General features: G+C 40.0%; 6 protein-coding genes and 1 pseudogene across 10 annotated transcripts; 3 read left to right on the top strand and 4 right to left on the bottom strand.

The window, feature by feature from the left end:
• Window positions 1-15,197: 15,197 nt before the first annotated feature.
• On the bottom strand, window positions 15,198-24,146 carry LOC137003542 (alpha-2-macroglobulin-like protein 1). Its single transcript, XM_067363741.1, has 34 exons — window positions 24,064-24,146; window positions 23,672-23,855; window positions 23,451-23,607; window positions 23,273-23,325; window positions 23,145-23,165; window positions 22,847-23,012; window positions 22,691-22,775; window positions 22,508-22,622; window positions 22,295-22,415; window positions 22,097-22,206; window positions 21,856-22,023; window positions 21,567-21,785; window positions 21,270-21,482; window positions 21,044-21,193; window positions 20,694-20,819; window positions 20,512-20,605; window positions 20,117-20,276; window positions 19,796-20,021; window positions 19,591-19,714; window positions 19,074-19,195; window positions 18,923-18,974; window positions 18,749-18,832; window positions 18,472-18,648; window positions 17,306-17,381; window positions 17,062-17,218; window positions 16,902-16,976; window positions 16,659-16,821; window positions 16,397-16,581; window positions 16,107-16,328; window positions 15,916-16,037; window positions 15,726-15,807; window positions 15,554-15,637; window positions 15,363-15,468; window positions 15,198-15,277 (listed from the first exon to the last, which is right to left on the bottom strand). The coding sequence occupies exons 1-34, from the start codon at window positions 24,144-24,146 to the stop codon at window positions 15,198-15,200; spliced, it is 4,362 nt and encodes a 1,453-aa protein (XP_067219842.1).
• Window positions 24,147-26,946: 2,800 nt separating this feature from the next.
• On the bottom strand, window positions 26,947-36,633 carry LOC137008709 (alpha-2-macroglobulin-like). The gene is made up of 35 exons (XM_067370410.1): window positions 36,481-36,633; window positions 35,707-35,890; window positions 35,487-35,643; window positions 35,337-35,389; window positions 35,222-35,242; window positions 34,958-35,123; window positions 34,802-34,886; window positions 34,627-34,735; window positions 34,426-34,546; window positions 34,232-34,341; window positions 33,992-34,156; window positions 33,683-33,910; window positions 33,388-33,600; window positions 33,166-33,315; window positions 32,108-32,205; window positions 32,002-32,032; window positions 31,826-31,910; window positions 31,507-31,645; window positions 31,186-31,411; window positions 30,023-30,146; window positions 29,828-29,949; window positions 29,681-29,732; window positions 29,502-29,585; window positions 29,238-29,414; window positions 29,030-29,105; window positions 28,794-28,950; window positions 28,637-28,711; window positions 28,390-28,552; window positions 28,127-28,311; window positions 27,833-28,054; window positions 27,637-27,758; window positions 27,437-27,518; window positions 27,271-27,354; window positions 27,090-27,195; window positions 26,947-27,010 (listed from the first exon to the last, which is right to left on the bottom strand). Exons 1-35 carry the CDS (start codon window positions 36,558-36,560, stop codon window positions 26,970-26,972), a joined length of 4,293 nt encoding a protein of 1,430 aa, XP_067226511.1. The 5' UTR covers window positions 36,561-36,633; the 3' UTR covers window positions 26,947-26,969.
• Window positions 36,634-47,801: 11,168 nt separating this feature from the next.
• LOC137003535 (alpha-2-macroglobulin-like) lies at window positions 47,802-58,340 on the bottom strand. The gene is made up of 34 exons (XM_067363731.1): window positions 58,206-58,340; window positions 57,532-57,715; window positions 57,312-57,468; window positions 57,151-57,203; window positions 56,998-57,018; window positions 56,752-56,917; window positions 56,596-56,680; window positions 56,421-56,529; window positions 56,228-56,348; window positions 56,017-56,126; window positions 55,783-55,947; window positions 55,478-55,705; window positions 55,198-55,407; window positions 54,974-55,123; window positions 53,724-53,900; window positions 53,550-53,634; window positions 53,169-53,319; window positions 52,014-52,239; window positions 50,944-51,067; window positions 50,748-50,869; window positions 50,622-50,673; window positions 50,443-50,526; window positions 50,181-50,357; window positions 49,864-49,939; window positions 49,631-49,787; window positions 49,471-49,545; window positions 49,223-49,385; window positions 48,973-49,157; window positions 48,688-48,906; window positions 48,491-48,612; window positions 48,293-48,374; window positions 48,122-48,205; window positions 47,937-48,042; window positions 47,802-47,854 (listed from the first exon to the last, which is right to left on the bottom strand). The coding sequence occupies exons 1-34, from the start codon at window positions 58,283-58,285 to the stop codon at window positions 47,802-47,804; spliced, it is 4,359 nt and encodes a 1,452-aa protein (XP_067219832.1). The 5' UTR covers window positions 58,286-58,340.
• Window positions 58,341-64,671: 6,331 nt separating this feature from the next.
• On the bottom strand, window positions 64,672-74,323 carry LOC137008696 (alpha-2-macroglobulin-like protein 1). Of its 2 annotated transcripts, none has more exons than XM_067370391.1 (34): window positions 74,144-74,323; window positions 73,633-73,819; window positions 73,410-73,566; window positions 73,274-73,326; window positions 73,092-73,112; window positions 72,396-72,561; window positions 72,231-72,315; window positions 72,008-72,122; window positions 71,804-71,924; window positions 71,580-71,683; window positions 71,341-71,511; window positions 71,047-71,271; window positions 70,759-70,965; window positions 69,986-70,135; window positions 69,690-69,815; window positions 68,838-68,931; window positions 68,268-68,409; window positions 67,962-68,187; window positions 67,760-67,883; window positions 67,569-67,690; window positions 67,445-67,496; window positions 67,266-67,349; window positions 67,007-67,183; window positions 66,825-66,900; window positions 66,580-66,736; window positions 66,434-66,508; window positions 66,190-66,352; window positions 65,909-66,105; window positions 65,600-65,821; window positions 65,397-65,518; window positions 65,212-65,293; window positions 65,044-65,127; window positions 64,848-64,953; window positions 64,672-64,741 (listed from the first exon to the last, which is right to left on the bottom strand). In XM_067370391.1, the coding sequence occupies exons 1-34, from the start codon at window positions 74,212-74,214 to the stop codon at window positions 64,701-64,703; spliced, it is 4,305 nt and encodes a 1,434-aa protein (XP_067226492.1). In that variant the 5' UTR covers window positions 74,215-74,323; the 3' UTR covers window positions 64,672-64,700. The 2 variants fall into 2 exon arrangements, with proteins under 2 accessions (XP_067226492.1, XP_067226498.1); XM_067370397.1 differs by having other exon boundaries at window positions 65,909-66,093.
• Window positions 74,324-83,967: 9,644 nt separating this feature from the next.
• LOC137008688 (alpha-2-macroglobulin-like protein 1) lies at window positions 83,968-94,365 on the top strand. Its single transcript, XM_067370381.1, has 34 exons — window positions 83,968-84,116; window positions 84,414-84,597; window positions 84,665-84,821; window positions 85,609-85,661; window positions 85,792-85,812; window positions 85,913-86,078; window positions 86,155-86,239; window positions 86,312-86,426; window positions 86,503-86,623; window positions 86,708-86,817; window positions 86,908-87,072; window positions 87,146-87,373; window positions 87,451-87,663; window positions 87,736-87,885; window positions 89,704-89,829; window positions 89,898-89,991; window positions 90,136-90,271; window positions 90,375-90,600; window positions 90,702-90,825; window positions 90,891-91,012; window positions 91,086-91,137; window positions 91,223-91,306; window positions 91,396-91,572; window positions 92,000-92,075; window positions 92,161-92,317; window positions 92,394-92,468; window positions 92,548-92,710; window positions 92,979-93,163; window positions 93,250-93,471; window positions 93,546-93,667; window positions 93,769-93,850; window positions 93,935-94,018; window positions 94,105-94,210; window positions 94,294-94,365. The coding sequence occupies exons 1-34, from the start codon at window positions 84,034-84,036 to the stop codon at window positions 94,332-94,334; spliced, it is 4,305 nt and encodes a 1,434-aa protein (XP_067226482.1). The 5' UTR covers window positions 83,968-84,033; the 3' UTR covers window positions 94,335-94,365.
• A 4,079-nt stretch (window positions 94,366-98,444) lies between these two features.
• LOC137003527 (alpha-2-macroglobulin-like) lies at window positions 98,445-107,273 on the top strand (annotated as a pseudogene).
• A 5,578-nt stretch (window positions 107,274-112,851) lies between these two features.
• Window positions 112,852-132,508, top strand: tnrc6bb.1 (trinucleotide repeat containing adaptor 6Bb.1). Of its 4 annotated transcripts, none has more exons than XM_067381088.1 (21): window positions 112,852-113,067; window positions 116,598-116,665; window positions 116,759-116,780; window positions 117,824-118,171; window positions 118,337-120,238; window positions 120,325-120,489; window positions 120,657-120,838; window positions 120,963-121,037; window positions 121,117-121,266; window positions 121,728-121,859; window positions 121,936-122,058; window positions 122,145-122,240; window positions 122,697-122,904; window positions 123,047-123,190; window positions 124,089-124,208; window positions 125,627-125,761; window positions 126,240-126,326; window positions 126,402-126,602; window positions 126,685-126,749; window positions 127,767-127,906; window positions 127,994-132,507. In XM_067381088.1, exons 2-21 carry the CDS (start codon window positions 116,621-116,623, stop codon window positions 128,385-128,387), a joined length of 4,734 nt encoding a protein of 1,577 aa, XP_067237189.1. In that variant the 5' UTR covers window positions 112,852-113,067; window positions 116,598-116,620; the 3' UTR covers window positions 128,388-132,507. The 4 variants fall into 4 exon arrangements, with proteins under 4 accessions (XP_067237189.1, XP_067237192.1, XP_067237190.1 ...); XM_067381089.1 differs by lacking the exon at window positions 112,852-113,067 and adding an exon at window positions 113,701-114,474 and having other exon boundaries at window positions 127,994-132,508; XM_067381090.1 differs by lacking the exon at window positions 112,852-113,067 and adding an exon at window positions 116,058-116,477 and having other exon boundaries at window positions 127,994-132,508.
• Window positions 132,509-142,455: the final 9,947 nt, after the last annotated feature.

Genomic DNA, 142,455 nt, shown 5'->3' with positions numbered 1-142,455 from the left:
AGTCAAGTTCAATCACTGCGCATACTGTACAATGGTCTCGTTTCTTTTCCTCCCATTTTCAAGATGACTTCACCAGCACCTTCAACAAGGTGTCTTTGTCTCTGTCCCTTGAGACATCCTTACCAGACTTAGATGCTGAACAACATCTTAGTCTGCTTAGTACTGCTTGCTTAGAGGTCTTAAATAACACTGCTCCTCTTAAACCTATAAAGTCTGAAATCAAAACAGAACCATGGATTGATAATAACATCCGCACTCTGAGGCGAGCCTGTAGAAGTGCAGAACGTAAGTGGAAAAAGGACAAGTTACAAATTTCTTATGAAATGCTTAAAAATTGTCTTGAATTGTCTTGACTTAAAAAAGTACTTTTCTAATCTAATTGCTAAAAAACATAATTGCTCTAAAGCACTATTTTCTGTGTTAAACTCTGTTCTTAATCCTCCTGTGAATGTGATTTCCAATCCCTCAGTGTCATTATGTGAAGGTTTCTCAATGTTTTTCTCTGAGAAGATCACTGCTCTAAGATCTCAGTTGCAACCAGTTGCTAATGTTTTACCTGACTTTTGTTGTTCTCCAGCCATATGGAGTGTTTTTGACCCTATTTCTCTTCAGTCCTTCAGAGAAATTATCGACTATTTGAAACCTACCTTTTGTCCTAATGATATTCTCCCTCCTCGTTTATTTAAACAAATTTTCGATATAGTTGGGCCATGTCTTGTGTCTTTTCTGAACAAATGCTTATGTTCAGGGACTATCCCTGATAGCCTTAAAGAAGCTACTGTCACACCTCTTCTCAAGAAACCTTCACTTGATGATAGTGATTTCAATCATTTTCGACCTATCTCGACTCTTCCTTTTCTTACTAAAGCTTTAGAAAAAACTGTTTTTATTCAGCTGCAGTCTTTTCTTAGCTCTAATCACATTTTTGAAACTTTCCAATCTGGTTTTAAGCCTTTACACAGCACAGAGTCGGCTTCATTACGGGTTTTTAATGATATACTGTTAGCGACTGACTCTGGTGAATCTGTGATCTTGATAATCTTAGACCTAACCTCGGCTTTTGATACAGTTGATCATACTATTCTCCTGTCCCGTCTGGAAAGCTCTGTGGGCATTCAGGGAACTGTCCTCAGTTGGTTTAAATCTTATTTGACACATAGAAGCTTCTCTGTTAGATTAGGTAACTTCTCTTCATCACCTACTCAACTCTCTTGTGGAGTACCGCAGGGTTCAATTCTTGCACCTATTCTCTTTTTTCTGTATTTACTTCCTCTGGGCTCCATCTTCAGAAAACATGGTGTATCATTTCACTGCTATGCAGATGATACCCAAATCTATTTACCCCTTAAACGTAACTCAAATGCTGCCCTGAGATCTCTTTTTGTATGCCTAGATGAAGTGAAATTGTGGTTCTCTCAAAATTTTTTTGTTTGTGAATGAATCTAAAACCGAGGTTATAGTCTTTGGCCCCCACCATAGCTCTGGGATCAAAAACATCGACCTGGACTACCTTACTCCTTTTGCCTCATCCTGCATTAAAATCTTAGGTGTTTTTTGGGACCAGAACCTCACATTTGAAAAATGTAATTAGTTCTTGTTTTTTTCAGCTACGTCTCCTCTCTAAGATTAGATCCTCACTCTCCGAAAAAACCTTAGAGATTGCGATCCATGCGCTTATTACATCTCGCTTGGATTACTGCAATTCTCTTTATTATGGTATGTCCAAATCTTCTATTGCCCGTCTTCAACTTGTGCAAAATTCTGCTGCAAAATTTCTCAAAAGAAAACGCAAATTTGATCATGTTACCCCAATTTTAAAATCATTGCACTGGTTACCTGTACACTTTAGAATTGAATTTAAAATTCTTCTTTTTGTTTTTAAATCGTTAAATAAACAGTCACCAAGCTATCTGTCTGAGCTACTCCACCCTTACAATCCCACTCGAAATCTGAGATCTGGTGATAAGAGAGTTCTCTGTGTCCCCAGATCACGATTAAAGCAGAGAGGTGATAGAGCCTTTGCTATCGCTGGCCCCAGGCTGTGGAACAGTCTACCAGCCTATATCAGATCGGCACAGTCTAGAACTATTTTTAAATCTTCTCTTAAAACTTACTTTTTTTCTATAGCTTTTAATTCAGTATGAGTATTTTGTGTGAATGTATGTATCACTTTCTATTTTCTTTTGTTTTTTTTCCTTCACCTTATTGTTCAGCACTTTGGTCAGCCATGCTTGCTGTTTTTAAATGTGCTATATAAATAAACTAACCTTGAACCTTGAACCTAAATAGCCATTGTATTTAGCTACCATTTAAATACAATGGCATTTTTCATAATATTAGGAAGACTATGACAGGAGTAATCTTTAGGGTAGCCTACAGTCATTCTGTGTACAACACCAGCAGCACAACTGCGCTCAGCAGATGTTGTACGGTACTGTGTACAGTAGCTACTCGTCGGAAGATCACAGAGCGATTCCTTCAGTGTCTGTCAGTATGTCATTATGTTGCTAAGCTATACTTAGATGAAGTAATGTTTTCATGTAATTTCGTTGCTTTACTACGGTGCCTTTTTTGTGTGTATGCAAAGATTACATCAGGCCCCTGGCCTGAAGACATCTACATGCCAATATTCAGTTTCGGTCATAGCGCCACCTGCAGGCAACAGTCATGTTTTACATTAAAATTTATCCTGAACCTCATCATTTTTGGTCAGTCTAATTTTAATCCCTTAGTGAGTTTTCGTTGAATGGCATGTCCGTGGCAACATGACAAAGTCTGCTTCCTGTTTCGCCATGAAACAGGAAGCTGTTGTAAGTCAGGCATACAATGTCCAATCTGCCCCAAACTTCACTTGTTTTTAATGAGTTCTGTCATTACATAACAATATTCAGTTATAGTAATAGTGCCACCCACTGGCAACAGGAAGTGACTTGTTTAACACTGTGATGCAACATACTAAAATATGCCCTGCATTCATTCGGAAGGGCTCATCCCTATGCTCTAATATAGATGGCCGATTTCGAAACACATGCTTCATGAAGCTCCGAAGCTTCATGAATCATTTGTTTCGAATCAGTGATTCGGAGCGTGTATCAAACTGCCAAAGTCACGTGATTTTAGTAAACCAGGCTTCATTACGTCATCACTGTTTCGAAACATTTCAAAACAGTTCGAAATATCAGTGGTTCACTGGTAGAGGGCGATGATAAAGTTAACCCATGAATCATGCAGATTCACTGAGAAGCATTGAACAAGTGTCTATGGGTTTTACCTGATCTCTGATCAGTTTTATACATTTGTAGATGTTTTAATTAGACATTAGAATAATTAAAATGAATAATGGTAGTTATTAATCTATTATTGGCCTGTTTAGCTTGAGCCATGGAACAGAGAAACAAGCTTTGAAAATTGATAAAAGAACAGATATACAGTCACTCTATATGTAGCCTAATCTTATTAGAGAATTAGTTAATTGCATTTAATGGATTTTACTTTCAATAAAACATTTGCAATAGATTTGTAAAAGGTGTTTTTACTGCATGTTTAGTTTGAGTTGTTGCATTTACACTCTTTTGACCACTAGGGGTCACCGTGGAGTCAAGTGTCAGATTGTTTCGAAGCCTCGAATCATCACGGCACATTTGATTCAACTGCTTCAGTGTTTCACGAAGCCTCGCTCTGCCCATCACTATGCTCTAATCCCTTCAAAGGGTTTACCCTAGCTCCTGTCACGGGCACACAAGAACAAGATGTTCAGATCCAGTTGCAGCATTAGCATTTAATGGAGAGTCCAGAAATGTAAATCCAAAGGCAGGCAAGGGGTCAAAATCCAGATAATCAGCCCACAAAAACAAAAGCCAGAAATACAAAAGTGCACGTCACAATACAACAAACCTCAACCAAGGACAGAAACAACTGAATATAAATAGACAGACACTAATGATAAAACACAAAACAGCTGGGTGCAATGACAATGAGATAATGAGTCCAGGGGAGGTGTCTTATGGGTAATGTAGTAGACAGGTGACAAAAGTCCTTGTTGGAGTGCCCTCTGGTGGCTAAACTTGGCACTCCAAATCCTGATCATGACACCTCCGGAGTGAGGGCTTCGAAGGGATGAAGGGTGTAAGGGTCAAAACAACAATTTTTTTGGAACGCACTTCTGCGTCATCTTTACGAGACAATCAAAGAGGAGCAGATTGTGCAAGCTGCGCCCTTTGTTTAACGTTAGTTTATTTATTTAATATTGGTTTATCGCACCATATTGCATATTGTGTCTATGTATTTGAAACATTTGAATGGACTGATAAAGGGAGATGTAAAGTATTTTTTGTTGAAGTACAATGTCGTTATGACCATAATAATGTACCAAATCTAACTTATATAAACATTAAAGTAGTATAGAAAAATACTATACACACATGTATAGGTAAAATCGAACTCCTAACCTCCTGTACCCATTCTGTGATGTCAAAGAACTTCCCTGTGCAAAGGATCATGGGGGCCCGAAGTGTCCATCAGTTGTACCCTTCGAAATCCTTAATTCCAAAGTAGCCCTTTTTGAAGTAGCCAGTTTTGAGCACTTTGGTTTGGAACAACCCTTCAATATGGCAGCCATGATTATTTTCATTCCAAAGTGCCCTTCGGCGATATATCCCGTTTGGAACGTACCAATACAGTGCTAAACATGTTACAAACATTCTAAACCATGCTAGCAACACTTATCTGAATGCTAAAGCATGCTATTATCGTCACGAAACAGAAAGTTGTTGTAACTCAAGCATACAATGTCCAATCTGCCTAAACCTTCACATTTGTTAAGTGGCCTGCCTGAAGACATCTACTCGACAAAATTTAGTTACAGTCATAGCCCCACCAGCTGCTAGCAGGAATTGTGGCAAATACAAATGACTAAAGTCCTCCTCCTGTATTTATATAATTAAATGCATATTGCCTACCGTGCTTTTTTCCTAAAGTGGTGGTTTGGGTGGGAGGGCCCTTTCATTGCTGCTTGCAGCTTTAATAAACTGGATGTAATTTAAGTTCTGTTGGTTTTATATGAAAATAAATATGATGCACAAAACACCCGGACTACTTGTTTTATTCCATTCAAAAGATGTTTATTAATAATTTTTACTTTAATACAAACATGTTTTTATAAATATGACAACAATCACATAACCCATAGAGAGACACTGCCAGACACACATAATTTATTCACATAAAAACATAATATCTGTAACGATGACTCAACAGAGTTAGGATCCATCTGCAGCTTTATTAAAAGATACTTTGTTGTGTACACAGGCAGGGGTCAATCACCAGCGTCAGATACAGACAGGGCTAAGCAGAGATGTAATCGTAAACCAGGCAATAGGTCAGGGCAGGTGGCAAACAGAAAATACACAATCCAGGCAGACAGAAGGTCAGGGCAGGCAGCAATGTATCGAAAACAGGGAAAACAGTCCAGGGTCATACACAGGGGAATAATACGCTCAGAGTTGTCAGCAATGGCAAAACAAAACTTTGCAGTGAGTGTGTGTGTGTGTGTGTGTGCTGGTTAAATATTCCACGGGATTGGCTACAGCAGTGCGCGTGATCAGTGCCAGGTACGGGATCATGGGAAATGGAGTCCGGGGGGGGGGATCAGTACTCGGGTGATGGTAACCTCTAGCGGTGATCAGAGGGAGCCACAGAGACTTGATTTGTGACAATATCGGAGTTTTAAAATAAAACATTTTAAAACAGATCAATACATCATGGCTGTTTAAAGTTGGCATGAAATCAGAATTGACAACTTTTTTAATATTTTAGTATTTATCAATTTATTCATTCACTTCATTATTTTTTAAAATTCATGTGCACTCACAATCTTTAATCAAAAGCATTGGGTGCTTCTCAATTCTTATTTGTGCATGCTCTTTTCCTTTCCTCGCTTCCTTTCTCACGTCTTAGCTCCACCCCTTCAGGATGGGAGGGAAAAGATAAAATTTGAATTGAAATGATATCCTCGCTCCTTTCAGCGTTTCACTTAATAGTGTCATCACTGAAGGGATCTGCCCATATGTTGTTAAAGTTTGGTTAATTAAAATATATACGTTTATTAATAAAACAAGATACCCCGTTGAAATATGTGAGATGTAAAGTTTATTTAAACTGCAAAACTAAAGCATACATTTAAATGTGAGATGAAGGGGGAGGAGAATTTATATGTGCATCAGGTTTTGTTGAGAAAGACTTCTGCAAAGGATACATCTCTGAACTAAAAAAAAAAGCTTGCTCTGCCTGTTCGCTTCGTGCCAACGGACACGCACCGTCAGTCAGTCTCTCGCTGTTTGCTGCTGCTGATGCCCTCATCCTCAAAGTCCTTACAGTAACATGATGGTGCTCGCAGAGAGTCCGGTGGAAATCCCCCACTGACTGCAAACACACATTCAGGCCTATACATTTCATTTGTAATGTTGCAGTTGTAATGTCCAAGCACAAAACAGACTAAAGAATGCATGACCGCTTCTTTATTACTCAAAAAGTTGGTTCAAGTTTGACAAGCACAAATTTCTGATGGAGACAGCTAGTTCAAACAGCAATGCAACAATGTAGGCAGTTAGTCACATCAGCACGATTTAGAACAATGTCAAACCTATTGGTTAGTGTATTTTAAGAAATGTAATGCACCTTTGTGTCAATGCATGAAACAGCCATCTGATCCTTGAATATATCTTAATCCTCAAAGTTTCAAGAGCAGGTGACTTTTAGTCTTTTCTTAGATTTAGGTTTATTAGGCTGTTGTCACTTTAAGAGCTGCAATTATCCATACTGTTAAATTTATGTTCTCATACTTAATTTCTCATTGAGTGACCTACTATTCCCATATTGGTTTATTGCCTCTTTTGATTTGGTATAGTTAAAAAAAAAAAAAAAAAAAAACACTATTAGATATTGGTCTATAACTGAATAGCAACAGTGCTCATTACCATAGAAAAATAGATTTTTAAACTTGTTACTAAATGTCACCTGCAAAGTACATATCAGTTTTAACCCATTTCACCTGTCCAAACTATGAATTTTAACCTCATTTACACAGATTAGAACATTACTCTGCAAAATGTTTGGGGAAAAAATAAAAAACAAAAAAAAAAAAACACACACACCTTTTGGAGAAATCCACTACAGCTGCAGGAGCATTTAGTTAAATCCAAATTAACGTCAAAAAGTGAAAGCTCAACCAGTTAATAGCAGCCACTGCCTGAGTGAAATACATTTAGTCATTGTATAATGACCTGAAGGCACTTGAGCAATAGGGAAGATAAAAAAGACCAATTGTATAAAAATTTATTTTATTCAACTCATGCATACGGATGAGAACCCCGGGATGTGAACCGCTAGGTGTGTCTGACCAGGTGCGTGAGTCCGCTACATCGTGTGCTGTCGAGGGAGTGTTAGTGGAGTTCGAGGGCTGGGAAGAGAGCCCCGACAACAACATCAACACGGCGGATGGCATCGTCATGTCTACAGGAACGTTTCTGGATTTATTGGATGTGTTTGAGGAGGTAAAATCCCCTTGTCTTGTTTCCCCGCTGGTCCCGTCCAGCTCAGAACTGTCTGTCTCCCCGCTGGTCCCGTCCAGCTCAGAACTGTCTGTCTCCCCGCTGGTCCCGTCCAGCTCAGAACTGTTTGTGTCCCCGCTGGTCCCGTCCAGCTCAGAACTGTCCGTGCCCCTGCTGGTTCTGTCCAGCCCTGTGTTCCCTCCCAACCTCCCTCTCCCGCCTCCTCAAACCATCTCATCTCTGCTTCCCCTGGTACCCTTCAGCCTCTCATCAACTCCATCACGTAAACGCATGGATCCCACTCGACGCTTCAGGCCACCAGTGTCGCCGTGGACTGAGGTTCTCCTGGCTCCGCCTCCAGCCTTCGAGTCCAACACTCCACCGCGGCCTGTCGACGCTTCGCCTTCGCCGTGGCTCCTCCCTCCCTCGGCTCCACCGGATACCCTCAGCCTCAAGACTCCACCGGGCTCCCTCGTCCCACAGGCTCCGACTTGGTCAGACGTCGTCCAGCCTGCACCTACGGTTTCGCCTGGCTCCTCCTTCCCCCCGTCTCCTCCTTCGTCCTCGGTCGCACCGCCTCCATCTCAGTCTTCAGGTTCCCGGATTCCACCTCGGATGCTCGTCGTCCCGGCTCCAGCTCGGTCTCCAGATCCAGCAGTGTCGGTTGGACTCTCCGGCATTCCAACTCCACCTGGATCACCATCATCGGTGGCTTCTCCATCGGCCGTCCCCAGGGTGGCGCCTCTCATCTCCCCACGATGGTTCTTCCTGTCCTCGACTCCACCCTGGGGCCTCATCATGGTTGGTCTCTGGACCAACATCTGGCTCCTCCTGCTCCAGGCTTCCCATTGGCTCCTCCCACCCTCCACTCCCCCTTGGACTATTTTTATTTTCTGTGGACTTGGTTTTTTTTCATCTGCCCTTCGCCCTCCTCCAGAGCCCCCACCCTTCCCTCCTCTGAACTCCATACGGCGCGAGGCCGCGCCTACCCGGAGGGGGGGCGATATGTTACATGTACGGTGTCCTGTGACCTAGTTTTTCCCCAGTCTGTCTTATTAGTTCATTTGATCCACCTGTGTTTTGTTAATTATCCCATCACCTTGTTTAGTTCCTTTGTTAGTTTCTTGTATTTATATCCTGTGTTTGCCCTCACTCATCGTCCGTTCTCGTTTGTATCAACACGTGTGTATGCTGTCTCTCTCTGTTTGGAATTAAAGTATTGTTATATTCGTCATCTTCATCGTCGTTGTGCTTGTCCCTACAGCCACACGTAACAGATGTCGGACATCAGTGTGTATTTTATAAAACTCTTAATGTATTGTTTTAATGGTGCTTATGCATATTTAAATGTCTGAAACCTTAAAAGAAACATTATGTGGCTGAAAACGCTGCATAGCTGTGATATATGACAAGAGCTGCACGCGTCCGTCTCGCAGCCAGAGCGCGAAAGCACAGTTTGAATCCGGCAGTTATGTGACGTCACTGAACGTTCGAAATCCCATATGTGGTACCGTACGCCCAGGGGCACAGAAATAAAAATCCCATATGTGGGACTGTACCGCTCAAAGGGTTAAAGAGCTTGTGACAAAACCTCTTAACTCCATTGGATCCTCAAACTGTCAATCAAACCTCATTACATTAATCCGCCTCCCCTCGTGAATGAAGTGCGCACGCAGTTTGGACATCTCCTCTATGCAATGCCAAGGTAAATAAAGATCTGATGTTTGAAAAAAAAATTGTAAAGCGTTTTCTTTACTCAAAAAACCCTATGTTTATAAAGTTTAATGTTTTACGTATTTGAAGAGCGGAGAAGAGTCTTCGTCTGATATGTCCCGTCTAGTTGAAGCCAATATGCTAGCCTATATATAATGATGTAACATAACGTTGTTTATTATTATCAAATTTAACATAGCACAATTCGACTTGCTCTGGAACAAATAATAGATTAATAAAGACCAAAGATTGCCTGTTCTATGTACTCAAATTGAATAATGTCTCATGTTTAACCACTATAAGAGCCAGCGGCAAATCCACGCGGTTACAGAAGCACTGAACAGCCGCTGACGCCCTGGAGCTCACATCTCCGAAAACGTCAAAAGAAGTTGTAAAATAGGCGCTGTTATTAAATATGAGTCACATATTTCAGGTCAAAACAACTACATTCTCGCCTAAAAACTATTAAAACTACAGTTTGTGGTACAACAAGTAGTATTTGTAAAAACTGCGGTTGATTTGGTCGGCCGCCATGACGGTCACTTCAAACGGAGTGATACAAACGGTGAAAAGATAGGAGGAGTGCTGTTATCGCTGAAATATTGCATGGCTATCAGCCAATCAGATTCGAGAACCAGACAGAACTGTTGTATAAATATATATAAGACCCATATATGTGTTCCCAGTTCAAACCCATGCCAACTTGGCCCATAAATATATCATACAAGACCCATATGTTTTCCCAGTTCAAACCCATGCCCACTTGACCCATAAATATGCCATTCAAGACCCATATATGTGTTCCCAGATCAAACCCATGCCCACTTGGCCCATAAATATGTCATACAAGACCCATATATGTGTTCCCAGTTCAAACCCATGCCCACTTGGCCCATAAAAAGTCTATGCAGGACCCATATGTGCATTCCCAGTTCAAACCCATGCCCACTTGGCCCATAAATATGCCATTCAAGACCCATATATGTGTTCCCAGTTCAAACCCATGCCCACTTGGCCCATAAAAAGTCTATGCAGGACCCATATGTGCATTCCCAGTTCAAACCCATGCCCACTTGACCCATAAATATGCCATTCAAGACCCATATATGTGTTCCCAGATCAAACCCATGCCCACTTGGCCCATAAATATGTCATACAAGACCCATATATGTGTTCTCAGTTCAAACCCATGCCCACTTGGCCCATAAAAAGTCTATGCAGGACCCATATGTGCATTCCCAGTTCAAACCCATGCCCACTTGGCCCATAAAAAGTCTATGCAGGACCCATATGTGCATTCCCAGTTCAAACCCATGCCCACTTGGCCCATAAATATGCCATTCAAGACCCATATATGTGTTCCAAGATCAAACCCATGCCCACTTGGCCCATAAATATGTCATGCAAGACCCATATATGTGTTCCCAGTTCAAACCCATGCCCACTTGGCCCATAAATATGCCATTCAAGACCCATATATATGTTCCCAGATCAAACCCATGCCCACTTGGCCCATAAATATGTCATGCAAGACCCATATATGTGTTCCCAGATCAAACCCATGCCCACTTGGCCCATAAATACGTCATGCAAGACCCATATATGTTTCCCAGTTCAAACCCATGCCCACTTGGCCCATGCCTGTCCCTTATGGGGCCCATGTAATCAGCTCATATGGGCTTCCTATGTGGGACTCGTACTACAAAACCTACATGGGACCCGCTGATTTCACCCAGCCAAAGCCTATGCCCACACAGTACCCATGCAACCTGTAGTTAACCCATCTGGGCCCCACGTGTCATTGCTGGCTGGGTGCCTATTATGACCAAATAATATATTTACACACATTGGGTCTCATTCATGAAACACGAGCAGAACGAATTTTAGTGTAAATCGTGTGTAAAGTGGTTCTGGCGTAAATTTTCGGATTCATTAAAATGTTCGTATTTTCCAAATGTTAGTTGGTACATAAGAAATATACACCTGCTCCCAGCCACGCGTAAATAGTGCGTTTAACATCCGAATGTTTTGCTCATTAATAAGGCTGCATTTTAATTCACCTTAATAAGGTACATTACACAGCATTTTGAAAAAATATTATATATAGTAATTACATACGTTTTTTCTTTTTACTTTTATTGTGAGAGCCAGTAATAGCATCTGCAAATAGAGCACTTTAATCAAATAATTTATTGATTTTAATACGGTTGGGCAAACTAATGGCCCCAAGTGGCCAAAATCCTTCGTTTGGTGTCATAATATGATGCCCATATATAGTTGTCAGTTGGATTTAATGGGCGGGATTTATGGTAATTGAGAATGAGCGTGCACGCGCGTCCCATTTATGACTGATTGGAATTCATTAACACACACACACACACACACACATTTCACTATCACTTCTGACGTTTACGAAGTATTTGTGAACTGGGAGAAGAGTTTTCGGGAAGGTCTCTTTACGCGCAAATCCCTCACATATTTACTCGTATATTTACGAATGTTTCATGAATGAAACTCATTATTCATATAAATAGATTAGTCTATGTGGAAATTGATTTTTCTTCACCATTATTTCTAAGCCTTAACTGGCGCAAAATACATTGTATCAGATCACATCAGGTCATCTGTAATGTATCTGCTTGTTTTACACTCTTTGACCACCAGGTGGTATTGTGAGCAAATTAAGCCTCGAGAAATGAACCCTTTTGTGAACCACTTGGCTGAAAAGCTTCAATGATTCACGAGGCTTCTTCTCGCTATCACTAGACCTTAGTTTGAAAAAAAAATATTACTGGTGTAATCTTAAAGGGTTAGTTCACCCAAAAATGAAACTTCTCTCATTAAATGGGCTATAAGATTTTCACTTTAAGAATAAAAAAGAATAAAAATACCCCTGTATGTTTGCAGATATTTAGGAAACATGCTAAGGTCACCTACTTGTTTCTCAGAAAAACAATGCTACAGCCAGATATTCTACTTTGAAATGTGCGTTCCGTGTCGGAATGTCTGTCTTTGTTTTGGTCTGTGCGAAACCGTGTGCTGCCAGTTTATCCAATAGTATTTCGACATCACAGGTTGCCAGTTGGCGGAAAACACCGTGTATTACAGCCATGGAAACCAGCAAACAAACTGGGTCAGAGAATCGCAGATTCTACCTGACCTAAAAAGCCTCTGCATCCATCTAAAAATGTCTATGACCGACAACATATTAAAATTAAAATTGATAAATCAACTCATCAGCGTACAGTGTGTAAGTCTCTTCAGCTTTCATTGTCAATTGTGCTCCCTCTTGTTGCTTGTCCTCAACCTGGCCACCTGCGTCTTTGAAGGAGGGGGCGGGGCAAACAATACTTTGAAATTGGACTGCAGTACCTGTTTTGACCACTGGGTGTCATTCCTACATAGAGCCCCTTTAATTACTCACCCTAATGTCATGCCAAGGATTTTATTGGGGAGAGACAAATTTGTTGAATAAAGTCATTATTTTTGTTTTGTTTTTGTGTACAAAAAGTATCTCTTACAGCAACATAGTGTCAGCCTAGATCTGTCCCAAATCTGGTCCGCATGTAATCCACATGTACCAGATGTGGGCCGGATCTGGGCCACACTATGTTGGGATTATGTATGGGATTCTCGTCGCTTCATTACATTAAGGTTAACCCACTTTAGTCATGTCGAGTGTTTAAACTGTCTTTTCTGGACATTGAATGCTGTAATTTCATTGCTTTCAATGGAGGATAAAAAAAACTTTTGAATTTGATCAAAAATTAATTTGTGTTCTGAAGATGAACGAAGGTCTTACGGGTGTAGAACGACATGAGGGTGAGTAATTAATGAAAGTAATTTCATTTTTTGGTGAACTAACCCTTTAAGTTGAAACAATGTCTCTGATATAAGATATGTCAGTTCAAGTTGCTTTTAGTTAAAACAGCTCAAACATGCATTTTAGTCTGTGAAACAGGGTCAAAATTCATGAAGTCGTGCCATTAAATGTTAAAAAAGTAATGGAGATCTGTTGTATTTTCAAACTTCGAAGCATTGCTAATACAAGACATGTAGACATTTATATACCATATTGATGTATTTTGTTCCCTTCAATTAGTTCCTTAAATTAAAAAGATCTTTAAAAAAAAGTCTTAAATTTACATTCATAAAACCTGCAGAAACCCTGCAAATACTTCATAATGTGAATCCTTAACATTTATTATAACAAACTGATGCTGAATTTTAAGTATTTTATGTTCATGTTTTATATCATTTTTATTATGAACTTTGTTGATGTAGTTGTAACAGCAGTAAACTTTAATCTTCAGACAACATGCCTAAAAATATTGACAGATATTTAGAGTTCGAGGCACAGCATGTGAACTGGATATACATGAGCTGCACTGTGTTATATCTGTGAAATTATTTATGACCTCTGACCTGGAGAACAACATGATGACCTTCACACGGTCAGTGTTTGGGATTGACAGCTGTATTCAGGTGCTAAAAAATATATATATGATATTAATGATTGATCTGGGATCCATGTTTGATGTCTTTATCTTTTTAGTTTAAACACACATTCCAGGACACGTGCAACCACATCGAGGCCCATAAGAGTATTTCCGTGTACGTTTTAAATGAATGCTGACTTTGCTTTTCTGATTTCCTTTCAGTAAATTCACTTTTAGAAAATTATTCATGAAACTAAAAGTGTAATCCTCAGACTTTATTAAAACATATTAAAACCTGTGGCTTTGACTCATTTTATACTCAAAACAATAGTATAAAAATAATGTATTCACCTTTATGTCAGTCATTCCAAACCCCCAAGCCAAAGTTTTTACACTTTCTTCTCTATTCCATAGAATGACACGACAGCTTTGTGTCATGTGGACTGGACTTTAGGTTCATGACCGTTAAGAACGTATGTTTGATATAGTGTGAATATGGGTAGTATGAATGAAAATCAGACATACTACAACTGCCATGTTGTTACGGTCACATGACCTACCAGCATCAGTTGCGTGCTTTACTGCCATTCATAAATCCTTTCCCATGGCCTCGTGATAGTAAAGGGGCCATCGAATGCACACTTCAGAATCTTGCAGGGAGTACATCCAGGTACTTTTCGCCTAGTTTTTCGAATTCAAACATCCCGTTTTGCCGTTTTTAATTTTCCTGTATAGTAGGGAAGTATTCAATTTCAAATGCACCTTTGGAAAATGGCAGTTCAGCTATAACCCTAATCAAACACACCTGAACCAGATAATTCGTGTTCAGGGTCACTTAAAGTGTTGAAGCCAGAAATTGAAGTCTTCAAAACTATTTGCCATGTACACCAGAAAAGACTGGACAAATTAAAACTTGAGGACCAAAAAGAAAAATTTGACCCCCTTCCCAACTCCAAAGGTTTAAGATACTTAAACTGCTGTGATTTTTAGAATGTAGATGTAATGCAGCAGACATATTTTAGCTGAAATTGCATTTTACAGCAATTATTGCTCAATGTTCAATATAACATTGTATTAGACTGAAGAGATTTCAGATATTGTTTGAGTCACATTCAAAAATGCTTCGTGTACATTTAAAAAATTAAATAAGGAAACAAGGTTAGGAAAGCCTTTTTGAATTCATTCCTCAAATACCTACAATACCATTTGTAACCTTCCATTATTTACAGATTACTTTAAGGCTTTTTTTTAATTAAAAAGGAACAAACACAATTGACATCTATGAAAATTGTAGCAATATGGGAGCATTTCAAATAACCCAAATACTGAAAGTGAAGTCAAAGTTAATAGCCAATGACCAACTGATCTGCATTTCAGCCATGTTGTAAGGAACGGAAGTCAAACTCATGAACACTGTAAAAGTTTATTCTAAGCTGGAAGTCTCAAACTTTAGTCCACAAACAGGCAACACAATCACTGATTGTTTAAAGCACAAGTTTTATTTGATTCGCGTTTTGTAGCCAGTACTACAGCACAACCATGGACAGGGGGAGGTGTATGTCGTCTCAAACTGATCACCTGAAAGAGGACAAGAAAATTAACTTCAGCATACAGGCAATTCTACAGGAAATTCAGCCAGACACATGAGTCTGTGATGGTATACTTGTCTGATAGTAGTCATAAACGTTGATGACCGCTGGCTTGAGATTTTTCACTGCAAGAACCTGATTCAGTCGTAGAGTGTAAGTTACGGGAAATCGTTTGAGAACCTGCAGAACAGGAGAAATGAACAGCAGCACATACACAGCACTCAAGATGGCAGCTAGTGAATATACCCAGTGTACAAAGTCTCACCTCTTTCAGATAAACTAGAACACGATCATCTTCAGCATCGACCCGCTCCACTAGCGGGGCAAACGATTGGGGTGGAGATCCAAGCTGATGAACATGCACAATGACATGCATGATTACATCTGAACGAGCTTCAAGAATCTTGGGATTTTACAAGACATCCTAACATACAAACCAGTGACGTATCTGCCGTGAAGCCAGACAGAAGTTTAATGGCCACGATAACCATGTTAGTACTTTCTTTTGGACCAATGTAACTGAATGAAGGGGAATAAAGAGGTTTAGTCAATAGGGACAAGAAAGCAACTTCCAGAGCAGTAGAGCCATAAATGTGAGCTGATTTTAAGAGTCAAATCTGTTCTTACTTCACTGTGAAGTTCAACATGAGATTGGCTCCAAGCGGTCGGCAGTCTCCCTTCACCTTTGCTTCGACACTCAGTGCTCTGACAACTTTAATAGGTGTCGGGATGTTGTAGAAACATGCAATCTATGATTGCAAAGTAAAACAGAATTAGGATGTGCAACAAACAGAAATGGAAGGGGTGAAGATACAGACCTGCACAGATACACAATAGGACCCTGATGCTTTAACACTATATTTGCCAGTAATGTTCTTTAGTGGCTTCTCCTGATACAGCAGCCTGTTGTCCCGATTCACAGTGAAGCTATAAGACTCTCCTCCTGCCACCGAGGACTGTACAGTAACAGTGCTGGAGCCGTCCACGCTGAACGCTTTAGCAGCATACACAGACAGAGCATGAAGAGCCACCACAGTGTCCTAAAAACAAGTACCAGATCAAAAACCCCACTCAAATGATTGAGCTCATGTTTGGCCATTAGAGGTACCTGGGTGGAGGAGAAGCCTCCATAGGGATTCTGCTGGGTCACGAGCCAGTTGACAATGCGGTTAGCATAGCCCAGAGTAGCCGTCGTGAGAGGCTGTTCAGTGAGAACCGCTAACAGCACATAAGAGCTGATCTCCACTGCCAGAGTATCACCAGATGTCGTCTGAGACCAGTGGAGCTTTGTGCCTAAAGATGAGAAGGTGGGGAGAAAGTTGATGACAAAGAACCTGATGAAGCAACATCAAGAGGCTGGTAAAGTTCACCTTCAGAAATGGTATTATTGTTTAAGGAGGTTAGAAGCTGTGATCGAGTGCTGGTCTCTCCAGCAAGACTGAAGGTGTAGGCCAGCAGAGCTATAACGTAAGTGTTTCTCAAGTTCCCAACGACAGGCCTCACGCATGACAGAGCATTGGTGATGACAGGATCCTAAAAATCAAAGCAAGCATCAAGTTACAGTCAGAACAAGGTCATCTGCAAGGAGTCCATACAACTACTGGAGTTTTTACCGTGGAGGGGACATCTAGTTCAAGCAGTGATGCAATGATGTAGGCAGTCATGGTCACATTATCATCAACTCCACCCTAAAAACACCAGTATATAAGCATTTAGAACAGTCTCAGCCTTCTAATACATTGTTATGGACCATTTGAACAAACATTCGACCACCTTCATTTCATAATGGTACAAAGTTCCCTGCTGCATGAAACAGCCATCTGAACCCTGCTTGCTGATCAACCAATCCTTTGCACTCTGCAGGACGTTCGGATCAATGAAGATAAATTGCCTCGCTAGACCAAAAGTCCTCAGGACAAAGGCAGTCAACCTGGCCATGGAGAAGTGGTCACAAACTGAACTTACAAACCGCTGGTGCCACCACAGACTACACACCCAACAGAACTGTCACACTCACCATGTATTTGATTCATCATAACCAAATGTGCTATATGAACCATCATTGTGCTTGTAGTTCAGCTGTCCTTGGTATCCTGTTGAGGTCAAAAAAACCCACAAGCAATTAGACATGCTCCAATAGTAAGAACTGAACGTCCTTAGAACTTAGTATCCAGAGTTTAAAAATAAATTTGATTAATTTCTAAAGCACATTTCAAAACAAAGTGCTGTACATTCTCCTTATAGTGGACTTAAGTGGTCTCTCCAAATGGCTGAAGGTCAAAATTACAGTTTCATTGCAGCTTCAAACGATACCAGACGAGGAATAAGGGTCTTATCTAGTGAAACGTATTTGCAGTGTATATGCTTTATAAAACAAGTGATCGCCTTGCACGTGCTTCTGCTTTCCGTATTAGGGAAGCCTTAGGACATACAGCCTAAGATGCGTTTATGAAGCATATACATTTATAGAAATTGACAGATGGTTTCTCTAGATAAGACCCTTATTCCTCATCTGGTATCGTTTAAAACACTTTGAAGCTGCAGTGAAACTAATTTTGGCCTTCAATCGCTTGGGCTCCATTGAAGTCCACTATAAAGGAGAATAATGCTGGAATGTTTATCCAAAACCGTCATTTCTTTTCGACCAGGAAAGAAAGACATGAACATCTTGGATGACATGGGGGTGAGTAAATAAGGAACAATTTTAAAAGGGAACTAATCCTTTAAGACAAAGAATACATACAAGTTTTTAAACTGCATTTAAAAATGTAGAAACCGAAGTGGAAGATCTAATATTGAAAGTCAGACTGTTCCAGAGTCGAGAAGCAGCCACAGAGAAAGCCTGGTCACCATTAGTTTTATAACGTGAGTGAGGAAAAAGAAATTGATTGGCTGAGCGCAAGGATCTTGAGGGACAAGATCACATATATACTGAGCAGTAAGTCCATGCAAAGCTTTTAAAAAAAAAAAAAAAAAAAAAAAATAGCAAAATCTTAAAATCAATCCAGGACATAACTGGTAGCCAGTGGAGAGAGGCAAGCACAGGAGTAATGTGTTGATGGATTTTAGTGCCAGTCAGTAGCCTGGTCATTTGTCAGGCGAATTAGGCAAACCCAGGTATAGAGTATTACAGTAGTCCAACTCTGAAGTAAAAAGCATGAATAAATTGATCGTCATCCACACCTCTCTGAAGGTAGCCCATGGCTCTCTCTCGGATGGCTGCAGTGAGCTGTGCAGTTACTTCCAGGTACTGCAGAATGTAAATATTGGGAGCAAGAACACCTATATTCTGTTCTCCACAACCATACGGCATCCGTAATAACCCATCCAGATTCTTCAGTGCACGACCTATTAGGTCTCCTATGAGGGGAAGAGAAACAAGCGGTCAAGCCAAAAACCTTCACCAGAATAACTTGGGCTTCTGATGCATGTCAGTGTTTGCTTCAATGAATCCCTTTACCAAGGACAGAAACAGAGCATTTGGCTGATCCCTGGATCATGTTTGTTGGAAATGTCAGAGTCACGTCTTCAGAAAGAACGTTTCCTGCAGACCAAACAGAACAGCATTGAGCATTAGGCTAATGTTTGGCTGTACAGAGAGAATGTGTTTGGGAATTATTGATTGCAGACAAACCCTTTGGACACAATAACCAGCTCTGGGTGTTTGTCCTCTCAACTCCTTCAGGCTATATTTAAAAAAAAAAAAAAAAAAAAAACAACCACACGTCACATCAGTAAAAAGCACAATGCACTACATTATCCAGAAATATGGTGAACACACAGACCAGGACAAGTAGACTTTGAGTGACTACATCAATGCGTCCCCTTGTCGGCACAGTCACAGCCTCATTGCCACACAGAGTCTGGGATTGTTCAGCTGAAGCATTGACCGTCACATTGACAGCTCCTGCAATGACAGAGGTAGCGAGTTAGAATACACGATAAGACACATTTTAGTTGTGATCGTGATCATTGCTTCTCTAAGCATAAACAATATTTAACCACTGGTTATTCATCATGAAAGCCAGTTGCCAGGCATCAAGAGTATTTAAAAAAAAAAAAAAAAAAAAAAAGGTCACCCAACATGAGTTCTTTATTAAATAAATGTAATAACTAAATATAAAGTCAGGAAACAACATTGTCAAATAAATCATGCATATGAACGGACATTCTCTCTGTAGTAATTCAGATGAAAATTCCCTCAACATGACAACCGTGATTCAGTTTAACCATTATTATGCAGCCCTATAGGGAGTAACACCTCAAACATTTCAAATTAGAGACAGATGGCCAAAAACTGACCGAGAACAGAAGCTGTGAAACCCCATTTAAAGGTTTTTCTCCCATTGGCACAGAGACAGGATGAATATGGATCATTCAACGGTTTTAGAGTAAAGGCCGATGACCGAGCTGGAGTTACTCGAATCTGCCGAACAACAACAGTGCACATTAAGCAAAGACAGGGATCTTCTGTATATACTGTAGATCCATTATAAATAAAACGTACCATGATGCATTTGGACAGATAGCTGAAGACCGTGGCCTTCAGCTCAAAAGACTCCCCACGGACGATGGAGTACGGCAGGGAGAGCTCTAGGAAGAAGGGCTGGAAGACCGTCAGCTGAGCAGGAGGAGCGAGACCAAAACCTTTGGAGGACAGACAGAACGCCTCCATCTCCCATGTGGTGATGGTGTCAGGAACCTTGAGGGGAACTTTTGTGGACCCAGAGTCTCTGAGGAACATACCAGAAAAGTACAAGTTAGGTAAAAGGGGATAGGAGAGAATTGTGGCTTTTCAACTGCTGAAATGAAGACATGCTTCACTAACCCCACTTCAGCAAGTTGCCAGATCCACATTTCTGGAAAGTAAGTCCTGACGGTCACATCATAGGTGCCACTGCGATCACTACTTTCTGCTACTGGAGCAGGTTCCAGAGCAGGTTCCAGAGCAGGGGGCATTGCAAATGGCTGTACTCCCCCATAGTACACTGAAGCAAAAAAGACATCAAGACTAGAATTTCTTGCTTTTTGCATGCACTTTAGTTCTGAAGCTACAAAGGATCAACAATCCCTCATTGCATTTATATTTGCATACTTAAACCCTCCACCACAACACTAAACAACTTGGAGAATCAGGAAAATCCTTAAGTTCACCAAGTCATGCAGAAGTCATTTTTATAGGAAAGAGAAAAAACAAACCAAAGTCCAACTGTGTAGACCTACCACTGGGGAAGCGTCGAAAATATATCAGGTCTTTGTATTTCAGGCAGAGAGGTTCGCGTACATTCAGATTTGTTGCAAGCTTCATCCCCACACTCTGCCAGAGCAACAAGACAAAACAGATGAAATTGAAATCAAGGAGCCTGTAGTATTCAGTGACTACATGGTCATGAAATGTTTTCTACCATGAAACTTGTATAGGCATGATCTGTAGGAACAGCTCGACGGAGTCGAAACCTCAGGCACTCCTGTTCATCCTCAACGCCGTATGGATAACCTGATTGCAATTGCAGGGGTTGCATGTCGAACACCTGGGTCCATGAAATACTGTATGTGTCACACATTTCTGAAAAAAAAAAAATTAAATGCACTACCATTTTGTCTGTTACTGTCACACATTCATACAATTATGGTTTTAAAATGTAACAGCCACATAAGAGATTTGCCCATTATATCCACCAGCAGGAGACTCAAATCCTTAAGTTATACCTGGATGTCAAATCAAGTGCAACAATAAAACTGAACAAACTGGTACCATTTCAGCTCTCAGACGTGCTCCTGGCTCCATGATCTGGATGCTCTTATCTACAGCACTGAGGCCACACAGAGATCCTGCTTGAGCAGAGACCGTCAGAACATTTCCCTCACCAGGAACAGCTGTAGCGGGAGAGAACTTCAGAGACACCTGGAACAAGGAAGAAACATGCTGTAGGACATGTCACCATTCCCCACTTGAAACCAAAAGATAGTGCACATCATACCTGGTTTTGGAAACACTTTTCAGTGTCAAAAGATGCAGTACCAACAACTACACTCTCACTGGGCAGAACGCAGTAGACCAGAATCTGCACCGCTGGAGCCATATCAACACCAACAGACAGCTGGAACGACACCGAGCCGCTCATGACTTTATTAGAAGCCCTTGCTGTGACCGTCTGAAATCCATGGAGGACGATCACTCCTCTGGACAAGACCTGACAGAAGACAGAAAAACCAGTGCATGAAATGTGCCACACAGATCAGAAGTGTCAAAACAGAATGTTTTGATGTCTACTCACCACATAGATGATGTCAGCATTGTAGTTGCCAGTTTCTCCAACAAAAGAATACTTGACCATCACTGGAAGCGCAGCACCACATTTCAACGGCTGCTCAAGCTTCACTATAGTCAGTTCACTGAATGATGGGCTGTCAGAAGCAGATCGGAGATGAACCACCCTCATATCGACACTGAAGTATGGCGATTTGTAATCGTAATCCACTAGAGTTGCACTTGCCTGTTGAAACAAAGAATGGAATAGAATTTTTGCAAGAAAAGTCACCATTTAAAATAAGAACAAAACATACCTTCAGATTCAGATCAGCTTTAAATTTAGCAGTGTTGAGGGAGAATGTGACTAGTCCATTCTGGTTTGTGGTCAGATTCAGCAGCTCTTCATTAGGCCACCTGTTAACATCCAGGAGATATAACGCTTTGTTCGCAATTGGAGTCCCATTGAAAGAAGATGCCAAGATCTGTTGGGAAAGAAAAAGGTGAGGAAAGGGTACCATTGTGAAGGCTTCTGCAGCGAGATAAAGTTTTACTTGCCTTTCCATTAATCACTGAGCCAGGATCAAAAAACTCCGGGAGCTCCACAAATGTGACCTTGCCAACTTCAAATGTAATGTACACAGTTGTGAATTTTGACATCATTACATCTGGCAAGAAAAAGAAACGCCACAAACATGAAGACACCAAATAAACTCACAGACATGAGTCACTGGTTCAAATCAGCCAATAGCTCACCTGTTCCCTCCTCAGTGAGGTTAAGGTTAACAAGAAACAGATCTTGCATGGAATTCTCAAATTTGGTGTTGAAAAACACTGATGTACTGAAAGTAAGGGAGGCACAGCCCGTGGCATTCATCTGGTAGCAGAACAAAGACTCAAATTTAATTCAAGCATGCGTTTAAAAAAAAAAAAAAAAAAAAAAAAAACCTTCTGTATGACAAGTCACACCTTTACAGTTTTATTCAGGCACTGGCGGGTCACGCCTGGAATGTCAGCATATTCAAAAGGCTCACGGCACACTTCCACAAATGCTTGACCAGGTACAGGTTGGCCATAAGTGTATCTGGGAAACATCACAAGGAACAAGATCAGGAACAGACCAACCCCAAGACAAGAAAATAAGCCACTCACTTGGCACAAGCCTCAACTTTCAGTCCCACATCTGCAACACTGTATGTCTCTGGTGTGTTTACGGTCACATCAAACTTGGGTAAAACTAAACCAGAAACAAAATGCTTAATTACCTCAGAGCTGCAGTTGTACTTTTGCACTTTAACAATGACTTACCATATTTTTTCACCTCAAAAACCTGGTAGATCTCTTGGTCACCAATAAAAGCCTTTAGTGTGTACGTCCCTATCTGAGCCTCTGGGTTTAACTCATGAGAAAGCTGCAAAATCCACCTCGTTGAAGAAACGTTGGTCCACTGACCAATCCGGTTATTATTATTGTCCTATTAAAAAAAAAAAAAAAAAAAAAAAAAAAAAAAAACACCACACACACACAGACTCAAACAGCAAACCTAAAAACATACAGAAATGAAGCATCAGCACCAATCAAAGACTTGCACCAGAGAAATTCTCACCTCCACCACCACCAGACTGTACTGCAAGACAAAAACAGTAAAATTAGACATTTAAAGTTACATTCATGCTGATGAAGAGACAGCAAGAAAAAAAAAAAAGCTGAATATAATGACAGATGAGATCTTACCATTTTATCAAGGGGCACAAGTGTGGCATTCATGGTCACAACTCTAAAATTTACTGCAAAAGGGAAAACACAGATAAACTCACATCCATTACATAATGTACTTGAACGTGTAGAAAGTCCATTACACTACAAGTTCTTATCATTTTTAATTTTCATCCAAGGCTCAATCACAGCTCACCAGTTTGTCCTGGATTGTAGATGGGTTTGTCTGTTTGGATGAAGGTCAAAGGTAGGTAACGTCTAAACATGACTTTCCTCTCTTCTGTCATTTTGAAGTTACTTCCTTGAACTACCACCTTCAACTTCTGCACTGATTCTCCATCTACTCGAGGTGCCTGTAGATAAACATGTTGTTACAAAAACAGATGAAAATGCTGCATGTGCCAGACAATGACAGACCTGGAAAGTAAAGCAGCGGTGAAATTCTGTTGAAGATCTCTGCTGCACAAGTTGAGTAGTCCTGTTTTGATCATCAAGCAGAGAAACAGTCATTGCAAGACTCTCATTGGGTTTTAAAAGACTTGCACACAATTTGGCATTAGAGCCGGACTCAATCACTGCAGGGAACGTCACCAAGAAGGATCTGTGGAAACATCAGACAGATGTTTAGTGTCAGAAATCATAAGTCCGAACTACTGTATTCATGCAAGTTTATGATCACAAAAGTAGTTGCTATAATACTAGAGACTAAGAACACAATAGTCATTTTGCTAAGAAATGCATAAACTTTGAGGAATCAGATTAAAACTACAGGAGGACATGTTCATTCACATCAAAGCCCATTTTCTTACGGTCCTGATCTCTGTCCCCCAACAGCAAAGATGAAAAGGACTAAAATGAGCACTTTCCCAACACAAATCTCCTTCACAGCCATAAAGAAGGATCATCCAAAACCAGGACCAAATCAGGTAACTCTCAAAAACCCTGCAGAACTTTACTAAGCTCTGTTTACTGCTTGACTGCTTCTTTCAATCAGTTGCACTGATTGCAGCACTATTGCTCTTAATTGTCTGGTGGAATTCATCAAGCTTGTTAATTCCAATGATCAACCTCCAACCTGGAATTAATTTAGTCAGTTAATTACTCCATCTCGTAGAGCTTTTAAAACATAACACATTATTTTAAATACTGCTAATGATTCGTAATACATTGTAAAAGAATCATCGCAAGTCTTTTATTTCAATCTTAACCAGCCCTCAAGATGTTTCCATTGCTTGGATTTGAAGATAAAGCATGTTTCTGATCATTAAGAGCATTTAATGTTTCCTCATGACAGCGGAAACAACTTAAAATGCTCCATTTTTGGCCACACAGATAAGTGCAAGACATCATTATAAACTATAAATGTTTTTTTTTTTTTTTTTTTTTGTGTACTCACATCTCTCTGCTTTGGTAAAATAAAGATAACAGGAGTCTGTCTCAGGAGAAACTTTCTGAAACTCAGCGAATAATCACACAAACATGAAACACACATCTAAAGAAAGCTTGAAATGTGTACTTTTAAATACAATAATTCACATTTAAAACATTCTCCTGCAGTGTATGTGTATGAAACTAAAATGCGGTGGAGCATGAATGACACTTGATTTCGTTTATTTTATTTTTTACGCCATGTTAGCATCAAGGCTATTTACATGGCAAACAGAAAGGTCAATATAATCCATAAAATTTACATTATATAAAACATTTCAGCTTAAAGCAGAACTCAGTAAGATTTGTGAAGCTCCCCCTACAGGTTCCTTCAGTGAATCACACTGTCGTAAATATTCCAAGCGCAGCTCTGGACTGCAACGACTACAACACTCACCAGTGCAGTAGTTTTGCAAATACAGAACAAGAAATCTCAATGAAGGTGGGTAATTTTAGAAATTGTCTTGTAAAGTCATAATATATACACTGTTTTTGAATTACCATAAAGCATTTTGTCACTCTCGCGTGAACATGAAGCGAGATTGTGTCAGGTCGATGCAGCTCAACTTGCAAGTGCTGTTTTCTGGCGTAGACGTGCCAGAGGGGGTTAATGCTCGCCTCAAACACACCACTACAAGTCAATTAACCATCGGAAGGACTTAGAAAATAATTTATGAAGGTAAAAAAAAGTTACTTAGTTCTGCTTTTACATCAGATTCATAAGAAAATCTAAAATACATCTGGGTGATACATTTTAAATTATTCCATGCAAGCAGCACCATAAAAAAGCATATTCTTTTGAATTGTAATTAACAAAGGAACTTGACATGAGACATAAAGTAGGAACTTCGCCTATTAATAAAAACCCACGGGTAAGTCTTGAGTGCCCCAGTCTGTACCTGGTGAAGACAACTTGATCGTGTCTTGATTTGAAGTTATAGAAGGTATTTCTTTTTATACCGGGGTTTATTTTATACAGTTTATTTTTATTTTAATCCCATTTCAATGTACTTAACTCTTGTCATTTAACTATGCCAAGATATTCAATTTTTAATTCTAGGGCACCTTTACGTGAAATGTGAAAATGAAAAAATGTCATCTGTGGCATTACATTATGTCTGATAGTAGTTACAGACGTTGATGACCGCCGGCTTGAGATTTTTCACTGCAAGAACCTGTTTCAGCTGCAGAGTGTAAGTCATGGGGACCTGAGAGACAAAGGATGAACAGCAGCACATACACACATCGTCACCCACTCCACCCTTTAATAAAGGAAAAAACACTGGTTTAGAACAATGGTCTCACACCAAGCCTATAGGTTGGTGTATTTTAAGAAATGTAATGAACACTGATTGCTGATCAACCAATCCTTTGCACTCTGCAGGATGTGGATCAATCAAGATATTTTACCTTTCATGTAATAGCACAGTGACCATTTAGAGCTGCAGCAGGGCTCAACACAAGGACTTTTCTACTGACATGGTTGAGCTAGTGGTTCAAATTTTACATACCAGTGAAACATCTTAAGTACAGAATTAACAAAATAATCAAATGTAAAATATGCATAGCCTCCACTGTATAAATTAAATATAGCTTAATCCTTAAAGTTACTCAAGAGCAGGTGACTTTTAGTCTTGTTAGATGAATAGGAGAAGGTTTATTAGGCTGCTGTCACTTTGAGTGCCAGGTATCCAACATCCTGTTAAATGTTGGTTTTCATATACATAACACTTGAGTAGTGGAGTCATTCAATTAGGAAATTGCCCCTTTCAGTTTGTTATAGAGCAATATCTAATGTAGCCAGTTCTATAACTCAATGCCTACATAAAGTGCATGTTACCATGGAGAGAAAAGTAGAGATTTGTAAATCGAGAAGCAGTTATTAAATGTCACCTGCAGAGTGCATATGAGTAACAATATTTCCCATTAAAACAATTTTAACCTTCCATTTACACAGATTACTCCATTACTGTAAAATGTTTAGACTTAGAATTTTAGTTACTGGTCCAAAACAAATGAAAAGCAGCTTTTTGAAGAAATCCACTACAGTTGCAAGAGCATTTAGTCAGTCGAGTTTTAGCTTCAAAAAGTGAAAGCTCAACCAGTTAACAACAGCCACTGCCTGAGTGAACTACATCTCAGTCATGTTATAAGGACCTGAAAGCACATGGGCAATAGAAACATGAAACCTACAACTTCCTGACTCAATTACAAGGGAGGCAACAAAAAGACTGATTATATAAAATCCATTTTATTCGAGTCATGCATCCTGTAGCCAGTACTCAAATCAGGGACAGGACGATATGTATGTTGTCTCAAATGCGTCACCTGAAAGAGGAACAGGAAGTGAGCTGGATCATGTTCAGTGAACTTAACAGAGCAAAACATGATTAAGATGCAAGCATACTTGTCTGATAGTAGTCATAAACATTGATGACCGCTGGCTTGAGATTTTTCACTGCAAGAACCTGATTCAGCTGCAAAGTGTAAGTCATGGGGACACCTTTGGGAACCTGAGAGACAGAAAAGATGACCAACGGCACAAGATTACGGCCGCTAGTGAATATACCCAGTGCACAAAGTCTCACCCCTTTCAGATACACTAGGACACGATCATCTCCGGCATCAACCCGCTCCACTAGTGGGGCGAATGTTTGGGGTGAAGATCCAAGCTGAGAGAAAGAAGAATTTACATAATTAAGTCCCAAGATGCTCGAAGCTCCTTCAGACTTTCCTAATCTTAAACATACGAACCAGTGACGTATCTGCCGTGAAGCCAGATAGGAGCTTAATGTCCACAATAACCATGTTAGTGCTTGCTTTTGCACCATTGTAACTGAATGAGGGTGATGAGGGAATAAAGAGGTATAGTCAACAGGAGCAAGAACAGCTTCCTTTTGTAGGAGTCAGAAACATGGTCTGGTTTCAGGACACAAAGCCAAAGCTATTCTTACTTCACCGTGAAGCTCAACACAAGATTGGCTCCCAGCGGTTGGCAGTCTGCCTTCACCTTTGCTTCGACACTCAGCGTCCTGGTGACTTTAACGGGTGTCGGGATGTTGTAGAAACATGCAACCTACAGTAGTTCAGAGCATACACAATGAGAATTAGGAAGTGCACAGAGACAAACAGAATGGTGAATACACAAACCTGCACAGACACACAAGTGGAGCCGGTGACTTTAACATTATATTTGCCAGGAACATTCTTCAGCGGCCTCTCCTGATACAGCAGCCTGTTGTCCCGATTCACGGTGAAGCTATAAGACTCTCCTCCTGCCACAGAGGACTGTACAGTAACAGTGCTGGAGCCGTCCACGCTGAACACTTTAGCAGCATACACAGACAGAGCATGAAGAGCCACCACAGTGTCCTAAAAACAAGCACCAGATCAAAAACTCCAATCATATAAATGATTGACCTCATGTTTGGCCATTAGAGGTACCTGGGTGGAGGAGAAGCCTCCATAGGGATTCTGCTGGGTCACGAGCCAGTTGACAATGCGGTTAGCATAGCCCAGAGTAGCCGTCGTGAGAGGCTGTTCAGTGAGAACCGCTAACAGCACATAAGAGCTGATCTCCACCGCCAGAGTATCACCAGATGAAGTCTGAGACCAATGGAGCTTTGTGCCTAAAGATGAGAAGGTGGGGAGAAAGTTGATGACAAAGAACCTGATGAACCAACATCAAGAGGCTAGTAAGATTTCACCTTCAGAAATGGCATTGTTGTTTAAGGCAGTTAGAAGCTGTGATCGAGTGCTGGTCTCTCCAGCAAGACCGAAGGCATAGGCCAGCAGAGCAGTGGCGTAAGTGTTTCCCAGGTTCCCAACGACAGGCCTCAAGCATGACAGAGCATTGGTGATGACAGGATCCTAAAGAGAACAAACCAAATTATGACAGCCTGAACAGAAAGGTCATCCACAGGCTGCTCAAACATCAACTGGAGACGCTTTTACCGTGACAGGGATGCCTAGTTCAAGCAGTGATACAACAACATAGGCGGTCATGGTCACGCTGTCCCCAACACCACCCTAAAAACACCAGCAAACTTGATTTACAGGAACTCCGCACCAAGCCTATTGGTTAGAGGGTATTTTAAGACGTGTAATGCACCTTCATGTCATTGTGGTGCAGAGTTCCCTGCTGAATGAAGCAACCATCTGAACCCTGCTTGCTGATCAACCAATCCTTTGCACTCTGCAGGACATGTGGATCGATGAAGATAAATTGCCTGGCTAGAGCAAAAGTCCTCAGGACAAAGGCGGTCAACCTGGCCATGGAGTTGACAAACTGAAACTTACAAACTGTTGTCGTCATGACAGATTACACAAGAGAACTGTCAAACTCACCATGTATTTGATTCATCATAACCAAATGTGCTGAATGAACCATCTTCGTGCCTGTAGTTTAGTTGTCTTTGGTATCCTGTTCAGGTCAAAAGCCACATGTAAATTGGTCAGGAAGGGAGTGTCTGAGGCACTCCAATAGGAAGAGCAGAACTAAGCCTCCTTGGAAGTTAGTCTTTTACATATTTAAAGGGGATTTGGTTATTCATACCACTCTGAAGGTAGCCTATGGCGGTCTCTCGGATGGCTGCAGTGAGTTGCCCCGTGGCTTCCAGGTACAGCAAGATGTAAATATTGGGAGCAAGAACAATCATATTCTGTTCTCCACAGCCATACGGCATCTGTAATAACTTATCCAGATTCTTCAGCGCACGACCCATTATGTCCCCTATGAGAGGTCAATCATAAAACCCACATCAGAAACACGTTATTCTGCCAAACATCACATGTCAGTATTCTCAGTGAAGTGTTTTACCAAGGACTGAAACTGAGCATCTGGCTGATCCCTGAACCACATTTGTTGGAAGAGTCAAATTCACATCTTCAGAAAGAACGTTTCCTGCAGATTGAACAGAATGGATCAGCATTGAGCACTAGACTAATGTTTGGCTGTACAGGGAGAATGTGTTTGGGAATCATTGATTGCAAACAAACCCTTTGGACACAATAACCAACTCTGGGTGTTTGTCCTCTCAACTCCTTCAGCCTAATAAAAAAAAAAAAAAAAACACCTCAAAACACCACATCAGTAAAGCAGCATGATCTCCATGATCAAACTCCAGAAGGCTGGTTAACACTCACCAGTACAAGTAGACTTCGAGTGACTACATCAACGCGTCCTCTTGTCGGCACAGTCACGGCTTCAGTGCCACATCGAGTCTGGGACGGTTCAGCTGAAGCATTGACAGTCACATTGACAGCTCCTGCAGAGACAGACAGGAATTAACACCTAATACACCAAATACACTTCAAATTTAGAGACAGTCCAAAACTGACCAAGAACAGAAGCTGTGAGAACCCATTTAAAGGTCTTTCTCCCATTAGCACAGAGACAAGATGAATACGGCTCATTAGATGCTACAAGAGTGAAGGCCGTGGATGAAGCTGGAGTTACTTTAACCTGCCAATGAAACAGTACATGGAGCAAAGACACTTCTCTATACAGATCCATTATGTAAAGTAGGGATGCACAAAATAGACATATTGACTGAAATTGGTCACTTAAGTTTTCGTTATTGATCAGATTTAAAAAAAAAAAAACTGGACGATACATTAAAGCTGATATAGGATACATGAAACAAGAAAAGGATTGTGAATTTGGTGTTCAAGTTTGTGCATTGTTGCAGAAAACGCACCCACGGAGTTACACCTTCATGACTGCACAATCAAGTTTGCTTGTGCATTGAGCCATTTGTGCCATTCTAAGATGTAATATTGTTTAGTTAGTGTGTATCAGATTAATCTGTACAGGATACGTTTGGTTGAGTTAATTAACGATGCAGCAAAATGCTTCATTGTACAGGTGATCTTTAGTGTGGAGCTTAAACAGCAATTCACATTAATAACCATGAGTGGCATACAATAAAAATTCATTCTCCAGGTTTGCCGAGGTGTTGTAGCGGGTCATTGTGGGGAGCGCTTCCAGAACATGAGCACATTGATCAGAAGTCAAATTTGCTTGTACACTTGCACCACTTTATAGTGATATAGTTGTAATATTAAGTTTGTAGTATAAATGGCCAATTAATCTCATAGGACACGTTTTGAGTTAAATCCGCTAGAAAAGCTCTTTAGTTTCCCAGTGCCCATTCAGCTTGCTCGCTCAAACAGCAACACAAACACATTAAGAGCTATGATTGGGACTGTTGTATGCATGGCATTATAATTGAATAATTCGTTACTTATATAGCACTTTTCTGGGTACTCAAAATGCATTACATATGGAAGGGGGAAATCTCAACCACCAATGTGCAGCATCCACCTGGATGCAACGGCAGCCATATTGCACCAGATCACCCACCACACAGCAGCTTATTGGTGAAGAGACAGTGATGAACCCAATCAGTATATGGGGATGTTTAGGAGGTCATTATTTTGGGATTGGCCAAAATTCATATTGCTGAATCCCTAATATAAATTGAAAATAAACCATGACAGACCATGATGCACTTGGACAGATAGCTGAAGACCGTGGCCTTCAGCTCAAAGGACTCTCCACGGATGATGGAGTACGGCAGGGAGAGCTCTAGGAAGAAAGGCTGGAAGACCGTCAGCTGAGCAGAAGGAGCCAGACCAAGACCTTTAGAGGACAGACAGAATGCCTCCGTCTCCCATGTGGTGATTGTGTCAGGAACTATGAGGGAAACTTGTGTGGATCCAGTAGCTCTGAAGGACAGGAGAGAGGAATAAGTGGAACAGAAGAACTAAAAACCAGAGGGTGAGGGTTGGGCTTTTGATGCAACAAGAGATTCTTCACTAACCCCACTTGAACAAGCTGCCAGATCCAGGTTTCTGGGAAGTAAGATCTGACAGTTACTTTAACAGAGCGCTTGTCTCCATCACTTCTGGCTTCTGGAGGAGCAGGAGCCACCAAGTCAACCGCATCAATCATTTCCAAGGCTAAAAAAGGAAGAACTACAGTTAGTTCACTAAAATAGAAGTCATTGCTTTCTGCATGCACTTCAGTTCTGAAGCTACAAAAGGATCTTAACGGTCCCTCTTTGCACTACATAATTTGCTGACCCACAAATAAAAAAAAAAAAAAAAAAAAAAAAGGGAAATGAATATGCATAAACCAACCTTCGGGGAATCTGGGGAAGCTGGGATACAGCCAGCACGGAGGGGGTCGTACAGCAAGATTTGTTGCAACCTTCAGTCCCAGACTCTGTCATGGTAACAAGTCAAAACACAAGTCCAAGTTAAAGTCAGCGACTGCATGTTCCTCAGTGACTACATGGTCAAGAATGGCTTTCTACCTTGAAGGTTGTGTAAGCTTTATTTGTAGGATCAATGTAGTCAGGATTTGGAAGGACAGTGTAGTCAGGATTTGGAAGGACAGTGTAGTCAGGATTTGGACGACGAAGGGCTCGACGGGGTCGAAAAGTACCTAGACACTCCAGTTCATCATCAACACTGTATGGGTAACCTGATAGAGAGCGCACTGGGAGCAAGTCAAACACCTGGGACCATAGAAGGGAAAAAAAAAAAAAGGGGAAAAAACCCTGGAAACTGGAAACTTGAACTAAATGCATTAATTGTTGGCATGTTAGTCACAGAGTTTAAAATGTTAAGTGTCAATGTACACAAACTGCTATGGTCATAACAGCCACACATCATAATAGCATAAGTTTGTCTGAATGATCCATCAGTATTACTCAAATTCTAAAGCTGAACCTGAAGGTCAGTCAAGTCCAGTAAGAATTTAAAGACCTCCTGTGGTGAAAATAAAGTTTTATAAAGTTGTTCATGTCTATCTGGGGTTTTAACATGCTTTAGACAAACCATGTGCAAATTCAGTCAACACCATTGCAGAGTATAAAACTGCAGTAAGCCATGGACGGTCTCAAACCTGTGGTTTGAAAATCGCTGGCGTTTCTGATGTCACAGACTACCTTGTAACCAATCACTGCCGGCAGGCTTTAGCATCTCATTAACTGACTGTGCAAGGGAGTCTTAAAGGTTATCCACCATATTTTTCTACAGATATGAAAAATGTGTATGATGCACATTACAAATGTTATGAACTAAATGCCTTTCTCCACAACATTGAGTTCTATGATGCCTTTCTAAGGGTACCAGTTGTTAGAAGGCAGCCGTCTGACTCATGAATGTGAACGTGGTTTAACATTAGCCGTTTAATAGTCAAAAGGTTAAATCACAAGTTACAGTTATTTGTCCGACACTGTTAAGTGATGCCATTGTGCAGCGTTTACCTCAGTAATTTGCCCGAGTGGATCTCGTCTGAGCTTGTGTGAGTGAGTGGAGGCAGGGCTAATTAGCATATTCATATATATTAAATGAGGCAAGGGTGTCGCGTTACATTCAAGCCATTTTAAAGGATTAAGAACTTTAATCAAATGACAATTTTTTTTTTTGTGAAAAGAGTACAGGGGGACTTTAAATCAACTGCAAATTTATACCATTTTAGGACTCAGACGTCTTCCTGGCTCCAATATCCAGACACTCTGATCTACAGCACTGAGGCCACACAGAGATCCTGCTTGAGCAGAGACCGTCAAAACGTTTCTCTCAGCTGGAACAGCTGTAGCGGGAGAGAACTGCAGAGACACCTGGAACAAGGACAAACACATGCTGTAGGAGACGTCATTACCCATTTGAAGCCAAAAGAGTGCAGGTCATACCTTGTTTTGGAAACATGCTTCAGTGTCAAAAGATGCACTAACAACAACTACATTCTCACTGGGCAGAACACAGTAGACCAGAATCTGCACTGCTGGAGCCATGTCAACACCAACAGACAGCTGGAACGACACGGAGCCGCTTGTGACTTTATTAGAAGCCCTTGCTGTGACTGTCTGAAATGCATGGAGGACGATCACTCCTCTGGACAAGACCTGACAGAAGACAAGACAAACAGGTGCATAAAACGGTGTTGGACAAACAGACTAGCAGTCAACAAAACTGTTGTTCACTCACCATATAGACAATGTCAGCACTGTAGTCACCAGACTCTCCAACAAAAGAATATTTCACAGTCACTGGAAAAGTAGCACCACATTTGAGTGGCTGCTCAAGCGTCACTATAGTCAGTTCACTAAGTGATGGGTTGTTGGAAGAATCAGGTTGGAGAAGCTGAACAACCCTCGTATCTGTAGTGAAGTATGGCGATTTGTAACTATAAACAATCCCTGGAGTCACACTAGCCTGGGAAACAGTGAATGCAGTGGGTTTATGCAAGAGTGACTGAAAGAAGTCTACATTTCACAAATATAAAGAGAATCGTACCACCAGATTCAGATCAGCTTTAGGAAGTTTAGCAGTGTTGAGAGAGAATGTGGCCAGTCCCTTCTGGTTTGTGGTCAGATTTAACAGCAGTTTGTTGCTGTTACCGTCGAGGAGATACACAGCTTTGTTTGCAATTGGAGTCCCATCGAAACGAGACACGGTTATCTGTTGGGAAAGATCACGGTTAGGAAAGGGAACCAATGAGAAGGCTTCTGAGACAAGGGATGAACTTTTACTTGCCTTTGCATCAATCATTAACCCAGGTTCAAAATAATTTGGGAGGTCCAAAAATGTGACCTTGCCAACTTCAAATGAAATGGACACGGTTGCAGATTTTGACATAACTACATCTGGGGTAAAACAAAAATGCACCAAAACAACAAGTCAACATCCTCCATACACGGGCTATTGGTTCAGATTAGCCAAAAGCTCACCTGTTCCCTCCTCAGTGACATTCACAGTAACAACAAACAAATCTTGAAGACTATTCTCAAATTTGGTGTTGAAAAACACTGACGTATCGACGGTAAAGGAGGCACATCCAGTGGCATTCATCTGGTAGCAGAACACAGAGGGTCACATTTAAGTCAAGCACAAGCAGAAAAACCCTCCACTGTAAGGCAGGAGTTACACACCTGTCCGGTTTTACTCAGGCACAGACGGGTCACGCCTGGAACATATGGAAAAGGATCACGGCACACTTCCACCAATGCTTGACCAGGTACAGGTTGGCCATACGTGTATCTGGGAAATAATCACAAGATCAAGAATAGACTACACACAAGACAAGAAAATAAAAACCTCACTTACTTGGCACAAGCCTCAACTTTCAGTCCCACATCTGCAACACTGTAGGTCTCTGACGCGTTTACAGTCACGTCAAACTTGGGTAAAACTAAACCAGAAACAATCATTCAGATTAAGACCTCTGATATGTTGTACTGTTGCACAGCGTTCTCAACTTACCATATTTTTTCACCTCAAAAACCTGGGAGATCTCTCGGTCACCAATAAAAGCCTTTAGTGTGTACATCCCTATCTGAGCCTCTGAGTTCAACTGGTGCGAAAGCTGCAATATCCACCCAGTTGAAGAAACATTGGTCCACTGACCAATCCGGTTATTTTTATTGTCCTGTTAAAACAATTAACAGCTCAGAGAAATACTGCAAACAAAAAGCAAAAAAGTACAAAAAGCTGTCAGCTCCATTAAAAGACTTCCACAATTCTCACCTCCACCACGACCAGATTGTACTGCAAGACACAAAGACAGGACTTAGGCATTTAAAAGTCATTGATGGAAAAAAGCCGGCATTAAATTTACAGTTTGCTCATGGCCAGATCTTACCATCTGATCAAGAGGCACAAATTTGGCATCCATGGTGACAACTCTGAAATTCACTGCAAAGACACCAACAAACATTTATTGCATAGTGCACTCGTCTAAGAACTCGTCATGTAACTGACTTTCTACACCAAAGATTCATTCACAGCTCACCCGTTTGCCCTGGATTGTAGATGGGTTTGTCTGTTTGGATGAAGGTCAAAGGTAGGTAAGACTTGAACATGACTTTCCTCTCTTCGGTTGCACTGAAGACCTTCCCTTGAACTTCTACCTTCAGATTTTGCACAGATTCTCCATCTACTCGAGGAGCCTGCAGAGAAGTTCAGTTAACAAACAAACCAGAAGAAAAAGCCACATGCATCTAATGACAGACCTTGAAACTAAAGCAACGATGAAGCGGCGTCGAGGAGCTCTGCTGCACAAGTTTAGTTATCCCGTTTTTGTCATCAAGCAGAGAAACAGTCATTGTGAGACTCTCTTGGGGTTTCAGAAGAGTTGCACACAATTTGGCATCAGATCCAGACTCAATCACTGCAGGGAATGTCACCATGAATAACCTGTGTGAACAGTTTAGGTTCAGAGACCAAAAGGAATCAGGTCAGAACATGTAGATGTTGGTTGAACATTCACAAAGTGGCTTCCACAGGGTTGCCAGGTCTGCATATCAAAACTAGCCTAAAGTTCAATCAAAAATAGCCCAAAGTGATCATCTCCATCAGGGGGTGGGTTGGGGTTGGTAGGGTGGTATTTTGGAGCACCAAATTTGTAAGTAGTTGGGTTTGGTTATCTGGATGGGACAAACATGTAGGAAAAAAAAATAATAATAATGCACAGAGAAGCTACAGACTTGGCAACACTGGGCTGCCATGGTCAAAAAGAAAGAACACAAGAACGTTTTGTTCAGAATACATACACAACGAGGAACAAGAAACTCCAACTCCCTTCAACAATGACTTGCATTAAAGATTATATATATATATATATAAAAAAAAAATCCTTTATCCTTTGAACACTATATGGCGACAAAGTACAATGTGACTAATGCACTTTAACATTCAACTAAATTTGAGTCATTTTGCCATCTTTAAGACTAAGTCAGCATAAACATTAGGCCCCTTCTGTTCACTTCAAAACTCATGGTACTTACGGCCTTTTCTGTCCTTCAACAGCAAAGAGGAAAAGGGCTAAAATGAGCCCTTTCCAAAAACAAATCTCTCTCACAGCCATGAAGAGTAATCATCCAAGACTAGACAGAAATCAAGGGTCTCTTTCAAAAACCCAACAGTACTTTAAAATTCACACTGTTCAAATGCTCTACAGCTTAACTTTGAATCATCTGCCAGTGTTATTTAAATGCTCTTAATAAATCAGAACAGGTTGATTTCACACTCACAGGCAATCAAGCACTCGTTAGGGCGGAGCCCTGGTGATTAATCAGAGAGTTGGTTGCCAACTCTCATGCATTTGGGATGAAACACATTCATCCATCAGCATCTCACACCAAATACGAGACAGCCCAACGGATGGGGAACGTCCGTCCTTGTATTACGCTGTCCTGCAGAGTTTAGCCAAAGAATATACACAAACAAGAAGCAACAGTCATTAGAACGTTTCACTGCAACACCGACACCCAGCAGCAGCCCTGCGTTTCTGCCATTTTGGGGTGAAAGCGAGTCGTCAGTCCACTAGTTTCTATGGCAACATCAGCTGCTTTGATAAAACAAAACATACATTAAAGCTGAAATCCAACCTGAATGATGACAACACAGAATAAAATACTATCACTAGTGATCATCAAATCCTTTAAACAGTTTATTTTACACACTTTGTGTTTAAGTCTTCCACTTTTTTTCACAAAACCTTTGCTCTCAAGATACCCAGTCCGTTTGGGTTAAAATTCTTTAAAAAGCTTATAAACACTGGATTATTACCAACATATGAAATTAAATTAAGGACATGCATCAGAAAAATTGGGAATGTTGGACAATAAATATATGAATAATAATAATAATAATAATAATAAGCAAAAGTGTCCAAAAGTGTGAATTATGTGATAACAGACACAGCCATGCATCATGTATTATAAGATCATTATGTTTGTAGTGTGTTCCATTAAAACGTAGCTACAATATATATATTTCAATTCAGACCTAGATATTATTATTATTACTCCACTAGGTCTGAAATATATTATTCGCTGCAAACATGATGATCTTAAATGTAATTATTAATTTACTATTAATAAAGGTGTAAAGTTGCATAAAATGGAAATACTCAATAAAAAGTAGGCTAACTACGTTACTCAGATGGATGAATGGTTGGATTCCACAACTGGTAAAATAAAACATATATAAGACAATACAACATTTACTGTAGGAGCCATACAATTTACTGGTGACATAATTTAAAAAAACTGTTCTATTGTGCTTCTTATTTGGCAGTGAAATTCGCCGATTTTGGGTAAGATGTACTGGAACGCCATCTAGTGGCTGTTAGCCAAAAAGTATCAAAGTGTCGCCTTGGGTACTAACCTCTTTGGTTTAGCCAAAGCCACTGGAAGGCAGACCTGCAACCTTTAGCCAACATGCTAACATGATTTGTAGGCATGAAAGAAAGGAGACCAGAGGCCATTTTTAATGTATGTCAAAGGAGAAGAGGCTTCACTACACTGAATAAACCGCTTTTGTGAGGAAACAGCTCATTTAATGAATAAACTGCATGTCAAACAAACTATACGTTTGTTGGGAACAATGTGTAGTTTTTACTATAATAAAAAGGTTATTTTATAAGAGGAGGCAGAGAAGGGAATGTCAAAACAGTAAGGACTCATTTACGGCTTTACATTATATTTTACCGTGTTGAGTGATATTGTATATTGTTTAAAGTAAAAAATTTCAGTGTTTTCTTTCTTTGGCAGGTTTTACCAGTTATGATAAGACTTGAACTGTAATGTCTTTTAAAACTACATGAATACATATGATGCTGATATTTTGCAATTTAATATTATTGTGTTGTTTAAAGAAAATAAAATCGCTACCAGGTTATTAGACTTGTAATGATTTATGACTGTTGTTTGCCTAATGATGATGATATAATGCTTTGTACTGAATGAAAATTTAAGTTTTGGGGTGATCTTAAATTTAGTTTTATGTGCCCTGCAGTGACTAATTTGCAGTTAATAAAGCTATTTGCATTTTTTTTTTTTCACACAGTAAGACACAATCCACAAAGAGTGCAGTCCTACTGTACGTTTATGATATAACACACGTGTCAATCACGTTTACACACTGCTTCCAAAACGTTCATCTGTCATAAAAAAAATCTGGATCAGGTTCGATTTTCTGCATTTTTCACAAAAAGACCAAAGAGACCCTCTCATCTCCCCAAGACAACAGGCTTGTTTGAGATGCATTGGCGCTGCGCAGACCGATTGGCATATTACATTGAGTACCACGAGAGCGTTTGGAGAGCATACGAGTCGCTTATGCTTTTGAATCGCTCTGTACTTTGATGTCATGCGCAAATCGGTCTGTGCAGCGTCAATGCATCTTGTACAAGCGGTGGCTGCATCCAAAACAGCCTACTTCTCTACTATATAGGCGAGCAAATAAGTATGTCCCAATCCTTAGTATTCATAAAAGAGTAGATGAGAATTACTGGGGTGATATTTCAAATTTTCTCTACAAAATTTTTGCAGTTGTTGCCATTTCCAGATGTTGTGTTTTAACGAACTTGAGTTTTTTTTGGTTAACATCGTATTCGGTTAGTCTAATCTAAAGGCCTTTAAATTGTGAAGATCTTGAGTTTTCGCTGAATGGCGTATCTGTGGCGGCCTGACAAAATTCAATGTTTCGCCATGAAAAAGGAAGTTGTTTTAACTCAGGCATACAGTACAATGTCCGATCTGCCCCAAACTTCACATGTTTTATTAGAGTCCTTTGGCCTCAAGTAATTTTAACTTTTATTCTAAAAGTGTGCATATGCATAAAACCCAGATTGTCCGTACGCACAGAAGTTTTATGGCAGAACCAGTGCAAAAATTCCCTCTAAAAAACCCAGTCAGCTGAAGATTGTGCGTACATGAATCTCAACCCCGTCTCCTCCCCAAAATCACCATATATGCAGGTTACAAAGCCTAGTTTTACTATACATTATGTCATCTGCATGTAATTTCCATGCATATTCCCATCCACGTGACACCATGTTTAGGTAAAAGACATTAGGAAAATATGACTATGAATGCCATCACTTTACTTGATACTTGAATCTTGTGAATCTTGGCTGTTCAAGATGGCGCCGATGTTCGTGGCATGTCTGGCGTCCCTGCTCTTTTTTGTGATCTCTGTGTTTCTATCTGTGTCGAACTGCTGCTCACCTCTGGTTTATGATCGCCAGTTACTTCTGGATATTCGTGACACTTTTATGGCCACTTACAACTCAGAGTTAGGAAGCTCTGTGGCTGGATCGCAATCGTGCTTTCCAAACCTTGTCTTGGATATTCCAGACTATCTGTGCAGATGGCCTTATGATGTCTCCCGCAAAAAGCGTCGCAGGAGACGCAGGAAGCGCGGAGGGGCTGCTGTTAAACTGAAAATGGAGTTTAGCGCGAGCCGCCATTCCATCTCTGTGATGAGAAATCCTGGCAGTGGCCGTTATGCCGACTGGCGCTGGCTGGATCCACCTGCTCGCTGGCTTCGGCCCATCGTCCCGGATTCACCTTCTACTCTCACGGATTCTTCTTCAACGATTTCCCTCCTATTCGTGTTTGCCGCGGTGGAGCTACTCTTCAAAATCTTCGCTCTTTGAATAAAGCATCTACTCCCGTTATCTCTGCATCGCCCTCTAGGATGGCTCTGATTAACGCTCGGTCTCTGGTGAATAAGACGTTTATTCTAAACGACTTTTTTACTACCAACGCCTTGGACTTCATGAGTATTACAGAAACTTGGACGAAGGTTGGTGATCTGAGTCCTTTCTCTGAATTAGTGCCGCCTGGCTGCACATTTTTTAACTCTCCCCGCTCTTCGGGTCGCGGGGGTGGTGGTTTGAGGTGTTGCTACTGCATCTGGAATGAGATGTTCCTGTTCTATTAGCGCTGGTATATCGGCCTCCTCACTTAGTAAAAGATTTTATTAATGAATTTACTGCATTTGTGGGTGACTGTGTAACCAAGTATAACTATATTCTTCTGCTGGGTGATTTTAATATCCATGTGTGTTGTCTGTCTAAACCTCTTACTATGGAGTTTTTTAATCTCATTGATTCATTTAACATGGTTCAGTGGGTGAAAGATCCTACGCATATTCATGGACATACTTTGGACTTGGTTCTTTCCCATGGCTTTTCCACCACAAATGTTCAGGTTTTTGACACTTTGATCTCTGATCATATGCCTGTTTTATTTACTATGCCTCTTCCACAGTCAAGTTCAATCACTGCGCATACTGTACAATGGTCTCGTTTCTTTTCCTCCCATTTTCAAGATGACTTCACCAGCACCTTCAACAAGGTGTCTTTGTCTCTGTCCCTTGAGACATCCTTACCAGACTTAGATGCTGAACAACATCTTAGTCTGCTTAGTACTGCTTGCTTAGAGGTCTTAAATAACACTGCTCCTCTTAAACCTAAGTCTGAAATCAAAACAGAACCATGGATTGATAATAACATCCGCACTCTGAGGCGAGCCTGTAGAAGTGCAGAACGTAAGTGGAAAAAGGACAAGTTACAAATTTCTTATGAAATGCTTAAAAATTGTCTTGAATTGTCTTGACTTAAAAAAGTACTTTTCTAATCTAATTGCTAAAAAACATAATTGCTCTAAAGCACTATTTTCTGTGTTAAACTCTGTTCTTAATCCTCCTGTGAATGTGATTTCCAATCCCTCAGTGTCATTATGTGAAGGTTTCTCAAGGTTTTTCTCTGAGAAGATCACTGCTCTAAGATCTCAGTTGCAACCAGTTGCTAATGTTTCACCTGACTTTTGTTGTTCTCCAGCCATATGGAGTGTTTTTGACCCTATTTCTCTTCAGTCCTTCAGAGAAATTATCGATCATTTGAAACCTACCTTTTGTCCTAATGATATTCTCCCTCCTCGTTTATTTAAACAAATTTTCGATATAGTTGGGCCATGTCTTGTGTCTTTTCTGAACAAATGCTTATGTTCAGGGACTATCCCTGATAGCCTTAAAGAAGCTACTGTCACACCTCTTCTCAAGAAACCTTCACTTGATGATAGTGATTTCAATCATTTTCGACCTATCTCGACTCTTCCTTTTCTTACTAAAGCTTTAGAAAAAACTGTTTTTATTCAGCTGCAGTCTTTTCTTAGCTCTAATCACATTTTTGAAACTTTCCAATCTGGTTTTAAGCCTTTACACAGCACAGAGTCGGCTTCATTACGGGTTTTTAATGATATACTGTTAGCGACTGACTCTGGTGAATCTGTGATCTTGATACTCTTAGACCTAACCTCGGCTTTTGATACAGTTGATCATACTATTCTCCTGTCCCGTCTGGAAAGCTCTGTGGGCATTCAGGGAACTGTCCTCAGTTGGTTTAAATCTTATTTGACACATAGAAGCTTCTCTGTTAGATTAGGTAACTTCTCTTCATCACCTACTCAACTCTCTTGTGGAGTACCGCAGGGTTCAATTCTTGCACCTATTCTCTTTTTTCTGTATTTACTTCCTCTGGGCTCCATCTTCAGAAAACATGGTGTATCATTTCACTGCTATGCAGATGATACCCAAATCTATTTACCCCTTAAACGTAACTCAAATGCTGCCCTGAGATCTCTTTTTGTATGCCTAGATGAAGTGAAATTGTGGTTCTCTCAAAATTTTTTTGTTTGTGAATGAATCTAAAACCGAGGTTATAGTCTTTGGCCCCCACCATAGCTCTGGGATCAAAAACATCGACCTGGACTACCTTACTCCTTTTGCCTCATCCTGCATTAAAATCTTAGGTGTTTTTTGGGACCAGAACCTCACATTTGAAAAATGTAATTAGTTCTTGTTTTTTTCAGCTACGTCTCCTCTCTAAGATTAGATCCTCACTCTCCGAAAAAACCTTAGAGATTGCGATCCATGCGCTTATTACATCTCGCTTGGATTACTGCAATTCTCTTTATTATGGTATGTCCAAATCTTCTATTGCCCGTCTTCAACTTGTGCAAAATTCTGCTGCAAAATTTCTCAAAAGAAAACGCAAATTTGATCATGTTACCCCAATTTTAAAATCTTGCACTGGTTACCTGTACACTTTAGAATTGAATTTAAAATTCTTCTTTTTGTTTTTAAATCGTTAAATAAACAGTCACCAAGCTATCTGTCTGAGCTACTCCACCCTTACAATCCCACTCGAAATCTGAGATCTGGTGATAAGAGAGTTCTCTGTGTCCCCAGATCACGATTAAAGCAGAGAGGTGATAGAGCCTTTGCTATCGCTGGCCCCAGGCTGTGGAACAGTCTACCAGCCTATATCAGATCGGCACAGTCTAGAACTATTTTTAAATCTTCTCTTAAAACTTACTTTTTTTCTATAGCTTTTATTTCAGTATAAGTATTTTTTGTGAATGTATGTATCACTTTCTATTTTCTTTTGTTTTTTTTCCCTTCACCTTATTGTTCAGCACTTTGGTCAGCCATGCTTGCTGTTTTTAAATGTGCTATATAAATAAACTAACCTTGAACCTTGAACCTAAATAGCCATTGTATTTAGCTACCATTTAAATACAATGGCATTCTTCATAATATTAGGAAGACTATGACAGGAGTAATCTTTAGGGTAGCCTACAGTCATTCTGTGTACAACACCAGCAGCACAACTGCGCTCAGCAGATGTTGTACGGTACTGTGTACAGTAGCTACTCGTCGGAAGATCACAGAGCGATTCCTTCAGTGTCTGTCAGTATGCCATTATGTTGCTAAGCTATACTTAGATGAAGTAATGTTTTCATGTAATTTCGTTGCTTTACTACGGTGCCTTTTTTGTGTGTATGCAAAGATTACATCAGGCCCCTGGCCTGAAGACATCTACATGCCAATATTCAGTTTCGGTCATAGCGCCACCTGCAGGCAACAGTCATGTTTTACATTAAAATTTATCCTGAACCTCATCATTTTTGGTCAGTCTAATTTTAATCCCTTAGTGAGTTTTCGTTGAATGGCATGTCCGTGGCAACATGACAAAGTCTGCTTCCTGTTTCGCCATGAAACAGGAAGCTGTTGTAAGTCAGGCATACAATGTCCAATCTGCCCCAAACTTCACTTGTTTTTAATGAGTTCTGTCATTACATAACAATATTCAGTTATAGTAATAGTGCCACCCACTGGCAACAGGAAGTGACTTGTTTAACACTGTGATGCAACATACTAAAATATGCCCTGCATTCATTCGGAAGGGCTCATCCCTATGCTCTAATAGTGATGGCCGATTTCGAAACACATGCTTCATGAAGCTCCGAAGCTTCATGAATCATTTGTTTCGAATCAGTGATTCGGAGCGTGTATCAAACTGCCAAAGTCACGTGATTTTAGTAAACCAGGCTTCATTACGTCATCACTGTTTCGAAACAGTGGTTCACTGGTAGAGGGCGATGATAAAGTTAACCCATGAATCATGCAGATTCACTGAGAAGCATTGAACAAGTGTCTATGGGTTTTACCTGATCTCTGATCAGTTTTATACATTTGTAGATGTTTTAATTAGACATTAGAATAATTAAAATGAATAATGGTAGTTATTAATCTATTATTGGCCTGTTTAGCTTGAGCCATGGAACAGAGAAACAAGCTTTGAAAATTGATAAAAGAACAGATATACAGTCACTCTATATGTAGCCTAATCTTATTAGAGAATTAGTTAATTGCATTTAATGGATTTTACTTTCAATAAAACATTTGCAATAGATTTGTAAAAGGTGTTTTTACTGCATGTTTAGTTTGAGTTTTGTTGCATTTACACTCTTTTGACCACTAGGGGTCACCGTGGAGTCAAGTGTCAGATTGTTTCGAAGCCTCGAATCATCACGGCACATTTGATTCAACTGCTTCAGTGTTTCACGAAGCCTTGCTCTGCCCATCACTATGCTCTAATCCCTTCAAAGGGTTTACCCTAGCTCCTGTCACGGGCACACAAGAACAAGATGTTCAGATCCAGTTGCAGCATTAGCATTTAATGGAGAGTCCAGAAATGTAAATCCAAAGGCAGGCAAGGGGTCAAAATCCAGATAATCAGCCCACAAAAACAAAAGCCAGAAATACAAAAGTGCACGTCACAATACAACAAACCTCAACCAAGGACAGAAACAACTGAGTATAAATAGACAGACACTAATGATAAAACACAAAACAGCTGGGTGCAATGACAATGAGATAATGAGTCCAGGGGAGGTGTCTTATGGGTAATGTAGTAGACAGGTGACAAAAGTCCTTGTTGGAGTGCCCTCTGGTGGCTAAACTTGGCACTCCAAATCCTGATCATGACACCTCCGGAGTGAGGGCTTCGAAGGGATGAAGGGTGTAAGGGTCAAAACAACAATTTTTTTGGAACGCACTTCTGCGTCATCTTTACGAGACAATCAAAGAGGAGCAGATTGTGCAAGCTGCGCCCTTTGTTTAACGTTAGTTTATTTATTTAATATTGGTTTATCGCACCATATTGCATATTGTGTCTATGTATTTGAAACATTTGAATGGACTGATAAAGGGAGATGTAAAGTATTTTTGTTGAAGTACAATGTCGTTATGACCATAATAATGTACCAAATATAACTTATATAAACATTAAAGTAGTATAGAAAAATACTATACACACATGTATAGGTAAAATCGAACTCCTAACCTCCTGTACCCATTCTGTGATGTCAAAGAACTTCCCTGTGCAAAGGATCATGGGGGCCCGAAGTGTCCATCAGTTGTACACTTCGAAATCCTTAATTCCAAAGTAGCCCTTTTTGAAGTAGCCAGTTTTGAGCACTTTGGTTTGGAACAACCCTTCAATATGGCAGCCATGATTATTTTCATTCCAAAGTGCCCTTCGGCGATATATCCCGTTTGGAACGTACCAATACAGTGCTAAACATGTTACAAACATTCTAAACCATGCTAGCAACACTTATCTGAATGCTAAAGCATGCTATTATCGTCACGAAACAGAAAGTTGTTGTAACTCAAGCATACAATGTCCAATCTGCCTAAACCTTCACATTTGTTAAGTGGCCTGCCTGAAGACATCTACTCGACAAAATTTAGTTACAGTCATAGCCCCACCAGCTGCTAGCAGGAATTGTGGCAAATACAAATGACTAAAGTCCTCCTCCTGTATTTATATAATTAAATGCATATTGCCTACCGTGCTTTTTTCCTAAAGTGGTGGTTTGGGTGGGAGGGCCCTTTCATTGCTGCTTGCAGCTTTAATAAACTGGATGTAATTTAAGTTCTGTTGGTTTTATATGAAAATAAATATGATGCACAAAACACCCGGACTACTTGTTTTATTCCATTCAAAAGATGTTTATTAATAATTTTTACTTTAATACAAACATGTTTTTATAAATATGACAACAATCACATAACCCATAGAGAGACACTGCCAGACACACATAATTTATTCACATAAAAACATAATATCTGTAACGATGACTCAACAGAGTTAGGATCCATCTGCAGCTTTATTAAAAGATACTTTGTTGTGTACACAGGCAGGGGTCAATCACCAGCGTCAGATACAGACAGGGCTAATCAGAGATGTAATCGTAAACCAGGCAATAGGTCAGGGCAGGTGGCAAACAGAAAATACACAATCCAGGCAGACAGAAGGTCAGGGCAGGCAGCAATGTATCGAAAACAGTCCAGGGTCATACACATACGCTCAGAGTTGTCAGCAATGGCAAAACAAAACTTTGCAGTGTGTGTGTGTGTGTGTGTGTGTGTGTGCTGGTTAAATATTCCACGGGATTGGCTACAGCAGTGCGCGTGATCAGTGCCAGGTACGGGATCATGGGAAATGGATTTCGGGGGGGGGGGGGGAATCAGTAGTCGGGTGATGGTAACCTCTAGCGGGGATCAGAGGGAGCCACAGAGACTTGATTTGTGACTATCAGAGTTTTAAAATAAAACATTTTAAAACAGATCAATACATCATGGCTGTTTAAAGTTGGCATGAAATCAGAATAGACAACTTTAATATTTTAGTATTTATCAATTTATTCATGCACTTCATTATTTTTTAAAATTCATGTGCACTCACAATCTTTAATCAAAAGCATTGGGTGCTTCTCAATTCTTATTTGTGCATGCTCTTTTCCTTTCCTCGCTTCCTTTCTCATGTCTTAGCTCCACCCCTTCAGGATGGGAGGGAAAAGAATTTGAATTGAAATTATATCCTCGCTCCTTTCAGCGTTTCACTTAATAGTGTCATCACTGAAGGGATCTGCCCATATGTTGTTAAAGTTTGGTTAATTAAAATATATACATTTATTAATAAAACAAGATACCCCGTTGAAATATGTGAGATGTAAAGTTTATTTAAACTGCAAAACTAAAGCATACATTTAAATGTGAGATGAAGGGGGAGGAGAATTTATATGTGCATCAGGTTTTGTTGAGAAAGACTTCTGCAAAGGATACATCTCTGAACTAAAAAAAAAGCTTGCTCTGCCTGTTCGCTTCGTGCCAACGGACACGCACCGTCAGTCAGTCTCTCGCCGTTTGCTGCTGCTGCTGCCCTCATCCTCAAAGTCCTTACAGTAACATGATGGTGCTCGCAGAGAGTCCGGTGGAAATCCCCCACTGACTGCAAACACACATTCAGGCCTATACATTTCATTTGTAATGTTGCAGTTGTAATGTCCAAGCACAAAACAGACTAAAGAATGCATGACTGCTTCTTTATTACTCAAAGTTGGTTCAAGTTTTACAAGCACAAATTTCTGATGGAGACAGCTAGTTCAAACAGCAATGCAACAATGTAGGCAGTTAGTCACATCAGCACGATTTAGAACAATGTCAATCCTATTGGTTAGTGTATTTTAAGAAATGTAATGCACCTTTGTGTCAATGCATGAAACAGCCATCTGATCCTTGAATATATCTTAATCCTTAAAGTTTCAAGAGCAGCTGACTTAGGCTGTTGTCACTTTAGGAGCTGCAATTATCCACACTGTTAAATTTGTGTTCTCATACTTAATTTCTCATTGAGTGACCTACTATTCCCATATTGGTTTATTGCCTCTTTTGGTTTGGTATAGTTAAAAAAAAAGAAAAAAAAGACACCTTTTGGAGAAATCCACTACAGCTGCAGGAGCATTTAGTTAAATCCAAATTAACGTCAAAAAGTGAAAGCTCAACCAGTTAATAGCAGCCACTGCCTGAGTGAAATACATTTAGTCATTGTATAATGACCTGAAGGCACTTGAGCAATAGGAAAAAAAAAAAAAAAAAACAATTGTATAAAAATGTATTTTATTCAACTCATGCATACGGAACAGGAGAACATGTATGTCGTCTCAAATGCGTCACCTAAAAGAGGAACAGGAAATGAGCTGGATCATGTTCAGTGAACTTGGCCAGAGCAAAACATGATTAAGATGCACAAGCATACTTGTCTGATAGTAGTCATAAACCTTGATGACCGCTGGCTTGAGATTATTCACTGCAAGAACCTGATTCAGCTTCAAAGAGTAAGTCATGGGGACACCTTTGGGAACCTGAGAGACAGAAGAGATGAACAGCAGTACAGAGCACTCAAGATGGCAGCTCCTGAATACATCCAATATACAGTCTCACCTCTTTCAGATACACTAGGACACTGTCATCTCCAGCATCAACTCGTTCCACTAGTGGAGCAAATGTTTGGGGTGAAGACCCCAGCTGAGGGAGAAAGGCCAAACTTTACATAAATTGCATCCCAAAATTCTTGAACCGCATTCAGTCTTTCCGAATCTTAAACATACGAACCAGTGACGTATCTGCCGTAAAGCCAGACAGGAGCTTAATGTCCACAATAACCATGTTAGTGCTTGCTTTTGCACCATTGTATCTGAATGAGGGTGATGAGGGAATAAAGAGGTTTAGTCAACAGGATCAAGAACAGCTTCCTTTTCTAGGAGTCAAACACAAGCTGGTTTCAGGACACAAAGCCAAAGCCATTCTTACTTCACAGTGAAGCTCAAGATGAGATTGACTCCCAGCGGTTGGCAGTCTGCCTTCACATTTGCTTCGACACTCAGCGTTTTGGCGACTTTAACGGGTGTTGGGATGTTGTAGAAACATGCAACCTACAGTACGAGTTCAGAGCAAACGATAATTAGGAAGTGCACAGAGACAGAAATAGAGGGGGTGAAGGTACAGACCTGCACAGACACACAGGAAGATCCTGACGCTTTAACACCATATTTGCCAGGAACGTTCAGCGGCTTCTCCTGAAACAGCAGCCGGTTGTCCCGATTCACAGTGAAGCTATACAACTCTCCTCCTGCCACTGAGGACTGTACAGTAACAGTGCTGGAGCCGTCCAAGCTGAACACTTTAGCAGCATACACAGACAAGGCATGAAGAGCCACCACAGTGTCCTAAAAACAAGCACCAGATTAAAAACTCCAATCATAAGTGAGCTCATGTTTAGCCATCAGAGGTACCTGGGTGGAGGTGAAGCCTCCATAAGGATTCTGCCGGGTCACGAGCCAGTTGACAATGCGGTTAGCATAGCCTAGAGTTGCTGTTGTGAGAGGCTGTTCAGTGAGAACCGCTAAAAGCACATAAGAGCTGATCTCCACCGCCAGAGTATCACCAGATGTCGTCTGAGACCAATGTAGCTTAGTGCCTAAAGACAGGAGAGCAAGTTGATGACAACCTGATGAAGCAACAAAGAGGAAAGTGAAATCTCACCTTCAGAAATGGCATTGTTGTTTAAGGCAGTTAGAAGCTGTGATCGAGTGCTGGTCTCTCCAGCAAGACTAAAGGAGTAGGCCAGCAGAGCAGTGGCATAAGTATTTCCCAGGTTCCCAACAACAGGCCTCAAGCATGACAGAGCATTGGTGATGACAGGATCCTAAAGAGAACAAACAAAAATTATGACAGCCTGAACAGAAAGGTCATCCACAGGCTGCTCAAACATCAACTGGAGACGCTTTTACCGTGACGGGGATGCCCAATTCGAGCAGTGATACAACAACATAGGCGGTCATGGTCACGCTGTCCCCAACACCACCCTAAAAAAACACACCAGCAAACTTGATTTACAGGAACTCCGCACCAAGCCTATTGGTTAGAGGGCATTTAAGACAAGTAATGCACCTTCATGTCATTGTGGTGCAGAGTTCCCTGCTGAATGAAACAACCATCTGAACCCTGCTTGCTGATCAACCAGTCCTTTGCACTCTGCAGGACATGTGGATCGATGAAGATAAATTGCCTGGCTAGACCAAAAGTCCTCAGGACAAAGGCAGTCAACCTGGCCATGGAGTTGACAAACTTACAAACTGCTGGTGTCATGACAGATTACACAAGAGAAGAAGTCTCGAACTCACCATGTATTTGATTCATCATAACCAAACGTGCTGAATGAACCATCTTCATGCCTGTAGTTCAATTGCCTTTGGTATCCTGTTCAGGTCAAAAGCCACATGTAAATTGGTCAGGAAGGGAGTGTATAAGGCACTCCAATAGGAAGAGCAGGGGCCCCATTTCATACAAGTTTACCAAATAAGCTAGAATTCTTTCAGTTTTAGTTTTAACACTACCAAATCCAGGTTTATTTCAGTAAATTTGATTAACTTATGAAACAGGCACCAGGACTAAATTGCCTTGAGATTTAGTCCTTTAAAGTAGATTTGGTCATCCATACCGCTTTGAAGGTAGCCGATGGCGGTCTCTCGGATGGCTGTGGTGAGTTGCCCCGTGGCTTCCAGGTACAGCAATATGTAAATATTGGGAGCAAGAACAATCATATTCTGTTCTCCACAGCCATAAGGCATCCGTAATAACTTATCCAGATTCTTCAGCGCACGACCCATTATGTCCCCTATGAGAGGTCAAGCATAAAACCCACATCAGAAACAAGTTATTCTGTCAAACATCACATCAGTATTCTCAGTGAAATGCTTTACCAAGGACTGAAACTGAGCATTTGGCTGATCCCTGAACCACATTTGTTGGAAACGTCAGAGTGACATCTTCAGAAAGAGCATTTCCTGCCAGCCAAATAGAACAGATCAGCATTGAGTGTTAGGCTAATGTTTGGCTGTACAAGGAGAAGGTGTTTGGGAATCATTGATTGCAAACAAACCCTTTGGACACAATAGCCAACTCTGGGTGCTTGTCCTCTCAACTCCTTCAGCCTAAAAAGCAATAAAACACATCAGTAACTGCATTATCTCCATAATAAAACTCAAGGCGGCTGTTTAACACTCACCAGGACAAGTAGACTTCGAGTGACTACATCAACACGTCCTCTTTTCGGCACAGTCACAGCTTCAGTGCCACATCGAGTACGGGATGGTTCAGCTGAAGCATTGACTGTCACATTGACAGCTCCTGCAGTGACGAACAGTTAGCAACCAAGATGTAACACTTGCACTTTAACATTTTAAAGAGACAGTCAAACTGACCAAGAACAGAAGCTGTGAGAACCCATTTAAAGGTCTTTCTCCCATTAGCACAGACACAGGAGGAGTACGGCTCATTAGATGCTACAAGAGTGAAGGCTGTGGATGAAGCTGGAGTCACTTTAACCTGCCAATGAAACAGTACATTGAACAAAGACACATTATCTTCTCTATACAGATCCATTATGTAAAGCAGATCAATTATGCAAAGATGAAGCCAATGCACAATGCCGATAAATGGATTACGTTTTCGTTATTGATCTGATAAGAATCCACAGAGGTACACCATCATGACTAGCACAATCAAGTTCACTTGTGCATTCAGAGTTATGTGACATTCTAAGATGTAGTGTTTAGTGCGTGTATCCGATTAATCTCGGTTAGGATACATTCGAGTTAACGATGCAGCACAACACTTTATAGTACAGGTGTCTTTAGCGTGCAGAGCAACGCAAATAACCGGTTTGGATGGTCATACATAGGAAAACACTTGTACCAAAACTGACTTCTCTAGGTTTATTTGCCAATGCATTTTAGCATGTCACTGTGGGGAGTGCATCCAGAACATCAGCACATTGACCAGAACAGTCAAATTTGCTTATACACTTGGATCACTTTGTAGTGATAGTCATGTTAAGTTTGTAATATAAATAGCCAATTAATCTCATGACATTTAGAGATAAATCCACTGAAGAGCTTTTCTAGATTCCTTGTACTCATTCAGCTCTTCAGCGCTCAGTCCCAATCATCGCTTTTAATGTTTTGTTGCTGTTTGGGCATGTCATATGCATAGCATTATAGTTAATTAATTTGAGTACCCAGAAAAGCACTATAGATAATGTAACAGTGCATTACATATTGAAGGGGGAAATCTCCTCAACCAAATGCACAGCATCCAGCTGGATGCAACGACAGCCATATTGCACCAATTCACCCACCACACAGCAGCTTATTGGTGAAGACAGCAATGAAGCCAATCCGTAAGTGGGGGATGATTAGAAGGCCATGATTTTGGTATTGGCCGAAATTCAGTTGCACCCCTAATATAAAAAGGAAAATAAACCATGACAGACCATGATGCACTTGGACAGATAGCTGAAGACCGTGGCCTTTAGCTCAAAGGACTCTCCACGGATGATGGAGTACGGCAGGGAGAGCTCTAGGAAGAAGGGCTGGAAGACCGTCAGCTGAGCAGGAGGAGCCAGACTGAGACCTTTAGAGGACAGACAGAACGCATCCATCTCCCATGTGGTGATGGTGTCAGGAACCGTGAGGGAAACTTGTGTTGATCCAGTAGCTCTGAAGGACAGGAGAGAGGAATAAGGGGAACAGAAGAACTAAAGACCAGGGGCCGTATTCACAAAACATTCTTACCACTAAGAGTTCTCCTAAATGCAGTAAAAGTTCTTAGCAGCTTTGTGAATAGGTTTTAAGAGAACTCTTAGCTGAGACAAACTTTTACTAAGGAATAGACTGAAGTCTTAAGCTAAGAGTAAGGGCGGGCTTGACCTTGTTGCTATGGAGTAACCACACAGTGATTGGCTGATGAGGAGGAGTCATCGATTTAATCATAGAAATATTGTAGAATGAAGTGTCATGTTTCCACATTAAAATAAAGGTTTTAAAATACAAATGTTGCCCTATTCAAATATTTAATAGTGTTGCCATAGTCAAAATAAAATGTTGCCATAAAAGGTTTTAAAATGTAGGCCAAGGGTCACCAATTAAACTAGTATATACGGTTAATTGTCCACCTCTTGGATGTCTACATCTCAAGAGAATGCAGAATTCAAGCGACAAATTATGTTTTATAAACAATTTGGGAGAAACACATTCGAACAGTTTTTCTAATCAGCTCGAGAGGATGAATATCCACAGAGAGCAGACTCCTATAGTTCGACAGTTTTCTGCATCCCTCCGCCACCCTGTCCCTCACTCTTGGCTGGGGATATGGGGAGAACTTTGGGTTTGGGCTAAATTCCAAGCTCGGAGCCCTCGATCCCCTTGGACAGCACACCATAATAATAATAATAATAATAATAATAATAATAATAATAATAATAATAATAATAATAATAATAATAATAATAATAATAATAATAATAATAATGACTGACACGCCCATTATTTTTAAGTGTTTCTCCTAAATCTGTAAGTTAAGAGCTACTTTTAACCTTAAGACGTTTTGTGAATATGGCCCCAGATGCAACAAGAGATTCTTCACTAACCCCACTTGAACAAGCTGCCAGATCCAGGTTTCTGGAAAGTAAGATCTGACAGTTACTTTAACAGAGCGCTTTTCTTCACTTCCAGCTTCTGGAGGAGCAGCAGCAGGAGCAGCAGCAGCCACCATGTCAACTGCATCAAACCTTTCCAAGGCTAAAAAGGAAGAACTACAGTAAGTTCACTGAAATAGAAGTTCTGGCTTTCTGCATGCACTTCATTTCTGAAGCTACAAAAGGATCTTAATGGTCCCCCTTTGTGGATCAGCAAATTGTGTGGGGTTAAAGCTCATGCTTGAGTTTTAGGAGGTTATTCCAACTTTCTTTGCACTTAAGGACAGTTCAAAAGGCAGTACTTTTTACTAAAATGAAACTTCATAAACCAACCCATTGGGAAGCCAGGGAACCTGGGATACCGCCAGCACGGAGGGGCTCGTACAGCAAGATTTGTTGCGACCTTCATTCCCAGGCTCTGTCACGGTAACAAGTCAAAACAAGCCCAATTTAAAGCAAGCTACTGCATATTCCTCAGTGACTACATGGTCATGAATGGCTTTGTACCTTGAAGGTTGTGTAAGCTTTATTTGTAGGAACAATGGGGCCACGGCTTGGAGGAACAATGAAGTCAGAATTTGCACGAAGAGCTCGACGGGGTCGCAAAGTACCTAGACACTCCTGCTCATCCTCAACACCGTATGGGTAACCCGATAGTGATCGCACTGGGAGCAAGTCAAACACCTGGGACCATGAGGAAAAAGGGCCAAAAAAAAATTATGGTTTCTGGAATCTTTAACTAAATTCATTGATTACATTGCATTAATTGTTGGTATATTAGTCAGAGTTTAAAATGTTACATGTAAAGTGTACACTAAAGCTCCTGCAAGGCAATTTTATTTGTATAGCACATTTCATACACAATGGCAATTTAAAAAAAAGTTTTACATGAACCAAATACATAAAAATGGAATGCATAATAGAAACAGTAAAAAAAAAAAAAAAAAAAAAAAAAAAAACCGCTATCTGGATGGAAGAGTTAGGAGGTTGATCAATCAGCATTACTCATTCTAAAAGCTGAACCCAAAGGTCAGTCAAGTCCAGTAAGAATTTAAAGCCCCCCCGTGGTGAAGAAAAAAAAAAAAATGTTATATATATGAACTTGTTCATGTCTATCTGGGGTTAACATTCTTAAGACAAACCATGTGCAAATCCAAGACCATTGCAGAACAAAACTGCTGTAAACTATAGACAGTCTGAAATTGCTGATGTTTCTGATATCAAACTACCTTGTAACCAAGGGACCTTAAGGTTATCCTGCTATATTTTTCCATTGACATGGAAAAAAAACAAAAAAAAAAACCCATGTACATTTAGCAATATGGCAGGCATATGATGCATATTACAAGTGTTATGAACTATGCCTCTGACGTTATGTGTAGTTCAAAGAGTTAAGGGTACCAATTGTTAGAAGGCCGCTGTCTGACTCATGAGAACCTGGTTTAGTCATATTAGCCGTTTAATAAGTCAAATGGCTATTCATAAGTTACCGTTATGTGTCTGACATAGTCAAGTTACTGCAGTAATCACTTTTTACAGAGTGGATCTTGTCTGAGCTTGTGCAAGTGAGTGGAGGCAGGGATAATTAGCATTCATAGATCAGCGTATATTAAATGAGGCAAGGTGTACATTCAAGCTATTTTAAAGGATTAAGTACTTTTCACAGGAAAAAGTGGTTTGTCTCATTGGTGATCAAAGGGGAGTTAAGGGATAAAGTTGACTACAGGGGGACTTTAAAATCAACTGCAAATTGATACCATTTTAGGACTCAGACGTCTTCCTGGCTCCAATATCCAGACACTTTGATCTACAGCACTGAGGCCACACAGAGATCCTGCTTGAGCAGAGACCGTCAAAACGCTTCCCTCAGCAGGAACAGCTGTAGCAGGAGAGAACTCCAGAGACACCTGGAAGGTCCAACACACGCTGTAGGACACATCACCATTCTTCACTTAAGGCCAAAAATAGCTGAAGTACATACCTCATTTTGGAAACATGCTTCAGTGTCAAAAGATGCCCTACCAACAACTACATTCTCACTGGGCAGAACACAGTAGACCAGAATCTGCACTGCTGGAGCCATAACACCAACAGACAGCTGGAACGACACTGAGCCACTCGTGACTTTATTACAAGCCTTCGCTTTGACGGTCTTAAATCCATGGAGGACGATCACGCCTCTGGACAAGACCTGACAGAAGACATTTGAATAAGATGCTGGACCAAAAAAAAAAAAAAAAAAAAACCTGTTGTTCACTCACCATATAGACAATGTCAGCACTGTAGTCACCAGACTCCCCAACAAAGGAATATTTCACAGTCACTGGAAAAGCAGCACCACATTTGAGTGGCTGCTCAAGCGTCACTATAGTCAGTTCACTAAGTGATGGGTTGTTGGGAGAGTCAGGTTGGATAAGCCGAACAACCCTCGTATCTGTAGTGAAGTATGGCGATTTGTAGCTATAAATAAACCCTGGAGTCACACTAGCCTGGGAAACAATGAATGCAATAGGTTTTTGCAAGAGTGACTGAAAGAAGTCTACATTTCACAAGAAGCAAATCATACCACCAGATTGAGATCCGCTTTAGGAAGATTAGCAGTGTTGAGAGAGAATGTGGCCAGTCCGTTCTGGTCTGTGGTCAGATTTAACAGCAGTTTGTTGCGGTTACCATTAAGGAGATACACCGCTTTGTTTGCAACTGGAGTCCCATCGAAACGGGACACTGTTATCTGTCGGGAAAGATCATGGTTAGGAAGAGAAACCAATGAGAACGCTTTTAAGACAAGGGATAAACTTGCCTTTGCATCAATCATTGAACCAGGTTCAATATAATCTGGGAGGTCCACAAATGTGACCTTGCCGACTTCAAATGAAATGGACACGGTTGCAGATTTTGACATTACTACATCTGGGGTTTAAAAAAAAAAAAAAAAAAAAAAAAAAAAAAAAAACACACAAGTCAACATCCTCCATACATGGGCTGTTGGTTCAGATTAGACAATAGCTCACCTGTTCCCTCCTCAGTGACATTTGCAGTGACAACAAACAAATCTTGAAGACTATTCTCAAATTTGGTGTTGAAAAACTCTGACGTATCGACGGTAATGGAGGCACATCCCGTGGCATTCATCTGGTAGCAGAAGTGTCATTCAAGTCAAGCACAAGCAGAAAAACCCTCCACTGTAAGGCAGGAGTTACACACCTGTCCGGTTTTACTCAGGCACAGACGGGTCAAGCCTGGAACATATGGAAGTGGATCACGGCACACTTCCACCAATGCTTGACCAGGTACAGGTTGGCCATACGTGTATCTGGGAAATAATCACAAGATCAAGAATAGACTACACACAAGACAAGAAAATAAAAACCTCACTTACTTGGCACAAGCCTCAACTTTCAGTCCCACATCTGCAACACTGTAGGTCTCTGACGCGTTTACAGTCACGTCAAACTTGGGTAAAACTAAACCAGAATCAATCCTTCAGATTAAGACCTCTGATATGTTGTACTGTTGCACAGCGTTCTCAACTTACCATATTTTTTCACCTCAAAAACCTGGGAGATCTCTCGGTCACCAATAAAAGCCTTTAGTGTGTACATCCCTATCTGAGCCTCTGAGTTCAACTGGTGCGAAAGCTGCAATATCCACCCCGTTGAGGAAACATTGGTCCACTGACCAATCCGGTTATTATTATTGTCCTATTAAAAACAACAGCTCAGAGAAAAACATCAATCAAGTACAAAAAGCTCCATTAAAAGACTTGCATCAGAACGCTCACCTCAACCACGACCAGATTGTACTGCAAGACACAAAGAGGAATTTTAAGCATTTAAAAGTACAGAAATTAACGCATCAAAGGGGAGGGGGGGTGGGGGGGTGGGGGGTTAAAAAAATATAAAATAAAGATAGTTTGCTCATGGCTAGACCTTACCATCTGATCAAGAGGCACAAATTTGGCATCCATGGTGACAACTCTGAAATTCACTGCAAAGACATCAATAAACATTTATTGCATAATGCCCTTAAACGATAACTCGTAGCATAATTTACTTTCTACACCGAAGATTCATCCAAGGGTCATTCACAGCTCACCCGTTTGTCCTGGATTGTAGATGGGTTTGTCTGTTTGGATGAAGGTCAAAGGTAGGTAAGATCTGAACATGACTTTCCTCTCTTCGGTCGCTCTAAAGACCTTCCCTTGAACTTCTACCTTCAGATTTTGCACAGATTCTCCATCTACTTGAGGAGCCTGCAGAGAAATTCAGTAAACAAACAAACCAGACGAAAGAGCCACATGCATCTAATGACAGACCTTGAAATTAAAGCAGCGGTGAAGTGGCTTCGAAGAGCACTCCTTCACAAGTTCAGTCATTCCATTTGTGTTATCAAGCAGAGAAACAGTCATGGTGAGACGCTCTTGGGGTTTCAGAAGAGTTGCACACAATTTGGCATCAGATCCAGACTCAATCACTGCAGGGAACGTCACCATGAATAACCTGTGTGAACAGTTTAGGTTCAGAGACCAAAAGGAATCAGATCAGAACATGTAGATGTTGGATTAGCATTCACAGAAAGTGGCTTCCACAGGGTTGCCAGGTCTGTGGATCAATACTAGCCCAAAGTGACTCGCCATCAGGGGGTGGGTTGGGGTGGGCAGGTAGGGTGGTTTGTTGGAGCATTAAATTTGTAAGTAGTTGGGGTTGGTTATCTGGATTGTACAAGCATGCAAAAAAAAAAAACCCTGCAGAGGGATGCCACAGGTTTGGAAACACTGTGCTGCCATGGTCAAAATAAGAGCACAAGGAAAATTGCACAACAGTTGGGTCTTATTTATACCCATCACTTGAGCACTAGATGGCCAAAGTACAATGTGATTAATGCACTTTAACATGCAGCTAAAGCTTAGGTGTCATTTTACCATCTTTAAGACTAAAGCAGCATGGACATTAGGCCCTTTCTGTTCACTTCAAAACTCATGGTACTTACGGCCTTTTCTGTCCTTCAACAGCAAAGAGGAAAAGGGCTAAAATGAGCCCTTTCCAAACACAAATCTCTCTCACAGCCATGAAGAGTAATCATCCAAGACTAGACAGAAATCAAGGGTCTCTTTCAAAAACCCAACAGTACTTTTAAAAAAAAAAACACACTGTTCAAATGCTTTACAGCTTAACTTTGAATCATCTGCCAGTGTTATTTAAATGCTCTTAATAAATTATAACAGGTTGATTTCACACTCACAGGCAATCAAGCAGTCGTTAGGGCGGAGCCCCGGTGATTAATTAATTCATGCATTTGGGATGAAACACATTCATCCATCAGTATCTCACACCAAATACGAGACTGCCCAACGGATGGGGAACGTCGGTCCTTGTATTACACTGTCCTGCAGAGTTTAGCCAAAGCCACTGGAAGGCAGGCTACCATCCTTTAGCCAAAAAAAACTTTTTATGGACTCATTTACAGTTTTAAAATATTATTTAAGTGTTGAGTGATGTTGTAGAATATTGTAAACATTTCACCATGAAAAAGGAAGTTGTTGTAACTCAGGCATACAATGTCCGATCTGCCCCAAACTTCAGATGTTTTATCAGAGTCCTGGGGCCTTATGTATAAATGCCATCCTTGTCTTGTTTTAGAAAAAAAAAACAAAAAAACAAACTTGAATAAAATACTGTTCAGAATGTTTTTAGTGAAGAGTTATTCTCATTCTTTTTCACTACACAAATAACATTTTTAATTGTTTAATACAAATCACATGTACAAATCAATTTTGCCTATAAGGTAAACATAGCCTATATTTTAGGATGTTTATATATTTTTAATTGAAACGGATAGCCGGCCTTATTTTTGCATTGTAAATTATTGTAATTTTTTATAATTTATTATTTTATTATACCCAGGAACGCAAAGTAGTGTATTTATATACCTGCTCTGTTTTCCTAAAGCCACCATGGTATGGTGGTATGGGTGGGAGGGCACTTTCATTGCTGCATGCAGCTTTAATAAACTGGATGTAATGTAAGTTCTGTTGGTTTTATATGAAAATAAATATGCTAAAAAAAAAAATAAAAAAAAAATTATAATAAATATTAATAAAGCAAGATGCCCCATTGAAATATGGGTTATAGGTGTAAAGTTTATTTAAACTGCAAAAGTAAAGCATACATTTAAATTATTGTGACAGATATGAAGGGAGAGGAAAATTCATACATGCGTCAGGTTCTGACACCAGAACGACTTCCACAAAGGATTCACCAGTATCCTTGCTCATGCCTCCTCGGGAAGCCTCCTCACTCCTCGTTCCTTGTGGTGCAATTAGAAAGTTGAGTCCTTCAAGATGGCTGAGTTCGATCGGTTTCCAGGTCATAGGATGGAGGACGGAGAAGCAAGGAAATGAGGAAGGATATTGAGAAGCACCCATTAACCTGCCCTCCCTCCTCAAAATGACTCATCATCTCTTCCTGTCACATGCTATGGAGCGAGGGCAGAGCGATCTGGAACAGATCCAGTGACGTAAGAGGAAAATGTTGTTGCCGGGTCTAATGCCAGTGGGGTGTACAGTACCCTTAATCATTGAAAAGAACCTGATGGAGGACACATTTAGTCAGTGTGCACGGGAGCAGAGCAAGCGACCAGAGTGTTTTTAAATTAATTCCCATGGAAGTTGGGCGACACACTTAACTTACACGTGAACGTAAGGCTCAACTCTGCACCAATGGACATGCACTGTAAGTCAGTGTCTAGTGTTGTTGACATCCTCGTAATCTTCAATAAATAAAGTTCTTACAGTAACATGATGGTGCTCGCAGTGAGTCTGGTGGAAATCCCCCACTGACTGTAAACAGGCATTCAGATCGGCCTCAGTTTTGTTAGCAACGCCCAACTTCCAACTATTCATCACGTTTATTGCGATCTCAAAATTCAGGCCAGTTGATAATACCCAGAATATCAAAATCAACTGAAGGCGGCAGATCCTTATTTAGCACCTAAACTCTGGAACAATCTTCCTAGCATTGTTCAGGAAGCAGACACTGTCAGTTTAAATCTAGACTAAAAACACATCTCTTTGCTCTTGCATACACATAACACATTATCAATACATTAACATTTTTCAAATCCGTTAAAGGATTGTTACGCTGCAATAATTAGGCCGGCCGGAACCGAGAACATTTCCTATAACACTAGATATACCTGTACATCAGAATAAGAATGGCATCTACGCTAATATCAGTCTCTCTGCTTATCCTGAGGTTTGCCGGGTGCTGGATCCAGGCCGTATCCAGATCAGATGGAGAACCTGTGTCTGGACCCGACTACAACGTAGCCCAGGAGACAATGGGCCTACAGATCCAGTTCTGGCTGCATCTATAATTCAGATTTTTAATCCCCGTATCCGCTTACATATATTTATATATAATCTATATTTAATCTCTATAATAAAAATGTATAATTCAGATTTTGATCTCCATATCCATTTACATATATTATATATATATCTTCCAAGGGGTTTTTTCCCTCCTAGGACTTTTTTCCCAGTGCTAGCACGCTGGGTTTTTCTCCTAGGGGTTTTTTTCCACCCCTGGGAGTCAGCCGACATTGGCTTAATGTAGCACCATCTTGTATATGTTACATATTACCACGCTTGTTTGTACAGCTTATTTTTAACCACTTCCCTTTTTTCTGTGCTTCTAATATGTAAAGCGGCTTTGAAACAATTACCAATTGTAAAAGCGCTATATAAATAAATTTGACTTGACTTGACAGTAGAGAAGAAAATACAATTTTGCAACTTCCACTTCATGCCGACTTTAAACTAATGAGCATTTTAAAGCCAAAAATAATGCATCTGTCTATTGAAAAAAAAGTAATCCACATGGCTCCAGGGGCTTAATAAAGGCCTTCTGAAGTGAATCGATGCATTTTTGTAAGAAAAATATCCATATTTATAAATTATAAATTCAAATAACTTGCTTCCAGCAGACGACCGTACGCAGAATGCGCAAGTTGACTTGTATCTCATGATAAATCCGCTGGATGTTCTTCCTGTCACCTATGCTCTCATCTTCTAGCACTCTTCCACTTTTTTACTGAAGCCTTCATCTGGCTACATTCATACATTATGAAATTTTACTTTTTAGAATGCACATCAGCTTCCTTTTCTGTTAAAACTAGATCCACTTTAAATGCGTTTAATAATTGTTGATTTACGAAGTAGGCCTATACTAAACTACGGAAGCCCTAAACGGCCATGGATTATTTTTTTCTATCTTGTTTTCTCGTGATCACGACTTATGTTATCTCAAGGTCATGAGAAAATTAAGTTGTTTTCTTGTGATCTCGAGATAACAAAAGTTGTTTTCTCGTGCTCACGACTTAATAGGCTTGTTTGAGATGCGCCTAGCCTCGCCTGAAGTTCAGCCGAGAGTAGGCGGCTGCAGTTAGGGGAGGAGTGAAAAAAGTGCAGGCAAGACGAACAGTTCTCTGTTCTCGTAGTGGATCAGAACCTACGAGATCAAAGGCGGATATCGCGGGATTCACACTCGTGCGCTGTGTTGCTGATAAACTGGATGTAATTTAATTTGTTGCTTTTATATGAAAATAAACAATGAAAAATACACCCGAAAGTACTTATTTTAGTACTAAGTACTAAGTATATATTTCCATTCGAAATATGTGTATATCAATCATTTTTACTTTAATTATAGACATGTTTTTATATATTTTTATAAATCTGACAACAATCACATAACCCATAGAGAGAGATCGCAGTGTCAGCGAGTTTAGGCATATTCACACATAATTTATACACATAAAATGGTATTTTAAGCTGTGTCATCAGCAAGTCGTTTCCCATCGTGCTTTTGGTCAGCAGTCGGTGGAGAGCAACTGCGCTCGACTGCAGATGAGGCCGCCTTGCCCTCGCGAGAGGTTTTTGACACACGTCGGCATGACATCAGAGCAGGGCGGCCCACCCTCAGACACATTTCTAACCGGCATGCATCTCGCGGTGATCACCGGTGATCGGTTCTGCGCAGAATTTGCTCATCTCAAACAAGCCTAATCTCTTCTCTAAATTACACAAATGTGCCAACAGATGGCAGTATATTACCAAATATAACTAGTGATGTTGTAAATATCCACTTTACTGTATTAGTTCATATTGGCTTAGATTGTACAAGTTTCGGAGAGATATAGTTTTTGTGATAGCTTTATTTTGTGCAGTATTGTGTGCCTTAAACGATTAACTTAACTGTTAAATGATTATAATTATTTTGCTTGAAAGTGTAGGCTATCTGTTATTGTTCTGACTTGCCTCACCACAGTTTCATGACCGCAATAGTTCGGTGTGATAGTTTTAATAAGCAATAAGTTTAGCCCTAGCCTAATTATGTCACTGAATAGTATCGTTTGAACCTTATCGTGTATATCTTTATGACGCTATTTTAATCGCAGTTTCAGTGTTCGTTTACCTAAATATGTCACTTAAGATATGATTTTTTAATATCATTTAATTCAGTGATAGTGACCCATTGTATTTTCTACATTTCCTTGTAGGAAACACATACACGCTATTGTTTTAGCCATCAACTGATTTAGTTTTTTTTGGAAATCTTGCACCTCTTTAAAAAGGTACAATGTGATATTTTTTTCCGCTAGAGGTCGCTAGAAGCCTATTCAAAACAAAGGCGTAGTTTGATGACGCCAAGTTTTAGAGCGGAAACTTGGGACATGTGGTCTCCATCTCAAAGGACGGTGCAAAAGAATAGGGATTGGAGTCTGGAAGAACTCATGTTCGTGGATGCAATTATTAACGTTACTGTAGTATGAAGCAGAGCAGGGCCGAGTGTTGCGGGAGCTGAACAAGGAGCTGGAGCGATTAATCAACACACGCCTCACGAGCAGCGGGACTTTTATGACACAGTCGCCGGCGCCGCTTCCGCTTTTCCGGTCATGAGTTTACGGGAGCTGTCCTTGTCGACAGAACCAACGTCAGATGGTAAACAGTAATTATGTTCCATAAATAACAATCCACCATAAAACGTGCAAGTAGTAAATAAGGAACTGCTTGAAGCAAGCTAGTGGTTTGCTGGACGCTAGACACTACTTCCGCATTTGTCCACGGCACTGTTGTCATGTGGTTTCTACGTCAGTAAAGGCGGTAACAAAGGGAACTTGATAGGCGACTGCACTGCCCCGTCTGTTTAAAATGGGAATTCTCTCATGATTTACAAGTAGTTTTAAACAGATTGTAATCAGCTGGACAAAATATATAACACTTGCCTAGTGGTTTTTGGATATTTTACTGCAAAAATTTTACATATTGTACCTTTAATGTAAGATAGGAAGACCGTTTAACGCACATGATATCACAGCCTATCCTACATTATGAATAAAAATATTTTGAGTATGGAAAATAAGGTTAGTTTAATCTAAAAGGTTTTAGAATTATAGAATAATCTGGAATCTTTCTGAAGGCACTCTGCCTGCACTTGAGATGCTCTGTTATATTCAATAAATGTACGCTTAACATTTTGTTTAACAGTGATTAGCCTATTTTATTGTAAGTGAAAACATTTAGCTGAAATACCAGCGATATAAGAGCGCATGTTTTATCCGATCAAATGCACGTCAAAGTTGTGTTTGTTGCTATAGCAACAGTAGAATCAGGGTACAGTATTTCAGAATCACCGTAAAACGTGTGATCACGACAAAACTTTAAAAAAAAAAAAACTTCCGTGAGAGGTAGCCAGCCACATTTTTTGAACAAGGACAATGCATTTAAAGTGCTCCTATTGTGTAGCTTTTTTTTTACCCTTCATGTAGTGTGTAACTCCAAGTGAATGAAAAACTCCTGCAAAGTTTTTAATCTGAAAGTGCACCATATATCAAGTTATTGTCTCTCAAATTGAGTCAACTGAGTCAATAAAGAGTCGTTTATAAGTCAAATCCTAAGCCATTTTGTCGTGACATAACACATTAGCATATTGCCCACCCACTTATTGTGCGCATGTAACAGATGAAGGCAAGTAAAAGCTGTGTGTAAACCTCACCCCCCTGAACTCTGTCAGCTGGAGTGCTGCAGCACATTTTGCATAAACCCTTTCCAAAAGTGAAAGATTTTGAGAGCTGTCTTTTAACACCAAAGACAAATGAGAGCTATAATCACTGTCCTGACTTTGCAGTGTCCTTTGCAAGTATATTTTAGTCCATCTACAGTTTAGGATTTTACAACCCTACATTCTCTTGGAGATTTACAAGGTAGGCCAACGGCAATATAAGACTACTGATTCAGTTGAGTCCCGTTTTCAAATAAACCAGAAAGTGAAAACTCAAAAGCAAAGTTAAAAGCAACTGCCTAAAGTAGTATTTCTGTAATGTTATGTTATAAGAACCTCACACAGGAAGAATAGAAAGTGCAAAGGTTTGAAAACTTATTGAAATTTATTCAAGTCATGCATTCTGTAGTCATACTGAATCAAATCATGGACATGGGGATGTGTAGGTGGTCTCAAATGAATCACCTGAAAGAGCAACAGGAAGTGAGCAGGATCATGGAATTAAGCCAGAGCAAAACATGATAGGGCTGCACAATTGTGTCTAAAAAAAATGATTGTGAGGAAAGCGTACTTGTCTGATAGTAGTCATAAACATTGACGACAGCTGGCTTGAGATCATTCACTGCAAGAACCTGATTCAGCTTCAAAGTGTAAGTCATGGGGACACCTTTGGAAACCTGTGAGACAGAAGAGATCAGAACAGCAGCACATACACAGCACTGAAGATTATGGCAGCTAGTGAATATACCCAGTGTACAAAGTCTCACCTCTTTCAGATACACTAGGACACGATCATCTACAGCATCAACCCGCTCCACCAGCGGGGCAAACGATTGGGGTGGAGAACCAAGCTGAGGGGAAAAGACCATTGTTTACATAAATCTGAAAGAGTCAAGCATATTGGGACTTTCTAAGTCATCTTAATGCATACAAACCGGTGACGTATCTGCTGTGAAGCCAGACAGGAGCTTAATGTCCACAATAACCATGTTAGTGCTTGCTTTTGTACCATTGTAACTGAATGAGGGTGATTAGGGAATAAAAAGAGCTTTAGTCAACAGGATCAAACACAAGTCAGAAACACAAGCTGGTTTCAGGACAAGGCCAATGCTATTCTTACTTCACCGTGAAGCTCAAGATGAGATTGGCTCCAAGCGGTTGGCAGTCTGCCTTAACCTTTGCTTCGACACTCAGCGATTTAGTGACGTTAATGGGTGTCGGGATGTTGTAGAAACACACAACCTACGGTACAAGTTCAGAGCAAACGAGAATAAGGAAGTACACAGACATAAATGGAGGGGGGGGGGGGGTGAAGATACAGACCTGCACAGATACACATGTGGATCCGGTGACATTAACACTATATTTGCCAGTAATGTTCTTCAAGGTCTTCTCCTGATACAACAGCCGGTTGTCCCGATTCAGTGTGAAGCTATAAGACTCTCCTCCTGCCACCGAGGACTGTACAGTAATATTGCTGGAGCCGTCCACACTGAACACTTTAGCAGCATACACAGACAGGGCATGAAGAGCCACCACAGTGTCCTAAAAACAAGCACCAGATATATATAAAAAGCAAAAAAAAAAAAAAATCCACTCAAATGATTGCACTCATGTTTGGTCAGGAGGTACCTGGGTAGAGGAAAAGCCTCCATAGGGATTCTGCTGGGTCACAAGCCAGTTGACAATGCGGTTAGCATAGCCCAGAGTAGCTGCTGTGAGAGACTGTTCAGTGAGAACCGCTAGCAACACATAAGAGCTGATCTCTACCGCCAGAGTATCACCAGATGAAGTCTGAGACCAGTGGAGCTTAGTGCCTAAAGATGAGACTGAGGAGTGTAAGTTGATGTCAAAAGGACCCGATGAACCAACATCTCAAACAAGATGCTGGAAAAAAAAAAAAATAAACCAACCTTCAGAAATGGTAAGGTTGTTTAAGAAGGTTAAAAGCTGTGATCGAGTGCTGGTCTCTCCAGCCAGACTAAAGGTGTAGGCCAGCAGAGCTGTGGTGTAAGTGTTTCCCAGGTTCCCAACAACAGGCCTCAAGCATGACAGAGCATTGGTGATGACAGGATCCTGAAAGCAAAAGGAAATCAGACAACAGCCAGAACAGGAAGGTCATCTGCTAGGAGCTCATGCAAGTGGAGAGGTTTTTACTGTGGCAGGGATGCCTAGTTCAAGCAGAGATGCAACAATGTAGGCGGTCATGGTCACATTATCCCCAACTCCACCCTAAAACACACCAGCATATGGGTTAAAAACTTGAAGTCTATGGGTTACACTCCATTTGATAACACACGTACCTTCATATCATTGTGGTACAAAGTTCCCTGTTGTATGAAACAGCCATTTGAACCCTGCTGGCTTATTATCCAGTTCTTAGCACTCTGAAGGACATTCGGATCGATGAAGACAAAGCGTGTCGCTAGACCAAAAGACCTCAGGACAAAGGTAGTCAACCTGGTCATGGAGGAGGTTTCGTTAAACTGAGCTTAGACCACTGGTGACAAAGGATACACAACACTAGAATGTACAGTGTGAAACTCACCATGTATTAGGTGCATCATAACCAAATGTGCTGAAAGATCCATCACTGTGCCTGTAGTTCAGCTGTCCTTGGTATCCTGTTCAGGGCAAAAACCACATGGTGGGTAGCTTAGAGGCTGACATCTTCACTGAAATGTCCTTCAGATTTATTCTCCAATACTCAATGGATTTGCACGTCCATACCACTCTGAAGGTAGCCTATGGCAGTCTCTCGGATGGCTGCGGTGAGTTGCCCCGTGACTTCCAGGTACTGCAAGATGTAAATATTGGGAGCAAGAACAATCATATTCTGTTCTCCACAGCCATACGGCATCTGCAATAGCTTATCCAGATTCTTCAGCGCACGACCCATTATGTCCCCTATAAGAGGTCAAGCATGAAACTCACATCAAAAAGAGTTCCAAACATCACATGTTAGTTTCTTTTCAATTAAGTGTTTTACCAAGGACTGAAACAGAGCATCTAGCTGATCCCTGAACCACATTTGTTGGAAGAGTCAAATTCACATCTTCAGAAAGAACGTTTCCTGCAGATTGAACAGAATGGATCAGCATTGAGCACTAGGCTCATGTTTGGCTGTACAGGGATAATGTGTTTGGGAATCATTGATTGCAAACAAACCCTTTGGACACAATAACCAACTCTGGGTGTTTGTCCTCTCAACTCCTTCAGCCTATAAAAAGCAACACCATCAGTAACAGCATGAGCTCCATGATCAAACTCCAGAAGGTATGTTAAAACTCACCAGAACAAGTAGACTTTGAGTGACTACATCAACGCGTCCTCTTGTCGGCACAGACACAGCCTCAGTGCCACATTGAGTCTGGTATGGTTCAGCTGAAGCATTGACAGTCACATTGACAGCTCCTGCAGTGACAGACAGGAAGTGAGCAACACCTAATACACTCAATTTAAGAGGGACAGTTCAAAACTGACCAAGAACAGAAGCAGTAAAATCCCATTTGAAGGTCTTTCTCTCATTAGCACAGAGACAAGATGAATATGGATCAACATAAGGTTGAAGAGTGAAGTCCATGGATGAAGCTGGAGTTACTTGAATCTGCCAAGACATGAGTACACGGAGTGAAGATACAGGACATGCAGATCATTTATATAAAAAGACAAATCCAAGTCAGACCATGATGCACTTGGGCAGATAGTTGAAAACTGTGGCCTTCAGTACAAAAGTCTCCCCACGGACGATGGAGTACGGCAGGGAGAGCTCCAGAAAAAAGGGCTGGAAGACTGTCAGCAGAGCAGGAGGAGCCAGACCGAGACCATTGGAGGATAGACAGAATGCCTCCGTCTCCCATGTGGTAATGGTGTCAGGAACTGTGAGGGGAACTTGTGTGGATCCAGAGTCTCTGAAGAAATTACACCAGAAAATTAGAAATGAGGACGACATTTGGGCAAGTAGCTATAGATGGAACAAGACGTCACTAACCCCACTTGAGCAAGCTGCCAGATCCATGTTTCTGGAAAGTAAGTCCTGACAGTCACTTCAAAAGAAGAAGTCTCACCTCCAGCACTTTCTCGAAGAAGAGGCAAACCAGGTTTTGCAACATCTAGAGGCTGACCAAAATTCACTGAAACAGAGATGATCAGTTAATAGGACTCATCCACCTGTGACCCACCCATAATTAAATCGGAAAGTTATTTCTTACTTGGTCCACCAGACCTATAAGTTATCCACAATGTATATGGATATTGCAAATACGTGCATAGCGTTACTTTACAAAGGGACTTCAACTACTGGCCTGGCATGCAAGAGTTGTCATTTGAGGGTCCGTGTGAATGAGGATAAAATTCTCAATGTTGTCACCATTTAGATATTAGTAAAAGTAAACAAGATGTAGTGAATCATGTTAAACTTCACATTCAGTAACAGCACATATATACATATGCATACATAAAGGCAGTTACAGAGAAAACCTTAAACATTAGTCAAGTTATTCCTCATCTTGTTTTACAAAGTTGTATGGCCATGTCTAGATCAAGAACCTAACAGACCTACCATAACGGAATTTTCGATAGTAATTCAGGCTTCGGTACGTCAGACACTGAGGTTCCCGGACAGGCAGATTTGTTGCTATCTTCAACCCCACACTCTGTCAGAGCAACAGCACAAGGAGAAAAAAGAAAAAAAAAAAAAGCTTATCAAAATAACCCATTATCCCAGTTTACATGCAACCCAATAACCATAGCCCATTAATGCAAGTACACTGCATTTACAAGACTTTAATAAAATTTGACTCAATGCTTCACAACCGATAATGCATGGAATACTAAGTAATCCAACATGTCAGAGGGACTCCATACTCATGCAGTTACAGACTGAAAGATTTTATGTTTTAAGTGCTGCTCTCAGCATTGAAGGAAGGTAGACAGAGGGTCTTGTGTCCCCAGTTTTAGTTTTAGGTGTTCATTCAATTGCCAATTAAGAGGACTGGGATGAGGCACACCTCGGGATAGTCTAACAGATGCAGTATCTTGACTGTACCACTTCTACGTTGACTGCACAAAATGAGCACTCATTTTCTCATTTCTTGGGTCAAGAACATCAGTTTGCGATACATTCTCTTCCCTTACTGCAAAGCACTCGCCTTGTCTGGATGCACTTAAGAATGCTTTCCCCTCTCAGACATGTGTGTTTCAATAAGCAGACGGAACACCAGTTGATGCATTTATATGTCGGGCAAAAATATAGCAGTGTCGAGCAGTTTAGGCTTGACCCGTTTTCCTTTATTGGAGTAAGGTTATAAACAGCTTAACACGTTTATACAAACCGATTATGCATAGCAGACATTGTGTGGTCAAGAATGTGCTCAATGAGCATCAGTTGATACGATTACAAGTCGTTTTCTACCTTGAAGGTTTCGTATGCATGGTCTGCAGGAACAGCTCGACGTGGTCGAACGTTCAGACATTCCTGTTCATCCTCAACTTCATATGGATAACCTGATAGCGACCGCAATGGGAGCAAGTTGAACACCTGAGAATCAAGACATTAATCTAGTTAAAAACAATTACAAGATGGACAAAGGGGTCTTAGGATAAGAGGATTAAACTTAAAGCCAACATAAAGACCAAATGTCAGCAATGGATTCAAGTCCACATTTAAAAAAGTTCAAATTGCAAATCTGGTCAGTGGTACATTGATACCATATCAGCACTCAGACGTCTTCCTGACTCCATGATCCGGACGCTCTGATCTACAGCACTGAGGCCACACAGGGACCCTGGTTGAGCAGAGACTGTCAAGACATTATCCTCACCAGGAACCGCTGTAGCGGGAGAGAACTGCAAAGACACCTGGAACAAGAAGCAGCTCTATGGGGTTATTTTGTTCTAATATTCCAAATAGATTGAATAATTTCACAAATGAGATGGGGGTGGGGGGGTGGGGGGCTGTTGGTGGAAATGGGGTAAATCAAGAGGTGCAGCCAAAAACTCAACCCAGTTTACTGAAGTAAAATCGAGTAAGGGACACATTGCACCGACCAGTCATAGGTCATCACAACCAGCCAAATTTAGCTTTTCACTTGGGGAAGAAACTGGTGAATTTTGCACCTCTGAAAGGAACTGCACTTTCAAACAGCACTTCAGCTCAATTTGAGGTATTCTAACGTTTCCAAATGATTGTGTTAAAGGCTTCTTTAAACATTTCCAGTAGTATCAGTGAATTAGGATAAACTCAGGATTGTACACAAATAATAATAAAAAAAAAAAAAAAAAAAAAGATCGAGCATATTAATCAGTAACGCCCTCACCTGACCTGCATTGGACAACTTCGTTTGAGCAATTTTAAAGATTCTCAAATTTCATGAATCTTTCACAACCACTACATCACTACCATACAGCACACACACTGTAGGACACAATCACTACTGGCCACAAGAGGAGAATATAAAGCTAAGTGGTAGTGTACATCATACCTGGTTTTGGAAACACATTTCAGTCTCAAATGATGCACTACCAACCACCACATTCTCACTGGGCAGAACACAGTAGACCAGAATCTGCACTACTGGAGCCATATCAACACTGACAGGCAGCTGGAATGACACGGAGCCACTCGTTTCACAAACCCATGCCTGAACCCTCTGAAATTCATGGAGGATGATCACTCCTCTGGACAAGACCTGACATTACAGAAAGAGTGCATAAGCAATGGCAGACAGCACACATCAATCAAAGATGACAAAACCCAAATGTCCACTCACCATATAGATGATATCAGTGTTGTAGTCAATAGTCTCTCCAAAAAATGAATATTTTACAGTCACTGTATATGTAGCACCACATTTTAATGGCTGCGTAAGCTTCACTATAGTCAGTTCACTGAATGATGGGTAGTCCGAAGCAGGTTTGAGAAGCTGAACAACCTTTGTATCTGTAGTGAAGTATGGCGACTTGTGATCATAAACAATCTCTGGAGTCGCACTAGCCTGGGGAACAACAAATGGAATTGGTTTCGTATGACAAATGTCTTCATTTAAAGACATACATATACCTACCACTAGAAGAAGATTAGCTTTAGGAAAATCAGTAGTGTTGAGGGAGAATGGGGCCAGTCCATACTGGTTTGTAGTCAAATTCAACAGCAGCTTGTAGGGCCAGCTGGAACTATCCAAGAGATAAACCATTTTGCTCACCAATGGGGTCCCATTGAATTGAGTTACAGAGATCTGTTGGGAAAGATTAAGTTTAGGATAAAAGAAAAGGCTTTTGGAACAAGGGATGACCTTATACTTGCCTTTCCATTAATAGTAGATCCAGGCTCAAAAAACAAATACACAAATGTGACTTTTCCAACTTCAAACGTAATGGACACCGTTGCAGATTTTGACATTACTATGTCTTGGGGGGGGGGGGGGGGGGGGTCCCCAAAAAAAAAAAAAAAAAAGAGAAAAAAAAAATGAGCACACCAGATAAAACATCAAAACATGTGCCATTGATTTGTATCAGCCAATAGCTTACCTGTTCCCTCCTCAGTGACATTCATATTCACAAGAAAAGTATCTTGCAAATAATTTTCAAATTTGGATTTGAAAAACACTGATGTATCGACAGTAAGTGAGGCACAGCCTGTGGCGTTCATCTGAGAGCAGAACACAGATGGTCATTTAAGTCAATGACATGCTGAAGAATAAAAACTTGCACTGTACAGCAGCAGTCACAGACCTCCGCGGTTGTATTCAGGCACAGACGAGTCACCTTAGGAACCGAAACATGAGGAAATGGATCACGGCACACTTCCACCAACACTTGACCAGGTACAGGTTGCCCATATGTGTATCTGGGAAATAGAAATATAGAGGAGAAATATAGAGGAGAAATATAGAGGAGAAATATAGAGGACTGACCAACCTCAAGGCAAAAAAAAACCTCAAGGCTCAAAACTCACTTGGCACAAGCCTCAACTTTCAGTCCCACATCTCCAACACTATACATCTGTGGTGCAGTTAAGGTGACATCAAACTTGGGTAAAACTAAACCAGAAACAACTTGTTAAAATTAGGGCCTCAGATCTGCGATTGTACTGTTGACTGTGCACTTAAGCATAACTTACCATATTTTTTCACCTCAAAAACCTGGGAGATCTCTCGGTCACCAATAAAAGCTTTTAGTTTGTACATCCCTATCTGAGCCTCTGGGTTCAACTTGTGAGAAAGCTGCAATATCCACCTCGTTGAGGAAACATTTGTCCACTGACCAATCCGGTTATCATTGTTGTCCTATTAAAACAAACAGATCATTCATATATTCACACCCTCTATATATTTTATATATCCCCCCTATATATTTTATATATCCCCCCCATATATTTTATATATCCCCCCCCCTATATATTTTATATATCCCCCCCCCCTATATATTTTATATATCCCCCCCCCCTATATATTTTATATATCCCCCCCCCCATATTTATTTTATATATCCCCCCCCCCATATATATTTTATATATCCCCCCCATATATTTTATATATCCCCCCATATATTTTATATATCCCCCCCCTATATATTTTATATATCCCCCCCCCCCCTATATATTTTATATATCCCCCCCCTATATATTTTATATATCCCCCCCCCATATATTTTATATATCCCCCCCCCCCCTATATATTTTATATATCCCCCCCCCCTATATATTTTATATATCCCCCCCCCCTATATATTTTACCCTCTATATATTTTATATATACTCTATATATTTTATTTATACTCTATTTTATATATACACTCTCAAGACTGGAACACTCACCTCCACAACCACAAGACTGTACTGCAAGACAGAGACAGTAATATTACTCAAACATGCTTACGCAATTACCTTGTATTGGGCAGCACAATTATAATGGACTGAATTTTGTCCATCTAAAGACATGCAGTATTTCACAATTTGCAGAAAGATTGCTCAGAATGTCAAAAGAAACCAGGCCTTACCATCTGATCAAGAGGCACAAACTTGGCATCCATCGTAACAACTCTGAAATTCACTGCAAATATGAGAATCGTCAATAAACGCTCAAACTTCACTTTCTATACTCCAATAGTCATCCAAGCGTCATTTGTAGCTCACCAGTTTGTCCTGGATTGTAGATGGGTTTGTCTGTTTGGATAAAGGTCAAGGGCAGGTAACGCCTGAACATGACTTTCCTCTCTTCGGTCAATTTGAAGGACGTCCCTTCAACTTCCACCACGATCTTCTGCACTGACTCCACATCAACTTGAGGTGCCTGTCAAGAAACAGGTTAACGTACAGCAAACTAAACCAATGACTTGTGTGTAGGATGATAACAGACCTGGAAATTAAAGCAGCGGAAAATCTCTGCAGAAGCAGAACTCTGCTGCACAAGTAGAGTTGTCCGGTTTTTTTCATCAAGCAGAGAAATGGTCATTGTGAGACTATCTTTGGGTTTCACAAGAACTGCACACAATTTGGCATTACTGCAAGACTCAATCACCGCAGGGAATGTCACCATGAAGAACCTGTAGAAACAGTCAGGTAAGAGCATGTAGGCTACTTGTGTTGGTCTACATTCACAGAGAGTGGTTGCCAGAGTCAAGGATAGGGGTGTTCAAACTCAGTCCTGGAGGGCCATTGTCCTGCAGAGTTTAGCTCCATCTTGCCTCAACACACCTGCCTGGAAGTTTCTAGTATCCTAGTAAAAACTTGATAAACTTGTTCAGTTGTGTTTAATTGGGGTTGGAGCTAAACTCTCCAGGAGCAGAGTTGGACACCCCTGGTCAAGACTAAAGCCACAAAAAGAACAGAATGCAGGTACTGCAAAGGCCTATTAATAGACTACTTACGGTTCTGAACTATGGCCATCAACAGCAAAGAGGAAGAGACCTAAAAAGAGCCTCGCCCAAACACAAATCATCCTCACAGCCACGGAGAACAATAATCCAAGGCTCGATGTCAAATGAGTATCTCTTTAAGAAACCCTGAAGAACTTCTACTACTATCTACCATTACCTACTGCTCAACGATTATTTGCTGCTCTTCTAGACAGACAGACAGTCAGTCAGTCAGTCAGTCTAGCTTTATGGTGGCCATCTTTAAATGCTCTTAATAAGCAGGAGTTCAGATTAGTTTAATTGATTAGTCTCCCAGCTGAAATTAATTTTGTTATCGTATTAGTCCATATAGCGTAGTTTTAAAACATAACCCATTAACAATGTCTTTTACGCGCGTGGCCGTTCAATGTCCACAGAACAAGTGCGCATAGAAATAAATAATTAACAACTTTTTCGTCCGTTGGTGTAGACGCTAACATAGTTGACATGTATGCACATTTTCCCGAAATATGGGTGTCTGAAACAAATAATTTAAAACAGTTTGATTGAGCTGTCCGTAATTCTCTATTTTTATCCGTCAGGAAAATAATGCAAATCCGTTTTCCATTGTGAACTTTTATTACCATACAAACTGCATGTTAAAACACAATATACGTTTGGCAATTAATTATTAAATCCATTTTGCAAAACACATGAGCAAATATATGCATGAACGTCCTTTCTCCAATACGAAAGGGAGATGTATATGTATATACAGTACAGTCCAAAAGTTTGGAACCACTAAGATTTGTAATGTTTTTAAAAGAAGTTTCGTCTGCTCACCAAGGCTACATTTATTTAATCAAAAATACAGTAAAAACAGTAATATTGTGAAATATTATTACAATTTAAAATAACTTTTCTATTTGAATATATTTGACAAAGTAATTTATTCCTGTGATGCAAAGCTGAATTTTCAGCATCATTACTCCAGTCTTCAGTGTCACGTGATCCTTCAGAAATCATTCTAATATGCTGATCTGCTGCTCAAGAAACATTCAAGGTGTACAATTATATATAATTATATAATATTTTTTTTCAGGATTATTTGATGAATAGAAAATTCAAAACAACTGTTTTCAACATTGAAAATAGTCATAAATGGTTATTAAGCAGCAAATCATCATATTAGAATGATTTCTGAAGGATCATGTGACACTGAAGACTGGAGTAACGATTGCATCACAGGAATAAATTACTTGGTCAAATATATTTAAATAGTACACAGTTATTTTAAATTGTAATAATATTTCACAATATTACTGTTTTTACTGTATTTTTAATTAAATAAATGTAGCCTTGGTGAGCAGACGAAACTTAGTGGTTCCAACCCTTTGGACTGTACTGTATGTATATGTGTGTGTGTGTGTGTGTACAGTATATATATATATTTATATATATATTTATATATATATAAATCTTACTTTCTCGTGATCTCGAGATAACAAAAGTTGTTTTCTCGTGATCACGACTTATTTTTCTCGTGATCTCGAGATAAAGTTTTTTTTTTTTTTACAATGATTGATTATGAAACACACTGTACCCGGATTCTACTGTTGCTATAGTAACGAACACAACTTTGACGCGCTTCTGATCGACGGATAAATCATGCGCTCTTATATCTTGCGGATATTTCAGCTAAATGTTTACTTCACTTAATAATAAAGTTTACAATAAATAAATAAACAAATACATATAGGCTATTTAATAACTGTTCACTAAATGTACGCTTAACATATTGTTTGTGTAATTAACATAGCTAATATTCAACAGTGCATCTCAAGCGCAGGCAGAGTGCCTTCAGAAAGATGCCAGATTATTTTATAATTCTAAAACCTTTTAGATTAAACCAACTTTATTTTCCATACTCATTTAATATATATATACACACACACATGACGAATAAAAATAACATATAATGTGTATGTTATTTTTATTCGTCATGTAGGGTAGGCTGTGACGATATGTGCTTTAAACTGTCTCCCATTAGGGTGCAATACTCCAGATTTCCTGTTTGAGAAGCGTGTATGTGTATGTTTTCTGCAAAGAAATGTAGAAAATACAATAGGTTACACGCTATCACTGAAATAAATGACATGGGCTATAAATCATATTTCTTATCATATACATTATGACATATTTAGGTAAACGAACACTGAAACTGCGATGATTAAAATAGCGTCTTAAAGATACACAATAAGGTTCAAACAGAATACTATACAGTGACATAAAAATTAGTTTTAATAAACAATAAGTTTAGTATCACACCGAACTATTGCGGTCGTGAAACTGTGGTGAGACATGCTACTCTGTCTGATATCTGATGATATCAGATACATTTTCAAGCAAAATAATTATAATAATACAGTCATTTAATAGTTAAGTTAATCGCTTAAGGCACACAATACTGCACAAAATAAAGCGATCAGGAAAACTATCTCTGTCCGAAACTCCTACAATCTGAGCCAATATGAACTAATACAGTAAAGTGGATATTTACAGCGCATCACCAATTATATTTTGTAATATACTGCCACCTGTTGACACATTTACTTTTGTTATTTCGAGATCACGATAAAATAAGTCGTGATCACGAGAAAACAAGATAGAAAAAAAAAAGTAATCCATGGCCGTTTAGGGCTTCCGTAACAGTGATACTCGAATGAATGTAAAGTTTATTGTGAATTATTATTTTTGACTTTCTCAGTTTGTGTAAATCTATAGGTTTCAAATTTTATTTTGTTACACTCCCAGCAAACATGCTTCTTAGGGGCCCGTGTGGGGCCATTGCGGGCAGCCCACTGTGGGCCCAGATACCGGCGTGAAATGCGGGGCACATGTGGGCCCCACACTATGGGGCCAGTGTGGGGCCCCAGTGGGACAGCCCAAACTGTGGGCTGACTGTGGGCTGGCCCATACTATGCAGAGTGGGGCCCTGTTGGGGCCATTTGTGGGCCCACAGCAAGCCCATACTGTGGGCAAAGTGTGGGTATACTGTGGGTACACTGGGAAAAGAGTGGGTATGTGAACAATGCACAGATGTGTAAGAACATACCTTTGGCTTTAACAAACAACAAGATTAGTTTTGTTCTACTTTGCATTTGCCACAGCACACACAAAACAAGTTCACTTGTTAAAAGAATAAATTAGAAGTCATATGTTTCAAATAATTTCATTTATTCACATTCATGTAAAAAAAAAAAAAAAAAAAAAAAAAAAAATTATATATATATATATATATATATATATATATATATATATATATATACACACACAATACATTATCATTCAAAAGTTCAGTAATATTTTTAAAATGCTTTTGAAAGAAGTTCTTTCTGCTCATCAAGGCTGCTTTTATTTGATAAAAAAAAAATAAAATAAAATAAAAAAACATTAAAAACAGTAATATTCTGAAATAATATTAACTTAAAATAACTGCAGGGCTCGACATTAATGCTTGTCCAGGACAAGTGAATTTTTTGAAGGGGAAAGTGAAAGAAAATTGTACTTGCCCGACTGGACAAGCAGCCTGATAAAAACGGCAATAACAAAAAATCTGAATTAAATGACATTTGCAAGACCTTCCCTAGTGAATCACCAAAAACATGAGAATTGTTCTGGATTCAGTGTAAAAGGTGACTGATAGTAAAAAATAATATAATATATAATGTACTGATGGTAACAAGGTTGCGCTGTTGAGACTCGCACAGCCTCTCGAGGAAAAATCACAATGTGCCCAGCTCACTAAAAGAAACTTAGTTTTAGGGTTAGTTCACCCCAAAATTCAAATTCTATCATTAATTAATCACCCTCATGTCGTTCCACACCTGTAAGACCTTTTTTTTATCTTCGGAACACAAGTTAAGATATTTTTGATAAAATCCAATAGCTCATGAGGCCTGCACTGAGAGCAAGTTAACTTAGACTTTCAAATGCCCAGAAAGGTAACTGTTCCTAAAAACATTTTTAAAACAGTTCATGTGACTACAATTGTTCAACCTGTTATGAAGCGACAAGAATACTTTTTGTGCACCAAAAAGTAACAAGCATGTATCATACGATCTCAAACTGCCAAAGTCATGTGATTTCAGTAAACAAGGCTTCATTGCATCATAAGTGTTTCAAGATTTCAATGGTACAAGTGACTTGATTTGAAACAAAAGATTCATAAAGCTTCGAAGCTTCATGAAGCAGTTTTTAGTTCAGTGACACACATGAACTGTTTTAAACATGTTTTTAGTAACAGTAACCTTTCTGGGCATTTGCAGGTCTAAATTAACTTGCTCTCAATGCAGGCTTCACGAGTCATTGGATTTGATGAACGAAGATCTTGCGTGTGTGGAACGACATGAGGGTGAGTAATTAATGACAGAATTTTCATTTTTGGGTGAACTAACACGACCAAGAGTGCTGAATTACCATCACAATTGAAAATGTGACACTGATTTCATTTCATTGTTTGAATTAATGACTCAATGACTCATTAAGACAGTTACCTGCCGCCACCTACTGGCTCACAACATTTTTAAATGCAATTGTAATTTTTCAGTGTAAATTATTTAATTTGACTGGTAACAGTGTCTTATACTAATTTAATTTATTGATAAAATTTAAGAATTTAAAATGAAAGATGAAGCATTTATTTAATAATGGGAAAAATGCCCTTTATAAAGGTAAAAATATCATAAATATGCAGATTTATACATGTCACAGCATAAACTGTATGTACAACAGAGTTTGTGAATGACCGATTTACTCGTCACAGGAAAAGGCTTAATGTCGAGCCCTGAACTGTTTTAATATATTTTACAAAATAAAATTTTCCTGTGATATTACAACGTAATATTCAGCAGCCTGCATCTAGTTGCCAGTGTCACATGATCATTCAGAAATCATTCATTTGTGGATGGAGATGAGTGATCAATCCCCTCGGGTACCAGTAGATCTTTGCCTGATCTCCAGTCTTCTGGTTCTTCCGCTCCTTCCAGCATCCCGGATTCCCGGTCTCTTGCATTATGGAGCCATGATTTGACAGGAGTTTCCACTTCGGAAGCTGTGGCCTGGCCGCTTTTTGTGCGCTTTTTTATCTAAAGTGAAAAAACAACAATTGAAACATGAGTTTTGTATACATTACATTTGTGTTTTCTCAAGGGTTAGGACATTTCCAACCCAGGGAACAATCTTCTGAGAACATCTAAATGCACTTTGACTGGAGAAACCTGTGAATAATTTGAGTTCCTGAAAAATAGTTCCATGTGTTGTTTATTAATGTTAAAAACATTTTAGACTATTGTTGAGAGAGAAAGATGAAGTGAACAAATTGAGGGCATGCTGAACTGAGAGCATGAGAACAATTTACTAAAATTGTCAACACAATGAGCGTGTTTTGAGCGTGTTCAGATCCAGGTTAAGACTGCACCAGACATCCAGCTTTTTAACCTCCTGTCTGTTCAGGCCAGAACACACCAAGCCAGTTGTTGGCCGTCGGCAATGTCGGGCCGTTTTTGAGAGTTTGTTGGTTTAGTTTTTTCGGTGCCTCTATTCGGATGCTGTCTGTATTTTGTTTGTTTGTTTTTTAATTTGGGCCGATTCATCATGTTGACTCTTTGTGGGGCCATCTGTGAGTGAGAGAACATCTGTTCAGCTTAGCGAATGAATCAGTGCAGGAGAATAAAAGCGAAAGTGATGAAAGCAATCAAAGATGCTCTTACCTGAGCGTTCGAATGCACAAATATTTTCATAACATATGCTGACTGGAATGAATTAAATGGTCAGCCAGATTGATATTCAAATTGGTAAGCAAGCGCTGCTTTTTCTGCAGTCCTAGTTTCAGTTTCCCTTTTTGAATGAATAAAACAAACTATTGATACCTGCTGGTATAGACAGGTAGGCTATCTATTTACAAACATGCGCAGAATGTATGTGTTAGCTGACAGTTGCCTTTAGTCCTTTCGGTGTGTTTGACAACGGCTTGGTGTGTCCTGGGCTTAAGCAGACACGTTACCATTGTGGATGAGGCTGATGACAGTGGTGTCATCTGCAAACTTCAGGGGCCTGATGTATAAACGTTGCGTACGCACAAAATGGGCATAGAAATATGCGTACGCATTTTTCCACGCACATATCGGGATTTATAAAAAATAAACTTGGCGTAAATAAGTGCGCACTGCTCTTGACCGTGCGTACGCACTCTTTTAGAAGAGTATGTGTTTTGGCGACACCAACTGGCCCAATAACTATTTAAAATGAAAAACTTCTAAATTATCCTATTACATCACCCAATAAATCAAATTGCATCAACCTGAATTATCATTATCAGCATTCTTAACCAGGTGCAAATACTTTGAATTTACCATTTTTTTTATTTTTATGAATCGGCTATAAAAAGGTATGTGCGTATATAACATATCATCATAATGGATGCTCCCACTCAGGGGAGACAAAAGTGATATGAATTGAGATAGTAGATGTGCTACTTTCGATCACTTTTCCAGTGACACGCTGTTTTATGACAGCGAGGAGCGCTGGAAGCACAATAATTCCTCTTTAAACTAAACTGCAGATGTTATGACAAAATATGTTTTCGAGAATGACGATCAGTGATGCACACTTAATATTATGGAAGACACTGCTGGATTCGGTGGTCAAACGGTCCGTTGTCCAGTTTGAATAGGTCCAATAATATCTTACTGTACAACCACAGCTGCAGGAGGTGTTCGTGTGAAGGATCTTCAAATAATTACAATTTGAAGGATATAATTTGAGTAAAACGGTAAGATTTGCATGTTTTCTTTTAAAAATACTTTGTCAGTGACGCGCCGTTTCAGACAATTGTTTTTACACTGCAATAAATAAGTGCCTATAAATAATAGCCTATAAACTTCCTAAAAGATATGTTCACCTTATCAGCAAAACTGCATAAATTTGCATAAATACTATCTGGCCAGTGGAAATGAATGAATCATCTCTATTCTAAAACCTTTTTCTGAAGTATTTTATACAATTTTGTTTTAAGGATATTTTGATATATTTATTCTAAAACAAAGAGGATATTGGATTATCTTTATCAACATAATGTGTGGCACAAATTGCATTTATAGTCCATATCTAATATTTTCCAATGTCTTGTACCTTTGACGGTGTCAACCGTGGATGTCACGTGGATGAGAACGTGTATGGAAATGATATGCAGATGAGGTTATGCATAGTAAAACTAGGCGTCGTAAGCTCCATATATGGTGATGTCGGGGAGGAGACTATATAAATAATGTGCGTGTTAATAAACTGATACCCAGATGTCGATTGGTGTGGAGTTCAGTGGAAATTACTAAAGGTACATTTTTACATGAGGTAAATTAGTAACATGCATGACACAGAACAAATAACATGTATAAAACAGTCCAACAAAACCATAGAATTATAAATGTGCTACACAATTAATTTGATGTGTTCAAAACTGCACCCTCACAACTTGACATCAATAGAAAACATATATAGCTCCATGTACAAATATCCAACACGATCACATCAGAATGCGTATCAATAGTACGAGTGTATAATCTCGTAGAATATATACCAAAACTCATTTTGGCGTGCTTATGGTAGGCTACGCAGTTTTTCGCGTGCATTTGATATGCACTTTCTGGCGTGTATATGACACGCTCTTGGTTAGGACGGGGGTGGGGGTTTCGTATGCATAATACGCCATAAAGTGCGTATCATATGCACGCGAAAAACTGCATACCATAAGCACGCCAAAATGAGTTTTGGCGTATATATTACGAGATTACACACTCGTACTATTTATATGCATTTTTGTGTGATCGGGCTCCAATATCCGATGAACATTTTGTTTTTATTACAGGATACTGAAGACAGCACAAAAGGTTGATATTTTGCAGCGGAGTACATGGCTTTCACACTACATCCAGACTCTATAAATCAAACTTAAGGTGAGACACTTTTTTAAATTTGGGGATTTTAATAGTGTTTTTTTTTTTTTTCAGACTAGTGGTCAGAAAACATCCAAAGTCCACCTTTAAACATTTATTTATTTTTGGCACTTTATCCATTTTTGTCTATAGATTTCAATGACACATTTTAAAAGGCCATTTTCCCAAAAGTTTTTTTCTCCTACACTGAGCCATGGATCTCCACTTCAGAAGCACTTACACACAACGAATCACAGTTTTATTTAATTCAATCCACATTTATTTGCATAACGCTTTTCACGATACATATCGTTTCAAAGCAGCTATACAGATAATGCATGTCAACATTACAATTTAGAGAATGAAGTTAGCTAATAATGTAATAATTTAGGCAATTAATTTACAATCACTGTTAGCAGTTTAATTGAAGGTAGAAGCAATGAGCTCCTGGAAATAATCAATTACATATTAATTAAATAATGCCTCATCATTTGCATATTTAAACATAACATTTTTTAACTAAGTAACTATTTTTAACCTATTCACCTGCAGTGTCTCGAATTAATACATGCATACGTGAGCTGGATGATAACAACTTTGTTCTCTGGAGTTGCTTTATAGCTGGATTAAAACTCATTTTGTAATTAACTTTTTTGAACTGAATCGATCTTTGAACACTGAACTGAATTGATCTGAATAATGACACTGCTGTATTTTTAGAGCTGTATTTTCTGCTTCTTACAGCAGAATTGAATTCTGTTAGCATCATTGACTATTTTCCTGTTTATCACTGTAAATATGCTTTGAAACAATCTGTATGAAGAGCTATAGAAATAAAGCTGACTTAACTTCATTTCGTTGTGCCATTGCTTTGTGCTTAGCGATGTTTTGAAACTGACTTTGTTAGTTGTTACCCTCATACACACTGCCTGCAACAACTGAAATAAGCCTATATAACAATTTATGTATACAGGTTTATTTCATATCCTGATATGCAAAAGTTTGTGTTTCATATAAGGCTGCATTTACTTGATCAAATATACTGTCAAAAAACAGTAGTGAAATATCACTACAATTTAAGAGTTTTTGTTTCAATACATTTTAAAATGTTGCCTTTCCATGTGACGACAAAACTTCTGTCACACGATCCTTTAGAAATCATTTTAATATGCTGATTTTCTGCTCAAGAAAAAAATGCCGATTATTATTAACTGAAAATGGTTGTCCTGCTTAATGAATGTGGAAACCGTGATATGTATGTTTGACAGGCTGTTATTATAAGTGTCTTTTTGACCATGCATCCTTTGCTGAATAAAAGCTTTTCCAGTTGTGGCCTAGACTATTTTCACGTTATTCCAACATTATAAACTGCAGAGAAAATGTAAATATTTTCAGTTTAGGCACAAGTTCACGCGAAGCTATGAAATAATCCATTAAACGTTCTGAGATACGAGCGTGAGCAGTCTGAGAAACTCATGAAATAATTCATGTATGCTCCGACCACGGAAACGAAAATTTAAGACACTGAAAATCTGGTTTCAAACTGCGTTGAAGCAGTCTTTTTACCAAGATTTTTGGATACACTGGAGTTTTAAGGAGAAAGTTACTCAGTAGCGTTGGTTGAATTTGCACATGGCTACTAAAAACATTACAAACTTGGTTTTCACCACAGAGGTCTTAACACTCTTAAGTGTCGGGGAATGAATCTCATTCATTTAATTGATTGGCCACCACCTGGAATTAATTTTGTCCGCCCTCATTGCCTGAGGATAAAGTGCTAAATCAACCTGTTCCGATGATTAAGATCGTTTTTATATATCGCTGCCATTGGGGCAGATGATTGAGAGAAACTGTAGAGCAGTAAACGGTAGTGTCTGTGGGGTTTCTGAAAGAGACAATTGATTCGCGTTTAGTGTTGGATGATCGCTATTCATGGCTGTGGGGGAGATTTGTGTTTGGAAAGGGCTCATTTTAGCTCTTTTTCTCTTTGCAGTTGACGGACAGCCATCAGGACCGTAAGTAGCATTAATGTTAAATAGGATTTGAAGTGAACAGAAGCGTCATGCGTGCACTTTAGTTTTCCCAATTAGTCAAAAGGCCAGAAACCCATTTAATGCCATATGGTCACATACTTTCATTCCAATAGTCGAATACAAACCTGCTCAACGCTCACTGTTTGTGACCTTTTAACAAAATGTAAGGATAGAAATATTTAAAAATTGTTGGCGACGTGCACAATTACATGTGACTTTAAAATTGAGTGACTCTTACATGTTAAGCAGACATTAGTTTCTGTAATCCTGTTTCCTCAGGTTCTTCATGGTGACATTCCCTGCAGTGATTGAGTCTGGATCTGAAGCCAAATTATGCATTTCTCTTCTGAAACCCCAAGAGAGTCTTACACTGACGGTTTCTCTGCTTGATGACAAAAACAGGACAACTAAACTTGTGCAGCAGGTTTCTTCAACGCCATTTCACCGCAGCTTTAGTTTCCAGGTCTGTCGTTTAGACTCATGTGGCTGTTTTATTCTTTGTCTGGTTTGTTAAATAAGTTTCTCCACAGGCTCCTCGAGTAGATGGTGAGTTGGTGCAGAAGATGAAGGTTGAAGTTCAAGGGAGGGTCTTCAGAGTGACCGAAGAGAGGAAAGTCATGTTTAGACGTTACTTGCCTTTGACCTTCATCCAAACCGACAAACCCATCTACAATCCAGGACAAATGGGTGAGTTGTGAATGACCCTAGGTTGAATATTAGGTGTATCACATCTGTTACCCTACAACAGGGGTGTCCAAACCTGCTCCAGGAGAGCTACCATCCTGCAGACTTGAGCTCCAACCCCATTCAAACTCTCCTGAAGCAGCTAATCAAGGTGTTCAGGGTTGCTTGATTACAGACCGGTGTGTGTGTTGGAACTGAAGTCTGCAGGACAGTAAGGCTGTGTCCGAAAACTGGAAAATACGGTCTTTGGAGGACACATTTCAAGGTAAGAAGGCATAAAGGTACGTCCAAATTCACTGTTGGCTTCTCTTCCTGTTTCCTGAGATGCCTTCATCTGATCAACTTTAGAAGGCAGCATAGATGTATCCTTCGCTGCCTTTGTCCCACAATCCTGTGCTTTCCATTCTGTCAGTTGAGCTAGAAAATTAAAGATTGCGTTTGAAAGTTGTGTTTGCTGGCCAGTTTGGGTAAATGTACATATTTGACCAACATTTTCCTCTTTTGATGTCACTTCTAGCGATAAATGACTACTGTAGTAATGTTTAGTTTTCACCAATGCTCACGCAATATTGCTGTAGATCATTAAACTCTTATGCTGCCTCAGAAGTCTGAGGTGCCTTCATGCACAAACGCTGCCTTACAAGTCATTGCTTGATAAGGCAGCAAGTCCGCTACCTAGGTGTCTGGGTGCAGCCTAGCTCTCTAGGAACCGGGTTGGACACTCCTGCTCTACAAGTTCTGATGTCTTGAAAAGTGCATTATGCAATGAATGTGTTAATTGCCTTTGCAGTGAATTTCAGAGTTGTCACCATGGATGCCAAATTTGTGCCTCTTGATCAGATGGTAAGGCCTCACATGACTAAATTACAAACTTAATGTGGATTCACTTTCCAAACTTGTTTCACTTTTTTTTTTTTTTTTTTTTTTCTTCTGTTCTTTAAAAAGCCTAATATTCCTGTCTTGTGTCTTGCAGTACAATCTGGTCGTGGTGGAGGTGAGAATTTGCCCTGGTGCAAGTCTTCTAACTTGAGCAGAAACAGCTTTTTGTAGTTTTGTGTTTGTAGTATTTCTCTGAGCTTTAATTGTTTTAAAAGGACAATAATAATAACCGGATTGGTCAATGGACAAACGTTTCTTCAACGAGGTGGATTTTGCAGCTTTCTCATGAGTTAAACCCAGAGGCTCAGATAGGGATGTACACACTAAGTGCTTTTATTGGTGACCGAATGATCTCCCAGGTTTTTGAGGTGAAAAAATATGGTAAGTAGTGCATAAAATGTGCACATACAATAACGGAACCAAGGTCTTAATCTGAAGTGTGGTGTTTCTGGTTTAGTTTTGCCCAAGTTTGACGTGGCCGTAAACACACCACAGACGTACAGCGTTGCAGATGTGGGACTGAAAGTTGATGCTTGTGCCAAGTGAGTGAGGCTCTTATTTTCTTGTCTTGTTGTTGGTCTGTTCCTGATTTTGTTCCTTGTGAACTTGTCCAGATACACTTATGGCCAACCTGTACCTGGTCAAGCATTGGTGGAAGTGTGCCGTGATCCATTTCCATATGTTGAGGTTCCAGACATAACCCGCCAGTGCCTGCGTAAAACCATGAAGGTCTGTGACTGTTGCCTTGTGGGGGGTTTTCCTCCTGCTTGTGCTTGACTTAAATGTGACTTTGTTCTGCTACCAGATGAATGCCACAGGCTGTGCCTCCCTTACCATTGATACAGCAGAGTTTTTCAACACCAAATTTGAAAATAATATGCAAGACTCTTTTCTTGTAAATGTGAATGTCACTGAGGAGGGAACAGGTGAGCTATTGGCTGATCTGAATCAACAGCATGTTTGGAGGAAGTTGACGTGCTCATTCGGTGCATATGTTTCTTTTACCTCAGATGTAGTAATGTCAAAATCTGCAACAGTGTCCATTACATTTGAAGTTGGCAAGGTCACATTTTTGGACCTCCTGGATTATTTTGAACCTGGATCAGCAATTAATGGAAAGGCAAGTAAAAGTTTGTCCCTTGTCTCAGAAGCCTTCTCGTTGGCTGTTTCTTAACCCTTTTTTTTTTTTTTTTTTTTTTTTTCCCAACAGATAACGGTGTCTCGTTTTGATGGGACTCCAATTGTGAACAAAGCTGTGTATCTCCTCGACGGTAACAGCAACAAACTGCTGCTGAATCTGACCACAAACCAGAACGGACTGGTCACATTCTCTCTCAACACTGTTAATCTTCCTAAAGCGGATCTGAATCTGGTGGTACGATTCACTTTTATATTTTGTGACATGAAGACTTCTCGTACTCTCACTGATTCCATTCATTGTTCCCCAGGCAAGTGTGACTCCAGAGGTGGTTTATAGTTACAAATCGCCATACTTCACTACAGATATGAGGGTTGTTCAGCTTCTCCAACCTGCTTCTCCCAGCAACCCATCATTTAGTGAACTGACTATAGTGACGCTTGAGCAACCACTCAAATGTGGTGCTACTTTTCCAGTGACCGTGAAATATTCTTTTGTTGGAGAGTCTGGTGGCTACAGTGCTGACATTGTCTATATGGTGAGTAAACATTTATCTATTTTTTTTTTAAATGTGATTGTCCAGCACCTTCAACTGTTTGTCTTGTCTTCTGTCAGGTCTTGTCCAGAGGCGTGATCGTCCTCCATGGATTTCAGACAGTCACAGCAAGGGCTTCTAATAAAGTCACGAGCGGCTCCGTGTCATTCCAGCTGTCTGTTGGTGTTGCTATGGCTCCAGAGGTGCAGATTCTGGTCTACTGTGTTCTGCCCAGTGAGAATGTAGTTGTTGGTAGTGCTTCATTTGACACAGAAGCATGTTTCCAAAACAAGGTATGATGTGCACTATCTTTTGGCTTCAAGTGGGGAATGGTGTCCTACAGCATGTGGTGCTCCTTGTTCCAGGTGTCTGTGCAGTTCACTCCAGCTACAGCTGTTCCTGCTGAGAGAAACGTTTTGACGGTCTCTGCTCAAGCAGGATCTCGGTGTGGCCTCAGTGTTGTAGATCAGAGTGTCTGGATCTTGGAGTCAGGAAGACGTTTGAGTGCTGAAATGGTATTCATGTGCCTTTTTATAAAAAGGGGTTTCTTGAGTATCCTTAAAGGGGTCATGAACCGCATTGGTTTGTTTCCGGGGGTGCACTTATGTTAGTACACTTTTTACATCCCAAATTGTCAATTTATACAGTACATAAAAGGCATTTTGCCTACCTGATTTTAGCCCTCTGGTTCGAATGCTCTTTAAGGGGCATGTCTGCTGAGTTTATTGTAAACACCCACTGCTGTGATTGGCTAAACATCTTTGCATATGAAATGACTTTATTACTCTTAGCGCGTTATTACTATTACAGCTTTAAGGTTAACTAAATGTGAAATGCTTTATATGCATTATATTTAGATGGCGGCATGAAAGATTGCAGAGATGAACAGTCGCAATGACGAGATCACTGCTTTCATGCACTCAACATGTGATCGGCTATACAATTTCTGTATACTACCAAATGCTTTCATCTTCACTAACAGTGCAAATGCAATATAACTAAGATTCATTGAATGGTATGTGGAAAATACTTGAGGTTTACCACAGACTTCTCCCACCACCTACAACACGAACATTAGCCCTATTCAGACGGGATTAGTTTTACATGGGGAGGTGGGGTAAAGTAATTATTACCAGAGCTTCTCTGTGTTTGTTGTTTTTGTTTAAGCATGGAAGCACTTGAAGAAACATTCATTTGTGTTGTATGTGGTGGGACTAGTCTGTTGCAAACCTCGTATTTTCTACATACCATCCAGAGCAAAAAGCACTTGTCAGAGGCACAAAACTAACTTTATCTTTAGCGAAGTGCCTATTATCATCACAATCATTAAGTAATTTGACCGGACTTAACTATAATATAAAATGTTTATATATTTTGTGTTTGCGCACATGGAATCAAAAAGCGACATACCCACATGACGACAGGGAGCTGACGGAGGTGTGTAAATCGAGTTACCCCTCCCACTTCTGCTAGTTTTACTGAGATGTCTTGTCCTGTGTGAATTGGCCAATTAATATCACAGACGTGCTGAGGTAAAATTGCATTACTCCACCTCCCCATGTAAAACTAATCCTGTCCGATTAGGGCTATTGTCTGTAATTACTGGGATGGCACATTTAGACGGGACTAATCACTGAGAAGCTCTGGTAATTACTTTACCCCCACCTCCCCATGTAAAACTTATCCTGTCTGAATACGGCTTTAGGCTACCTATTCTATTGCATGTCATGTGTGAATCGGTGGGCGGGATTAAACAGGCAGGGATGAAGTAGGCATTGATCTTCTGCAGAGGCAGTGCTTGCTGCCCTTTGACCTCATAGATCCCCACTTTGTAAATCCTGTCATTTGCTGGATCTGGTGTCAATTAGAGCTTTTATTGGACTAACAAGTAATATATATATATATATATATAATTTTTCAAAACTTGCAGGATATTCTTAAAATGACGACATCTTATGTCAAAAGCTCAAGGAAAATTTGATTTCTCGGTTCATCACCCCTTTTAAAAGGATCAATGAAGACGAACAGTCCATTTTTATACGAGTGAAGAAATTACTTTTTTTTTTTTTTTTTTTTTGTTTGGGCTCAAAGCATCTGCCAAATTCATAAATCAAATGTTAGACCCAGAATTCATTGTAATGTGAGCCATTTTAGGAGCCCAGATTGACCTGAAAATGAGGTATCCGCTAGTTAAGTTACTATGTCTTAAGGTTTTACCTAAGAGACTTCATTGTTTCATTTTACTTCCTGCAGCATGTCAAATCTGTTGCATTTTTAACTAGCATGCCACTTTTTTTTTTTTTTTTTTTAAATCTCACTCCCCATGTTTTTAGGTGTTCAACATGCTTCCAGTGCGATCACTATCAAATTATCCATATGAAGTTGATGATGAACAGGAGTGTCTGAATGTTCGACCCCGTCGAGCGGTTTCTGTAGACCATGCCTACGACACTTTCAAGGTAAAAAACCGTTCATTATCCTGTTAAACACAACTTCATTTTCAAATGTCTTTGTCTTGTTCTGACAGAGCATGGGGTTGAAGGTCTCATCAAACTTGCCTATCAGAGTACCTCAGTGTCTGATGTACAGAGGCCAGAATTATTATCGCAACTTCCGTGATGGTATGTCTGTTCTTGCTCTAGAAATTGCCAGATGAATGGTCTGGTTTATGCAGGAGTATTTGACTCCTACAGACCTGATTAATAATAGACATGAGAACTGCCAGACATCAGAGACGTGACTAGAGTTGCAAATAACTCTTTCAGTGATGTTTTTCCGTCCTGAAGCCATGGCAATGGCTGCTGGTCCAGTAAAAAAAAGTGGTGGCGACACTTCCTCTTTTGACGTGACTGTCAGGACTTACTTTCCAGAAACTTGGATCTGGCAGCTTTCTGAAGTGGGGTTAGTAATGCACCTTTTTTTTCCCATTTTATTTTTATTTTAAAGCTACTTGCCCACAGTGTTTACTTATCATTCCCTCTTATTTCTCTATTCTGCCCTTCAGAGCTACTGGATCCACACAAGTTCCCCTCACGGTTCCTGACACAATCACCACATGGGAGACGGAGGTGTTCTGTCTGTCTTCCAAAGGTCTTGGTCTGGCTCCTCCTGCTATGCTAACGGTCTTCCAGCCCTTCTTCCTGGAGCTCTCCCTGCCATACTCCATCATCCGTGGAGAGTCTTTTGAGCTGAAGGCCACGGTCTTCAACTATCTGTCCAAGTGCATCATGGTCTGTCATGGTTTATTTTCCTCTTATACAGCGGATGTGTATAGAATGCTGTAGAAGATGTCTTTGTCATGTCTTTGCTCCATGTGCTGTTTCATTGGCAGGTTAAAGTAACTCCAGCTTCATCTGCAGCCTTCACTCTTGGAGCATTTAATGAGCCGTATTCATCCTGTCTCTGTGCTAATGGAAGAAAGACCTTTAAATGGGTTTTTACTGCTTCTGTTCTTGGTCAGTTTTGTACGGTCTCCCTCTTAAATTGAGTGTGTGGTGTTACTCACTTCCTGTCACTGCAGGAGCTGTCAATGTGACGGTCAATGCTTCAGCTGAACCGTCCCAGACTCGATGTGGCACTGAAGCTGTGACCGTGCCGACAAGAGGACGCGTTGATGTAGTCACTCGAAGTCTACTTGTCCTGGTGAGTGTTAACCAGCCTTTTGGTGTCTGATCATGGAGCTCATGCTGTAACTGTGGTGTTATTGCTTTTATAGCCTGAAGGAGTTGAGAGGACAAACACCCAGAGCTGGTTATTGTGTCCAAAGGGTTTGTCTGCAATCAATGATTCCCAAACACATTCTCCCTGTACAGCCAAACATTACCCTAATGCTCACTTCTGTTCAATCTGCAGGAAACGTTCTTTCTGAAGATGTGACTCTGACATTTCCAACAAATGTGGTTCAGGGATCAGCCAGATGCTCTGTTTCAGTCCTTGGTAAAGCATTTAATTTAGTAGAATCTGACATGTGGTGTTTACCAGAATAACTTGTTTCTGATGTGGGTTTTATGTTTGACCTTTCATAGGAGACATAATGGGTCGTGCGCTGAAGAATCTGGATGGGTTATTAAAGATGCCATCTGGCTGTGGAGAACAGAATATGATTATTCTTGCTCCCAATATTTACATCTTGCTGTACCTGGAAGTCACGGGGCAACTCACCTCAGCCATCCGAGAGACCGCCATAGGCTACCTTCAGAGCGGTATGGATTTGAGTATTGGCGAGACTAAGTTTCATGGACTTTCAGTCCTGTGCTTTCATTGGAGTTTGCCATAATTCAGGTTTCATTAGACAGTAAGACAATTGTCCAAATGAATATTTGAAGACCCTTGTTTAGGCCAAGACATTTTCTGGTGGTACTTTAAAAGCAAGCAATATCATTACAGCAAAAGTGTATGAAATATCAAGTGTCTCCCACCCCCATTTCTAACTGACATGTTTTTGTGCTTTGAGTCAAGGGCATAGAAACTTATAATTTAAACTGCACAACTCTATAGGTGTAGAAATCACACCTATTCCTCTTTCCAGGTTTTCCAGAACCTTATAGTGATTCAAGGGACCATGATTACCATGTTATCCATCACTGCTTGTACATCCTGATGAATTTCCATGTCTCTTGCCCTGAACAGGATACCAAGGACAGCTGAACTACAGGCACAGTGATGGATCTTTCAGCACATTTGGTTATGATGCATCTAATACATGGTGAGTTTCACACTGTACATTCTAGTGTTTATCCTTTTGTGTCACCAGTGGTCTAAGCTCAGTTTAACAAAACTTCCATAACCAGGTTGACTGCCTTTGTCCTGAGGTCTTTTGGTCTAGCGAAGCGCTTTGTCTTCATTGATCCGAATGTCCTTCAGAGTGCGAAGGACTGGATAATAAGCCAGCAGGGTTCAAATGGCTGTTTCATACAACAGGGAACTTTGTACCACAATGATATGAAGGTACGTGTGTTATCAAATGGACTGTAACCCGTAGACTCAGACTGTTTTTAATGTCTTCAATCCTTTTTGTTTTAAGGGTGGAGTTGGGGATAATGTGACCATGACCGCCTACATTGTTGCATCTTTGCTCGAACTAGATGTCCCCGTCACGGTAAAAATATCTCCAGTAGTTGAGTTGCTTGCGGATGACCTTCCTGTTGTGGCTTTTGTCTTATCTGACTTATTTTTAGGATCCTGTCATCACCAATGCTCTGTCATGCTTGAGGCCTGTCGTTGGGAACCTGAGAAACACTTACGCCACTGCTCTGCTGGCCTACACCTTTAGTCTTGCTGGAGAGACCAGCACTCGATCACAGCTTCTAACCTCCTTAAACAACCTTGCCATTTCTGAAAGTGAGGCTCTTCTAATGCAGTCTTGACTCATTTGATCACTTTTAGACATGCGTTTTTCAAATGCAAAACACCGTAGCAGTTTCCACACTTCATTAAGCAGCACAAGCATTATCAACTGATGTAAGGTTTCTTGATTCCTCCTTTTTTTTTTTTTTTCTTTTGTGCATTGGCCCAAGCTCCATTGTGAAGAGATTGGTACACCCTTAAGTTTTACACTTGAGTGGGTTTATACTTTGCATCAACTTTCTCCCAACCGTCTCATCTTTAGGCACAAAGCTGCATTGGTCTCAGACTTCATCTGGTGATACTCTGGCGGTGGAGATCAGCTCTTATGTGCTGTTAGCGGTTCTCACTGAACAGCCTCTCACGACCGCAACTCTGGGCTATGCTAACCGCATTGTCAACTGGCTCGTGACCCAGCAGAATCCCTATGGAGGCTTTTCCTCCACCCAGGTACCTCTAATGGCCAAACATGAGCTCAATCATTTTAGAGGATTTTTTTTTTTTTTTTTTTTTTTAAATCTGGTGCCTGTTTTTAGGACACTGTGGTGGCTCTTCATGCTCTGTCTGTGTATGCTGCTAAAGTGTTCAGCGTGGAGGGCTCCAGCACTGTTACTGTACAGTCCTCAGTGGCAGGAGGAGAGTCTTATAGCTTCACCGTGAATCGGGACAACAGGCTGCTGTATCAGGAGAGGCCGCTGAAGAATGTTCCTGGCAAATATAATGTTAAAGCATCAGGTTCCACTTGTGTGTCTGTGCAGGTCTGTATCTTCACCCCCCCCCCCCTATTTCTGTTTGTGCACATCAAAATCTTACTGTGCTTCTCGTACTATAGGTTGCGTGTTTCTACAACATTCCGACACCCGTTAAAGTTGCCAGGACACTGAGCGTCGAGGCAAAAGTGAAGGCAGACTGCCGACCGCTTGGAGCCAATCTCATGTTGAACTTCACAGTGAAGTAAGAAGATTTGACTTGTGTCCTGAAACCAACTCTTATAATTCTTACAAAGGGCAATTGCTTTCTTGATCCTCTTGACTGAACTTCCTATTCATCTTCAGATACAATGGAGCCAAAGCAGCAACTAACATGGTTCTAGTGGATGTTAAACTCCTGTCAGGCTTCACGGCTGATACATCACTGGTTCGTAAGATTTGGAAAGTCCTAAGATGCTTGAAGCTCCTTCAGTTGTAATTGTGCATGTGTGAATGATGGTCTTTCCCTCAGCTTGGATCTCCACCCCAGTCGTTTGCCCCGCTGGTGGAGCGGGTCGATTCTGAAGATGATCGTGTCCTAGTGTATCTGAAAGAGGTGAGACCGTATACTGGATGTATTCAGGAGCTGCTATCTTGAGTGCTAGTGTATGTGCTGCTGTTCATCTCTTCTGTCTCTCTCAGGTTCCCAAAGGCGTCCCCATGACTTACACTCTGCAGCTGAATCAGGTTCTTGCAGTGAAAAATCTCAAGCCAGCGGTCATCAACGTTTATGACTACTATCAGACAAGTAAGCTTTCATCCTAATCATTCTTTTCTCTGGCTGATTTCGCTGTTGAACATGATCCAGCTCACTTCCTGTTCCTCTTTCAGGTGATGCGTTTGAGACCACCTACACATCTCCCTGTACATGATTGTGCTATAGGACATGATTCAATAAATTCCTTTTAATGCAATCAGTTTGCCTCTTGTTGATGTCTGACAAGTGTTGCAGGTCTTTAACATTGTAAGAACTGTGGACGAACCAGACAAATGAATCATTTAGATGATTCTTTCAAAACATAATTCTAATTCAGAATTGAGGTTCCGGCTCCGAACCGTCTGCAGATAAAGCCAGGCTGATTACTTTTACGACACATGCTTCCTGATAGCAGAAGCGACATACCAAAGGGTCACCCAAAAAGACAGACAATCCAGACCCTTTTGTTTCCTTACTTCACAGGAGAGCCAAAGAGACTGTTGAACAAATCTGCTTCAAAATTGTTCCAACAATTTTAACGGACTTATCAAACATCTTTTAACTACATACATTTTGCATTGTGTCCACAAGTACTACCTGTAAACAGTTAGGCTTTAGAAACACTCACAATTCATGTAAATGTGTTAACTCTTGACGGAATGACTGAAAGTATGCCTTATTTGGACTTAATTTGATTCTTTCCCCCTTTCCTATATCCTGACTTGAATGAAATCTGTTTAAAATGTATTGTATCCCATTTAACAGCAATTATGTTAAAATGGCAATCTGCTAAAGCAGAGACAGACCGGGATGTGACACTTATGTTTTATTGGGGGCAGAGGAAGGCCCTCTTGAAACAGGACAATGTCTGATTGGCCAAGACTCCTCAGAGGTGTGACAAACAACTAAGTTTAAATGATCATATTGCAAGATAGCGAATGGAGAGAAGTTGGTTAGTAAACGAACTGGAGTTGGTGGTAAGAGAAACCATGACCAGAGTACCAAGAACAATGGAGTAACAAGAACAGACCAGCCGCCCATTCAAGCCATCCAACCTTCACTCACTTTTCTTTTCTTTTCTTAATTTTCCTTTACCGCTGAAAGTCTCGTGTCCTACGTTTCGCCGCAAAGTTCAACCAACGACTTTTGCCGCTTCAACTCCAGCGACAAAGAGACTTCCTTCATTGTTCCACACGGACCTGATCTGGACAAATCATCGACTTGGGAAACCCCTCTCTGCACGACGAGGGAAATTCACCTTTAAGTCAACGCAAGCAAGTACCTCCAGACCAAAACTGAACTGGTGCATAAATGAATGATTCATGGTTCGTTCTGGTCCTTGAAATGCATTGATAGGAATTCGGTTAATCAGGTCTGTCTGTCTGTCTGTCTGTCTGTCTGTCTGTCTGTCTGTCTGTCTGTCTGTCTGTCTGTCTGTCTGTCTGTCTGTCTGTCTGTCTGTCTGTCTGTCTGTCTGTCTGTCTGTCTGTCTGTCTGTCTGTCTGTCTGTCTGTCTGTCTGTCTGTCTGTCTGTCTGTCTGTCTGTCTGTCTGTCTGTCTGTCTGTCTGTCTGTCTGTCTGTCTGTCTGTCTGTCTGTCTGTCTGTCTGTCTGTCTGTCTGTCTGTCTGTCGGTCTGTCTGTCTGTCTGTCTGTCTGTCTGTCTGTCTGTCTGTCTGTCTGTCTGTCTGTCTGTCTGTCTGTCTGTCTGTCTGTCTGGCTGTCTGTCTGTCTGTCTGTCTGTCTGTCTGTCTGTCTGTCTGTCTGTCTGTCTGTCTGTCTGTCTGTCTGTCTGTCTGTCTGTCTGTCTGTCTGTCTGTCTGTCTGTCTGTCTGTCTGTCTGTCTGTCTGTCTGTCTGTCTGTCTGTCTGTCTGTCTGTCTGTCTGTCTGTCTGTCTGTCTGTCTGTCTGTCTGTCTTTCTTTCTTTCTTTCTGTCTGTCTGTCTTTCTGTCTGTCTGTCTGTCTGTCTGTCTGTCTGTCTGTCTGTCTGTCTGTCTGTCTGTCTGTCTGTCTGTCTGTCTGTCTGTCTGTCTGTCTGTCTGTCTGTCTGTCTGTCTGTCTGTCTGTCTGTCTGTCTGTCTGTCTGTCTGTCTGTCTGTCTGTCTGTCTGTCTGTCTGTCTGTCTGTCTGTCTGTCTGTCTGTCTGTCTGTCTGTCTGTCTGTCTGTCTGTCTGTCTGTCTGTCTGTCTGTCTGTCTGTCTGTCTGTCTGTCTGTCTGTCTGTCTGTCTGTCTGTCTGTCTGTCTGTCTGTCTGTCTGCTTTATGATTTAATGTCTTAAACTGTGATCAAGTTACCGTGCTCTAATCAGTGTTTTCACGATTGTTGGATATTTATATCCATTACAAGAGCTTATTACGGCTCGAGCAAATGAACGCTGGACGAATCAGTTGCTCGGTCGTAATCTAAACAACTCTTTATAATTCCCTAAATATTTCATTTGAGCTAATTTTACTTCCTAGGGTGTTTTCCCTACAACATCAGTAACTACACTTCCAAAAAGTCGTACTTTAAGTTAAATTACCATTTCCTGTGCAACTGACTTTAGGGGGAAAAAAGTTAATGGACAATTGTGGGAGCCTTCAACTTTCATTGGCTTTAATGTGCAAATGTTTTAATATGCTAATTTAATTTATAAAAAAATAACCATGCATTTAGAGGATTAGTCCACTTAAATGATTTTCCTGATAACTTGCTCACCCCCATATCATCCAAGATGTTCATGTCTGTCTTCAGTTGAAAATTAAGGTTTTTAAACATTCCAGGATTATTCTCCTTTTAGAGTGGACTTCAATGGCTTCCAAATGGTTGAAGGTCAAAATTGGTTTCAGTGCAGCTTTAAACGATGCCAGATGAGGAATATGGGTCTTATCTAGTGAAACGGTCGGTCAGTTTAACGGTCGGTCAGTTTAACGGTCGGTCACAGGAAGCATGTGCAAGGCAATTTGTTTAAAAAGCATACTTTTTTTTTTTTTTTCTTAAAAAAAGTTTCTCTAGATAAGACCCTTATTCCTCATCTGGTATGGTTTTAAAGCCCTTTGGGTGTCATTCCTACATGGAGCTCCTTTAAACTTTTTCTAACCAGGGTGCTGTAATTTGATAGGATTTTTTGTTTAACTTGTGGGTTAAACAATATATTAACTAGATTATATATAATAGATTACAATATCTACATAGTGTTTCCTGAGATCAAGTCTACATAAAAGTTGTAGTACTGAATGTTAATGAACATTACCAGAATAAATAAAGGCACATTTAATGACTAGCTAAATCATTCTAAGACTGTGCTCAACACACAGCGACTGTTTCCTGCGACTGAAGCGGATTTAAATACTTGCACACAGGATTTGAACACCAACTGTAATCACGGACTGAACTCGACTAGCTCTGACTGGACTCTTTTGAGCGCGATCAGTCACAAGTATCAATTTACATTCATAATCAGCCTTAAAATCGTTAAGTGTGTCCTCGGCTTAAGACTGTGTAACTGGCAATATTTCAAAGCATGGATGCAGCTTCTCTGGCTAAATAGTCACCAAACAGGAAGTCAATGCAGAAGCATTAGAGGGAGCAGTCAGTCAGTATTCAGGAGATGGCTCCCTCTGCTGGTGTGGCATTACAGAACCCCCTCTAGGAGCATCTCCTGACGCTCTCCGAGGCTGTCCCCTAGATCGTGGTGCTGGTTCAGATTGTTCGTTCTGAATTTCCTCCATGGACAATTTGGAGGATTGTGGAACTGTAACAATCTCCACAGGACTCATCTGAGCTGGAAGACACTAGCTTGATGACGACTTTTTTTTTTTTTTTTTTTTAGAGGAACCATATTATGTGTCTTTTCCAATTGATAACTCACTGGAGCCCTTTGTTCAGAGTGAAAGGGTAAAGAGAATTCTTGTTCATATCTATGAAAGTCATTCTTCCCGATGGATGGCTGGAAAATGCTGTTGATGAAGGGGGAGTTTTGAGGGATGTTTTACAGAGTTTTGGAATGACTTTTATGAGCAATGTACTTTGGGAAATAGCTTTAAGGTCCCTTATCTATGACATGACTTTGGTCCGCAACAGTGGGAAATCATTGCATTTGGTTGGCAAAAAGAGCAGTACCTGCCTGTAAAAATAGCACCTGTAATGCTGGAACAGGCAGCCCATGGATGTGTTTCAACAAGTCTTGTGGACAGCTTTCTCAAATATGTTACAGAATCAGACAGATCCTAGAATCGCAGCTGCCTATGATGAACTACAACCGGCATCAAGAAAGGTCATGAAATCAATAGCCTACCCTGCTATGATGAATGTACAACAAAAACTCACTGGCAGGTATCGAAGTACGTTTCTTAGAGAAGCAGATAAACAACACCTGTCCCTCATCCTTTGGTTTTGTACCGGGTCAGATTTTTTCCTGGGACAGAACATCACCATTAGCTTCACACAGTTGGAAGGCTTTCAGAGACGACCCATTGCACACACTTGTGGCTGTTACCTGGAGCTGCCTGTGAGTTATGATAATTACCCATAGTTTCGGCATGAAATGAACAAAGTGTTAACAACATAAGGATAATGGATATAGTCTAGTACACTTATAGTAACTTACTATTAGGAGGGTTAAGCTTCAACAACATAATTGAGGTCACAGTAGGCTTTTTCTTTTCTTTTTTTTTTTTTTTTTTTAAGATATGTTGTACATGTTCATATTTCCAAAGTTCCTGTTAATATTCTCTGAGGCACAAGGTTTCAAAGGGCCAGTTACAACTTTAAAATAAGTTTACACTATAATCTGTCATGTAAGCTATGTTCGTTGATACATTTTTTGATGCACTTTATTATACAACACTTTCCTTTTTGTTTTTCTAGTATTCTCATCATCACTGTTCTGTCATGACTATAACACGTATTATACAATTTATTTTATATCCATTTTTTTGTTCTGAAATTTTGGGACAGTTGAACCATTCCCTGTTTAAAATATAACCTGTTTTTCTTCATTACTGACCCTTAGAATTCAAATGTGAAATGTTGGGTCTGCAGCAATACATTTTTTTTTTTTTTTTTTTTTTTTTTTTAGTTACGAGGCTCTTTTATATGCCTAAAATTCCTGTTTTTGTGTCTTGCAGTACAATCTAGTGGTGGTGGAGATGAGAATTTGCTCTAATGCAAGTCTTTTGAATAGAGCCAAAGCAGCTATTTGTACTTTTGCTTTTTGTTTGCAGTATTTCTCTGAGCTGTTAATTGTTTTAATCGGACAATAAAAATAACCAGATTGGTCAGTTGACAAACGTTTCCTCAACGGGGTGGATATTGCAGCTCTCTCACGAGTTGAATCCAGAGGCTCAGATAGGGATGTACACATTGAGAGCTCTTATTGATGACCGAGAGATCTCCCATGTTTTTGAGGTGACAAAATATAAGTTGAACTCATTTCCTTTCTGGTTTAGTTTTGCCCAAGTTTGACGTTACTGTAAACACGTCACAGACATAGTGTTGCAGATGTGGGACTGAAAGTTGAGGCTTGTGCCAAGTGAGTGAGGCTTTTATTTTCTTGTCTTCTGTGTAGTCTATTCTTGATCTTGTGATGTTTCCCAGATACACTTGGCCAACCTGTACCTGGTCAAGCACTGGTCGAAGTGTGCCGTGATTCATTTCCACCAACCATGACCCACCAGTGCCTGCATAAAACCTCAACGGTCTGTGACTGCTGCCTTACAGCTTACTTTTTTTTTTACTTCCTTCTGCTTTTGCTTGACCTAAATGTGACTCTCTGTGATCTGCTAACAGATGAATGCCATGGGATGTGCCTCCCTTACTGTCGATACATCAGTGTTTTTCAACACCAAATTTGAGAATAGTCTTCAAGATTTGTTTGTTGTTACTGTGAACGTCACTGAGGAGGGAACCGGTGAGCTATTGGCTAAGAAGTTGTTTTGGCGCATTTGTTTTTTTACCCCAGATGTAGTAATGTCAAAATCTGCAACCGTGTACATTACATTTGAAGTCGGCAAGGTCACATTTGTTGACCTCCCGGGTTATTTTGAACCTGGATCAGCGATTAATGGAAAGGCAAGTAAAAGTTCATCCCTTGTCTCAGAAGCCTTCTCATTGACTCCCTAACCGTGATCTTTCCCAACAGATAAGAGTGTCTCGTTTCGATAGGACTCCAGTTGCGAACAAAGTTGTCTATCTCCTGGATGGTAACCGCAACAAACCGCTGCTAAATCTGACCACAAAAACCATAACGGACTGGCCACATTCTCCATCAACACTGCTAATCTTCCTAAAGCTGCTCTGAATCTGGTGGTACAATTTGCTCTTTAGTTTGTGACAAGATACTTCTCTCACTGTCTCTTGCAAGAAACCCATTGCATTAATTTGTTTCCCAGGCAAGTGTGACTCCAGAGGTGGTTTAGTTACAAATTGCTGTACTTCACTACAGATAAAAGGGTTGTTCAGCTTCTCCAACCTGATTCTCCCAACAACCCATCACTCAGTGAACTGACTATAGTGACACTTGAGCAACCACTCAAATGTGGTGCTACTTTTCCAGTGACCGTGAAATATTCTTTTGTTTGAGAGTCTGGTGACTACAGTGCTGACATTGTCTATATGGTGAGTGGATATCAGTTTTTGTAGTTACTTTTAGTAACCGCTGGTCTGTTTGCACCTTTATGCACCCATTTGACTTGTCTTCTGTCAGGTCTTTCCAGAAGTGTGATCGTCCTCCATGGATTTCAGACAGTCACAGCAAGGGCTTCTAACAAAGTCACGAGTGGCTCAGTGTCGTTCCAGCTGTCTGTTGGTGTTGACATGGCTCCAGCGGTGCAGATTCTGGTCTACTGCGTTCTGCCCAGTGAGAATGTAGTTGTTGGTAGTGCATATTTTGACACTGAAAAGTGTTTCCAAAACAAGGTATGATGTGCACTCTTTTGGCTTCAAGTGGGGAATGGTGACGTGTCCTACAGCATGTGTTGGTCCTTGTTCCAGGTGTCCAGCTACAGCTGTTCCTGCTGAGAGAAACGTTTTGTTGTCTCTGCTCAAGCAGGATCTCTGTGTGGCCTCAGTGCTGTAGATCAGAGTGTCTGGATACTGGAGCCAGGAAGACGTCTGAGTCCTAAAATGGTATCAATTTGCAGTTAATTTTAAATTATTTTTGGACTTTAATCTTTACACTCCTATGGCCAACTTTCTCCACTTTAAAAAAATAAATAAATAAATAAATAACTTTTACAATAAGGTTTCATTTGGTTACCATTAGTTAACATGAACAAATGAACAATACTTCTGTATGTTAACACTGGTTAATGCACTGTGCACTAACATTTCTTTATTAACATTCACAAAGGTTTTTGCTGTTCATGTTAATGCATTTAACAAATTGGATCTTGTTGTAAAGTGATCCCAAAAATATATTTCCCAACAACAAAAGCCTAAATAATGCAAACAAGTCATTGGACAACATTACTCGGCTAAATATAAGGAAACAAAATATGTTCTATTGATGATGAAATGGCCTCGACAAAGGCTGATTTATACTTCTGCGATTGTACACCGTAGCTACGATCTGCATGCACCGACGCGGACAACAACGCAGAAGTGTAAATGCAAGCACGCATAGCCTACGGCACAGAGGCTCTGACGTAGTTCTGATGCAGAAGTATAAATCGGCCTTTAGGATACCATTTTAATCGCGCCACGTTGTTGATAAAAATAGAGAACAACATATGTGCTAGTTAATAACGCATCAATGTTTTTGAGAATTGTAAGAATGTAATGTTACAGTAATGTTAAACATCTTTTAATATTTTCATATAACATCATTGTGGTTTGAGCTGCACGCACTGAGAATGAACACCTGTAGCGCTTAACCTGTAGGTTAATCATCTCAGCGGTCACTTAAGCATGGCAACTAAACCCAGAGAATTTATAACTTTATTATAGTGTATACAATTATGTATACAACAGTCCTAATCATAACTTTGTTTTGCATTGCTGTTTGAGTGTGCGCTAAAGCTGAATTAGCACCGGGAAACTGAAGAGCTTTTCTAGCAGGTTATTTAACTCAATGAAACGCGTCCTAAATTATATTAATCTGCTATTTATATTACTTAAACTTAATATACTTAATATACTTATGATTATCTGTACAAAATGACATGAATGCACAAGTGAACTTGACTGTGCTGGTCAGGATTTGCTCATGTTCTGGATGCGCTCCCCACAACATGCTAAAATGCACAAACCCAGAGAATTCAGTTTTATTACAATAGTGTTCTCATTAAATGTTATGACAATCAGCAATGCACATTAATGACTTGGGACTAAGCGCCACACGCTAAAGCTAAAGATGATCATGGTACAATGCTTTACTGCATCATTAACTAACTCAACCAAGTGTTTCCTATTTTAATCCTATTTTCCTATTTTAATATTAATCACAAAATAAATTATTACAACTTACAATGGCACATAGCTGCAAATGCACAAGCGAACTTGTGTTGGTCATGTGTAACTCCTTGGACACTATCTTTCCACAACAGCATGCTGAAACGGAAGGACAAAATTCGCAACATTCTTTTACAGTCGTGTTTTCGTTCTCATGTAGCCGATATGACAATTTTTTGCTGCACTTAGCCATCAAGCAATTCAGCTGAGACACTTCAGATGTGCACCATTCGCCATAGTGTTGAAGGAAATGGGCCTTATACACTGTCTATCGCCTTGAAATATATTGGATCGATTTCACCTTAAATGGCCATTTATCTGTCAATGTCCGATATTTTATGCATCCCTAACTTATATAATGGATCTGTAGAGAAGGTCATGTCTCTGCTCTGTTTCATTGGCAGGTTAAAGTAACTCCAGCTCCATCCATGGCCTTCAGTCTTGGAGCATCTAATGAGCCGTATTCATCCTGTCTCTGTGCTAATGGGAGAAAGACCTTCAAATGGGTTCCCACAGCTTCTGTTCTTGGTCAGGTTTGGATTGTCTCCCTAAATTTGAAGTGTTAGGTTTTGCTCACTTCCTGTCTGTCACTGCAGGACCTGTCAATGTGACTGTCAATGCTTCAGCTGAACCGTCCCAGACTCTGTGGCACTGAAGCCGTGACCGTGCCAACAAGAGGACGTGTTGATGTAGTCACTCGAAGTCTACTTGTCCTGGTGAGTGTTAACCAGCCTCCTGGAGTTTGATCATGGAGCTCATGCTCTAACTGATGTGGTGTTTTACTGCCTTTTAGCCTGAAGGAGTTGAGAGGACAAACGCCCAGAGTTGGTTACTGTGTCCAAAGGGTTTGTTTGCAATCAATGATTCCCAAACATTCTTCCTGTACAGCCAGACATTAACATAAGTTAACTAGCCTAAGAAAAAGAGGTTATTAACAGGATGGCGGACAACAGTGTGAGTAAAATAGATGCCCGAACCATGTTAAAGTCTTGATGCACTTTTATTCCATTGATGTGACAAATTAGACATCCTTGACATTCTTCATCGAGCGCTTAGATATCTACATGGGAGCATTTGAAAGTATATATTAGGGAACAGCTGATAGACGCCTGCTTTCGAACGCCTGTGTATATCTGTGTAAGTGCTCTGTGAAGAACGTCTAAGGGTCTGTTTTCACCGGGTCATTTCATGCATTTTCTCTGATCGGATAGCTATCCGATCGTGAAAAGACCAGGTCTAAATGCCCTCCGAAACACATTTGAGATTTAAATCTGATCGCTCAAACTACTTCAGGGGATTGTCTGAGACGCATTCCAGTCAAAATTGTCTATGCATCAGTCTAAATGCATCTGGTTGTTGAAACTACATATGTAAATTTTACTTCTGAGAGAATTTTACTTGTGAGAGTCAGATATGACAGCGCTACTGCATCACGCATCGCCGCAGATCTCTTCAGCAAGCTGACGTGCAAACTGCCGTTAATTTCAAAATCAAATGAAAGTGAAAGTAAGACGCATAACAGACAATTATCGTCATTAAAAGTTATGAGACCTTACCAGTGCGGTTGCCGCTCTCTCCTATTGCGTTCTTTGATTTTGAAATTAACTGATGGTCAAAAAAATGCACCTCATATTTCTTGCTTTCGGTGAGGTGAACTCTATTAAATCTACATATATCGCAGGAGCTGAAGATCGGATTTATCCGTTAACTTGCACTTAACCTTTTCACTTGCATTTTGTTTTCATATTAAGACCAATATCGTGATGTATCATTATAGGATTGTCTAGCAATGCAAACAAATGCAGGACAAACGCTGCGGGAGGAGAAGCGCGCAATCGATTATCACAGAATCGCTGACTCGCGATATTGACGTGAGCCATTTATCGTTATCGTATCGTATCATGGATACCCTCCAATTCCCACCCCTACCTAGTGCTCAATGCTGATTCTGTTCAATCTGCAGGAAACGTTCTTTCTGAAGACGTGACTGACATTTCCAACAAATGTGGTTCAGGGATCAGCCAGATGCTCTGTTTCAGTCCATGGTAAAACACTTAATTGAGAAGAAACTGACATGTGATGTTTGATGGAACTCTTTCTGATGTGGGTTTTATGATTGACCTCTTATAGGGGACATAATGGGTCGTGTGCTGAAGAATCAGGATAAGTTATTACAGATGCCTTATGGCTGTGGAGAACAGAATATGATTGTTCTTGCTCCTAATATTTACATCTTGCTGTACCTGGAAGTCACTGGTCAACTCACCACAGCCATCCAAGAGACCGCCATAGGCTACCTTCAGAGTGGTATGAATAACCAAATCCAGTTTAACACTGAAGTCTGAGGTAACGCCGGCAATACCACCAAAGATTTTTGGAGCTTGTGGCGACTACAGAGACCATGTTTTTTACAGTGTGTTCAGGGGACAGGAAGCTAGCGGATAGTGAGTTGATGTTTGCTGTATGTTATTCGTTATACGTTAAACGTTATTCCTTCAAAAATACAAACATGTACATGTTTCTCACATATTATTGTAGCCTAGTTTGTGCTGAATACAGTGTAATGACACTTGTTCCATTAATATGTTTATGAACAACTGAAAAAAGCACAAATGTCAGGGCATGTCAACTTCTCCAGGGCCCCAAAAATCCTCAGACCCCAGAGGGTTAAATATGTAGAAGACTAAATTCCAAGGAGTTTAGTCCTGTTCTTCCTATTGGAGTGCCTCAGATGCTCCCTTCCTGACCAATTTACATGTGTACAATTGAACTACAGGCACGAAGATGGTTCATTCAGCACATTTGGTTATGATGAATCAAATACATGGTGAGTCTGAGACGGTTCTACTGTTGTGTAATCTGTCATGACACCAGCAGTGTGTAAGTTTCAGTTTGTCAACAACTCCATGGCCAGGTTGACTGCCTTTGTCCTGAGGACTTTTGCTCTAGCCAGGCAATTTATCTTCAGAGATCCACATGTCCTGCAGAGTGCAAAGGATTGGTTGATCAGCAAGCAGGGTTCAGATGGTTGTTTCATTCAGCAGGGAACTCTGCACCACTATGACATGAAGGTGCATTTCTTGCCTTAAAATACCCTCTAACCAATAGGCTTGGTGCAGAGTTCCTGTAAATCAATTGTGTTGGTGTGTTTTTAGGGTGGCGTTGGGGACAGTGTGACCATGACCGCCTATGTTGTTGTATCACTGTTTGAACTAGGCATCCCTATCACGGTAAAATATCTCCCAGTAGTTGTATGAGCACCTTGTGGATAACCTTTCTGTTCAGGCCTTCATCACATCAACACCTCCTGTGCCTTCCAAATGGCCCTTGTAGCAAGAGCAAGGGGGTTGAAACGGCAAAGCAAAAGTATTCATTTTAAAATATATCTTTGGATATTTTTTATCTTACAGCATCAACTTTCTCCCCACCGTCTCATCTTTAGGCACAAAGCTGCATTGGTCTCAGACGACATCTGGTGATACTCTGGCGGTAGAGATCAGCTCTTATGTGCTGCTAGCGGTTCTCACTGAACAGCCTCTCTCAGCGGCTAATCTGGGCTATGCTAACCGCATTGTCAACTGGCTCGTGACCCAGCAGAATCCCTAGGCCTCCACCCAGGTACCTCTGACCACCAAACAGGAGTTCAGTCACTCTTACAAGTCAAATTTTTAATCTGGTGCTGGTTTTTAGGACACTGTGGTGGCTCTTCATGCCCTGTCTGTGTATGCTGCTAAAGTGTTCAGCTTGGACGGCTCCAGCACTGTTACTGTACAGTCCTCGGTGGCAGGAGGAGAGTCTTATAGCTTCACTGTGAATCGGGACAACAGGCTGCTGTTTCAGGAGATGCCGCTGAAGAACGTTCCTGGCAAATATAGTGTTAAAGTGTCAGGATCTTCCTGTGTTTCTGTGCAGGTCTGTATCTTCACCCTCTCCATTTCTGTCTCTGTGCACTTCCTAATTATCGTTTGCTCTGAACTCGTACTGTAGGTTGCATGTTTCTACAAAAATCCCAACACCCGTTAAAGTCACCAGGACGCTGAGTGTCGAAGCAAAGGTGAAGGCAGACTGCCAACCACTGGGAGTCAATCTCATCTTGAGCTTCACTGTGATGTAAGAATAGTTTTGGCTTTGTCCTGAAACAAGCTTGTGTTTGACTCCTACCAAAGGAAGCTGTTCTTGATCCTGTTGACTAAACCCCTTTATTCCTTTTATCACATTCAGATACAATGGTGCAAAAGCAAGCACTAACATGGTTATTGTGGACATTAAACTTCTGTCTGGCTTTACGGAAGATACGTCACTGGTTCGTATGTTTAAGATTTGGAAAGTCTTAAGATTCTTGAAGCTCCTTCAGTTGTAATTGTGCATGTAAATGATGGTCTTTCCTCTCAGCTGGGATCTTCACCCCAAACATTTGCCCTGTTAGTGGAGGGGGTTGATGCTGGAGATGATGGTGTCCTAGTGTATCTGAAAGAGGTGAGACTGTGTATACTGGATGTATTCAGGAGCTGCCATCTTCAGTGCTGCGCATGTGCTGCTGTTCATCTTTTCTGTCTCTCAGGTCCCCAAAGGTGTCCCCATGACTTACTCTTTGAAGCTGAATCAGGTTCTTGCAGTGAAAAATCTCAAGCCAGCGGTCATCAATGTTTATGACTACTATCACACAAGTACGCTTTCATCTTAATCATGTTTTGCTCTGGCTAAGTTCACTGAACATGGTCCAGCTCATTTCCTGTTCCTCCTTCAGGTGATTAGTTTGAGACGACATACATTCTCATGTCCATGATTTGAGTACTGGCTACAGGATGCATGACTTGAATAAAACAGATTTTATACAATCAGTCTTATACAAACAGTTGTTTTTGTACTTTTTTTTAAGTCAGGAAGTTGTAGGGTTCATGTTTCTATTGCTCATGTGCCTTCATGTCATTATAAAATGTAGTTGACTCAGGCAGTGGCTGTTATAAACTGGTCTGAGCTTTAACTTTTTGAAAAACCTTTTTGATTTGCAACGAGAACGAGGGACAGATAAAAGTAACTGATCATAAGAGCTTAATGACCTAACAGCTGTGTATGGCTTAAAGGGCTAGTTCACCCAAAAATGAAAATTCTGTCATTTATTACTCACCCTCGTGCCGTTCCACACCCGTAAGACCTTCGTTAATCTTTGGAACACAAATTAAGATATTTTAGTTGAAATCCGATGGCTCAGTGAGGCCTTCATAGGGAGCAATGACATTTCCTCTCTCAAGATCCATAAAGGTACTAAAAACATATTTAAATCGGTTCATGTAGTACAGTGGTTCAAAATTCATATTATAAAGCGAATATTTTTGGAGCACTTATTTAGTGATGGCTGATTTTAAAACACTGCTTCAGGAAGCATCGGATCATAAATGAATCAGTGTATTGAATCTGCTGTTTGGAGCGCCAAAGTCACGTGATTTCAACCGTTGGCAGTTTGACACGCGATCTGAATCATGATTCGATACACTGATTCATTTGTGCTCCGAATCTTCCTGAAGCAGTGTTTTGAAGTCGGCCATCACTAAATAAGTCGCTATTTTTTTTTTTTTTTTTTGACACACCAAAAATATTCTCGATGCTTTATAATATTAATATTGAACCACTGTAGTCACATGAACCAATTTAAATATGTTTTTAGTACCTTTATGGATCTTAAGAGAGGAAGTGTCATTGCTCCCTATGGATTGCTCACAGAGCCATTGGATTTCAACTAAAATATCTTAATTTGTGTTCCAAAGATTAACAAAGGTCTTACGGGTGTGGAATGGCATGAGGGTGAGTAATAAATGACAGAATTTTCATTTGTGGGTGAACTAACGCTTTAATAAGAACAGGAATGAGAATAGAAATGGAATGGAATAGAATAGAAATGGAACAGAAGTTTAAGTTATAGTTAAGTATGAATTTGTTATTTGCAGATCCTAAAGTGACAGCTTAATAACCCTGCTGTTCATCTAACAAAAGACTAAGAGAAAATTTTATTCAAATTCTGTACTTAAATAGTGTTTCCCTGATTTAAAAAAAAAAAAAAAAAAAAAAAAAATTAACCACTAGCCCAATCGTGCTAGTAGAAAAAAAGGTTCTGTGTTGAGCCCTGCACCAGCAGCTCTAAATATTCACTGTGCTATTACATGAAAAGTAAAATATATTAGAGAAATAGAATGAACTGGGATAGTAACAGAAGATACATTTTAACAGGCATAATTATGTGAAAATAACTTGAGGAAATAACTATTTCTAATAACTAGAATAATTAAGAACTTGATTCATGTTCTTTTGGTTTACTTTCCCAATTCTTTTTTCTTTTTTTTTTTTTTTTAATTACAAATGCAGTTATAAGCAACCACCTCAGAAATCTTTCATTGTTAAAACTAATTTGTCATGCTGGAATTCATACCCAACAAACAGTATAGTCTGCCTTTTTTATCTTTTTGACATTGGCAAGCTATGGTGACTATGGTGGACATCCAACTCGGCCCACAACCAAGGGTGATGTTAGAAGCCACGCCCATGTCCAAATATGTCACATTCTCATTAGTGTGATTTCGAGAAGACTTAACTCACACCTAATTCTTTTTAATTTACTTTTTATATTTCTCTTATAATGACAGACTGCAATGAAACCCACACACACACAAAAAAAACTACATAAAACAAATTGGGTTTTCGGGGTGGAATAGGGATGGGGAGTCACAAGGTGACATATTGTGCATGGTCATGGCTTCTGATGTCACATTCCTCTGTCAGTACAATAAGTATCAGCTGTATGTGAAGTCAACAACATTTGGTTTATGACCACTGAAAATGTGCACAATTTAACAATTAAAAATTTCAGTTTATGAGGAAGAAGTTGAACAACAACATAAGTATTTAGGCATCTACTTTGATTCTCCCATCTTCTCTTTAGGAGATTTTTGAGAGGTCTGTAAAGAAGTCTTAAAGTTATTGGTGACCCAAGCCATATTCTCCACAAGGAGTGTGAGTTGATGCACTCGGGCAGGAGATAAAGGGTACCAACCTGTAAGTTAAATAGGTACACATTTTCTCTGATTTTATTATCAAGTAATTTATTGAACAATAAGTGATGAATTGAATGTGGGCGAGGGTAAGGTGATGGGCAATGTAATATTTATTGTTGTGTGGTGTTGTGGATTTTTTTTTTTTTTTTTTTGATAGTTGATTGTTGTATCTTTGATCTGCTCTCTTGATTGATTGCCTAAGATAAATTTCTCCTGAAATTTTGGACTTCAAGCCTTCTTTTGTGGATGGATTTATAAACTGAGAAATAGAATTGAACAAACATAAACATGGACTCTTAATTATGATGAACAGAAAAGGAAATGTTGCATATAAAATTATATCAAAGTATACACTAACATGTGTTGAGCTGATGTTTTTCATTTATGACAAGAAACCTTGCACAAGGCAGATATTCAAAAACTTAATTTACCCTATATTCTGATGTCAGACAGTCAAATTTATTTCTATAGCACTTTACACACTAGAAATTGTCAAAACAGCTTCACAGAATTAAAGGATTAGTTCACTTTCTAATTAAATTTTCCTGATGATTTACTCAGCCCCATGTAATCGAAGATTTTTTTTGTCTTTCTTTCTTCAGTCGAAAAGAAATTAAGGTTTCTGATGAAAACATTCCAGGATTTCTCCATATAGTGGACTTCAATGGAGCCCAAGTGGTTGAAGGTCAAAATTACAGTTTACAGTGATCCCAGATGCGAAATAAGAGTCTTATCTAGAGAAACAATTGCTCATATTAAAAAAAAATAAAATAAAATAAAATTTTATAAGTTTTAACCATAAATGCTCATCTTGAACTAGCTCTCTTCTTCTTCTCTATTTGAATTCCGGCAGTCTAGACACTGCTAAGTGTATTACTGCCCTCCACAGGCCAAAGATTGAACTAAATTGTCATATACAATATTCAAGTGCAAGTATATAACAATTAGTTAAAACTTTGACCTGTGGAGGGCAGTAAAACACTTAGCAGTGTCTAGACTGCCGGAAATCTAATAGAGGAGAAGAAGAAGAGAGAAAGTCCAAGATGAGCATTTATTGTTAAAACTTATATGATTTATTTATTTATTTTTAACCCCTTAACTGTCACCGTCCCACAGGTGGGACGTTTGCCATTACATATTTAAAACAGTAATATTCTATACTAAACCTAAACGAATCTTGACAAACTATATATCATTTGAAAGCTTAGAATCTCTTGTTTACATATTTGGTGACTGATTTCCAAAATAAATTACATAGGAGCAGTAATTTATCAATTTGCAACAAGCATATTTTCATACTCATAAGGCATGTTCAGACCTTTATTTTGAAATTGCAATGAACATGAAAAATCATTAAAGATTGGTTGAAACATGTTTGTTTTCATGCCAAGAGTTCAAAAGATAAAATCCATTCAATTTTTTGAGAAAAAAAGGTCTGAAAATGTTTTTAATAGGAAAAAAAATACATTTATGATTGTGGCGCCGATCTATAACCTAGGCCTACATACATGTTATTTTTATGTTTATTAGAGGCTGAATTCATATCAAATTCTGCCAAAATTCCCATACTACTTCTATATAGGATATCTACTTCATAAATTGTATGAAAATAATGGAAATATATGGTTCAGATCACTCAAACCACATATGGAAATGGAGGCGCCTTTATATGGTCAGTAATGGAGCTTGGTTGTCATCTAGTGAAAAAGTGTGGTACTGCGCCCAAACAAAATCTTACTGAAAGCTCATTTTTTGAGATATCAACCTGAAATTTGGAACACAACTTGTTCAGATTTTTGGCTTTGATTTCCTTGCAGCTTTAGAGTAAAACTTGTTTTGTAAAATATATATTTTATGTAAAATATAAAATATTATATTTTTACATTTTACATTTTCATAAACATAAACTTCTATAACTTTTTTTCTGTTTCACTTACATAAGTTTTTTCACATCTACAATAATCTGCCAAATTTCATCTTTAAAACAAGACCAGCCTTTTGTCTATACTCCAAAGTATTCTTGAATTACAACCATTTAAGTTTGGATAGTGCATTTTCTTGTCTAAAAAAAAAAGTGGGGGTGACAGTTAAGGGGTTAAAGTACAGATGAAATCAAAATCGACCCTATTTACTTTGTTAGTGCATATTACTAGTCTTGTGGTGAACAATTAATCCATGCAAGTTTAAACACAGAAAAAATATGTTTGTCGCAGTAATCTTTAAAGTCCCTGTAAAGTCATTGTGTTCTGAGTTTGTCAAATCGCAGAAAAATTTATTATTAACCACCCAGCCAAATTTGAATTATTATAAAAATCTGCAAGTAAATTAAATAAGTTATCAAAATCTAAAAAAAAAATAGGCAGCGCTCTCTGCTCTCAAACGCTGGGGGCGTGTCCGCTGTTGGCGCTGAAACCACGCCCACTCACGAGAGCTGCAGCCTCAGCTGACTTGAGTCTAATGAGTCAAACATACTGATGCATATAAAAAGAATCATTTAGAGGGTTGCAAATTTTAGTAGAGTTACTGTGGACTGCCTACTAATTATAACATAAGCACACACGACAACTTACACTCATTGGGCACATACTGCCGACTGTTGTCGAGTTGACAAATGACGGTGCCGCGAGACCGGAGGATGAAGGCCGGGACGGGAGAGACTCTGTCCGGCTCCATATGTCATTGGTTATTGGTGGGACGGTAAGAAGGCCGAGGCGGGAGGGGGGCCGAGGTCTGTTCAGTCACATTCACCAAAAACTGGATTATTTGTGAATCACAACTGTCTGATGAAAGTTTGTAAAACTATCCGGTGTAGAATGATCACTTTAGAATCCTTCATATCATCGTTTTAGGAAATTTAAAAAAGGAGACCGAACTGTATTGTATATTATAACAACCATGTCATATGCATTTACGTGATGAAGGCACACATGGGGGTGAGTAAATTATCAGGAAATTTTAATTTGTAAGTGAACTAATCCTTTAATGTAAACTTCATCAAATCCGAAACATTCAAATTCTGCTCTAAAGCAGTTGCAAGCTTTGAAATATTACTTGTGGTTAGCAAGAAAAGTTTCCTTTACGGAAATAGAACTTCTTAGGTTTGCAGAACAGCCCCTAAATATCAGATAACGTTTCCAGAAAGTTTCCCTAACCTTTTGATGTACGTCAGTGACCATTGCGAATATCCCAGCGCCCTCTGCTGGTCTGTCACTCAAAGTACTCTGGTAAAATGCTCGTATGACAGCCGTCCGTGACACACTCACATATTTAGTAAACATATTAAGAACTATAAAAACCACATCCACAATTTATTATTACCACTGTACTTGTTTCGCGTTTGTGTTGGTGTGTGTATATGTGTGTTTGTGAACCGATACCCGGATGTTGATCGGCGCGGCGTCCAGTGCGCAGCTGCAGGCCGAACTGACTGAGGTGAGCAAAACAAACCCAAACATGTACAAACATACACAACGTATGTTACATTATCTGCAACACACATACGGGTATATGTAAAATAACACGTTAGATTTGTGTTTGAAGGCTGTCGTTCTCATTTTGCGAACGTATTGTTAGCATTGCATTTTAGTTTGGATCTTTTCAGGTGTTTACCATCGAATTCCACTGAATAATTAAATGTATAGGTGCTGTATATCAACTTATGTCACGTGAAATGATACAGTTGCTACTATTATACACGCTTAGTGTGATATTAAAGCGTATTTGTTGTGCGTTTGAATGTTTGGGTGTAAATGCGCCATGATTAGCACGTTAGCTTAGTAAGTTTCTGCAGAAAGATGAGTATGGCAAAAACAATCTGTAACGTTAGATGATTTATAGTGATGGTTAATTTCAGGTGGTCTTTGATGTACCTTGGACAACTAATATCATAGTATTGTCATCATTCAGTATGGTATCAGAGTATTACCCAGCTAACATAACGTTAAATGTTTTGCTAACGTTAAGTCATTTCTGAATGTTCAATGAACTTTCGGAATGTCCATTTTGTTAAATGTTTTAAGAACGTTTCTTTCTTGATTTTGCGAACGTTAAAGGAACATTCAGTTTTATCATTTTGTAAACAATATTTTAATGTTTTCCTAACGTTCTGAAACAAGTTATAATATATAACATATATATATATATTAGTTAAATGAACGTCCAACTAAAATGTTACTGGGAAAAAAAAATGTTCTAAGAACAATGTAGATAATTTTTTTGTGCTAATGTTTTAAAGACAAGATTATTTAAATAGATTTATCTGTCAATTTTTTTTTCTAAAAGTATTATTTTTAAACTAAAAATTTATTTGAATCCATTATTTTAAACTGTGTTATTTATTATCATGCCCAGTGCTGACCTCTAAACTGTAATATAAAGTCTATGAAAACAAATATAGTACCTATACTGTGCTATACAGTGTAAGCAAAAAATATAAAGGGGTCATTGACAAATAAGGTTTTTGAAGGTTTAGTTAACCCAAAAATGAAAATTCCATCATTAATTACTCACCCTCATGTCGTTTCACACCCGTAAGACCTTCGTTAATCTTCAGAACACAAATTAAGATATTTTTGATGAAATCCAATGGCTCAGTGAGGCCTTCATAGCCAGCAATGACATTTCCTCTCTCAAGATCCATAAAGGTACTAAAAACATATTTAAATCAGTTCATGTGAGTACAGTGGTTCAATATTAATATTATAAAGCGACAAGAATATTTTTGGTGCACCAAAAACACAAAATAACGACTTATTTAGTGATGGCCAATTTCAAAACACTGCTGAACAATTTGTGTTCAGAAGATTAACGAAGATCTTACTGGTGTGGAACGGCATGAGGGTGAGTAATAAATGACAGAATTTTAATTTTTGGGTGAACTAACCCTTTAAGTGTAAAAAAAAAAAAAAAAAAAAAAAACTTAATGGAGATATAATTAATTTTGAAGTTTTATTAAGTGTTAACAATGATATTAAGTGGTATTTATAATCAATTAACACTGCTTTTGTCTTTGTCTTATTACAACATTTTCTATGTTTTATAGCAGTTGACTGAATGACTTGATATACTGAATGACTTGATATTGTGGGACATGCGTAGTGACACACTGCAAAAAAATGCTGTTCTTACTTAGAATTTTTGTCTTATTTCCAGTCCAAATATCTAAAAATTCTTAGATCAAGAAGCATTTTCTTGACAAGTAAAAATTATTTTCTTGTTTTTAGGAAAAATAAGTCGAAATTAAGTGAGTTTTTCCTTGAAACAAGCAAAATAATCTGCCAATGGGGTAAACAAAATAATCTTAATCCAAACTGAAAACAAGATTATATATCTTATTTTTGGTTTGAAATAAGATTATTTTGAACAACATTTTTTGCAGTGCATGAATTTTTCAAATAGTTAACAGAGAGTTAGTTACTTTGCTTCATGACCATGTGGTCCTTTTGCAGGCGTCTGAATGATGTCACATCCTGTCACATGATATTGAACACATGACATGATCCAAAATAGTCCTTTTATATTGGTTACTCGGAATGACATCAATGAAATTCATTTTTCCGGACATTCTTTCTCATAAAAATAGTGGGATAGTTAAACCGAATTACTTTTTGACACTTCAAAATCTTTAAAATACGTTTATATGTTTCAAATATAATTAAAACCTTTTAGATTCAATAAAAGTGATCTAGTTGTACTTACCTTACATACTTTGGATGTTACATCATTGTTTTTTATTAGTACTATTGGACAAAAATTGGACAAGTCCTTTGGACAAAAAAAAAAAAAAAAGACCCAAACATTACATTCTAAACCTGAAAATAAAGTAGCTAAATTAAAAATGATAATAAACAAAAACAAAAATATAAAATGTTAACTTGTATGAGGTATGAAGAGAACACACATTGACTCGTCTGAACATAGTAATTAATTATATTTCATTAATAGACTATTCTAACCTTTACTGTTTCTGCTCCCCTAAATATTTAACAAAATGTTTACTTTAATCAGATTTATTGCACTCTTGTTCTTCTGCACTCCATCTGTTTGACGTGCATGTGCTAGAGGTCTTGACCTCTGGTCTATATTTTACATGGCCAGCTAGGTCCAGATTGGGTCCCAATTTATTACTTTGGGTCCAGGGTCTGTTTAACAGTGTGTGTAATACCTGAGTTGATCGGAGAACACCTGGCTTTGATCAGAGACGTGTTGGGTTTGCTTACAAATTTTTGGACCTGTGAAGACCTCTAGCATGCGCTTACCGGCGCTCATTCATTGAAGTCTATGAAGTTTAACAAGACTCGCTTGTTGTCAGAACGTGCAAAATGGCAATACTCATGAGACTTTCTAACATTTACAGATAAGGACATAAGTTAGAAAAAGTAACTGTGCTGAGAAAAACATTAAACAGCACACGCATCTGTCAAATCACGACAGACCAAGATGTGGTTAATGCTTATGCTTCTGTTTGAAGTGCTTTGGACAACTTGGGACATGTACCTTTCCCGTAGCACCTCATTCCGTGTCCTCCGCTATTTTCCATATGTGTTTTGTCCACAGAAATGTGTTATTCACTACTGTAAAGCGACTTGACTGGCTGATGTTTTCTGAGCACAGCGCGTGAACGTGGCTGATCAATAATCAAATTCGTTGTCGATTATTTTTAATTATCGGTAATAATTGATTTATTAATTATTAATAATTAATAATTAGTTGTTGCAGCCCTAGATTGTCCATATATACAATCAATGTTGATCAGAGTTTTTGTGTAAAGAATGAATGAAATTATTAACACAAAAACAGAATGGAATAAAATCATCACTGCTGCATTACTGGGCTGGTGGAAGGTGCAGTTTTACAACATGCATGGCACAAATACAGGACATATGTATTAAACAGCCCTATTGAAACCATTAAGTTATAAACATGTTGCTCAATTAACCCATGTGATGCGTGTCGTGTCACAGGAACAGGAAGGGAGCAGCAGTTCATGGAAGACGGTCACCATAAGACAGGAGACAGTAGTCACCAGGAGGCGGGTGATATTCTTGCTGTGTTCAACAATTAGCAAAACATACATTATATATTTGTGCACAAACATCTGATGAATAATTTGTTTTTATTGCAGGACACTGAAGACATCACAAAAGGTTGGTATATTTTAGATAGCTATACAAGTTTTTTCCATAATGCTGTACTCTTATTACATTTGTTTGAATATAAATATAAAACAAGATCTTTTTATATTTTAATATTTTGTAATAAAACTTTACATTATTATATTTATAGTCACTATTTATAGGGATGCACCGATATGAAATATATCAGCTAAATTTTCTTATCAGGCCGATAACGATAACAATAAAAATGAACATATCAGCTGATACTGATATTGTCGCCGATATTGTGTGCAACTCTAACTATTCAAGTATTGTATCTTTGTATTATAAGTGTTTTTATTTGCAATGCACTGAAATTAAACCCAAACTGAAATTAAAGTTTTTATTTAGCCAACGACTGAAACCAAAATTGAAAGGATTAGTTCACTTTCAAATAAAATTTTCCTGATAATTTACTCACCCCCATGTCATCCAAGATGTTCTTGTCTTTTTTTTCTCCAGTCGAAAATAAATTAATTTTTTTTTGATGAAAACATACCAGGATTATTCTCCTTATAGTGGACTTCAATGGCTTCCAAACGGTTGAAGGTCAAAATTACAGTTTCAGTGCAGCTTCAAAGGGCTTTAAACGATACCAGATGAAGAATAAGAGTCTTATCTAGCGATTGGTCATTTTAGAAAAAAAATACAAGTGTATATGCTTTATAAACACAAATGATCACCTTGCACGTGCTTTTGCTTTCCGTATTCTTCAAAAAGCTTACGCTGTCGTATGCCTACGTCCGAAGCTGCACTGAAACTATAATTTTGACCTTCAACCGTTTGGAGGCCATTGAAGTCCACTAAAAGGAGAATAATCCTGGAATGTTTTCATCAAAAATCTTAATTTCATTTCGACTGAAGAAAGAAAGACATGAACATCTTGGATGACATGGGGGTGAGTAAATTATCAGGAACATTTTATTTGAAAGTGGATTAATCCATTAAGTTTGGGGAATAGGGATTTGTAGAAGACATTTTGAGAAAATCTGTCCTATACTTAATTTCATTTTTAACCACTCTCCTCATGTCAGAATCGAGTGCATTTCCATCTGCCACATCTCTCACCACCCTTACTTGTGCTTCATCACGACTCGGTCCTGCCGAAACACCCACCCCCTGTCCTGTTGTCGGGGGTTCGTTGGACCCCCCTGAGGGAGGGAACAATGCAAAGCGGACCGCTGTGGCCGACGGACAGCCCCCCTCCGCGGTGTCCCAGCGCTACATGCCCCGTGAGGTGCCCCCGCGCTTCCGCAACCAGCAGGAACCCAAAGTGCTACTGAAGAGGGGCCAGCCACCACTGTCCTGCATGCTGCTGGGGGGCGGAAACGGGGGGGACGCAACGCCCCAACTTCCCCTGCAGGAGGAAGCTGATGCCTCAGGTGGGTCGAGTCATTCAGAGCTGCAATGTTAACATTATTGGTACAGTAAACACAGAATGGACTTCAATATGGTCAAACCTATTCAACAGAGTGCAGAAAATCTTTTATGGGTGGAAGTAATGTCAGAAAACATACTTTGATACTTTGGTGTTTTTCCTCTTTCAGATCATACGGTGGATTCAGTTTCTCTGCACTCATCGTCTGATGCCTCTGCCACTCCCACTTATGCAAATTACACATGGGGGCTGGGCTCAGGAGGTCAACCCTCCGCTCAGGGAATGGACAAGGACAATTCTGACGTAGAGAAATGGCCAAGACCGGAAGACCATTGGAATAGTGATCAGACCCTACAGTCTGCAAGATTAGGGATGGATGAGTCTGCTGGCCTGGGAATGAATAGTTCTTCTCAACTCTCTGGATATGCAGAAGCCAGTGTGGTAGGAGGTGCGTCCTCACAGTCCGACAATAAAGAATCCATTAAAGGAGTCAATCCACATTATAGTTCCAAGGTGCCGTTACCTTCTGGAGACCAGGAGGGCACTCAAGGTCTAAATCCAAACTACAACCCTGATGACCCTGATAGAGCAGCTTCAGGTCGAGATCTCTTAACTCACACTGCCTCTAAAGAATCTCCTCCTGCACCCTTGAGTCCAGCCAGTGCGCGGTACCAGACACTCTGCAAGAACGAAGAGCGCATTACAGGGGATTGGGCGGAGCTGCAAGCTGGACCAAATGGTGGTGGAGAGGTTGGAGTCTCCTGTGCAGATTTGTGGGATACAGGACAAGATCCTGTTGGGAAGAGCAGTGATGCTGTAGGTGGAAGTTCAGATGATGGCACTGGCATCTCTCAGGGAAAGTGGGATGGCGACACAGTAGGTTCAAACAAACAGGCAGCTACAGGATGGACCTCAAACTCAACAGTTGGAGCCACAAAAGAGGATGAAAGAGAGATCTCTGAGGTAAGCACAGATAGTTTACAGGACTCTTCAATGCTTGCAAAAAGTGTGGCATCAAGAGACGACAATCAGAAAGCAGGAGATGACTGGGGTAGGTCCGATGGAGAATCGACTGGTAGAGAAAGCACTGAGGATGGGATGCACGCCCACAATCTGGTCCAGAGTCCCTCCAGATGTCAGGCCCTCCACCCAGAAGAAGCCTTACAGAGCTTGATCACTCACACTAACCTGGATCCTAAAGTGCTGTGCAACACGGGATGGGGCAAAACCCAGATCAAGCAGAACGTTGCCTGGGATTTTGAGGGCGATAGTGGGAATGTTGGTTGGGATGTAGAAGTGCACACCGATCGCAGTAAGGAAGGCTGGCAGGATGCAGGTGATCCTTCCAGCTCCAAAATGCAAAAGCAAGAGGTTGGACAGGTGGATAGAGCTCAGGGGTGGACCGGGCATGGAGAAATAAGTGTTGGGAGTGGTCGCAAAGGGAGTGGTTGGGGAGAAGACCAGGAGGTTGAAAGTTTGTGTAGGAGGGAAGGAACTGGGTGGAACCAGGGTGGCGGAAGTGAGTGGACGAAATTGCCCGAGGGAGGAGGCTGGAAGGAAGAGAGAGGTATTGACAGAAGAAATCAGGATGAGGGCAGCCCGGAAGACTCGGGACAGCGGAGTGGTGGCTGGGGAGGAAATGAAGGCAGCAGTGTCAAACTGCACCAGGGATGGGGCGAGAAGCTTCCATCACAGATACCAAACAAACAAACAGCACTTAAAACCCAAAATCAACAACCGCAGCAGCAATCGCAGACCCAGCAGCAAATGCCGGGATATCCAAAGGCCTTGCAGGACAGGGGTCGTCCAGGAGAGCCGGATGACCAGAGCAAAGGGTCTGGGTGGACATCTGGACCTATCCCTCAGATGACTTCAGTCGTAGAGCCGAGTGGGTGGGATGAACCCTCGCCTCAGTCCATCAGCCGGAAGATGGAGATCGACGACGGCACGTCTGCATGGGGCGATCCGTCACGCTACAACAGCAAGAATGTCAATCTGTGGGATAAGAACAGCTCACCGGCCCAACAGTCGTCGTCTGGAAGACAGCCTGGAACGGCATCTAAGAACTCGGGTAAGAAGGCAGCAGTTCATATTGAATCAATTAAACCATTTTGAACTAGAATCGTCCCTTTTTAGTAACACACGTACACTTTCTAGGTCCTGCAACATGGGCGCGCAGCAGTGCTCCCTCTGACCCATCTGTGGACAGCGGTACGGCTTCTTGGGGGAAATCGTTTGAAACACCATCTGGCTGGGGGGAATCGAGTGAACCAGGGAAAGGTGGAGGATGGGGAAACTCCCATTCCCATTCTGCCAAGTCTGGTATGAGCCTGTCCATGTACACGTCCATTAAACAGTACAACCAGGGTTACGTCTGTGGTTTTCCCACAGAATTGACATAAATGTCATATGTTTGACTAAATTTTTATATTTGTTGCATTAATGGAATAATTTGAGCTGATTTTCATATATATATATATTCTCTTCAGGTTCAAAGTCTATGCAAGAGAGTTGGGGTGACGAAAGCTCGAATGCATCCCGCCACTCCAGCTGGGAGGAAGATGATGGTAGTGTTGGTGTTTGGGGAAGTCGGGGATCCCAAAGCAACATGCCTACGTACAACTCTGGGGGCTGGGGGCAAGGCCAGGGGGCCAGGAGACTCAATGCAAAGGTATATTTGAACTCTTTATAGCTAGATATTTTGATCTCCCCAAGATTTTAAAGGAAAACGGTCGACTCCTACGAAGCAGACACCTTAACATTTCTATCCCTCTCGCCTTTGGTTTGTCCCCCAGAGCCCCCTTAAAGGTAACAGTGGGGACTCATGGGCATCTCCTGTGACTCGGCAGTTTTCAAACATGGGCGTTACGGTAAGCTAGTCCTTTGCCCTGATTTGCTCTTGTGTGAAGCTGCAGAGCAGCTTAGAAATATGCTGATTGTTTATGTCAGGATGAAGACTCCGGTATGGGTCATGATAGACATGACAGGAGAGGAATGAATGATGGTGAGATGCGGAGAGGCGGCAGGACTGGGGGAGGATTTCGCTCACAGACTTCCAAAGAGATGCCATGTGGGGAGACTGGACCTTATCTTGACAAGGTACTGAGACACTTCCAACACCATCTTCATTAAAGAACAAAGAAAGTTGTATCTAATAACAGAGATTGCATGGCATATAAATGCAGAAACCCTCTCGAGAAAGAAGAGCACCCTGAGGTTTTGAAATCAAATTTGACCCCATTTATTATCTTAATGCATGTCTTCTTGTGAATGATTCATCCATGCATACCTTATCTTTAATCAAAATGTCATAACTTGCTTAATAATCCAATCAACAACCATTGGATAAAATTGCCATTGCAGCTTATTTCTGTGAATACTGTGAATTCATACTAGTCTTCACATACTGTTTTTTTGACCCAGTAGGGAAGTATGTGTTTTCAGATGCAGACTAAGTACCTTGCTCAAGGGTACAATGGTGTCCATAGGTAGATTTTCACAGACTTGAAAAAACCTTCTAAAGCCCTAAGCTTTAGATCTTCTTTGCTGTTGTTTTGAAGGTCGGGGGTCATAATATGTTTGGAAGCAGTGGACATCCTCCATTGAGAGGGATGCATCAGGCTAGTGTGCACCCCTTAAACCCTTCCCCCGGGATAAGAGCACAAGTGCCTCCCCAGTTCCTGCCACCTCAGGTCAGTTTGTGTCTTTGGTTTAAGCACTGTGGTAAATGTACGTTTATTAGCTCACAGTTGCTCTGTTTCTCTGCAGGTTCCTGGGCCTTTGCTTAAACCAATGGCGCCCCCTAGTGGGAGTATGTTCCCTCCACAGCTCTCCCCCCAGCAAATCGCCATGCTTGGTGGCATTCATCCACACATGCAGCAGTTCCAACTAGTATGCATCACATTTGGTCCTGCAAAATATCATAAAATGTTTAAGCAGCATTTTTTTTAATGATTTATATATGTTTCTTTTCCCAGGCCTGTCAGATCATTCTACAACAACAACAGCAGCAACAGTTTCTGAATCAGAGGAAGTTTCCTCCTCCTGCAAGACAACAGCAAGACCCGCAGCAGGTACAGCATAACTGCTCACCCAAATATTAGTGCAGCGCCCCCTGCTGAATTATCCAAAGAACTGCACGGCGCCCTCTACTGACTTAAACATTTCTAAGGCCTCTAAATTACCAACATGATCAAAACTTTGCTGAAAAACCTCTTCCACACATTCTGCTACATGCCTTTTGTCATCTGATTGAATGTTTAGATGTTTTTAGCAAGTAAAAGGCCTTTTAGTATGATTGTAGAAATGTCCACCTGTAGCTTGTGGTTCACGTCTTTTTGCTGTGAACTCTTTACAGATTTTTTTATGAAATAAATGTAAGAATAACTTTAATATTGTTAGAAATATTTCAAGATGAATACTAACTACACTGAAGCAACTGTGGTTTACTTGATTATCCATAAATCTTTTTTTAGAAAAATCACAAATATCAAGTAGGACTAAATCTTTTTTGTGTGTTTTCTTAATAGTTGGCACGGATCATGGCTATCCTACAGCAGCAACAGGGGGTTGGCGGGCCCAAACTCTCGCCTTCCCCCCTAGGAGGACACATCCCCAAACACCCAGACGCACACCTCCATCACCTGGGCATGAATGCTCACAAGCAGCCTGATGTGCCAGTGCATTCGGCCATGGGAGGATCAGAGCTGCACAACAAAGCTCCAGCTGCGTTCACAGGTGAGGATGTCACATCCAAAAAATGACTCCTCTTTAACAATAAAGCGTTTTTTACTTGAATGTCCTGCTTTAAATTAGATTACACATTTTTTTTTTTTTTTTGGAAATTTCATAAGTACATTTCCATCTCTGTCTGTCTCAGGTTTTGCGAGCGGATCAGATTTGGATTCTCTGATGAGTTCTCCTGCTGGTTTGAAGGATGGAGCTGGGACTCAGTCTCGATTTAAGTGGATGATGGATGGAAACAGTTTGACGCCCTCCCCGCCGGAGCAAACACTACACAACGGTAAAATAGTCAAGTCAAGTCACCTTTATTTATATAGTGCTTTTTACAATGCAGATTGTGTCAAAGCAGCTTTACATTGATAATTGGTATATACATTTTCCTTTTAAAGAATAGTGTCAGTGCAGGCAGATCAAAAGCACTGTTGAATAAATGTCAAGGATACTATACTACGTATAGTAGTATAGTAACATTCATACTACGTATACACATGTACTTCTCAAAGTCTGTAGATCCTTAAAAAGTCTTAAAATGTCTTAAATTCCTTAATGTAAAAATAAGACCCTGCCTTAAATCCACATTTCAAAGGACTTAAAAATGCAACTGATCTGACACAACAGTAAAGAGTTAGATTTCATGACGTTTTCACTCATTGCTTTTTGAAATCATGAAATCAGTCTAAAGCATAAAAGTGAATTAAAACAGAAATATATTATTTGTTTATATTACCATTTCAATTCTCAAATAAAGGTTTTGTTGTTATTATTATACTGTTGTTGTTATTACTATATATTTTCAGCTATATTACAATATATATATTTTTCTGGAAAATTGTATTAAAAAGTATTAAATTTGAAGCGCTAATACCTACAGATACCCTGGTAATAATTAACAGTAATACAGTTTATTAGAACATTATTTTTAAGGAACATAATTTTACACATTTTTCTGTTTGCAAAAAAAAGTTTAAAAAAAGTTTAAAAAATAAAATAAAAAAGGAATTTTTAAAATTTTATTTGATTTTTAAAAAGATTAATGAAATTCTTAGTATTAACAATAGTTTTTAAGGCATTAAAATGGAATGCAGAACAAATTAAAATGGAACACAGAATTAGGGAAAGATAAACTGATGTCGCAGGTCATTGTTGAATGTGTGTTAACTCAGTGTTTGTGTGTTCAGGGCCGGTGAAGCTGCCCGGCGGCGGCTCGTACTCTCAGTTTGACGTATTGGGCGGCGGCTGGCACAGAAGCGCAGCTGGAAAAATGGACACACCTCCTGCAAACCCCACCTGGCCTCCAGGTAACATTCAGATCTGATAGCTCTTTTCATTAGTGACTTCCGTCCTTTGAATCAGTGAAATTATTTCATCTGTCTTGACTTTGTTCACCCTGAAAGCCCAAATCTGATTTATAGGCATTTCTATTTTACCGTTTAGTGTTTTTGAAAGAAGTCTCTTCTGCTCACCAAGGCTGCATTTATTTGATCAAAAAATCAGTAAAAACAGTGAAATATAGTATTTCAATTTAAAATTGCTGTTTTTATGTGAATGTACTGTAAATTGTAATTTATTTCTGTGATCAAAGTTGAAATTTCAGCATCATTATTCCAGTCTTCAGTGTGAAATGATCCTTCTAGAAATGATATGCTGATTTTATTTTATTTTTTTTAAGAAACATTTATGATTATCTATGTTGAAAACAGCTTGAAGTTATGGAAATTGTGATAGTGTCTTTTGAACAGGACAGATGAACAGAAAGTTTGAAGATCAAACTTTCTCTGTGTTAATATTTTCTTATCGCATTCAGTCCAACTCTGCATATGATGTCTGATATTATATGAAAATTACCCAACATCCACAAGTGTTTACAGGGTTGCCACAGGTCCTTTAAAAAAGGTTAGTTCACCCAATAATGAAAATTGTCATTTATTACTCGCCCTCATGTCGTTACACCCGTAAGACCTTCGTTCATCTTCAGAACAAAAGTTAAGATATTTTTGATAAAACCCAAATACTCAGTGAGGCCTTCATTGCCAGCAAGATCATGAAGCTTTGAAGCTTTACAAGTCTTTTATTTGGAATCAGTGGTTCAGAGTGCATACAGCCAGGTTCGGAGCACCCAGAAAGCTAATAAAAACATATTTTAAACAGTTCACGTGACTACAGTGGTTCAACCTTAATGTTATGAAGCGACGAGAATAATTTTTGTGCACCAAAAAACAAAATAACAACTTTATTCAACAATATCTAATGATGGCCAATTTCAAAACACTGCTTCGTGAAGCATCTTTTGTTTTGAATCAGTGGTTCGGAGTGCCAAAGTCATGTGATTTCAGTAAACGAGGCTTTGTTTCATCATAAGTGTTTTCGAAATTTCATTGGTTCACATGGCTTTGGCAGTTCGATTGGCTCTCTGAACAACTGATTTGAAGCAAAAGATTCATAAAGCCTTGAAGCTTCATGAAACTTCATGATCTTGCTGGCAATAGAGGCCTCACTGAACCATCAGATTTTATCAAAAATATCTTCATTTGTGTTCTGAAGATCAATGAAGGTCTTACGGGTGTGGAACAACATGAGAGTGAGTAATTAATGACAGAATTTTCATTTTTGGGTGAACTAACCCTTTAAAAAGCCTTAGATTTGATGTTTAAAACCCTGCAGATCCCTGGTTTACCTTTCACATGTATTTATTGCTGTAATATCTCGTCTCACTCAGAGTTTCAGCCGGGCGTCCCATGGAAGGGCGTCCAGAGCCCCGAACCAGAGCCTGACCCTTACATGACCCCTGCGGGAATGATGGGATCAGCCGTGCTCGGTGATACCGAACATCATCTGCTGCAGGACAACACAGGTACTGAGTCAGAGAGGGTTCACCTTAACCTGGTCTCATCTTCAGGCAGTCATTTCTCTGACCCCATAATGTGTGTGTCGCACAGTTTTAGCAGTCAGGGATCAGTTTAAAACGGTGTGGAAGGAAGCAAAGTCATATTTACCATGTTTGAGAAAGAACTAGTCACCGGGTTTGACCAAGTTTGTGAGCAGATCTGGGAGCGATATTTAGTGTGTTGATTAAAATGTACTAAATAATCGAGAGATTGAGCAGCACAACTGTATATTTGATACTCAAGATTTTTGTGTATATTGTATGGATAATCAAGTAAACTCAAGGCGCTTCAGTCCAGTAAGTGTTCATGTTGAAATATTACAAACAATATAAAAGTTATTCTTATGTTTCTTTTATAAAAATCAGATTTAAAAAAACACTCAAAGCACGAGCTGAAGGTGGATGTTTGTACAGTAATACTAAAAGACCTGACACTGTTTTTCAGGGTCACACTCTCTGAACACCTGTATGCCTTCACCTGGTGCCTGGCCGTACAGTGCCTCAGAAACCCCCCTCACTGCACACGGCACAGGTAACGCGTCAAAACTATGTTCACTGTGTTTATGAAGGCTTTTGAATAGCTGGTAATATTCCATAACGCTTCCAGCTAAATACGAGCTGAAGTCCAGTTGGCCGCCGGAGCCCATTGGACACGGCAAATCGTGGCGGACCAATCGGAACACTTCTCACCTGCCCCGCCCCCCTCCGGGCCTCAGCAGTCAGAAGCAGCCGTGGTCGGGGGAGGGGCCTCGGATGCCCAGGGCGTGGGGAGGCGGAGCCAGCGTCCCGGAGTCGCCCTTTAAAACAGGTACTGCACACACACCGTCATCATCATACGTGAGCAACGGACGCGTGTGAAGCTCAACCTGTTCATGTATCGTGTTCTTCAGAGTGGAGCGACGGAGGAGCGTCGGCGGGAAAATCATGGCTGTTACTGCGGAACCTCACGCCACAGGTACAGCTGAGTTTATTCGGTCAAAAATACAGCGGAAACAGGGAAATATTATTACAATTTCAAATGGCTGTTTTCTGTGTGAATGTGTGTGTTAAAGGAACACTCATTTTCCAACTCCCCTAGAGTTAAACAGTTGAGTTTTACCGTTTTCTAATCCATTCAGTCAGTCTCCGGGTCTGGCGGTACCACTTTTAGCATAGCTTAGCATAGTTCATTGAATCTGATTAGACCGTTAGCATCCCGCTCAAAAATTACCAATGAGTTTCAATGATATTACGCAGCACCTGTGACCCCCTGCTTGCACAGGGAGCATGCCTTGCAACCATGGAGACATTTGTGAGAGGTGCTACGTAATATCATTGTGCCTGCTTGATTATTACGCTGGAATGAGAGTATAGTTCCTAGCCATATTGGCCTAGAAAATCACAACTTTTTATTTTCTGTCAGTCTTATGTAACTATAGAAGAGTCAAGTTTAAAAATATTGAAACTCTTTGGTCATTTTTGAGTGAGATGCTAACGGTCTCATCAGATTCAATGAACTATGCTAAGCTATGCTAAAAGTGGTACCGCCAGACCTGGAGATCGGCTGAATGGATTCGAAAATGGTAAAACTCAACTGTTTAACTCTAGGGGAGTTGGGAAAATGAGCCTATTTTCAAAAAAAGTGGAGTGTTCCTTTAAAATGTAACGTATTCCTGTGGTTTTCAGCATCATTACTCCAGTCTTCAGTGTCTTTTTGAACACAGGAGTAAATTACATTTTTGCAATATATTCACACAGAAAACTGCCGTTTTAAATTGTAATATTTCACTGGTTTGATTGTATTTTTGATCAATAAATAAATGCAGCCTTGGTGAGCAGAAGAGACTTCTTTCACAAACATTTAAAAAACAAAATCTTACCGACCTGAATGAGTTGGCGCTTCATGCAGATCAGATTGAAGAGGATTTACTGTATTTGTCAGTGTATTTACAGTAGCAAAGCATCAGGTTTAGGTGTTTTCACGTCTGTGCAGATCGACGGCTCGACCCTGAGGACGATCTGTCTGCAGCACGGCCCCCTTCTGACCTTTCACCTCGGCCTGACGCAGGGCAGCGCTCTGATTCGCTACTGTAGCCCTCATGAAGCCGCCAAAGCCCAGAGCGCCCTGCATATGTGAGTCCTGCAATATCTTTGGCAGACTTTCTAGTAATTTTCATTTAATTTAAGTGACTGTGATCTAAAGTGTGTTTTCATGTTCAGGTGCGTTCTGGGAAACACCACCATCGTGGCCGAGTTCATGAGCGAGGAGGACGTCGTCCGTTACTTCACACATTCCCAGACCGCCGGGGTCGCGGGGTCACCCGAGGGCTCGTCCGACTCCGCCTCTCGAGAGAGCGAGCGGCCCGCGGGCATTGGCACGGACGGAGACTGGCAGGGGTTGGACGTTTCGGCCGGATCTGCGGTGGAAACGCCCGGACTCGCCCTCCTCAGCCAATGGAGCAACAGCGCAGGGGAGGGGGCGGGGAAAGGGGTCTGGGGGGGCGTGGCTCCCGGTTATCACGGCGGCGGCCTATGGGGCGCTCCTCAGTTAGAGGACGGCACAGCCGGGTTGTTGCCAGGCAACCTGCTTGGAGGCGGGACGGACAGTTTGTGATTGACAGTTGAGAGTTTTTGAGATACTGGTACATGGAGTTTAAAGTGTGTCGTAACGGCATCAAACTGCAAAAATAATGATTGTTTCCAAACATGTGGAAGCCCAGTGCATTAACATTTTTTCATCTAGTTTTCATGAGACAAGGGTTGAACCTCATTTTATCCCGAAACTCGAAAGGAAATAAAAAATCATAATTTTAGGACCGTTAAGTATTTTGCCTTGTGACATTGTTTGTAATAAAAATCAATCATCTAATTCTCAATACTATTTATACATTACTTTAAATTGTTTTTATTCACAAATTTGATTTTCAATTTGATTTTTTTTTCATTTTATTTTGTTTTGTTTTTTGTTTTTCTATTTCTATTTTATTTTGCTGTATTATATTTTGTAAATACAGCAATACAGTTTATTTTAATGTAATTTTATATAAATATAAATCATTAATAAATATACTAATATTAAAACTCGCAGCGCAAACACAAATACCATCATCATGAACAAAAATACTAGCTGAATAATGTCACAATGCAAAAAAAGTATATATGCGTCAGTTACATATCTATATGAAATCTTAAACATATTCTCGGGTATATTTTGATTTACTGAGTGAAGAATAAGTCACCATACAAGCATAACGCATGGCTTCTGTATGTTTTCATTGTTTTTGCAGTTCTTTCTGGTGAGGTTGATTTCACACACCGCAGCTTTAAGACAGACACACACTCACATCCAGAGAGCTACATTTCCACACAAACACTGGACGTGTCGACAGGCTTTGGTATCAGTGAGATATTAAACACACACACACACACTCACACAGATGCAGTGCGATCGCTGTGGATTTGCTTACAGACATTCTCGTCATTGCCAGAGTTAAGCTATCATGTATTTGAATGCAGGGACTGTTCCTAAAGGCCTTCTTTCACACACACACTGCTCAACTTGAACAACCCAATGTAAATTTGATGTTACGCTGGCACATGCAGACACTGTTTTAATGCTTCATCAGTGGATTTCTTGAGTTCGTGAGAGCATTTGATGCCGGTAGATGCGTGAAACTCACATAAAACAGGCCACATTTCTCTCCAGAATAAAGTCGGAATCAAAATTTAGCCTAAAGAGAACCTGTTTTTAGGACCAGTTTACAAATGGATGTGATATTTTTTTCATGATGACTGAGCACATTTACTCCCACATTCTCATTATTGTAATGCAACAAGTTGTTTTTGCTGTTCTCATGAATCAGTAATATTTAACAGTGATCGTAATAGTTACAGTGAAAAATATTGTAATGCGATTAGTTTTTAATTTAATTCAACTAGTATCATGATGCATAAACACTTGAAATCATTTAAATAATGCCATTGTTTCTGCAAGATACTAATGAGAATTTGGGAAGAAGTGTTTTATAGTTGCAAAAATATTGTCACAATGCACTGTTTGATGCTTCGACAGCAGATTTCTTGTTTTCTTTTTGTTTTTGTTTTTTTGAGCGATAGAGCATTTGAAGCTGGTAGATGCGTAAAACTCACGAAAAACAGGCCACATTTCACTCCAGAATCAGAAGTCAAAATATAAATGTTGCATAAAGAAAACAACCTATTTTGAGGAGCAATTTACAATTTTTTCATTGTGATGTTTTCATACGGAAGCTTGTTCCCACTATGGAATAAAAAAAAGGCAATTGCGACTTTTTATCTCACAATTCAGACTTTTTTCCCCTCAGAACTGCAATATATAAATTTGCAACTGCGAATTAAAAAGTCATAATTGTGATCTGACTTTTTTTTCTCAGAATCAGACCTTATAGCTCGCAATTGAGTTTATATCACAATTATTAGAAATAAAGTCAGAATTGCGGGATGTAAACTTGCAGTTGCAAAAGGTCAACTGCAAGGAAAAAAAATTATAATTACGAGTTTATATCTTTCAATTCTAACTTTTTCTCGCTATTGCGAGTTTATTGCAATTGCTAGTTTATACCCTGCAATTCTGACATTTTTTTTCTCTCAATTGTGATTAATTACGAGTTTATATCGCACGATTCTTTCCATTTCTCGCTATTGCGAGTTTATACCCTACAATTCTGACTTCTTTTTTCTCGGTATTGCGAGTTTATATCGCACAATTCGGACTTTTTTCCCCGCAATTGTGAATTTACATCTGCGCAATTGTGAAAAGAAGTCAGAGTTGTGAGAAGTCACAATTAACTAATTAACACAATTAACAAGTTTAATTTTTGCAATTGCGAGTTTATACCCTGTGATTCTGACATTTTTCTCAGTATTGCGAATTTATATCCCGTAATTCTTACTTTTTTCTTGCAATTGTTAATTTACATCTCGCAATTGTGAGTTTATAATCAGCAATTCTGATCCCCCCCCCCCTTGCTATTGCGAATTTATTTTTTGCAATTGCAAGTTTATACCCTGTGATTCTGACATTTTCTCAGTATTGCGAGTTTATATCCCGCAATTCTGACTTTTTTTCTCGCAATTGTGAATTTACATCTGCGCAATTGCGGAAAGAAGTCAGAATTGTGAGAAGTCGCAATAAACAAATTAATGCAATAAACAAGTTTCATTTTTGCAATTGTGAGTTTATACCCTGTGATTCTGACATTTTCTCGGTAGTGTGAATTTATATCCCTAAATTGTTAATTTACATCTCGTGATTGCGGAAAAAAATCTGAATTGTGAGATAAAAGTCGCGGCTAACTTAATTTTTTTATTCTGTGACAGAAACAAGCTTCCATATTTTCCTGATGATTTAGCACATTTACTATGTTGAATCTGGTTATGTTCTCATTACTGTAATGTACTATTTAATATATTACAGTGAAAAGTACTGTAATGCAGTTAGATTTTTATTTAAATCAACTAATATCATGATGAATAAACACTTTAGTTTAATTAATGCCATTTTTCTGCAAAAAGTAAATTTTTCTGTCGTCACGATGCAAAACTTTTTATGGTCCTGAAAATAAGATAAGTTTTCATCACACAAAATGTAATTTCCTTGTGATTCCGGTGTGAAATGTCACAATGTTTTGTGAGATTCACGCAGATTCTGTTTCTTTAATCCAGCGCGGCGTTCCTGTGGATTTCGTGTAACTTAAACGCATCTGATCTCGTTCTGACCTTCCACTGTTCCCTTCTTTATCTGTTCGTCAGATTTGCTGTTACATTTATACGATTCGTACGCTGTTTTTTGCTAAGGCATATACAAGTTATCTTCAAAGATTTTCAAGTGTGTTGGACGGACTGCCGTCTACAATGTGTATGTGTGCACTTTACTGTTTTTGTCTGTGTTTGTGAGTTTGTGTGCGGCTGTACATTGTTAACTGTGCACTATACACTGCTGGTTGTGTTTTACAAACGTTGGCATTAGCGGGTTTCTGCGATTGGTGTTTCTTTCGTTGTTTTTTAAGCGTACTCATGTAGCCTTTTGTATCGGCTGAACTGCAATAATGATGATTCTACAAGCATTTTTAAGACACAAACGTGTGACGGCGTTTCTGCCAAACTTATCCGCCTGTCCAGAGTTTACAAACAGCTGAAAGACATGTGTTTTTATGTGTCTGTATTGTTGTTTTTGTTTTAAATTAAGACTTTAACACTCCTTTCAGTGTTTCAATTTTTTTGAGATTTTACAGAAGAAAAAAAAAAGGTGAAGAGTTTATTTAAATAAAAGTGACATATGCAGCTGTTATAAAGATTTTTTTTTTTTTTTTTTTTTTTGTGGTTTCTGGACTCTTTCTGTCATTTGTGCTCAGCTGTAAACCTGTCAGTGTGTTTAGAGGTAAGTTACCAGGTTTTTAAATTGGATTGGTAACAGTTTACAATAAGGTCTCGTTTAAGATTAGTTAATACATTAACATAAACTAATAATGGATAATAATGAAATTTTAACAGCTTTTTTTTTTTTTAAACCTTTGTTGACTTTAGTTCATAAAATGTTTATTCACACACTGATAACTAATGTTAGCAGATAGCCTATTACTTTTAACCTTTGGCTAATGTAAAAGGCAAAATGTTGAGATTAATAAAGATAAACTTTTTGTTAACTAATGTTAAACTTTTATTATTTACTCTTTTGAGTAAAGTATCTTTAACAATCACTTAACACTTAAAGGGATAGTTCACCCAAAAATGAAAATTTGATGTTTATCTGCTTACCCCCAGGGCATCCAAGATGTAGGTGACTTTGTTTCTTCAGTAGAACACAAATGATGATTTTTAACTCCAACCGTTGTGGTCTGACAGTCATATAATGCATATCAATGGGAACTCCATCTATAAGAGTCAAAAAACATGACAGACAAATCCAAATTATACCCTGCGGCTCGTGACGGCACATTGATGTCCTAAGAGACGAAACGATCGGTTTGTGCGAGAAACCCAACACTATATAATTTTTTACCTCTAAAACACCACGTCCAACTGCGTTCAGCACTTGGTTAGTAAGGTCTGATCGTGCTCTGACAACGGCAGTGATGTCTTGAACTCATTTAGTGCGCAAGCAGGGGCGCCGTTGGCACGGGGGACAGGGGGGTCAGGACCCCCGCAGTTTTGAAAAGATAGAAATCGACCCCCGCACTTTTGATAAGAGCTGCTTCAATCAGTCAAACTATATCATCTTTTAGCTTAGGGTATTTTCCTTCAAATGAGACCATTTTCACGTTTCTGTGAGCTTTTGTTCGTAAATAATCAAGGGTCATTCTACAGAAACGTCCACTTTTGGTATGACAAAATGTCTTAAAATGTATTTATTTTTCTAACATTTAAACTTAGACCACATTATTATATTACACTTTGACTTTATGAATACACATAAATGACAGCTTAATGATTTTTTAATTTTTTTGTACATTTATTTAAAGACTGCATGTCCCCTTTTTTGTCACTGGTGTTACCTTACTTCTCTGGCATTTTTAAACAATTTTATGAAATATTATTTCTCATTTTTTTTCAGCACATGCAGTCAGAGTTACAGAATAATAATGATAATGCAAAAAATAAGGAGATTATGTGTTTTTTATTTTAATCAGGTTAGTTAAAAGTGTGATTGAATGATAATAATTCAATTTCGCAACCATGTATTTGCTATAACAATGAAAAGTTTGGAAAAACAGTTATGAAAAGTAATGATGCAATCCTTTAAATCTTAATTCTTGAGTGTAGCAGAATTCAATGGATGTAAAATTATTATCATGTCACATATGACACATTTTATTTAATGTGACAGACAAAAAACAGTAACACCAGTGACAAAATGAATCTCCAGTGATGTATACGTAGGACCAAAGATCCTTAATTTTTCAACTATAATTAAGTAGATTGGACTAAATTTTTACATTTGGTGTACAATAAAAGACTTATCTTTGACACTTAGTGAAAACAGTCAGAAAAAGATCATAAACAACATTTTAAAACTGTCTGTAAAATACACTGTCTGTAAAGTCGCTGCACTGAATTTAGCCAAATACCCTTAATTTAGCCATATCTGCCCAAAGGAGAATTAACAATGAGAAAGAAGAGTTATAATCATGTAATCTTAGTGCTATTTTATGCAAAAGAACTAAATGAATAGCTTTAAATAAAGTTTATCTATAAATGGGTAACAGCAGTGACGGTAACACCAGTGACATTTTCATAAAAAGGTAACACCAGTGACAGTAACACCAGTGACAATTTTCATGAAAAATGCATTTTACAAAATGGCTGCTGCAAGGTGTCAACCCACATGTTGTCAATCATGATATATTCACTAAATCAAGTAGTTTAATCCATTTGTATTCTAGTTTTTTATAATTCCCTAGCAATAAAGTAGGTCACACCAGTGACTTCAACTAAAAGCTTCGTATGAAATTATGATTTTCTAATTAAAATTTCTGATAATTGAAAAGAGATAGTGGACTTTTCATTTGCCTTTCTTCATTGATCTTCAGGAAACAGGAAGAAGGAAGTCGAGTGATGCCATCAGTGTGACTTTTTCTTTCAAAATAAGAGATTTTTGTTAAAGGTAACACCAGTGACACAACACCAGGGGACAACTACATTCATTATATATTTTATAATATTTATTTGGCATTTGGTTTTTTTTATGTTATTTACATTATATATTTGATAGTTATGGATACATTATTGAAATTAAAATGGTAGAAAAACCTGTTTCTGCGCTCAAAATAAAGCACTTTCCCTCTGTACATGACTGTGGGGACAAGCACTTCTGTGGTGCTTGGAATTTTTAGAATTAATTAAAAAACAAAAATTTGGCACATTGATGGCTCAAGAAGGTTTAATTGTTCAAATAACATATTGTTTCATATTAAAATATAAAAAAATTGTAATCCTAAAGTGTTTTTCAAGTGTAATATTTCTGTAAAGTCTAGGGACAGAAAAGTGGACGTTTCTGTAGAATGACCCTCAACTGTTTTGTCGTAGATGTGAAGAAGAGGAAATGCGCTCTCGAACGGAGAAACACGCGATCTCCAAACAATCGATCAAAGCGTGCTAACGTTTTAGGACAGGTCGATGGTATATAAACATGCCTGAACGTTAGCGTCTGTCAATCAAGCCAAACCATCCATTCAGAAACCGAGAATTTGACACTTTAAGGTAAGGAGGCTGATCTCTCAGGTTGACGCGCGAGCTGGCTTGACTGAAGTTTTCGTGAGGATTTATAGTTTATGGACTGTTTTGATTTCGGTACATCTTGAAAGGCAAAAGCATTGATGGCATCTAAGAGATATCTGAAATAGAAACAAAAGTGATATTGCCTCATCCAGTGGAGGACGCACGAGAGGAGATCTGTGCGTTTGTGTATACTGTAATAGGGTCATTCTACAGAAACGTCCACTTTTCTGTCCCTAGACTTTACAGAAATATTACACTTGAAAAACACTTTAGGATTACAATTTTTTATATATTTTAATATGAAACAATATGTTATTTGAACAATTAAACCTTCTTGAGCCATCAATGTGCCAATATTTGTTTTTTTAATTAATTCTAAAAATTCCAAGCGCCACAGAAGTGCTCGTCCCCACAGTCATGTACAGAGGGAAAGTACTTTATTTTGAGCTCAGAAACAGGTTTTTCTACCATTTTAATTTCAATAATGTATGCATAACTATCAAATATATAATGTAAATAACATAAAAAAACCAAATGCCAAATAAATATTATAAAATATATAATGAATGTAGTCGCCCCCTGGTGTTGTGCCACTGGTGTTACCTTTAACAAAAATCTCTTATTTTGAAAGAAAAAGTCACACTGATGGCATCACTTGACTTCCTTCTTCCTGTTTCCTGAAGATCAATGAAGAAAGGCAAATGAAAAGTCCACTATCTCTTTTCAATTATCAGAAATTTTAATTAGAAAATCATAATTTCATACGAAGCTTTTAGTTGAAGACACTGGTGTGACCTACTTTATTGCTAGGGAATTATAAAAAACTAGAATACAAATGGATTAAACTACTTGATTTAGTGAATATATCATGATTGACAACATGTGGGTTGACACCTTGCAGCAGCCATTTTGTAAAATGCATTTTTCATGAAAATTGTCACTGGTGTTACTGTCACTGGTGTTACCTTTTTATGAAATTGTCACTGGTGTTACCGTCACTGCTGTTACCCATTTATAGATAAACTTTATTTAAAGCTATTCATTTAGTTCTTTTGCATAAAATAGCACTAAGATTACATGATTATAACTTTTCTTTCTCATTGTTACTGCTCCTTTGGGCAGATTTGGCTAAATTCAGTGCAGCGACTTTACAGACAGTGTATTTTACAGACAGTTTTAAAATGTTGTTTATGATCTTTTTCTGACTGTTTTCACTAAGTGTCAAAGATAAGTCTTTTATTGTATACCAAATGTAAAAATTTAGTCCAATCTACTTAATTATAGGTGAAAAATTAAGGATCTTTGGTCCTACGTATACGTCACTGGAGATTCATTTTGTCACTGGTGTTACTGTTTTTTGTCTGTCACATTAAATAAAATGTGTCATATGTGACATGATAATAATTTTACATCCATTGAATTCTGCTACACTCAAGCATTAAGATTTAAAGGATTGCATCATTACTTTTCATAACTGTTTTTCCAAACTTTTCATTGTTATAGCAAATACATGGTTGCGAAATTGAATTATCATTCAATCACACTTTTAACTAACCTGATTAAAATAAAAAACACAATCTCCTTATTTTTTGCATTATCATTATTATTCTGTAACTCTGACTGCATGTGCTGAAAAAAAATGAGAAATAATATTTCATAAAATTGTTTAAAAATGCCAGAGAAGTAAGGTAACACCAGTGACAAAAAAGGGGACATGCAGTCTTTAAATAAATGTACAAAAAAATTAAAAAATCATTAAGCTGTCATTTATGTGTATTCATAAAGTCAAAGTGTAATATAATAATGTAAGTTTAAATGTTAGAAAAATAAATACATTTTAAGACATTTTGTCATACCAAAAGTGGACGTTTCTGTAGAATGACCCAATACTTAATTTATAAATTAAGTATTGGGTCATTCTACAGAAACGTCCACTTTTGGACATTTCTGTAATAGCACACGTACATCTCGTCTATTTGATGTGTGTGATTACGTCTGGAAGACGTATTATTTAGAGTGTTTGCTCATCTGGAATACGTCTATAGGACGTATCCTGTCAGATGTCAAATAGACGTTTAGAAGATGTCTTTAAGATGTTTATGATTTAGAATGTATGTAAAACTGACATCTTAAAGACGTCTATTAGATGTTTGTAAACAGCAGATGCTTTCCAGATGAAGTGATCTTTAACAGACGTCTTGCAGACGTACGTGTGCTATACAATGCTTATCATCATGGCGTACACGTGAAAGTGAAAGTGCCTTTTGCGGTCGCATCATGGTGCTCCCATGTTCCCGATGTGAACGTGAACTCCAGTCCACTACAATTTAGAGCGGTTAAGGCCCGGGTATACTTCCTTTCCCGCGTTCCGTTCAGTCTCGCGCGAGCCTTTCAGAGAAACTCCTTTGCCCACGAGCGCGTAAAGACCATGGGAAAGACGCGTTCGGCACATGTGCACCGCCCGTTGTCATAACTAACACCATAATTAACATTACATTTGCGAGTATCACTCTCACTCGGCTTGTGAATGAGTACCCTGCACACACTTCAAAACTGTTCACGAGCTTGGTTTGATTTTGGTTGACATTTGTTGAATTAAATACAAAAAAAAAAAAAAAAAAATGTGTCTGTCATAGACTGTAAAAAAGGGTGTTTGTCTGCTGAATGACAACATTAAAACTATACTTACATTTAACGTTACCAACAAAGAAATTGCTTGACTCCGTCAGATTATTAAACATTTATTTATTTGGACATTTTCTACCATATGCTGAAGCAGCAGCGTGACACTTTTTATGGTAACCAGATCAACATTGTAAACACAATCCTACAAAACTTAAGTGAAAACATCAAATTACCATTCAATGGGATAAAATAGCTTCTGTTCCCTGCAAACAATACCATGAAGAATGTTAATATTTAACCAAGTCAAAAACAAAAAAGGTAAGCAGGTATCCATATTCATTGCAAAACGCTATAAAAGGTGACAACTTTTAAAGTTAAAAGACAACATAAGTTATGTAAATGATAAAAGCTCATTGTGGGTTCTCGGTTTGGTCGATTTGAGCAACCATAAATACGAATTTTGAGTTTTTGATAGGAATCCTATAGGCTATAGAAAAATCAATCCCTGCCCTCCAGCCGCATTTCGTGTGCAGCAGTGACGTCATGTGCAAACAACCTATTGTGAAATTGGTGACACCTGTAACTAATAATGATCCATTAAAGGTTCATGCAACAACTGATTGGTCTAAGGCAATAATCTATTAAACTGTGATTGGTGATCGTTAGAGGCAGGCACTATAAAAAGACCAGAAATAGTTCTGTGTGGGTGTTTAAAAGCATTTCTTTTCTTTTTTTCTTTCTTTGTGGTAGTTGGTGTGTTGAGATTTTTTGACAGTAGATTTGGCTGGACATGGGTGAAATCACTATGCGAATTTTAAAGTGTGTTGTTTTGACTTATATGTATTTGATATTTAATGTTTCTACCAATTGCTAAAACATATTTTTGTTTTACAGTCTTTCTTGGGCACTACTCTTAATCCTTGTTCATGACAGTATTGTGAATGGTAACTTTTATTCAGTTTACTGAATATATTCAGGTGATTTGTCAACACACTTTTAATTGTCAATGCCATTTTGTCTCCTATTATAGCTTATGACTATAGCTCTGTCACCAATGGAGGCTATCATGGATCTTCTAATCCTAAAGTGGATTATGTTGAGCTACAAAATGTCTACAGCCAGTATGATCCAATCAGGCCCCGGGCTTCCAAGAACATCTATAGTACTGCAGTTAAGGGAGGATATGGTACTGGAAGTCTCAGTTCGCAGACTGGCTCTTCAGCTGGTCCAGTGACAAGTGGTGAACCTGGTTCTGACACTAGAAGATGGCTTCAGGAATCTCAAGTGGCTTCAGCTGGAAGTGGCAGTCTTGTTGATGGTTCTGTGGGTAGTGCAGCAAGTATGGGCATGTCATGGTATGGTGTAAGTCAGTCAGCTAGTCTTCAAGATTCTGATGCCATGCATTCTTCCTTGGTATTGATGCCATTGCAGCAAATCAATTACTCTGTTCCCAAGCCAGTGCAGCTAGCATCCCAAATTCCACTGCAAACCAGTAATGAGCCTGTAGCAATGCCCATCAGTCAACAGCTAGTGCAGTCCATCTCCAAGTCTGGTGTTCTGCAACTAGCACAAACAAACTCTGAAACCATGGCCCAGTCCAGTAGCCAACAATTAGCCCAAGCAAGCTCCCTGTCTGCAGTAGACCGTAGACAGCTGCTTAAGCCTCAGAGAGGTAGACTTTTGCAATTTGGTTCCAAGCCAGTTCAGAATCCAAGCTTTGGCTTTTTCATGCCTTTGCGGACAAATGAGTCCATATCACAATCCAGCTACCAAATTGTGCAACATGGAAATCAGTTAGTCAGCCAGTCACCCAGTGTGCTTCAACCTGCACAAGCCAGCTACCAGTCTGTGGCCCAGCCCAATGTCCCAAGACCAGCTCAAGCCAGCTACCAGTCTGTGGCCCAGCCCAGTGTGCTTCAACCTGCACAAGCAAGCTCCCAGTCTGTGGCCCAGCCCAGTGTACTTCAACCTGCACAAGCCAGCTACCAGTCTGTGGCCCAGCCCAGTGTGCTTCAACCTGCACAAGCAAGCTCCCAGTCTGTGGCCCAGCCCAGTGTGCTTCAACCTGCACAAGCCAGCTACCAGTCTGTGGCCCAGCCCAGTGTGCTTCAACCTGCACAAGCAAGCTCCCAGTCTGTGGCCCAGCCCAGTGTACTTCAACCAGCACAAGCCAGCTACCAGTCTGTGGCCCAGTCCAGTGTCCAACAACCAGCACAAGCCAGCTACCAGTCTGTGGCCCAGTCTGGTGTCCAACAACCAGTACAAGCAGGCTACCAGTCTGTGGCCCAGCCCAGTGTCCAACAACCAGCACAAGCCAGCTACCAGTCTGTGGCCCAGTCTGGTGTCCAACAACCAGTACAAGCAGGCTACCAGTCTGTGGCCCAGCCCAGTGTGCTTCAACCTGCACAAGCCCGTTACCAGTCTGTGGCCCAGCCCAGTGTGCTTCAACCTGCACAAGCAGGCTCCCAGTCTGTGGCCCAGCCCAGTGTCCAACAACCAGCACAAGCCAGCTACCAGTCTGTGGCCCAGCCCAGTGTGCTTCAACCTGCACAAGCAAGCTCCCAGTCTGTGGCCCAGCCCAGTGTACTTCAACCTGCACAAGCAAGCTCCCAGTCTGTGGCCCAGCCCAATGTCCCAAGACCAGCTCAAGCCAGCTACCAGTCTGTGGCCCAGCCCAGTGTGCTTCAACCTGCACAAGCAAGCTCCCAGTCTGTGGCCCAGCCCAATGTCCCAAGACCAGCTCAAGCCAGCTACCAGTCTGTGGCCCAGCCCAGTGTGCTTCAACCTGCACAAGCCCGTTACCAGTCTGTGGCCCAGCCCAGTGTCCTTCAACCTGCACAAGCCAGCTACCAGTCTGTGGCCCAGCCCAGTGTACTTCAACCTGCACAAGCCAGTTACCAGTCTGTGGCCCAGCCCAGTGTGCTTCAACCAGCCCAAGCAAGCTACCAGTCTGTGGCCCAGTCTGGTGTTCAACAACCAGCACAAGCCAGCTACCAGCCTGTGGCCCAGCCCAGTGTGCTTCAACCTGCACAAGCAAGCTCCCAGTCTGTGGCCCAGCCCAATGTCCCAAGACCAGCTCAAGCCAGCTACCAGTCTGTGGCCCAGCCCAGTGTGCTTCAACCTGCACAAGCAAGCTCCCAGTCTGTGGCCCAGCCCAGTGTGCTTCAACCTGCACAAGCAGGCTCCCAGTCTGTGGCCCAGCCCAGTGTGCTTCAACCTGCACAAGCCAGCTACCAGCCTGTGGCCCAGCCCAGTGTGCTTCAACCTGCACAAGCCAGCTACCAGTCTGTGGCCCAGCCCAATGTCCTAAGACCAGCTCAAGCCAGCTACCAGCCTGTGGCCCAGCCCAGTGTGCTTCAACCTGCACAAGCCCGTTACCAGTCTGTGGCCCAGCCCAGTGTGCTTCAACCTGCACAAGCAAGCTCCCAGTCTGTGGCCCAGCCCAGTGTGCTTCAACCTGCACAAGCCAGCTACCAGTCTGTGGCCCAGCCCAGTGTGCTTCAACCTGCACAAGCAAGCTCCCAGTCTGTGGCCCAGCCCAATGTCCCAAGACCAGCTCAAGCCAGCTACCAGTCTGTGGCCCAGCCCAGTGTGCTTCAACCTGCACAAGCCCGTTACCAGTCTGTGGCCCAGCCCAGTGTACTTCAACCTGCACAAGCCAGTTACCAGTCTGTGGCCCAGCCCAGTGTACTTCAACCTGCACAAGCCAGTTACCAGTCTGTGGCCCAGCCCAGTGTGCTTCAACCAGCCCAAGCAAGCTACCAGTCTGTGGCCCAGTCTGGTGTTCAACAACCAGCACAAGCAGGCTACCAGTCTGTGGCCCAGCCCAGTGTGCTTCAACCTGCACAAGCCCGTTACCAGTCTGTGGCCCAGCCCAGTGTACTTCAACCTGCACAAGCCAGTTACCAGTCTGTGGCCCAGCCCAGTGTACTTCAACCTGCACAAGCCAGTTACCAGTCTGTGGCCCAGCCCAGTGTGCTTCAACCAGCCCAAGCAAGCTACCAGTCTGTGGCCCAGTCTGGTGTTCAACAACCAGCACAAGCAAGCTCCCAGTCTGTGGCCCAGCCCAGTGTGCTTCAACCAGCACAAGCCAGCTACCAGTCTGTGGCCCAGCCCAGTGTGCTTCAACCTGTACAAGCAAGCTACCAGTCTGTGGCCCAGCCCAGTGTGCTTCAACCTGCACAAGCAAGCTCCCAGTCTGTGGCCCAGCCCAGTGTGCTTCAACCTGCACAAGCCCGTTACCAGTCTGTGGCCCAGCCCAGTGTGCTTCAACCTGCACAAGCAGGCTCCCAGTCTGTGGCCCAGCCCAGTGTGCTTCAACCAGCACAAGCCAGCTACCAGTCTGTGGCCCAGCCCAGTGTCCAACAACCAGCACAAGCAAGCTACCAGTCTGTGGCCCAGCCCAGTGTGCTTCAACCTGCACAAGCCAGCTACCAGCCTGTGGCCCAGCCCAGTGTGCTTCAACCTGCACAAGCAAGCTCCCAGTCTGTGGCCCAGCCCAGTGTGCTTCAAGCACAAGCCAGCTACCAGTCTGTGGCCCAGCCCAGTGTGCTTCAAGCACAAGCCAGCTACCAGTCTGTGGCCCAGCCCAGTGTGCTTCAAGCACAAGCCAGCTACCAGTCTGTGGCCCAGTCTGGTGTTCAACAACCAGCACAAGCAGGCTACCAGTCTGTGGCCCAGCCCAGTGTGCTTCAACCTGCACAAGCCCATTACCAGTCTGTGGCCCAGCCCAGTGTGCTTCAACCTGTACAAGCAAGCTACCAGTCTGTGGCCCAGCCCAGTGTGCTTCAACCAGCACAAGC

Source organism: Chanodichthys erythropterus, chromosome 3 (genome assembly GCF_024489055.1).
Source record: "Chanodichthys erythropterus isolate Z2021 chromosome 3, ASM2448905v1, whole genome shotgun sequence".
NCBI lineage: Eukaryota > Metazoa > Chordata > Actinopteri > Cypriniformes > Xenocyprididae > Chanodichthys > Chanodichthys erythropterus.
The sequence above is the reverse complement of the archived record's forward strand: the minus strand, read 5'-3'. Positions and strand labels throughout refer to the sequence as shown.

Excerpts from the sequence above, each read along its gene's own strand:
- LOC137003542 (XM_067363741.1), bottom strand. The coding sequence starts at position 24,146 with ATGGCTGTGAAGGAGATTTGTGTTGGGAAAGTGCTCATTTTAGTCCTT. Across the intron at positions 22,416-22,507 it reads GCCTGAATAAAACTGTAAAG|ATGAATGCCACGGGCTGTGC; the intron begins GTGTGACTTGTC and ends TTCTGCTACCAG. Across the intron at positions 15,808-15,915 it reads ATGTTGAACTTCACAGTGAA|TTACATTGGTCCAAAAGAAA; the intron begins GTAAGAACAGAT and ends CCCTTCATTCAG.
- LOC137008709 (XM_067370410.1), bottom strand. The coding sequence starts at position 36,560 with ATGGCTGTGAGAGAGATTTGTTTTTGGAAAGGGCTCATTTTAGCCCTT. Across the intron at positions 35,891-36,480 it reads GTTGAAGGACAGAAAAGGCC|GTTATTCATGGTGACATTCC; the intron begins GTAAGTACCATG and ends CTGTTCACACAG. Across the intron at positions 28,712-28,793 it reads TGCACCACAATGACATGAAG|GGTGGTGTTGGGGACAGCGT; the intron begins GTGCATTACACG and ends TGGTGTTTTTAG.
- LOC137003535 (XM_067363731.1), bottom strand. The coding sequence starts at position 58,285 with ATGGCTGTGAGAGAGATTTGTGTTTGGAAAGGGCTCATTTTAGCCCTT. Across the intron at positions 49,386-49,470 it reads AATTGGGCATCCCCGTCACG|GATCCTGTCATCACCAATGC; the intron begins GTAAAAGCGTCT and ends TGTTCTCTTTAG. Across the intron at positions 47,855-47,936 it reads TTATGACTACTATCAGACAA|GTGACGCATTTGAGACGACA; the intron begins GTATGCTTGTGC and ends TTCCTCTTTTAG.
- LOC137008696 (XM_067370391.1), bottom strand. The coding sequence starts at position 74,214 with ATGATTTGTGTTTGGGCGAGGCTCTTTTTAGGTCTCTTCCTCTTTGCT. Across the intron at positions 71,684-71,803 it reads TGTCACTGAGGAGGGAACAG|ACATAGTAATGTCAAAATCT; the intron begins GTAAGCTATTGG and ends CCCCCCCCCAAG. Across the intron at positions 69,816-69,985 it reads GACGTCTGAGTGCTGATATG|GTGTTCAACTTGCTCCCATT; the intron begins GTATCAATGTAC and ends CTTGATTCTCAG.
- LOC137008688 (XM_067370381.1), top strand. The coding sequence starts at position 84,034 with ATGGCTGTGGGGGAGATTTGTGTTTGGAAAGGGCTCATTTTAGCTCTT. Across the intron at positions 90,601-90,701 it reads ATCTGTCCAAGTGCATCATG|GTTAAAGTAACTCCAGCTTC; the intron begins GTCTGTCATGGT and ends TTTCATTGGCAG. Across the intron at positions 93,668-93,768 it reads ATGTTGAACTTCACAGTGAA|ATACAATGGAGCCAAAGCAG; the intron begins GTAAGAAGATTT and ends ATTCATCTTCAG.
- tnrc6bb.1 (XM_067381089.1), top strand. The coding sequence starts at position 116,621 with ATGGAAGACGGTCACCATAAGACAGGAGACAGTAGTCACCAGGAG. Across the intron at positions 118,172-118,336 it reads GGAGGAAGCTGATGCCTCAG|ATCATACGGTGGATTCAGTT; the intron begins GTGGGTCGAGTC and ends TTCCTCTTTCAG. Across the intron at positions 125,762-126,239 it reads TCTGCTGCAGGACAACACAG|GGTCACACTCTCTGAACACC; the intron begins GTACTGAGTCAG and ends ACTGTTTTTCAG.